The 140,857-nt window shown below is 42.4% G+C and overlaps 11 protein-coding genes across 11 annotated transcripts; 4 read left to right on the top strand and 7 right to left on the bottom strand.

Moving 5' to 3' along the window:
* The first annotated feature begins 6,333 nt into the window (after positions 1-6,333).
* zfyve1 (zinc finger, FYVE domain containing 1) lies at positions 6,334-13,041 on the top strand. Its single transcript, XM_068751636.1, has 11 exons — positions 6,334-6,843; positions 6,935-7,439; positions 8,204-8,418; positions 8,499-8,605; positions 8,699-8,807; positions 8,900-8,997; positions 9,105-9,222; positions 9,363-9,533; positions 9,725-9,905; positions 9,988-10,101; positions 10,998-13,041. Exons 1-11 carry the CDS (start codon positions 6,334-6,336, stop codon positions 11,228-11,230), a joined length of 2,361 nt encoding a protein of 786 aa, XP_068607737.1. The 3' UTR covers positions 11,231-13,041.
* Positions 13,042-13,361: 320 nt separating this feature from the next.
* On the top strand, positions 13,362-23,860 carry LOC137907849 (zinc finger protein DPF3-like). Its single transcript, XM_068752202.1, has 11 exons — positions 13,362-13,393; positions 17,267-17,427; positions 18,364-18,471; positions 20,417-20,544; positions 20,933-21,028; positions 21,213-21,273; positions 21,507-21,548; positions 22,017-22,157; positions 22,433-22,543; positions 22,650-23,383; positions 23,491-23,860. Exons 1-10 carry the CDS (start codon positions 13,362-13,364, stop codon positions 22,808-22,810), a joined length of 1,041 nt encoding a protein of 346 aa, XP_068608303.1. The 3' UTR covers positions 22,811-23,383; positions 23,491-23,860.
* Positions 23,861-28,995: 5,135 nt separating this feature from the next.
* On the bottom strand, positions 28,996-51,496 carry LOC137907853 (regulator of G-protein signaling 6-like). Its single transcript, XM_068752208.1, has 16 exons — positions 51,413-51,496; positions 37,790-37,889; positions 37,109-37,159; positions 36,895-37,001; positions 35,564-35,615; positions 34,496-34,560; positions 33,544-33,620; positions 32,850-32,931; positions 32,484-32,558; positions 31,924-32,025; positions 31,614-31,786; positions 31,396-31,521; positions 31,004-31,190; positions 30,226-30,315; positions 29,278-29,334; positions 28,996-29,046 (listed from the first exon to the last, which is right to left on the bottom strand). The coding sequence occupies exons 1-16, from the start codon at positions 51,494-51,496 to the stop codon at positions 28,996-28,998; spliced, it is 1,479 nt and encodes a 492-aa protein (XP_068608309.1).
* A 4,455-nt stretch (positions 51,497-55,951) lies between these two features.
* On the bottom strand, positions 55,952-81,405 carry LOC137907712 (signal-induced proliferation-associated 1-like protein 1). Its single transcript, XM_068752070.1, has 23 exons — positions 81,304-81,405; positions 72,494-72,611; positions 69,596-71,095; positions 69,332-69,462; positions 68,483-68,671; positions 68,134-68,308; positions 67,946-68,049; positions 67,645-67,802; positions 63,743-64,322; positions 62,635-62,909; positions 62,293-62,538; positions 62,037-62,180; positions 61,787-61,938; positions 61,632-61,714; positions 61,103-61,518; positions 60,195-60,419; positions 59,435-59,597; positions 58,815-59,016; positions 58,402-58,530; positions 58,106-58,223; positions 57,850-57,928; positions 57,574-57,755; positions 55,952-56,491 (listed from the first exon to the last, which is right to left on the bottom strand). Exons 1-22 carry the CDS (start codon positions 81,403-81,405, stop codon positions 57,612-57,614), a joined length of 5,433 nt encoding a protein of 1,810 aa, XP_068608171.1. The 3' UTR covers positions 55,952-56,491; positions 57,574-57,611.
* A 2,973-nt stretch (positions 81,406-84,378) lies between these two features.
* Positions 84,379-85,492, bottom strand: gpx2 (glutathione peroxidase 2). Its single transcript, XM_068752417.1, has 2 exons — positions 85,271-85,492; positions 84,379-84,880 (listed from the first exon to the last, which is right to left on the bottom strand). The coding sequence occupies exons 1-2, from the start codon at positions 85,490-85,492 to the stop codon at positions 84,527-84,529; spliced, it is 576 nt and encodes a 191-aa protein (XP_068608518.1). The 3' UTR covers positions 84,379-84,526.
* A 1,291-nt stretch (positions 85,493-86,783) lies between these two features.
* LOC137907947 (ras-related protein Rab-15-like) lies at positions 86,784-89,674 on the bottom strand. The gene is made up of 7 exons (XM_068752310.1): positions 89,551-89,674; positions 88,027-88,087; positions 87,873-87,933; positions 87,702-87,779; positions 87,458-87,547; positions 87,266-87,331; positions 86,784-86,946 (listed from the first exon to the last, which is right to left on the bottom strand). Exons 1-7 carry the CDS (start codon positions 89,672-89,674, stop codon positions 86,791-86,793), a joined length of 636 nt encoding a protein of 211 aa, XP_068608411.1. The 3' UTR covers positions 86,784-86,790.
* Positions 89,675-90,639: 965 nt separating this feature from the next.
* On the bottom strand, positions 90,640-94,632 carry LOC137907531 (protein max-like). Its single transcript, XM_068751879.1, has 4 exons — positions 94,597-94,632; positions 93,059-93,166; positions 91,829-91,967; positions 90,640-91,745 (listed from the first exon to the last, which is right to left on the bottom strand). The coding sequence occupies exons 1-4, from the start codon at positions 94,630-94,632 to the stop codon at positions 91,561-91,563; spliced, it is 468 nt and encodes a 155-aa protein (XP_068607980.1). The 3' UTR covers positions 90,640-91,560.
* Positions 94,633-98,190: 3,558 nt separating this feature from the next.
* Positions 98,191-100,063, top strand: LOC137907994 (hepatic sodium/bile acid cotransporter-like). Its single transcript, XM_068752356.1, has 5 exons — positions 98,191-98,579; positions 98,718-98,922; positions 99,043-99,221; positions 99,667-99,866; positions 100,008-100,063. Exons 1-5 carry the CDS (start codon positions 98,191-98,193, stop codon positions 100,061-100,063), a joined length of 1,029 nt encoding a protein of 342 aa, XP_068608457.1.
* Positions 100,064-101,616: 1,553 nt separating this feature from the next.
* Positions 101,617-106,332, bottom strand: LOC137907982 (sushi domain-containing protein 6-like). Its single transcript, XM_068752346.1, has 10 exons — positions 106,304-106,332; positions 105,598-105,774; positions 104,412-104,603; positions 103,962-104,153; positions 103,498-103,689; positions 102,995-103,186; positions 102,441-102,635; positions 102,217-102,349; positions 101,727-102,109; positions 101,617-101,642 (listed from the first exon to the last, which is right to left on the bottom strand). The coding sequence occupies exons 2-10, from the start codon at positions 105,713-105,715 to the stop codon at positions 101,617-101,619; spliced, it is 1,623 nt and encodes a 540-aa protein (XP_068608447.1). The 5' UTR covers positions 105,716-105,774; positions 106,304-106,332.
* Positions 106,333-106,701: 369 nt separating this feature from the next.
* On the top strand, positions 106,702-128,290 carry fsip1 (fibrous sheath interacting protein 1). Its single transcript, XM_068752069.1, is given in 10 exon segments — positions 106,702-106,863; positions 107,087-107,144; positions 107,225-107,397; positions 107,506-107,593; positions 107,690-107,737; positions 108,428-108,567; positions 108,788-108,907; positions 110,168-110,329; positions 119,079-119,231; positions 128,183-128,290. Coding segments are annotated over 10 exon segments (1,212 nt in total).
* Positions 128,291-130,229: 1,939 nt separating this feature from the next.
* Positions 130,230-139,230, bottom strand: LOC137907630 (thrombospondin-1-like). The gene is made up of 22 exons (XM_068751983.1): positions 139,171-139,230; positions 138,991-139,074; positions 138,145-138,704; positions 137,983-138,061; positions 137,745-137,834; positions 137,536-137,645; positions 137,072-137,197; positions 136,613-136,709; positions 136,359-136,514; positions 136,102-136,278; positions 135,477-135,650; positions 135,105-135,385; positions 134,798-135,016; positions 134,607-134,714; positions 134,032-134,191; positions 133,825-133,943; positions 133,221-133,455; positions 132,883-133,110; positions 132,519-132,790; positions 132,326-132,423; positions 132,098-132,237; positions 130,230-132,011 (listed from the first exon to the last, which is right to left on the bottom strand). The coding sequence occupies exons 2-22, from the start codon at positions 139,052-139,054 to the stop codon at positions 132,004-132,006; spliced, it is 3,501 nt and encodes a 1,166-aa protein (XP_068608084.1). The 5' UTR covers positions 139,055-139,074; positions 139,171-139,230; the 3' UTR covers positions 130,230-132,003.
* Positions 139,231-140,857: the final 1,627 nt, after the last annotated feature.

The raw sequence follows: 140,857 nt of genomic DNA, 5'->3' as shown, positions 1-140,857 counted from the left end.
TACCTTTGACTCTAAAGCCGAATTAGAAGCGATGATGCCAGGATACGTCACTCACCAAATAGACACGTGAAGATGCTTCCATGGAGCTGAACACCGTCACAGGTTTTTATTATTGTTATGATTATTGCTTGTGTCAGTTTTATTGATTATGAGCCATGAAACCTAAAAGATGCAGATGAGCAAACTGTGTGTTATGGTAACAGCGATCATGAGCAAATGCTTCATCGTCTGCCTTGCAGGAATGCCAGGAATCCCAAATTACTGTTACTTCCTTTTGAGCCTGAACAAGTACATTTAACAATGTCAATAAATCATGGTGAGAGACAAAGCTAATGTGCAATGACATAGGATGTTCAGACAGGCGTTCATCTTAACTGCCCTGTGCAACAGGTTTACATTACGTAATCGTAGAGACACTTTCACACTGGACATTTAACAGCCTCTTGGTGCCTCTGTGATTTGCCCTCTCCATTTTTTGCTCTATTCCTTTTTGTTTGCATTACAGTTTATCTTAGTCGCTTTGGTGCTTTTCTCAGATCAGAATGAAATTTCTCCTTCCTCTGAGCAAATTGCAAATGCTTTTATACATCTATCAGGTGCTTTCATACAATTCTCTGCTGTTTTATAACATCATCATTTGCTTATGTCATGTAAGTCAAAATGAACTCTACTTATGGATGCTGAATAGTTCTTCTCAATAAAACTAATAGTCTTCATTTCATTTCTTGAGTCATTACATACAAAATTGTTGCACTACTTATCAAATCCCATCAAATGGCCCTGCAAGCAGCCCTGGAGGCAGCATGTGGTGACATCACAGCAGAGTAATGCAGAGGGTGGATTCGCCACTCCCGGAGATTCTTTCCTCGCTGCTTTGCAAGGGATGATATCTGTTGTCATGCAAACGAAAATATGTGTCCAGACAAACAGGAACGTCTGGATGTGATTTCAGAGTCCGCAGGGTGATTTGCTGATGTTCAGTTTGTGCACAGCTCTAGCAAAAGGGTGTTTCTTATGTTTGTTCTAAATCAGTGACTGTAGTATATTATTCTTTTGCACAATGCTGTAGAATTGCAAAGAGCATATACAGTAAAGATGTGGAATGTACTTATTCAGTGTCTTGTACTCACTTACTCCCCTAAATACATCAATGTGTAACTTTACTGTAGTTTCCAAATGGCTGTACAAGTAGTGTATAGTGCTTTACTGAGCATTTTCAGGTATTGCCACTGAGTTCTTATGTTTTTTTCTGCATGGGAAACCACTGAGAGAATAAACTGTCATAATGAAAACATGACAAAGCCATTTGACTCTCTTGTTCATAAATGATGGTGTCTCAACTTCCCATTTTGATGACTCTGGCAGTTTCCTTGACAAATGTCCAAACAGTCATATCTTGGTGGATGAGGCCTTTAGTGAGAAAACTACAAATTACAAGAAGGATCCAGCCCCCTCTACTGGAAAACAGGATGTGTGTGGATACATATTATGTGAAGCCGAAATTCATTACTGTAAAATCTAACCGCACAAGCATGAAGAGAAAAGCTTTTTCGAACTTATTTAGTAACAAATCTCATGAACATCACCACAAACTGTTCTTTCTCCAAAGTGCTGATCGGCCCAACAACCCCCCCCCCCCCCCCCGCATTATAATCAGTCAATTTCTGCAGTTTCCTGTTTAAATAGATGCTAATCGGGTTCTGAAAGAATATATGCTGCTGCATGGATTGATGTGGAGCCAGTCAGCATTCCGACAGTCATCATCTCCTGATTTCATTTCACTTGCTTTTGACAGAATCAAGTTTCAGATAGCTCCACAGATGATGCGTGCGATTCTCTTCGGAGGGTCAAGTGGGATTAGTCCACTGTTCCTGGACCCCTGCCAGGGTTTAATGGAGCAGGAGTAACTAAACTGACAGGGATGCTCGCCGGCCAACAAAAGCCCCAAAACACCAGGCTTTGCTTAAAAATTGGGACATTCTGACTTACCCTAAGCCGGTTGAGATCAAGATGATTCTACGCTGGTTATTGCATTAATTCAGATTAACTGCAAATGCACTGATCCAACAAAAAAAAAGGCAAGGCATGCGTATCCTGATTCACAGAATGTATTCACAAGCGTACAGTTTATGTTTTCCTGCAATAACTGGCTTCAAGTCAGGAATATATATGAATAGCAAGAGGTAGGTCCGGGTGGAGTTGGATGGGGTGGGTGGGGGTCAACAGAGGTCCGCATTCCCATGAATCAGTTGAAAAAGCCTCGACAGCTATGAGTTGTAAGCTGTAGGTGCTTTTTTATTATTAAATTCATCTTCCATATTCAGAATGAATTGTGTTCCATCGTCACGTCAGACTTGGCCTGGCATTTCCCTCCGCTTCAGCTGTTACTTGGTGCTACTCTTAGCATGCTAAAAAGACAAACTAAAATAGTGAGCATGTTAAATGTTATACCTACTAAACTTTAGCACGTTAGGTTTGTCATTGTGACCATTTGAGAATACTGATGTCATTTTACCACCAGCAGGACGAGTGTCTTAGCGGGTTTTTTGCTCCTAGACCATGTTGTGTAGTTGTGGTTGTTATGAACCAATCAATGTGTCGTAATATTAGTGGCATAAGAAAATCTGATGCGTTAGTAAACACCCTTAATGCTGTGCCTGGAAAACAATAACTGCAAACCATCAATCGGCACAAAACAACTTAATCCATCTCTCTGTATATTTTGTGTCAAATTTGAGCAACATCAGGCTGCAAGCAGTATCACAGTGATTATGGTGGGTAGATGTATTGCATTTGAGAGAGTGTCCCAGTCGCAACCCTAAATTCACACCTAGAAACCAACAGAGGAGAATGAAGTGGTATTTATTATCTGAAGTATAATCCGCACCATTAAAGAGCTGTGGCTAAATCTACTTAAAGACACATTATGCGGGAAATGTTGTGCAAATGGCTTGTTTATCACTTCATCCCCTGTCAGCCGCTTGTTTCATGGCCTGGCTGTAACAGCCTGCCAGGCTTAACACTGGCTTAGGGAGGAGTATTATGCACCTATCTGTCAGAAATCTATCTCTATTGTTGCTATTAGAGTTTGATTTAGTTGTTTTTTTGCAATAAGAATGACGTTTCTGGGAGAAATGAAAGGCATTCAATGTCATTTTATTGTATGCGGTTGCATGAAGTTGCAGGAGATAATCAAAAAGAGTACTGTAGTATTCATTTTGAAGCGTTCTGCATTGATATGAGGGGGGGGGGGGGGGCTTGATCCTAATCGACACACATTGAGACCCTTTCTAAGAAGATTACTTATGTAAATCTGTGTCAGGATATACATTTCAGCATGTCTAGTCATTCAAAGAGAGAGAGCATGAGAATGCAGACACAAAGCATGCTTATGGCATCAGATGCACGGACTTGAGCCCTAGACTTTCGAGGGCAGGTCAAATCTTCAGTGTGCCTTTAACTGCTGCACAAATTAAACTTACATGCAAACTTTGCAGAAACCGGTTCACTCTGTTGCATAATGCCTGCATATATTTGCATTTGGTACATTGTAGGACAGCATACTGGTTGTTCGCCTGTCATTATTAAAGTGGCTGCTGCAGGAAAGAAAAAAAAAGAATCTTTGGAAGTTGAGATATTTAAAGACGTTTTCCTGTGTTTGACATTTACCTTGGATTAAGGAACAGCATTGTGCCTCACAGCTGCCAGAGGTATAACATGTGAATCGAGCTGGCAGCATGATGAGTGTCTGGGGGGGAGGGGGGGGCAACAGATGTTGTCATTCTACCACTGGGAATAAACTGTATGTCAGTGACACTGCAGGTGGTGGGAAAAAGGGGGGAGAAAAAGAGGGAATGAGAAACAACGGCAAACAGGAAACGGGGTCTGCGAAACACAATGCTCGCAGGGTTTCCTGCAGGCACGTCAGATAAGGAGCAACACTTTGTTTAAAGTTGTATTTTCATCCCCCTAACATTTCCGAATCTCTAAAACCATATCCAATACCGCTGTAGCTCTTTAGACCAACAGCTGCGACAAAGAGAGAGAGAAAAATACACATTTGTGTTCTTGAAACTAATGTGTGCAACAATGTAATGTGTGTGTGTGTGTGTGTGTGTGGTCCCATTTATGAACCCAACAACCCTGAAAACGACAGGATGAAACACGTTACATGTCGTTTCTGCTATAAACTTGCAGCTGCAGTCTAACAATGCTTCACTCAGCTGGGCCTTTTGGCACCAAATGTAACTTAGATATACTAAAACAATACAGCAGGATTTCAATGATGGCAAGCACAACATGATGTTGAAAGACATTTAAAAAGAACCCCTGCCTCCACTTCGGAACATAAATACAGAAGTATCTGTATATTAAAGGCTGTTAGATATCCGTCTGATTAAAGATCAATACTTGACATGCTGTTGCACATGGTTGCACAGCGGCTTGGAAAACGAAGGAGAAACAATAAAGCAACATCTGGATGAAGCACAAATGCGGACGTCACCCTTTAAAGGTCGATTCTGGAGCAACATCTCCCCCTATGAGCAGATAGCGGTATTACATCCAATAACTGGTACACAGCAGGCTGTACGGCGCAATAAACTATTATAATATACTTGTTGCGTATCTCGGGAATTACCTTTAAAAGCCTATGATGGCAAGTACATTATGAAAACGAAATGTAACACTCTTTAAATTTGGTATGTCTGCTGTTGGCGTTATGTGGGTTCTTCATCGTCTCCATCGATAAACTGATGACAGATCCTCGGTGGGAAGTGTTGAAGCGTCTCTCTGCCTGAGCGCACATTGAATTTGTATTAAATATGCACGAATTGTGGCATTGCACTGGCAAATTTAGAAAACAGAGTTCAGAGCAAATAGGCTCTCTCGCTCTTTCAGCTGCTATGAATTTAACATTCTTGCTTGGCTTCATGATTATATATATAAATACAGTATATATATATATCAGAGCAGCAGAAAAACAATCTATTATCTGCAAAATATACTTGAATAAGGCCTGATTGATTTTGATTTTTCTTGTAATCGTGTAACCCTAATCCTAACTCTAATTAAAAAATGTGACTATATTTGTGATGAAATATATATAAATTAAAATGTATTAAATGTTGCCACCTTTTTATATATATATATAAAATTAAAATCAAAAAAGTACGAAAATTGTGGACTCAGCCCCGTGACGCACGCTCCCGTCTTGTGGAACTATATTTCCCATCATGCAACGTTTCTTTACCCTCCTCTGACCTTGTGACCGAAAATAATCTGATCAGCTGATCTGACCTGGCAACAAAACAACGTAGCTAGCTCGAGAAATCTGCCTGGGAGGAGGCTGAAGAAGGAAACGTAAACACCGCTCAGCAGAATTCAGATGCGGAAACACTTTTAAAACACTTTTTCGAACGGAACGACGCGGAATCCCCTCCCGAGTCCCGACCCGAAGCAGAGCCGGTCTGCGGATATCCTAACGAGCCTTCACGTCGACTAGCTGCTGTTTTTGTTGATGTGTTGTCGGCTCTGTTGACATTCTGGATGCTTGTTCGGACTGCTATGTACTGTTAAGGCTCGCTGGTTTGCTAATTAAGTTTTTTTTGTAAAGAAAAGTCTAAATTAATTAGCAATAACGCGGCTATTGTTTATTTTGATCCACCGCATTTCCCTGTGAGTATTTTGAGGGGTTGCTTTGCCAGCTAGCCTCTTGTTAGTTAGCATCAACATTTGCACATTCGTCTTGCCCATTGTCTCGGTTGGTACAACAGAAGTGCATGTTTGTTTTATTATTTTTTATTTTATTCGCTGACCTCTGACACACACACTCTGTAACGCTGCAGCTAAATGCTAATCAATGCATGCACAAGCTAACTGTTCGTGATAAAGGCACATCAGGTGTTACTCAAGGAAACGGGTGTTTATTTCTGCGTTGCTGTTTGTGATTAATTATTCTATTTAAACCGTTTGAAGTGTTAAGATAAGGAGCGCTTTAAATTTGTGTCGTTGTAGTCTGCTATCACTTGAATTTTATGTTGTTAGTAAACACCAGACGGAGCAGCGCTCCTAATCTCATTGTGTAGCCACTATGCAGGGACAATAAAGGCTTTCTATTCTAAGAATTCAAGCTGCGGAAATACATTTGAACGATTACAACATTGGTCAGTTGTTACGTCAGCCAAACCTGTTACCGTGTTTGATTGAATATTGTAATAAGTCATTCATAATCAGTCATTAATAATTGCTGCATGTTGCACATCTTTGATTCACCGCTATTGGAAATTGCTTTTGCCAATAAGCGCTGTTCTGTATATAGTATTGTGAGAAACGATGAGTGGGCATGGCTCATCCTTAGAAAAGGGAGTCAATACTAGTCTCACGTGCCAGGAGAGTTATGCCTGTGGTGGTTCTGAGGAGGCGGCGTTTGAGTGTGACGAATGCAAGAGCTTGCAGTGTGTTCGCTGTGAGCTGGAGCTCCACAATCAGGAGCGTCTAAGGAACCATGAGAGGGTTCCCATTTGTCCCGGCCATGTCCCTTACTGTGACAACTGCAAAGGAGGAAACGGAGATAATAGCAAACGCCATAGGTCTGTGGTCCGCTGCCAGAACTGCAAAGTTAACTTGTGTCAGGACTGTCAGAAACGGACCCACAGTGGGGGCAACAAGAAGAAGCACCAACTGATGTCTTACGCTCCACCACCCAAACCTGTAGTGGTTAGCGCCGTCCAGACATCTGTACCGCCCACTGTTGAAATAGGTGATGAGATCAAATCTCAGAGACTCAAACGTTTGGAGAAAGTCTGCAGTTTCCTCTTGGTCGATGAGAACGAGGAGATACAGGTCAGTCGTGCAAACGTGATCCGTGTCGTTGAAAAGTTAAAAAAAACATTTTGTTGTTTAAATAACGCTTTTTTTGTTTTGTGTCTCCAAGATAAAAGATGAAACCTCATTCGTAAAGCGCCTGAACGCTGATCCCGACCAGCTGCTGAAGGTGGTGTCCATCTTTGGCAACACAGGAGAGGGCAAATCTCATACCCTGAACCACACATTCTTCATGGGCAGAGAAGTCTTCAAGACTTCTCCCACACAAGAGTCCTGCACAGTCGGAGTGTGGGCTGCATTTGACCCCATCCATAAAGTAGTGGTCATCGACACGGAGGGGCTGCTTGGCAACAGTTCCAAACAGGGCCAGAGAACACGTCTCTTGGTCAAGGTGCTCGCCATCTCTGACCTCATCATTTACCGTACCCATGCTGACCGTCTCCACGACGACCTCTTCAAATTCCTTGGGGATGCCTCGGATGCTTACTTGAAGCATTTCACCAAGGAGCTGAAGGCGACGGCAGCTCGCTGCGGCCTGGATGTCCCGCTGTCTTCCTTGGGCCCCGCGGTGGTCATCTTCCATGAAACTGTCCACACTAAGTTGCTCGGTTCAGGTAAAATATTTCAGCGATTGATTCATTTTTTTGTGTGTGACAGGTTTATTAGACAAGTCCAAGCTTGGAATTAAATTTGACTCAAAAACTTCCATTAGTGTGAGACCATGAATGGTCTGCACTGACTTTAAAGTAAGCAAAGGGTGAGGCTTCTGAAAATAAAAGCAGGTTTTGTAAATATTAGCCTTCAGTGTTTCTAATTTCGTCTTCATCTTCAGAGGCAGCAATCCACATTCCACTTGTGTGTGGAATGTGCTAACCCTGCTTATTTTGCAGACTGTAGTGGAGTATACAATTATGTTTTCGCACCTGACAGCTCCAGATCTGTGTCTGTATGTCACTACAACACATATTAATATTCCAGGTGATTTAAATGTATTCTCCTGTGAGGCAGATTCTGGCTTCAATTCTTTTTCTGTCAACTTAATAATTCTCATGCTAATTTTCTTTGGTTTGCCAGACTCCATTTTGAGCATCATGCCAGCTTTTACTGTTAGTAGATTTCTGTTATTGGTGTTATTGTGAATACGGGCTTCTTTATCAAGCTTGCACGCCTTCACAGCAAAGCAGAAAAGGAAACCAGTGTGTTGGAGCTTACACTCAAGGCCTCACAGCTTGCTTTTCACGTTATAATCATATGAAAAATAATCAGTACTTCTGAGAAAAACACTTTCAAAAGGTGGCAGGCCTCCAAATGGAACTGTTTTAATCCCTGATTGCTATTACTCTATGGTAACCTTCCTCATCTGTGCCTGTTTGTTTAGATGAGTCTTCAGAGTCAGTAGATCGCCTGTTGTTGGAGCGCTTCAAGAAGCTGTCTCGTTTTCCTGAGGCCTTCAGCTCCGTTCAGTACTTCGGCACGCAGACTCTCAGCCCTCCGACCGACTTCTGTGGTCTGCAGAACAAACTTGAGCAGCTCCTGGATAACAATGCCACCCGATCCCCACGCACTCCCGTGGTTATATTCAAAGCCCTACAGGTAGGCATTTGTCATCAAATCTGCGTCGGTGCAACACTTTGTTTCATCAGAGTCAAATAATTTCAACTGCGTTCCTACAGGCGTTGAGTGACCGCTTTAACGGGGAAATCGCGGGTGAGCTTCTGGCCCACAGCTGCTTCTTTCCCGATGAGTACTTCACCTGCTCCAGTCTGTGCCTCAGTTGTGGGTGAGGATCTTTCTGCCTTCTCAGCAAAATTTGAACCGTTATAGCCTGTCCTACAGTTGTTAAGAAGTTCTGATGTGCATCTTTTTGTCACAGCGCTGGCTGCAAGAACAGCATGAACCACTTAGGAGAAGGAATTCACCATGACACAAAGCATCGTTGCCGTTATTCTGTCCAGTATGATAATCGCATTTACACCTGTAAGGTAAACACAGCGCCCTGTCTCACCTGAGATAGATATATTACTTGTTTCATTGCTGATGAGCGTGACGATGATCACCCTGTCTGGTGCTTCAGTCTTGCTATGAACGGGGAATGGAAGTGATAGTTGTCCCTAAGACCTCAGCGTCCTCAGACTCTCCTTGGATGGGCCTTGCTATATACGCCTGGTCTGGGTGAGTTACAGCTAAAGGCCCTTCAGGCCTGTTTTAAAGCCGCTTATGTTACCTTTTTTAACGAATAGCTAATGAGTCATACATTTATTTGTCCACTATATCTTCAGGTATGTTATTGAATGTCCAAATTGTGGAGTGATTTATCGGAGCCGCCAGTACTGGTATGGGAACCAGGACCCTGTGGATACAGTTGTTCGCACTGAGATCCAGCATGTGTGGCCTGGGGTAAGAGAACCATCCAGCTGTAGATTGCATGTCCATAAATTGTCCATAAATCTGTAATTATGCAGGAAGTAATGAATAATAATGTCAAGAGGTTTCCATTTATCTGCTAATGTTGATAATGACATGCCTGCTTGTTGCAGTCAAATGGCTTCTTAAAAGACAATAGCAACGCAGCGCAGCGTCTTCTGGATGGAGTCAACCTGGTGGCCCAGTCGATGTCAGAGCTCAGCGTCAAGCCAGCTAAGGCCGTCACCTCTTGGCTGACGGATCAGATCGCCCCGGCCTACTGGAAACCCAACTCCCTCATCTTGGTGAGTGAGACGCACGGCCCTGCCCTCTGCTGCTTGCTAGCCACAGCCAAAACAACACCTCGGTGTCCAGAGGGATGTTTACTGTGTGGCGTTCTGCAGCTATTACACAACTCTGTATTTGCAGGTCACAAGATAAAAACGGCTGTTGGCCAGTAATGATATATGTTGCTCTGACTTTTGTCTTGTTAAAGGTTTGCCAGAAATGTCACGCAGTCTTCCAGGACAACGACACCAAACATCACTGCCGTGCCTGCGGAGAGGGTTTCTGTGATGGCTGTTCCTCCAAAGCAGTACCCGTCCCAGAGAGAGGCTGGGGTCTTGCCCCTGTCAGAGTTTGTGACATCTGCTTCGAGCAGAGGGCCTCGTACGCAGGTGCGCACTCTGACTAATGTCATATATTGCCGTTTAAGATTTGACTGAGCCCAGCTGGAACAAAGATATTTTCTTTATACAGAGCTGGTCGAGGCAGAGCTTGAGGAGGAAGAAGGCGGAACCCTTGCCAGGAAGGTTGGAGAAGCGGTGACTAACACCATAGGGGTCGTGGTCACTGCTATTGACATCCCACTTGGTGAGTGTGACCCATTGCCTAACTTAAGGAGTGTTGTTGTGGTCAGAAGAATAAATGACCTCATAAACGTGGGTGAAAAGACTCACTGCCCTCTAGTGGAAGAGGTGTAGCATACCAAAGTAGCTTTTAATTTGAAATCTCAACGAAAAATGCAGAAAATGTACGATTTGTTAATAGTCGAGCTCTAATGGAGCCTGTTGAATGATTGAAAACTCTGCTCAGAGACTATTTATAATTTCCAGAGTCATGGATCAACCCAACAGCTGAGCCATACAATAAGTAATATGTTGTAAAAATAGTCAAAATCCAAACAGGGGGGTGTTCATTCCCATTATTGATTGTTGATAGACTAATTTTTTATTAAAATGATGATGAACTTTCAGTGTTTCAATATAGTGGGGCCCTGTAAACAACAGGCATATATACATAGGGGCAGCCTAACATACAGAGAGGGCATAAGGTGAAGGAGCCGCCATATTCTGTGCGCTTGGAGAAGGTGGGGGGTTTAAAACATAAAATAGGCCATATATTTATTAGCGTGTGCTAGGCTGCTACATGCGCCTGTTAAAGTTTTATTAGCAGCCACTGAGCAACACAAAATCTGCTGCTGTCACAATGAAACCAGCCAAATGATTTTCAGCTAAGGACTAAATTCATATTACGGTACCCAGAGGAAAAATAACTGCAGCGCGTTGAAAACTGAAAACGCTTTGTTATCAAGAGCCTGGTATTTTAAATAGAGTAAATTACTGTTAATCAAATTTGCTTGTGAAACAAAGGACAATATTGAATCAGTAGAGATGGGATGTTTTATGGTTATGGTTGGAGGTTGAGGTTCTAAATTAAACAATAGATCAATATATTGCGTATATTCCACGTTTCTGTGTTCCGTGTAGGCCTCGTGAAGGATGCGGCCCGTCCCGCCTACTGGGTGCCCGACCAGGACATCCTTTCTTGTCACAGCTGCCAACGAGACTTCACTCCCAAGCTGTCTAAGCACCACTGCCGTGCCTGCGGCCAAGGAGTGTGTGACTACTGCTCCCCAGAACGTCGTCCAGTCCCATCGCGGGGCTGGGATCACCCCGTGCGTGTGTGCACCAGCTGTAACCAGAAACCTGGAGAGCTTTAACAGGGACGGCCTTCCTTCCTCGGACCTCGCGCAGCTCGCAGTCCGTCACTGCCTTACCGCCGTGACTCGAATGGTTCTGTCTTGTATCTGCAGAAAGGAAGCTTTTAGGCATATCTCTCTCTCTCTCTCTCTCTCTGTCTCCGTCTCTCTCGGACATTTAACAGATTTCATAGATCCTGTGGCCTTTGTAGAATAGCCAGAATTTACGTGAGTTACTTGACTGAGTGTGAAACTTGCATATCAACTCTGGCTGTTCACAGAGTAAGTATTTTAATTATTATTATCGACACAAATCCCTAATTTTCTTCTTTTTTTTTTTTAAATAAGGCCCTGTGCTATTTTGATATTATCTGAAAATATAATGCATAAAAAAAGAATCTTCATTTAAAGGATATTATTTAGATGAAACCCCTCTGGGGTTAGTGTGACTATAGTTTCCAGCTATTCTTATTAATAAGAATTGTTCTAACGTTCATATGATGGCTGCATTGCAACATTTTAGTTTTTGCACTAAGCCAATTTTCAGCTGTTATAGGCTGCTGCTTACATGGCCAAAATCCAGATGTCCCCACGATCGAGTAGTTTGTCCCCAAACTGAACTGAAATCTGCCCTAGATTGTGGAAATCTGGTGTGCCAAACAAATCATTCAGGTCACTGTCTGTTATAATGTCTATATTTTATTTATCATGTAATTTCTGGTTGTATGAAGACCCAGAACTATGTTAAGGGGTTCTTTGAAATATTGAAAAATAATTATTTATTGAAGATTAAAGAAAAAAATACTTACTAGGTTTCTGGTGTGCATGACAGTCTGATGAATTTACAGGCTTTTAATAGTTCAGAGGATGATCTCTGAATAAACCTCGTATCTGTAGCAAGTGGGATTTTAGCATAGAACACCTTATAAAATGTATGTATTGTGTTTTTGTCTCTTGACATCTTGATTTGAATCTGTCTGCTTAATTATCTGGATGTTGTTTAACAGAAGTGAGGTGTAGTCAGAGTTTGTAGTCAGACTTTGTTGTGCCTGTATATGACCCACCCCATTTTTATTTTGGTTTAATTTTATGTCAGAATTACACACAAGCAAAAAAAAAAAAAAAATAAAAAGCTTGGCGATAGCATTGAACCATATTTAGTGATTTAGAACTTTAACTTGTCTTTACGAGTTTGGATTTATTGAGAGACAGTCAGACCTGGATGTCATATAAAGCACAAGGTGATGCATTTAGCAAGTATGCTTGTATGTTCTTGAACAAAATGAGAAAAAAAAGGTCTTTGTCCACTGCGAGCTGTCTCGTCTGACTTGTCTTGAAATATATTTATTTCTCAATGTTGCGCCACACACGCCTCAGAGATTCCGGTGTTGCACAGTATAGAATAGGGACCTCATCTTGCTCTATTAATTATACTGGAGTTCATTTCCATGGATATTTGCATCAACTGTTTCATCAGATATCTTTTTTTTGTTTCTATTACGTAAGGTGCTCTCATCAACGCTTACAATTCGAAAACTATTGGAAGAACAATTTAAACAGCCATGCTATCAGCTCCTACTTATCATAAGCATGACCTGGAGTTGCCTCGATGTTTTAGTGGGTGTGTTTGTGTTTAAACGTCCCTGTCAAACCACTTGCGTATCCAGAATGCGAGAGGAATAGATTGTATGTACACTGGTGTGTCATGAACCTTTGGTTCCATTCCCTGCCGGCATTGCAGCTTCAGACATAGGAGGGAATTTTATTTTGGTTGGTGCTTATTGATGATGATCAATGATTTATAATTATTTTTAATAAATTATGAAATCCAAGCTTCCATGTTGATATTCTGTTCCAGCAAGCTGCACGGTCTCCGTGCGCCAAGGAGGTAATTTTGCATTTGACATGAATCCAAACTCCAGTGTGAGGGTCTCTTTAAAAAGTGCTGTTATTCCGCCGCTGTAAAAAATAAATAAATACAAGGGAAAACCCTTTGAAATAATTTTGACAGTTTCCCCATGAAGCCACGCCCCGCTCGGCGTATGCTGCAGATGTATTGGTCCACGAATTCACCCCCGACCTCGGATTGGTCCGTTCCCGTAGGTTTCCCTCGGAACTGCAAGACGCTGATATTGCGTTACATTGTAGCAAAATGGCGGCTGTCATTCAGAATCCACTGAAAGCGTAAGTAATTTGGACATTTATAAAGCGTGTGATTAATTACTTTGTTGCCAACCGGTGCGCCACAGCCGCCTGCTCGTGCGTGTCATTTCCAGCCGCGTGCACGTGACGGAATAAGCTGTCCAAATTAAATTTAAGCGCACTTCTTGCATGGCAAAGTAAGCCTCGCACAGTTCTGTTCAATGCCACAAGATTCTAGACCTTAAGTCTTAAACGCGTGCGTAATGTTCCGTGACGCACTGGCTTCTCCTCCACACGGTTACGCGTTCAGCCGGAGACGCTGTCGTCTCACACGGGCTTATACATTTAGACGAAAACTGCCGACAACGCGGCTTCGCGTCGCTCCCAATAAAATTAAAAGCCGACTTTATCCGTGCTCGCCGGGGCAGAGCCGGCTACATGACGCACCGAAAGTGGTTTTTATAGTTGCTGTGAATTGTCGACATGTCAACTTTGGCTCCTCCGAGCGCAGACGTGGTCCCGATCCGGTAACGCAGAGGAGGAGGGGGGGGGGGGGGGGCGTTTTTGTGTTCGCATGCTTTCTGGATAAATCCGACAAAAGTGACAACAAATTCTATTCCGCTGTTAGAAATAGGGCAACGCCGTGCTTAAATAGCGCATTTATTTATCGCTCAACTTCAAATAAACGCTCCTCCTTTTCTCAATTTTTTTCTTTGTTCTTCTGTATTGCGCCCACCGATTGTTCTTTACGCATTCCGGTAAGTTAGACGCAACTGCGCCCCCCCTTTGCTTGTTGTCATTTTATCCCCCTTCGTCTGCGCGCATTCGTCTGCTGCGTGACAGAATCGTTCAGCCTGGTATCGATGCGCGTTGTCACCATCATGGCTCCTCCGGAGCCGGGGAGGCGCTCCACTGCGCCTTTAAGCGGAGGAGCGCTGGAGATTAGCTCGGACCAGGAATCCTGGGTCCATCTGTCGGAGGAGGAGGAGATGCTCCTGCAGGGAGAGAGGAAGGAGAACCATCTGCATCGGCGTGGAAAGCGCAAGGAGTTCACCCCATGACAGTTTGCGTCGTTCCAAAAAAAACAAACCGTGTTTCTGCAGCAAAGGTGGTGCAGAACTGCGATCTATGCCCGTGAAATCAATATATTTCCCCGTGAGGCTTGTTTGATTGGTCTTCTGCAAGATGAGACCTCAATGTGGCTGAATCCTTTAAAATCGTGTGGATCTTGAGCTGAACACATTTGCAATTTCTGTGTCATGAAAAATACTAACTAAATGCAAAAGTACATAAATAAATAAATAAAATAAAAAAGTAAACTGTGGAATGAGCAAATAATTATGTTCCACTTTGTGACCTCAACCCCCCGGAGCTGAGATAATGCAGATTCAGCCTCGCATCTTTGTCAGTAACGCATAAATAGTTGATCAATTCCTGATTCATTATGCTAGGAACGTCTTCCCGGGGTGGGTGAGTTCGTTCGTAGGTACCGGTATTACATGAAATAAGGGAGACATGTGTAAAACCACAGTGTGTGTCATGTCCTGAGTTTAATGATGCAACAACTGATGCTCTCCCAGTCAGGTCGGATTCTACTCTCTGAGAGGCCCAACTTCTGGGGGGGGGGGAAGCATGGCTGAATTTGGTAATTGTCGATGTTTTTAGTGATAATGGGTATATGAGCATGCACTGGACACAAGTTTGCTCTAATAATAATACAGATTAATAGATGAATGTGTGTTAGATCAGCGTCTTCCTGACTGAACGGCGGCAGCAGAACAATTCAGTGAAGCGTTTTATATTCCCAAAGTAAAGGCACGTAGTGATCTACTCATCCCGGATGTGCGTTTCTAATAGCGACGGGGCTATTGCTATTGGGAAGTGCATTTGATCACCAGTCTTTCTGGCCCGCCTCCCCTCTCCTGCGCTGCTGCCGATAAGATGCTGAATCATCTTGGAGATGTTCTCGCATTCTGAAGCGCAATGTCTCCTCGCCATAAACTCCGCTCAATGAAGCGTTTCAATGCGCTATAATTAAACTCTGTCTTGGGTTTCTGACTTAATTTCACACGTTTGTCAGATTATAATTAGCCCACGCTTGACACTAATTGGATGTTGTTCCCATGGACCAGTTGACCTTTTTTTTTTTTGTGTGCGTAATAAGATGATTCACTTCAGGGAAATTAAATGCTGGGTTTGACTTTGTAGGGGTGTGGAGGATGAAGCTGCGGCCCCCCCGTGAGGTCTGTCCCTGCTAGGAGTTTCGGAGGACGGTAATCTCCACAATCTGCTGATTTAAAATGGAGGTCTGCAATATTCGATTAATAAAGAAGCTCGTTGCTCCTGCAGACTTCCTTTTGGTCACTTTCACGGCTTCCCAGATCTCAACACGTTTAGTGAATGTGAAATTAATACCAGGAATGTCAGCGATTCCATCCGAGCTGTAATAAAAAAAAAAAAGGAATATTCTTAAACAACTCCCACGTCTTTGGGTTCCAAGGATGGGATCTGACCAGACGAGGGGTTTCCCTGCATCAGTTTGCGTCTCTCCTCTTCCTGACTGAGTGTCTCAGCTCAGTCTGCTTGGAGAGTTTCTCTGTGTGATCTCTCTTGTTAAAATTCCTGCAGCTTCAGGGATGAGACTGTGCCTGAGCATGGCTGAAGTTGGTGTTTCCTTGGTTTTATACGTAATGAGAAACCCCGTGCGGCGTCTTTCCAGAGCGTCGGGGTTGTAATAGTATGATTCTCACACCAGGAAAGAAAAAACACAGTTCGATATTTATTCATCAGGATTCCCGTGTTGGTTGACATGCCCTTTTGAACGCCCGGTCTCGTTCTTTTTATCCATCTCCTTGTTTTGCTGCCGCCTCTTCACCCCTGCGCCTCCTTATGTACCTGCGACTGTTTGCTCTTCTCAGTCGCACACTGACACGAAGCCTCTTTCCCAGAAGGCTCACACACACACACACACACACACACATACACACACACACATTCCAAACCGCTGTTCATCCACTGCACATCATCTCATCACCAGCTTTTTGAGACGGTAGAGGAGGACAGAAGGAATGAGCTGAGTGGAAGAAGCTCACAGCGTGGGGCTCCTCCAACTCCTCTACCGCTAGTTTTAGGTTCCAGGCTCGGCTTACCGCCCTGCAGTCTGTTAGTTCCACTTCAAAATGGCCGTCTTCCTACTGTTGTAATTGGACGCACATGGTGAAGCGTCTTTATGAGCATGTGGAGATGTTCAAACCGCGAGAATCCCGAGCCGTTGTTTGGCCTCGGCGACCTTCTCCGTGATTCTGAGTCGCAGCGTTTCCTCCATCTTTGATATAGTTCAAATAGAACCTGCGCTTGTGCTGGGCTCTCTGCTGAGATTAATTAAGCAGCCTAATCACCATAGCAGCCATGTGGCAGCAGTTGAGGGCTTGAATGTGAAATATCCACACCCCCCGCCCCCCACCCCCATTTCACTCTGAATATTAACAGTGGAACCCTAAGGGACTGCCAAACTCTCAGTGGTGCTAAGAAAAGTGGATGTGAAGGGTGAGAGCTTAGCTGCTTCTTAATCGGACTGACTTTACATTGGACTCCAAAACTGTGGCACACAGCCGGTCCAGAATCTGACAAAACAAAGAGCCCATAGAGGTAGAAGCATGTTTAACCTCCCTTCCTCTCATTGGCGATCAGGAAGCGACGAGCCGGGGCTCGGCTGTCGGTGGGAGAATGATGTGCATTGAACGGCGCTGATAAAACGCCGGAGCAGGCGGCACCGCATTTTATGTCTTGGGGAGGGTATCGGGACTCGCATACAAATGTTGCGGCGTCTTCACCGTGTGGGTGTTATGGTCTTTACCCAGCGAATGAACGGGCCGTCGTTATTCTCCAAACTGAGCTGACCTTCCACCCCTGCAGGTTGGGCGACCAGTTCTACAAGGACGCCATCGAGCAGTGCCGCAGCTACAATGCCCGGCTGTGTGCCGAGCGCAGCGTGCGCCTACCGTTCCTGGACTCGCAAACCGGCGTGGCCCAGAACAACTGCTACATCTGGATGGAGCGACACCACCGCAGCCCCGGTGGGCAAACGCACAAACGCATGCTCGTGCATACAAAAGGGTTTTTAAAAATCAATTAGACTCGTAAATTGTTGTCTTGAGCTGTGATGAAGAGTTATAGATAATGATTGTTTTCAGTATTGATTTGTGGGGGGGGGGGGGGGGGGGGAATGCAGGAGGGGGGGGGGGGGTGTTTGTTTTTGCTTGATCAATCAGTTACAAATAGATAATAACACGGCAGAAAACATGTTTTTAACAAAGCCCAACGCCACAGCCTCAAACCGCTGATTTTGTTTACCGAAAGCTGTTGGACGTTTTTCTGTATTTTTAGTCGCGTGACTCAAAGGAAGGCGGCGTGTCGTCTGGTTCCCCCGCCTCGGTCCAGGCTCTACTCGGCCGCTCATGAATGATTTGTCATGGAATCTTGTTCCGACATTCCTGCACGAGGGAGGATGATCTTCCTGATTGTGGCACCAGTCGGCAAGATCGCCGAGTTTTCACTTCTTCTTGGAAATGCCCGACGGCTCGACTTCACCGGGCTCCGTCACGTTCTCGTTGCAACACTGTTCTGTTCAGCTTCACATGCCACGATTTCAATTTGGTAGATTCAGTCAGATTTTATTGATTTGAGTTGTTTTCCTTTATTTGTATTTTTGTTTGCTTCTTCTTTTGAATGGGTAAGTGAAGGAGCTAAATAGTTCCCCTTTTTTTCCGGATTGTTTACACCCGCCACCAACAAGACGGATAAAGCAGAAATGTAATATTTGTATACGTATAGGCCATGTATACTGTACATATGTACAAAGAAGACGTTAAGCGAGGACCATCTATTCAGTGATGGTGATTTTGCAACTGGTGCGTTTTTGAGGGCACTTAACTCTTTCTGTCTAATCTGGAAAGTGTATTTAAATACGAGTCCGTGTTTCGACTCGGGTTCTTATTGCTGTGTTTTAACAGGCGTCACAGCGGGGCAGATGTACACTTACCCCGCCCGCTGCTGGAGGAAGAAGAGACGGCTGCATAACACCACGGACCCGCGCCTGGGCATCTACGGCCTCCACCTGGGTAGGACCCTGCAGCCTCGTCTCCTTAAACTACCTGATCATGCGATAATCTGGAATAAGCTCACTTGAAGCATATCGCTATGTCTCAGCATACTGAGCCAAACAGGCTGCCAGTCATTTCGCTCGCTGCGTTCGCCCCTGCTGGTTAGCGTGTTTTCTGAGAAGTAGAACATGTAATTAGATTTGCCTTTGCTGGGAGCAGTGAGTCAGAGTTCAGCCACGGAAGACCTTATTTAATAAATGTTATTGGCGAGGGTTCGGCCTTCCCTGGCTCACCCGACACGTTTTCCCTCTGCGGCGTCTTATTTCCTCCTTAGCACCTACCTCCCTTGTTGCCTGGGTTTGTCTCTTTCATCTGTTTTCTCATTTTGACACGCAACCTGAGTGTTTGTTCCTCCAGAACGCAAATATCTGGTCCATTCTGTGCCAAAGTTTTGCATACCCATCAGGATGTTCTACTACCGTTAGTAATTAGCCTGACAAAAGAGAGACGCCCCATGTTTTATGTAGTTTCTATGAAAAGCAGAGAGAAATGTGGCGTTTAAATTTATTTTAATTTTTTTTGACGTGCACAAAATAAAAAGGCATTTTGATTGGATTTAACTTTCAACATTGTGCGGTGGAACAAATAGAAGTTCAGATTGTAAGATGGAGGTGGAAGGAGAAAGCAAGATGGAGTGATACCATATGAACCAAGCCTTTGTTTCCCCAACAATAGGCACTAACATCACGTTAGTGTCTATTGTTTTCCACTGAGCTAATGCTCGCTAAGACACGCCACCACCACACTGTCCCTTCCCTCTCCAGCAGCAGCCGGTCGTACGTGCCGTCTGTCTCCCCGGCGGAGGGGGGGGGGGGGGGAACGTACCCTGATTTAACCTCCCATTTCTCATACGGAGCACGTCGTGCAGCCGGCCAGAGGTGGCCGGCGCAGGGCAGCGAAGTCTGTCTCGCTGCCTCGGCTGCTTGTCTAACCGTTGTGCTAGAGACTGGGGCTGCATGCAGAATCAGCTCCTTGCTGCAGGCTGCTGCCGACTCTATTTTTAGCCCCCCCCCAGCTCCCATGGGTTGAACGGGAGGGAGGGGTGTATGGCGGGGGGTGGGGGGGTGGGGGGGGGGTCTGTCTCGTCGCGGAGAGTTGAAAGTCAACGTGTGCAGACACAATGGTGCGAGGCCGCTGTCGCACGGTGGAGGGGCCCCATTTTAAAAGCGCTCCTCTGCCTACCTATGCAGTCTGATGTTGCTTTATTGCTCTTCTCGTGGCTGCAGCGCTAAAATGGACTCGGACTCTGGAGTCCAGGGGGGGGGGGGTTCTGAGGAGCGTCCTCTTTTGAAACATCTGCACAGCAACTGCGTGACCACGCAGCTGCCTGTGTGGAAGAGATTCTCAGTCAGATCTGCAGACCCAAAAGGCTGCCGCAGCTTTTGTTAGCTCTACACTGCTTTAGATCCTCGGCCTGCATCTCCACGAAGAAGGCAGGTTAACATGATAAACCACTGTTCCTTCAGCTCGGCGTCTGCATCGTGCAGCAGTGTAGTGAGCTCATCAATGCTCTCTTTAGAATCACAGGGTACCTTTTTTAAAAAAAACAAAAGTGATGACACATTCTGTTGGAGACAAAAAATGAAAGGTTGACGGCAGCTCGAAGAAACAATACTAATGCAGTTTCCCACATGGTTTTATTAAGAGGACTCAAAGTGGAGAAGAAGAGACATAATGGGAATGTGCTGACAGAAAGCCGCTTTCAGAGGCCAGAGAGCGAAGCTCTGATGGTTCCTGTCAGATTAACAGCTTGAAGACGCACAGACTTTAACATGGTGCAGCTCGGTTATTGTAAGCAGCATACAAGAAACTTTAAAGTGAGAAGTAGACAAGTATAATCGCATGTTTGTCTGTCGGTATTTCGGTCATTCATCACGTGTTGCCGGTTTTTGTCTCTGTACAGATGGCAGCCTCATGTCTAAGGACACCTTGCCCACCCAGAGCACCACACTGGAGGCTCTGCTCCGAGGAGAAGGTCTAGACAAGAGGAACAATTCTAAGAACGACGAGGAGAGCCTGCTGGAGATCCAGGTGAGTTCCGTCAGACAGGTCTCAAATCTTATTGTGTGTGTGTGTGTGTGTGTGTGTGTGAAATTATTCATTGTGCATGAGGTTTATTGGCAAAATATACCAAATTAAACAGTTTACGGTTCAATGCAATAGATTTCCAACCTCGTTCGACACAAAATTCTACTTTTACAGACTTACTGCAGTCTCTCTTTCTTACTCTGACGGCACGAAACATTCATATCAATGAACGATGATGTTTTCATGCCTTTATTCAGCCTTTCAGCCCACAATAAATATCTAAACTGAAACAAAAGATGCAGCACTTCTGTCAAAGGTGCAAATATTTTGTTAGCAAGCTGCTGCTTAAAGCAGAGGCGAGCCTTGAATGGTCCTTGTCTCTTTGACTCAGAGGGTTCTGGAAGCGGATGCAGCAGAAGACGCTTTCGATGACGATGACGACTATGAGGTGGACGCTCCCAAGAGGAGACATCGGGGCAAAGGAAGAGTAAGTTAACACAGAGATCCCAGCAGTAGTAGCCTAGTTAGGTTGTGTGGAGTTATGTTATCAGCCAATGTCTTATAAAACCTGTTAAACAGCTTCTGGAATCAAAGTCAGTGTATTTACTCTTAAATGCTGGAAGGATCTGTGCAAAGACTTCTCTGGAGAGGGTGACTGTGTTTTTCCTTAGGGTCGAGGTTCAGGCCGCAGGAGAGCAGATATGGATGATGATAAGCCATATATCTGTGACAGTAAGTAGAGACCAAACACAAGGCTTGTTTCCTCCTCTGAGAAATGTCTGCTCCTGTAATTTGGTTGCACAGGAACGTTTCTTATTCTTACATTAAAACTCTGTTTGTGTGAAGATGAAACTAAACGGCAGCCTCTAGGATTCCCAAACGTGCGACAGGCTGGGTTGGGTGTGTTGGATCACTCCATTTTTGATGGAGGCCCTGACCTGCTCTTCTCTTCTGTTGTGTTACAGACCGGTACAAGCAGAAGCAGAACTCAAAATCTTCAACCTCAGGTACCCTCGTCTTTTTGTTTTAATGGATGGAAAATGAGCGGTTATATTTCGAGTGCTGTGATGATTTGTTATTGATTATCTTGTCTATATTATCTTGCTTTTCGTCGAGCTGAAAAGTGCCATGAAGGGAAATCATTGATGTTGTTTGTGTGTTATCGGACTGACTTCTGCAGTCAGACTCTAAATTGTTTTTTTTCTATTCTGGATTCAGAATAATTCCCTCCGTTAAACTCTAAGATTTCTGTTTAGTTTTCTATAACTGATGCTCTTTTCTGCTGATACAAAAACTGCATGTATGTCTTTTTAGTTGTTGCATCACCAGACACTGATTCCCTTAGTGAAGGGCTAGTTTTAGTCAACGCCTATGTTCGTAACAGGTGGTCAGAGGAAACCCTGCTACTACTAGTACTACTACTTGTTTGGCAACGAGTGATGCTAATAAAGCTGACCGTCTGCCCTCTGTCGCAGTATGTGCGAAGCGCTACAGGAATCGTACGGGGCTAAGCTACCACTACACCAACGCTCACCGGGCAGAGGAAGAGCGAGTCGGAGAGAGGAGCGCGCTGGCATCCAGGTCACCTTCTGTACAACAGACTGACAGGCACAAACGTAAGTTCTCCACAAAGCGCTGACGTACCGGAGGCGTGTGTGTGTCCTGTTGGATAACTTGACTGAAATGCTGTATTGAAACAAGCACGCAAAAAAAAAAAAAAACACTTAATTAAAGAAGAGTCGATGAACGTTTGTATTTTAGGAACTGAGATTTGTTTTATAAGTTCTAAAAATTCCAAAGCAATCAGTATATAGAATGCATCTAATTGATTTACCCAGCCAGTGTTAAAATCAATTGTTTCTATGGGGTTTTTGGGGCTGGGGGTGGGTAGGTCTAAAGGCTCCAGGTGGGACGAGTATTCCCAACAACTACTGTAATAAATGCCAGGGCTCTAAGAAAATGGGCAAATCCAGGACTGCCTACTCAGCCTGCCAATGCACAAGTGAGTCCATACACTCTAAAGGTAACGTATGCATACGTGATGCTACACGCACCTCGTGGCGCATCAGCTGCACGTTGTGAACTCTGTCCCCCCCCCTTGTGCCCAGCTGACTGTGGGGAGGAGAAAGATGACGGGACTTTCACTGGAGCGGAGGAGCTGTTCAGCACCACATCTGAGAGCGACACTTCCACCTTTCATGGCTTTGAGGATGACGAGCTGGAGGAGCCAGCCACAAACCGCAATGGAATATCCAAACGGCACAGATAGGAAAACAAAAACCTTTAGATTTAAAGAGACTACTTTTTTAATGTGGATTAACCTCTGGCAAAAATCTGCTGCTTCTTTTTCAACGTTTTTTGTTTGTTTGCAGGAAGCACAAAAATGATTATTTCAGGACAAAAGTGGTGTTTTATTTACTGAACTTGATTAATTTATGAATATCTTATATTATATATAATCACATTTAAGACTATGAATAATGGTCAGTGTTTCTTGAAAAGAGACTTTGTCTCCATGCAGAGCAGATGTTTTTGGAGGTTTTTAATTTTCTTCTCTGAAGGAGGAGCAGTGTAATCTGAATCTTTTTTATGCAAAAGAAAAAAAAAATCAAAACACTGGAGAAGATGGTTTTGGAGCTGATTGAATGTCATTGCAGACCCATACTTGACACTTTGGATATTTTGAAGCAGTGGCCACACTGACTATGAAGGTGTCTCTGCTCTGGATTAAATTTTTATGAAGATGAAGTAACCAATGAATGGACAGTCACTGGAAATATTTGGAGATGAAGAAACATCTAAAATGTTGTCTTAGCAAATATAGGAGACTAAATAATGAAAGGTAAGCAATGAATTCAAAGATGAAAGAAGCTGATAGCACATTGAATTAATAGATCTTGGCCAGACCGTTGTGAGTCTAATCCGTCCTGTCTCTGTTCCTTTGCATAGGAACACTCGGCACATGTGAAGGTGACCAATAAGAAGAGGATTCAACTCAAGCGTTAATGAGCCATCATGTCCCTCCTGATTTTGGGCCTAAAATAACAGACTGAAATGGATGGACAGACATCTGCCCCTTCTGCAGGCCGTGTGACCTAACTGAAGTAGCGGCTTCCTCCATATATATTTATCCCATTTGAACATTTAAAATGTGATTAGATGCAGCTTCATTTTGACTTTCTGCAATCTATTGGAACACCACTGAAGTATGGGAACACTAAAGGCTAAGCATTTTGTACTGTTTATGCCCCGACTGGTGCGTCTGCCCCCCCACCCTCCCCCGAGGCCAAGCCTGCCCACTCCTACCCTCTGACTGTGTGTCTGCTGTGTGATCTGATGTGGCACTAAGGTGTCATTATCCTCATCACTGTGCCAGCCTGCTGCCCTGTGCTGGAAACCAGCTCTGATAGCCATGACCCTCCAATCTGATTGGACCAGTGACCCGCTGACCCCCAGCCATAGAGAGGGTGCTTAAATCCATCACTATTTACATGCCGACCAAGTGGTCATGAAGGTTTTATCTTTCTGCTTCTGTCCCGGATGTTTGATCCGGGGCCCCTCTGAAATGTATGCAGCTGTAATCTTTGCCTATTTTCTCTATTGTATAATATTTCCATGTTTTGAACTCGGTAAAGTTCAATTACTATGACTTCCTTGTTTTTCAGACTGTATTGAAACCTCTGTCCTGATCAGGTGCACAATAGCCACAGATACTCAGGCATCTTTAATTTCCTCTGCTGTTGATTGTTCAGCCACTCATGCTCCGAGTCATGTGATTGTATTCAGTTGGCACAGAGAGGCAATAACGCCACACGAGGATCCCATCCTGATAGACGCCCGGGATGGATTTTGGAATGCTGCAGTGTCACGCCCTACTAAAATATTGCAATAACAAGCTTGAACTTGCATCTGGTTTCTGCTGATTTTGCCTCCATTTGGGGAAGAGTGTGAATCTTCCCTGATGCATTGGAAAACGAAATCGTCGACCGCCTCAGTCCAGATACTTAGCGACAAACAAAAAACCGCGTGTGACATTTCCGTTGAAAGCTTTGGAGTCTTAATTGCTTTATGACATTTAGAAGGTGCTTGAGGGGCTGTGTCAAGGAGCCCTCGAGGTCACTGGTTGCCCATGCTGTGTAAAATGTCGGTATCCGTGTGATTACTGAGTCGCTGCAAATTAATGATAGCTGTTCCTTTTATTGAAGCTAACCATTAATCCTGTATCTGGTAATACATGCATATGTGCATTCACATCATAGTTCTTCACTTCCCTCAGGGACCTTCATCACAGGTGTTGATCTCACCTGGACAGAGAACGGATCTTCTCAATTGTCTTGTCTCTCTTTCTCTTGTCAGTTGTGTGTGTTTCCACAGTAAAATGAGTCTGTGTCTTTTATCTTCCAAAGTCATGCCAGAAAATGAAAGCGTGCGTCACCAACTGTATAAAACGGGCCTAGCGTGGTGCCGTTCTAGACGAGGAGCGATCCTAAATGCAAAATTCAGTGGCACCCGATGTGAGGTGTGTGTCACCAACCATTAAATAGACTATACCTCATCAAAGATGCAGCAATAGGCCGCGATACCTTCATGTCAAGGCTGCCGTGGGGGTCGGAAAGGTAGGATCACATAAGGATTAGAGCCAGGAGGAGATGAAATGGACATTTCCGGGTGTGCGTGTGTGTGTTTCAAACTTAGCTGTAAATTCAAGTGGAAATGGAAAGAATGAAGTTTTTGTTCAACTATTTTTATTCTGAAAAAAATAAAGAATGAATGGTGGTCTTGTTTCTCTTTGGAAAAAAAAATATATATTTAAAGGCAGCCGATAAGCAGAAGAACCCTGACTGGACTGGTTTTGAAAAAAAAAAAAAATCTTATTTTGTGTTCCTGTAAATGTTTGGAGAATTTAGAGGAGCAGGATTTTAAAAAGTGTTTCTGTTTGTACTTTCGTGGTGTTAGGAAACCCTGCAATAGATAGATTTGTAAAAAGATGGCCTAAATTGAAACACATGTCTCCCATAATAAAAATCCATTTCATTAGACCCTCCCTGCTTGTTAAATGTAGGCCACAACCCCAAATCCACAGGTAATTTATCTGGCTCAGTAAGCTCCTTAGGATTCGTTGAATAACATCTACAACTTTTTTCACAGACTAACACACCCCATCGCTAATGAATTGACTTTTGCAGACTCATTCAATGGAGTGCTGGCCCTTTAGCTATTTTGCCACACATGAATGAAGCTTGTCAGACTGCTGACATGGAGTCTGTCCAAAGCCTGAAATAATGTGCAATAAAAAGAAAACTGATTTTGACCCAAGAAAGTGGAAATACAATCCAATTCAAGTACTTGTGAACAACTTGTAGTTGCCTGCCTCTGACTTTATCTGCATGGTAAAAGTCCGCCCACCCCCAGGAATGAACACCACCCCGTGTTTAAGTTAAGACATGGCAGCTGAGATAAACTAGTACTGAATTATTCTTATTAACTTTGGTGGTCCCCTCACATTTGATTAATTAACCTCCTGCCACCACAAGGCCAAAAGCTTTCATTTGTTCATTTGGTCTGCTGCAAAAAATAATGAAATTCCCCCCCAGCCTCAGCTGGACTTCAGATTTAGTGCTTATGAGAAAATAATGACATATCACACTAAAACAAGAGAGAATATAATAATGGCTTAAATGCTTTTATAGCTACTATAACAAGATGCTCCAGGACATAATGCAGTCGGAAACAAATATCAACGTTGTGAGAATGCAAACTCCATGTGTAACAAGCCATGCGCTGGAGATAAACCACGCTCTTGAGCTCCAACACATTGAACTGACATCATTTGTAATCAGAAAAAGATAAATTTCAAATCATTTCAAGTGTATATGTACAATCTGTAAAAGATGGAATACACAGTTGACGCGATGCACCTAAATACAAGCCTTGGCTCTTTAGTCAAAATATGCAAAATAAATATCTAAATTGCAAAAGGCGTCATATGTTGTATTGTATGCATGTGGGAATTATGTGAATATATTGAAATAGTTTTGCCAGTGGTCCCACTAAAAGCACACAATTCCCTGAATATGTTACATGCATAGTAATGTTCCCATATCATAATATGTGCTTCTGGGTAATGAAATGTCACCAATATACATCAAACCTGTATAGGAGGGCCATTTTGTTTGTGCTGGGAATAACAACGGTTACATTGAATCAGGTTAAGCATCTGTCTACTTATTAATCAAGAGGTTATTGGTAATAGTGGTCATTATTGATAAGAGCTGTACAGTGTATTGCAATAACTAACAGAAAACGAGACCGCACTCAGAGACAGTTTTGATTCAGATTGTGGTCAACATCTTTTAGGTTGTTGAACCCAACAATCCTGCAAACAGACCAACAACAACGGCAGCAAAGCCCTCCTTGGCGGGGGTGATAATAGCTGAACGAGCAGAATGGTCTGTGACTGTACCAGCTACTGACCTCTAGGGTGGAGCTCTGAGATTACGTCATCAGTCCAAGCACCATCCAGCACACAGGATGGCCCAGATGCTGTTCACGGGCGGGTTTCGGGCGCTTTACACTCCATCATGGTCGAATTACATGCACCGTTTCTCCCACAGTCATCAAAACACACGGAGAGTCTCAGCATCTATTTTGTCAAACAAAGTGGGTTTCATTGTTTTTAGAAATCAAAGAAATTAATCATGCATAGAACCAGAATGAAACAATGAAACATAGATGATTCCATATGTAGGCTGGAGGACATAACTCTGACATTACAATGCCTCCCAATGTGACGTGTGGTACAATCTTGTTGCTTGGTGCTGTGGCATCCTCCGCTAGATGGAACCGTGGCACTGAAAACTAAGAATGGCACTCATAGGAGCCCAGAAAGCATAAGGATGATGCATCGTGTGTGTGTGTGTGTGTGTGTGGCTGAAATAAATCATCACCAATCCCCACGACCACCGTTTGTGTTGAAGCTTCTCAGTTACACACAGACTGGCTGAACATTTTTGGATCCCAAAAGCCTTGAGAAGTTGTGAAAGCAGTGAAGCAAAGTCATCAGTCATCTGCATTAAATTAAACAGAATTATTTCCTTCTCTGCTGCTCTGCTTTGATAATTAGAAGGACGGACAGTTTTAAAGCTCTCCTCTCTGGATGCTTAGAGAATAAAACAAGCCACAATTAAATGAAGAAAAAAGAAGTAAGGAGGAGACCACACACACTACATCTGTTTTACATTCTGGGTACTTCTTTTACATTTCTCTTCTTAGCTTAAGGCACTGAAATGCCTTGCACCAGGATTCCTGTCAGAAATGACGGAAGGCTCCATCTCAGATTCTCCATTCTCGTCTTCTTCGATTTCATTCCAAGTAGAACAAAAATGTTTGATGTTGCTTTTGGTCATAAAACTCTAAACATCTGGAAAAACAAACAAACCAAAAACAGCCTTCCAGTATTACTAATATTACACATTTTTAAACATAAATCTAAAGGTCTAACTGCTCTGGATTTATAAGGCGTATTTTTCACTCTTATTCTAGTGTCCTTTATTATCTATTTTACTACAATATATTTATTTTGTTTTATAAAATAAATATTTTAAAATATCATCTTTATTTTCATTTTAATGTCTCGTATCATCATTTATGGGTATTGCACTCTACATACTTCAACAGCTTGTGAAGCGCTTTTAATTTAATCCGAATGGCCGTAAAAATAAAGTTTGATTTACTGATTCATTACAAAGAGCTGCTGCGGAACCAAAACATTAATCCTCCACGAAGGCATTCGAATGACGAACAGCGACATGTGGAGTGGATGCTACATTAAGCCCTTGTGCCAAATCTTGGAATGTAATGAAGCACGGAAAACTAGAATTGGGAAAAAAAAAGAAAAAAGAAAATCTGTTTTACATCTTTAAATAGAACTTGTGCATTGTTGATCACTGACAAAATGATGTGCACGGTTGAATTGACATGCAGTGAGCTTTACAGGGAGCATATGTCATTTTCATGGGTATAAAAAGAGGTTATAAATACTTCTAGCGCAAGAAAAGAAAAGGAAAAATAAATATAAATATTAGGCTTTGCTTTTTCCTGTCTGTCTCATGCAAAACATTATTACTCCGGTCTGTGTTGATTTCACATGGTGTTTGGCCCAACAACTGAATTTGTAGACCGATGCAAGCTGGCAGCCGTAGCCTGAATGTGCTTCTACTGTACTCTGTCTGAGGCTCATTATTGTTTTCTCCGTGGTTCTGTCCGGGCCGTTCACCCCAGCATACCCGGTGCATTGTCAGAACGGCAGTAGTCCACGGAGCGACGTCTGCGAGCCTCCACAGCAGCCTCGTCCGGCCCAGCTGCACCGTCTGCGCCCCGGCCCTGGAAAGTGTGTGGCGGTCACCCCCCCGCCCCCCAACAGGGTCTGCCCGTTCCCCTCCAGCACAGGTTGTGTCAGGATGACTGCATCAGGCCTGTCAGACGTTTCCCCGTCAACGACTTGCCCTGGGAATTCAATTACAACAAAAACACATCACTAGACAGACAAAAAGAACTTATTGATCACACAAGCAAGGTGAGTTTAGACATTCGTGTGACAATGATGTGATCCTTTCACAAATACAAAGACACAAAGATCCATCATGGAGTGTAATATGGTCATACTTGCAAAAGCCACTGATAGTGAGTCAGCCAGTGTGGTTTGTGAAATGAACAGCCCCAGCTCCAATCACTTACCACACTGCGGGTGAACTTCTCCAAGGAGGTGCGGCGGCCCTGTTCAGTGTCTGCTGGCTGCTGTTTGGGGGGGGGGGGGGGGAGCAGGGTGAGCGTTTGGGTCAGGTAAGGGTGTTGACGGGTTTGGGGGGGGGGGGGGGGGGTTCAGTCAGTGACGCCGGTAAAAAGGGGGGGCCAGGCATTGCAAAAATGAGGGCAGAGGATAAAGTGGGAGTTGCATTTCAAGGAGACGGAGCGGGTTCAGTGACAGGCCAGCAGAAGGAGCAATGTCCAAACGGGAAAGGGCAGAAAGGCCAGCATGGACAGAGGCAGCTATGAGATGCTGGAAAGCTCCATGTTGCACAGTTTTAACAGCTAAACGACTTGCTGGTTTGGTTGTAGAACGTTTTAGAGCTAAACCTGTAAATTACAGGTGGTAGAAAAGCACCATAAAGGCAGCTAACATCAAGAGATACAACTACTCATGATTCAGAATGGCCCATTTCAGAATAATATGTATTATTTAATCCTAATTATTGGTGCATTCATGTGTAAATAGCAGTAATGTTACAGCCAGTAAAGTTAGGATGAGTGAAAAGCACAATACAGTATTTGCCTTTAAAGTGGAATAAAAACAAGTGGAGATATTCAAGTGAAGTACAAGAACCACAAAATTGTGCCTAAGAAAAGTACATGAGTACTGATAGTAATGTGTTTAAATGTATGTATGTATATATATCTATATATATACAGTGTATAAATAAAAGTTACACATTAACGTTACACATAAGCCTTTGTGGTTGTGTTGGTGTCAATAAAATATTTTCTTATATCAGAATGCAGCAGAACCAAACCTGGAACGGCTTTTAAATAAAAATAAATAAATAAAAAATCCAACCAATATGAAAAATGCAAGCCAAACGTTCGTGAAAAGAAGAGGCGACATAAGGGTCAGAGAATGCTACTCACCTTCTTTCTGGCTAACAGGAGATCTTGGTAAATATTGGAGCGTAAAAAGCGTGCATAGCTGTCACTTTTCATTAGCTTGAATATGTGCTCCTGCAACAGAGGAGAGGGGAATGAAAAGCAAAATAAAGCGAGGAACATGGAAATACAGGATGTTGCGCATTCTTAACGAAAGCGTTACTGGTGTATTGAAGGTTTTGTAAAATGTAAAATTTAATGAAAACCCAAACCTTTTCCATTGAATAGTAAGCAGTTTATTTACTAGTTGTGAGCACTCATAGTAGTACTTTTTAAAGTATTGCCCGGATGTTATTTTACCTGCATCAGGTAGTGAATGAATGAATGTCATCTACATTGTGATATATCCAGTGTGACTCTTGTCCTTTTGGTGCTACGTAATGCATGTTTTATTTATTCTTTTCTTTTCTGTTTTTTATTATTGATTGTGCCTATTAACAACTGGCAAAGGGACTAACGATGAAAATTAGCCTTTCAGCTAACTCGGGTGTATTTACCTTCTGTTGAGAATTGTTGCTTAATACACATTGTCCCTTTTTAAAATTAAAGAATTTGATTGTTGGTGTATAAAGATACCAAGAACAATTTAGAACCTTTTGGTCATAATCCAGATCACCATGTGGACGGTGTAAATCTAATTAGAGGGGAATGAGCTGCTTAGTGAACGTCTACGCTCTCGGAGTGCTTTTCTAGTTAATTTTTTTATAATGCGTGTGTGTCAGCTGAGTAAATATGTAGATGAGGAGAAGACAGCATAGCCCACCTGGGCATCCTCGTAGCTGTACTGTCCGGGGTCTTTGAGGTTCTGGCTCGTTCGTTCGTAGCTGTGGGAGTCCAGGTTGATGGAGCTCGGAGCTCCCTCTGCCAGAAACTCCTGCCAGATCTCCTGCGCCCTGGAGGCCACGTCCTGCAGCGGCCGCCGCTTCAGATCCTGTACTGCCAACCAGAACCTGCAGCAGCATTGAAATTTATCAACAACAAGTTCCGGAAAATATGAGAGAGAGAATGCATGACCCACCCGACTACTATGTTTTAAGTTTGGGAAACATCTGATTCACTTGGGAGCAGCAACACAGCAAAAATAATTCATTCATTCAGCCTCTGAACCGCTTTGTCCGTTACCGGGTCGTGGGTCATGCACAATGGCAAGCTTACCGCAGGTTCTCCGAGCTGAACTCCGACTCGAGGAACTTCAGGAACTGGTCTCGTCCTGCTGGATCTTTTAGCGCTTCCTCCAGAGAGAAGCCCCATTTCTTCACCCGCTGCTGGCTGGGCTCTCGACTGGTCCGAGGGAAACAAATGAGAATAGAATAATACAAAATAGATTACAAAAAGAGAGGTCAGAAGATCGGAACCTCTGACGAGCATCTCACTTTGCCTCCAAGTCCCAGAAGGAGGTGTCATCACAGGTCCAGGGGTTGGAGGGCTCTGTGGCTGACACAAAGGGGTCATATTCCATGAACTGCTCCGTGTAACTCATCAAACAGTCCGCCACTTTGGAAACCTTCAAACAGTGTCTGTCCAGCTGGATGCTCAAGAAGCTAATCTGATGGGGAGGGAAAGAGAGTGATGAAGAAGCAAAATAAGGCAACAGCTCATCAATCTGCGTCCCCAACTGTCGCTATGATGGATGGGTGAGGCAGACTGGCGGTAATGACCAGTCATTGTCACACCCCGAGTTACCTCCTTCTGCACGTCCTCTTTGGTGGGCTTCCTGGTCGGCTGGGAGCTGACGTGGACCGGGCTCGGCTGGCTCTGGCCGTCGTCTGGAACCCCGTAGACCGACTGGAGGAGGAGAAGGACAGACGTGCTCAACAGAGATTTGTTTGAATGTCACTGGATTTAGATACAGGTCAAGGAAATAATATTGAACTCTGATAAATGTCAAGTCATTTTTGTGGCAACGTATTGCTTCAGGTGGTCTCTGTGAATTCTGGGTATTATCATCACTATTTGCCCTTAGATATCTAGCTTTGATTTGTAAAATAATTTAACAGCAATCCTTATTTAGTATATATTACACTGTAGAAATTGTAAAAGGCATTAAATGCAAAAATATATTCAGACTATACAAAACCAAACCAAAATATGCAAAACATAACTTTATTAGTTATTACAAAATTATGTATTTTATCAAAATATTGTACAGTTAAACTAAATATACAGTGGCTCATCTCTATTATTTGTATTTAAAATATAAAATAAAAAATAGGTAGATGAGAAAGTGAAGTCTGTCGCCTCACCTTTTTGACCCTGTGTGGGTTCTTCTCTCTTCGACACTTGCGGATGTCCATCTCTGTGGTGTTGACACAGCCTGGCTGTGGGAGGCGGCAGCAGCAGAGGAGTTCTTGGGTCAGATCACATTATTTCTCCAGGATGTATAACTATAGAGATGCAGAGCTCATCTTCCCCTCACAATTCGATTCTGCCTCTCTGTGCAGCCATGCCATGCTTATGCGTTCAGAGACCAAATCGGATTCTGCTGCTGACAGCGAAGCAGGCCGCTCAGGTGAAGACTGGTGTTTTCAAGCTTAAAATGATTTACAGACCTCCTTTCCTCTTTTCATATATTTTTTATATAGCACAGATGGGCGCTTTGGTGCTCTCACCACGGGCCGATGGACATCCCAGAATGCCCTCTCCTGGCTGTCCAGGATCTTCCTCTCTGCCTTGTCCTTCTTCCTGTCGATCCTGGCAACAGAACAAACAGCTCACTCATGGGATGAGCACAAACACCCAGATTATCAGGTCAAACAAACACAACAAATCAGACCATAGAATAAAGTCTGACGCTCTCAAACACACGTGCGGGTCTCTAATCGATGCTCTAATCGAACATTCAGTGATTTACCCTCGCTAAGGTTGCTGACTTCCCTGGTGTAACAAGACGTATTGCCTCTCCATCGCCCCCCACTTGCAAAAACCAGTAAACAAACAATGGCATGAATCAACCACACTGTATTTGCAGATGCAAGCCACCAGATGGAAGTCTTACTATGAGATAAAAGCGAGGAAGAACGGCATCATAAAAGGGGAAGACTTTAATGCATGTAAGGCTGCAGTACAGCAGGGCATGAAAACAGGGCGTAGAATGAGACCAGCTTCAGGGAAATAGCGCTCATATCATGCAGGAGGCCAAAGGTAAACCTGATTTCATCAACATAATCTAAGCCACAGCTATCCTTACTGTACCGTGTGCATGTGGAGCAACACACATGTCAAGACGTGACGCATCTGACTCAAGTGCACACACACACACACACACACACACACACACACACACACACACACACACATACTCACTTGACTTGAGCCTCAGCTTGCATGAAGATGAATTCCCACTTTCTGGCGAAGGCTCTCTGCAGCCGGGCGAGGTTCTCCTAGAGGAACCAATCAGGTATGGCTTTAGGGAAGGGGTTTACATGTTCCATTCACAGTGGTGGTGTGTCATGGATTTGGATCACTGTTGCTGACATGAGATGATCTCACACAAACATGTACCGGTACCTTGAAAAGTTACTCTGCTGCTGCTGCTGCACAGGATTTGGTGTCCCATGCATGTACATTATTATTAGATTTATTAGATTAATGTGTACAAGGGTTAGATAAGAGGACTAGTCATGACTGCACAAACAGAGTGTGTACAGTCACGCAGTCAAGTTTGCCCTCCAATATATTTTGCTTTCGTTACAAAGTTAGAAAAGCTACAGCTATACAATAAACACATTAGAAAGCTGCTAAACAAACATCTGTCAACAATATGACCTCATTACAAACAGGGAAAACATTCTGACAACAGACTAGCAGGGATGTTAGCATTGAGAGCAATGAGGCCTGAAGGCATGAAGTGACCTGGAAAGGAGAGAAAGGAACGACTGGACAACAGCAGCATTTAGAATATTAAACTGCAGTGCATTGTGATTGTATAACAGGAGATCAGTAGCATAGTGATTCCCCTTTAGAGGCTAATCTATACATGTTGTGGCCAGTAAATGACTGGATGCTGTTCTACTAAATGCTCCTAAAAAGAAAAATGACTTGTATACGTCTGTAATTTGATAATGGCTTTTTGCTGGGAATAATGTATTTTGGCGTTTAATGGCCCCGGAGGACAACGTTTCACTTCTTTTGTTGTCAGCAAAGTGACTGAAAACAGGAAATTCAGATTTTCATCTTATTACAGCCCATGCATAATGACGCCATTGAACCGAGAGCTTCCTGGCAATCACTAAAACCAAAATGAATGCGTACTCACAGCCTCATAGTCAGCGAGCTCGAGCCTGGCTTTATTCTGCATGGTGCGTTTGCACAGGTAGATGGCTAGAGGGAGAATGAGAGACAGAGCGAGACACGAGGAGGGCAATAGAGTTTGTCAGATGGGTTGTCTGGCTGTCAGCTACAAAATAAAACAGGCACATCTCCCATTGATCACATCATTTCTTTTTGTTATTTCTTCGGCTGAGGTCTCAGCTGTGTGAATCGACACTAATGAAAGGAGCAGCCGGCTGACATGTTATCTTCTGACAAAACAAATTGAAACTAGAAAAGCACTCAGAGAGCGCAGACATCCGCCAAGTAGCTCATTCCTCTCCTACTTAGATTTCCACCATCCACATGGTGATCTGGATCATCACCAAAAGGTTCTAAATTGTTCTCTGCATCTTTATACACCAACCATGAAAAGTAAATCAGAGTTGATCTGTATTTTTAACTGATTGGGGTATTCAATGCTAGAATTTTATATTTTTCCTGACCTCATTCTGGATCGGATCAGGATGTAATCCGGTAGTGAGATAGAGGCCCCCCCACCCTACATGACTGTCAAATTCCATAAGAATCGGCCAATAATTAACCGAGATATTGAGGAACAAATTTTGAAGCTCCATTGACTACAATGTTAAAGGAAATCTCAAACTGATCCAAAATCCAGGATCTCTTCTGGATTAACACCAAAATGTAATCATCTGTTCCCGTTCACATTTTCAGGAAATGTTGGGAATGTTATCAAAAACCTGTCGTTAACTTGCTTAGAGAAAACAGACAAACCAACCAACACAGGCGATTACATAACCTCCGCCTCAGCGGAGGTAAAAGAGATATGATCATATCACCGACTCCCTTTATTTCGTCAGGATTCTCTGTAATGAGGTTCCTCAGAACCAGACCCATTACAGAGAATGGCCCAATAGATCAATACTGACTGAGTGTCAAGAACAGAACTTCAACTACAGTTTGAGTTATGATTTAGTTATCGAAGGATGACACGACCCAAGGCATTAGCTCCATCCTACTGGTTTGGAGAAATGGCAAATGTGAGACTCACCATAATCTGTGTTCTCAGGCTCCCAACAGTTGGAGGGCCAGAAGTACGGAGACTGGGGAAGATAGAGGCAAATATTAAACGGGACGGATTTTGTTTATTTGCTAACATATAACTAGAATTACATTCTTCACAAGACAATAATATGAATACAAAAAAACTCCAATAAGATGGTTGGAATCTCATCTTTCCCACCACCCACGTTGCATTTGCATTTCCACAGAAAGTCAGAAGACATCGGTCTCTGATTGATGATGATCCCTGATGTTCATGTCCTGCACACGAGAATCTGGAGAGCAGTGGGAGCTATATTCTCCCATCCATATTTAACTGCCCATCGCAAATGATATTACACATTCAAAGTTCATCCCCAAGGCCATTAATAATGGATCACTCACATCTATCATGCATTCTTAATGAGGGGGCCGAATTAGAAGTTGGCGGTACTTAACCACATATTTCATTTCCACTATTACTCATAACAGTGATTCTCCTACAAGCTAAAACCTGGCTTGCTTGAGCGTAAGGAACAAAAGGGTTAGTACGCTCTCATTCAGCACTTTAATGCGCATCTGCTCTGGATCGCATTGAAACCGTTGGACTTTGCCGCTGTAGACACAAATCTGCAGCCCTGAGGATGGGTCGCATCTTCTACTAGAATGTATTTCGTAGACCAGCAAATAAACATCCCCCTGTCCCAAGTCCTTACCTCACAGCTACGGAGAGCGGCCAACACAATTCAAATGCGTCGTGAACCCTTTATAGATATTCTGATGACGTGGGCTCGTTGGATCACGACAACATCAGAGGGAATATTTTTAGCCTCTGCCGAATGAGCAGTTGTGACACATGCTGCCCTCCCTACGCAGGCACAATAATGACTTTTAATCTTAAGCGATAGAGGTGAAGATAAATGCATCCAGAGGTAGATTGTGTGGGTGGATAAAGCCAGCTCGCAGCCGCCTCACGGCTTCCCATAGGGAAGCCCGTCCGGCTGGCCAAATCAGGATGCTAATGGTCACAGCACTAAGTCATTACGTAAGAAAAGGAGCTGTAAAAGTTCAGGCTTCAGATGTGGTGAAAACCCAACAACACTCTGACAAGCTGCACCGCTGGCCCAGGGGCCCTGTTCCACGGCCCACATCCTGCTCTGCTGCAGCATCCAGCAGGGACAGTTCGTATCGACCTCGGTGGGATGAGTAATAGGCTTAGCAAGGATTGCGCTCATTGTCATCACGCAGCAAACATATCCCCCTGATAAACTAGCGTCAGCTTACTTCTACACTCGCAGGACTTTGAACACATGCAACGACGCTCTCATGGAGATTCTGCACCTGAAATCGATAAAGGGTTCCGTCGTCTTTGAGCGTCAGGACGTGGTCAGAGATGGGGAAGATGTAGCCATGGGCAGAGACCAGACTTCCGAGGTGGATGGCTTCAGCTATTGACGTTAGAAAATACACACAGACAGGAAATGGCAGTGATTTCAGTCTTCTCCAATTGAGCTATTTTGTGCTTATGTGCAGACAGATTGCTCAGTTCGCATACCTGGATCCTCAATGGAGAGGTTTTTCATCAACCACTGAACAATGTCTGTGCCTGGGACAGATAATAAAGGACATTGTTAGAGTGGTTCCACTTCTGCAGTAGTTTTTGACAATCCACAAACACAACTGAGCTTTGGGGTCTTAATGAATCATCTTTGTTCAGAGCTGCAAGTCAAAGATGAGTCGGCATCTAAATATAGCAACGTTAACAGGTACGGGGCCCGTTCGTTCACTCTGTTCCTGGAAAGTACATTGTGCAGCTGATCTGTGCTGCTGAGAGTCCACGGGTCTGCCGGTGCCATGTGAAGGGTGATTACAAAAACCACCCCTGTGGGTCAGCCTGAACAACCCAACGCTGGTGACTCATTTCATCTACAAACACATGAAGCAGCGACAAACACAAACACAGATGGAACGAACAGGAAAGAGAGGGAGAAAAGCAGATTTCCAGTGATGTGTTGGAGGCAGCATCACGCCACAGTCTGAGGCCTCATCTCCAGCTATTTAAATGAGCCCAAAAGGTCAGTTTTGCATTGCCGATTTTGACTCAAATTCTTTTTTTCTTGCTTGCTGGAACAAAAAATGCACATATATAATGCAATGCCTTATCAAAGAATAAACACACACGCAGCCATGCAAGGCAAACAGCACCGCGCCTAAACCAGAACACACAAACACTCACCTGAAACCACACTGGGAATCTTGGAAAGGAAGCTTTTGACGGTCCGGATGGCTACACCTCCTGCTTTCTCATCTTGTATTCGACTAACAATGTCTTCAATCTGTGAGGAGGCCAGAGGTGAAGTGTGGCACGAGTTACAATAATGTGCATCATAATGTATAAAAATAACATGAAATTCATCAGAAGAGAAAAACCTCCAATATAGGGACATTTCATACACTGGTGTGTGTGTATATATATATATATTAGCAGGAGAACTAGATTAGTTAGTCAATTCTTTTGAAGTGTTAGTAAAAAAATAAAATAAAGCACGTTTCTTTTAGGAAAGTGGATTGCTGGGCAAAAGAAAAACAGGCTTTCAGTGAGCGTAGCCACCATTATAAAGTAATCAAAGCAAATCATCCTCAAAGGAAAAGCATTTCATGGATGTATCTTACGCTCACGCAATAAGAGCACAGCGACACACCAAGACCTACATAGATTTTAAAGCAGTCATAATGCAGAACAGAGGGGAGGGTGACGGAGCACCGCAGTGGAAAGAAAATTACCAATCTCTCACTATAAGCTTGACTAAGTGTCTTGGTATGAATTATTGAACATACACTGTGGAGAATTACTGCTTCAACTCCGGTAGATAAATGCCTCTCATTGAGGGAGGGTAAACAGCATCTACCCTCTGCATCGTGATCAGAGTCGTGGTATTTTAGGTGCACTGTCATCTTCATGAGCAGGAATAGTTTTCCGTGAGCCAATCAGGGACAGCAGATTAGGGCTGAAACACCGACATCTCTTCTTTGAAGACGCACAGAGCAAAAGAGAAATGCTCAGAAATCAGCTCCGTTAGATCAAATTGAAAGAATCTGCTAATCCGAAGAGGAAACGACAGCACGGCCAGATAGAAGTCTTTGTGTGCTCATAGAATAATGCAACCTGGACTGGGTACAGCGGTATCTAAAGAACTCCGTATCTCCCTGTGGGAAGACAGCAGACAAGAAGGACTTGGCACAGCTTCAGAAAGTTCACATCTCATCTCCTGAATGTACAAGATAATGGTGTTTGCAGCTTGGTCTGAGGTGCTTTTGAGAGCTGAAAACTGCTGCTGGCACGTGATAACAGCCCTTTGCCCCTCGTCGACAAGCTCTATGAATGATTATCAGGAGCAGCCCTGGTATATCTTGCCATTGTATATTTATATTTGCGGCATTTGTGTGTGCACATTTGGACCAATTCCCAGCTGTACACTTGTGTTTAGGTGCGTTTGTGCTGATGTACATCAACCTTATCTTTTCTGGCTCAGAGAGTGACACTAGAAATCTGTGTGGAAGATTTAAGAGCGTAAAGGCGTGGAGGTGTGTGTGTGTTTGGGGGCAGCATCCAAGTTATTGAAAGGGATGTCACCGTTTCCTGTACCACAGTTTTATAATTAGGATGTAATGAAGTGTAATAAAGACCATCGAAGCAGGGTGGATCGTGAAAAAAAAAAAAAAAAACTACTTTCCCACCCATTTAAATGCTGTGCTCGTTATCCAAATATGAAAAGAGTTTTTTAAAACTGGCCAGGTCTTCAGAAAAGAAGCCGCTGCTGCTGAATGCCGAGACACAACAGCTAAGCTAAATACTAGAATGCATGTACTGCAAAAATAAACAAGGTCATCTATTTCTTCTGTCAATAAGGACAGACAACGCCTCAATACAATACGGTAGTGTGTTGTATAATTGTGCAATAACACAGCAATGTGGTCACCATAATCTAATGGAAATGAAGGATTACAGGTAATTTAGCATTTAGACCTGCTACTAGCGCTCTAAACAACAAGAATAACCCGAATTGAAATGTATTTGGATGAAAGTCATATTATATTATGCATAATACAATAACAAATGACAGCAGGCTAGATTTGAATGCTCAATGGAAAAGCAACAGTAGCATAAAATGACAATCACTGCAAATACCATGCCAAGCTCCGGACTTGAACTCCTTGGATAATGCACTTTGGCAGAACTTTTCCAATGTCTCCTACACAAACGTGTCACACGACTGTTTTTGACCTTCGCGTCATACTGGGTGCTTAATTAAGAGAGCTCCTCCAGCTGGTGTGCTGTGTCCTGAGGGACAGGTGAGAATAAAGTCTGCTGGATGGAGAAGCATGTCGGCCCGGTATATCACATTCCCTACAACGCAGCTGAACAGACCAACATTAAAGCGTAATTTACAGTGAGAGCCGATGGTCCTAATGTGATCGGAGCATCAAGATATTCATTCATTCAAGTTAGTCCCGTGCTGCGCATGTGCGCCCCCAAATACTATCCGGTCTTAACAGCATCACTACTAGTCAGTGGTTAAAGTTAGTGACTTCCTGTTTGTAGCTGGTTAAACTAGAGCTTCAGATCTTTCTAACAAACCCCTGATTGTCTCCGTGTGCGAAGAACTCATGTTAATAACCCCGTGCGTAAAGTGTGGAATGTCTTAGTTAATCAGCCGTACGCGCGCTCTCCGAATCACTCTTCTCGCGTTTACTGCTTGAAACCGGAAGACAGCGAATCAAACCGTGTATTTTTGCGCGTCTCCACTTCAGTTAAAAGCGTCTCCAACCCGCTGTCGGTGAAGTTTCTCTTAGATGTATGAAGAAAATGTGCTTGAATTCATGGTACGCCATTTCCTGGATTTGCCCCAGGAGATTTCCATCATTACAAAAATAGTTGTATGATATGCTATGTTTAATATTCCGTCTCAGTGAGGCATCAAATATGTCCTAAATGTTCTTCTCCAAATTCTCCAAAATCTGTACAACTCTTTACCCATCAGGGTGTTTAACTGGGGAAAAAACAAGAAACCCTTTCATACTCAAGTAAAGCCCCCCCCCCCCCCCCAATACCTTTAAAATGTAATCCCTGTAATCATTAGAGGTGATGGGTTGTGAATGCAGTAAAGTTAATTGTTTGAACACGGATAAAAGAAATTCAATTTACTCAACTCTGGGCTTTCTGGGTTGCATCACTTTGAGAAAAGCCGCTGAAGGTTAACATCGTGCGAGAGCAACACACATCGTACCGCTCAATGGATTCAGGTTTTCTAAATGATGAGGCCTGCTTCTCCTGTCAGCAAATATGCAAATAAACAATCCATGGAGTACTTACACCGTTAAGATCGTTTTTTTCTTTTCTTTTTTTACGTTCTCTACTCAAGTCAGATAGTACTCACACAAGACACCCTGTCCAGACAAAGATGCCCAGAGGTACCGGACAATAGCAAGAGTATAATAAGCCATTGCTTGATTATACGCCATATTGCCCCCAAGGACACATAGTCGGATCCAGAAGTGTCCAATGGGCCACTGCTCGTGTGTTATAAGGGTTGATGAGAATGCTCACTACTTGTTGGGGCCAGTTTCAGATCCCTCATGGTATTTGACATGGAGATTTTGGAGGTGGGATGGGTGTGTATGTGAGCTAAGCTGAGTTAAGTAATTAAAATATTGTTGGGTCTGCATGGCTCCAGCATTGGTAGGAAGCCATTTGGAATAAATTATAATTCCAGATTTTTTTGGAGGAACAGATGATCTTGTTGTCGGTTTGTTCTAACTTCTTACAAAAGAGTAATCAGAAGAGAATATATACCCCCTCCCCAATACCCAAAAAGGATGCACAACAAATGCATCATTATACGACACATTCTCCACAGGTGAGCCAAGAGAACTGTGTTTTATATTGTTTTGATGACCTAGATTCAGTTTAAATTTAAAAAGAGATTTTCATGAGAAAACTCAAAAAGTAAGATTTGTACACAAATTCCCCACACTCAAAATAAAAGTACAAGTACAACGTTCAAAGTATCAAAAGGTATAAGTATTTAGGACGGTTCAAAGTCATGTAATGATATGCGTCATATCATGCAACTGCTATGATATGCATCATTTCCGATATGCTAATAAGGTCCAGAGTCCTTGTAGCTGCTAACCTGTAGTCAAGAAACAGCAAAATACACTGATTTGAATATGGGATCTATAAGAAACAAGAGAAGGGGAGAGGTACATCAGGATCTGGCAGCTCAGTATGGAGAGTGCTAACAAAGAGCTTCTGCTGCAATCCACACGTCACTTTTAAAGTTTGTTCTAGCGTGTTTTCTATCATTTATCAGCCTTTCTGTCAGTCTGGAAAGAAATCTGAGTCACATGCAAGACATAGGTAAGCTGCTAAAACACAACAGTGGTTTGACGGTGACGGGTGAGAGGCAGTGGATAACGGCGTGCTATTTTGAGGATGTGGGTGATGATGTCTACTAATGGAACACCAGATGTTCTCTCAACTGCTGCCAAGGTTGAGGCTCGTGGAAGCTGCTGCTATCTCTTTGAAAAAGTCACCTGACATGCAGCTCCTGCCGGTCCCATTCCTTGAGGGCTGGTGGTAATTAGGTTGCAGAAAAAAGTGAGGAGAGAGGAGAGGATGCATCAAGTCCAGGTCTGTCTCATCTCTCACTGGGCCCACAAGTCTGTTCTTGATGTCGGACACAGAAGAGACAAACTGCAAAGTTTACTAATTCTCTACGAGCATTTATGTATGAAGTTGGGCAGATCCACCACAAAATTCAAGAGTTTGCTACTTGTTAGTATTCTAATAGCAGTGGAATACCAGGAGTGTGCTGAACTCCATGTATTTCAACACATACAGATGGTTGTAATAGTATTTGTCAGCTGCTGAGCCCCCATGAAGGGCGGATATCAGATCGATGCGTCGCATCTTAATCAGCTTAGCTACGCTTAGATTGAAAGAAATTACCTTTGAAAGATTTATCAGTCGATTACACCTTGTTTCAACTCACTGCACATTTTATCTTCAGTTCAGAAATCTCTATTTCTCATGCGTTCCCATGCCTACATGCGCGAAAGAGAGGGCTTTGGACCGTTCAGACTGCATGACTTTCTACCCTTTTAAAAGGGGTCACATTATGTGTTGTCTTAGCTATGCTGATCTCCCAAGCTTCATTTCAAGTCTGCTGAGGTGATACGACAGCAACTCCTTTCTCTGACCAGGTGACAGATTTCCATTGCTGGCAATAAAGGCCTTGTTATGTCCCACTCGCTGGTAGCAGGAATTAAATCCGAGCAGTTCGGCTGACATGCGGAGGGAAAATCTGATCTCACAGTGCCACAGGGCAGCTGGCAGCGCCACACACCTATAATGTACTTTGCAACCTTAAGTGCCTGTAGGTTGCTTCCTCTCTCTGATAAGGTCCTGCAGAGGATGCTGTATGTCAGCAGCACTGGCCTTTGCCACGCTATCGTCCTCTTCCTCACGCACCACTCAACTGGTTCTCATCCTCTAAATGTCTTTTAATGAAACTGAGTGAGGCCTCCGCTGGCCGACCGCACCACAGTCTGAAAACTGTTTTATAGCAGAGCTGTATTATCACGGAATTATAGGATCAATAAACAGTAAAACCTTATGACATGAAAGCACTGCTGATTGATCATCTATAACATCAGCAGACCATCTTTAGTGCATTGCTAGGCAGCGACAAATTTGCTCATTCATTTTTTTCTTCTTTTTTTTACCTGGATCAACTAAAAATAAACCATTGGTAATTTCTGCAAAACGTATAAACGGCTAACATCATACCTCATTTAATTATTCCTATAAAGGGACGAGCCACGCTTTGTGATCTATCCCCTCAACATATTTCAAAGTGAAGTACCCTCTTCATCCCTAGCTGTGTGCTACGTGCATGTAGGATAAGGATAAGGATAATTAAATAGCACTGTCTCATTGCAAGAAAATTTTAATTACGATGACTGATAACTTTATATTATTGCGTTAATGCAACAAACTTGGACATTGGTTGTAACTACATCACTACTGTTTCTCCTTATCATAGTATGAATAGAAGATAGGCTGATTGCAGGGCAACAACAAAAATGATCTGAACTTTTTGTAAAATGGATCCCATGTGAATGAAAGCTGAATAATTTTGACATCATTTTCTTCTTGGTGAAGGAACAAAGAAGTAATTTTCTGAGTGGCCACACTTGAAGGCGGCGAGACATATGCCGCCCCGCCACAATGGAAAGTCATGTTACAATACAATACAATACAATACAATACTTTATTAATCTGTCCCTTGGAGGGCAATTTGGTTTACAGCAGTTTGAACTGAGAATTATCTGCCTCTCCTGTAGAGCTGATAGTAAATTGGTGTAATTACCATTCAGAGATAAATAGACCCGACCTGGATGATGCTAGGTGAGAAAGTCTTATTATCCCGTTGTGAGCTGGTTAGAAATCATCTGTGCAGATTTGGACAATCAGGATAATGATTTCAGATTCATGTTGTTAGTTAGAAGCACTTTACTGTTGGTTTTATATTGGCAAAAGGAAATAAATAAAACCATTTATTCAGCAACCAGAGTGTTTTGTGTTTTTTTGCAAACCTAAATCTAAAAATCTAAAATTAGCCTATCCCAGCTGGCAATGGGTGCGAGTCAAAATTATGCCAACATTTACACCTACAGGTAATTTAGAGTCACCAAATCACCTAATACCACATTTTTGGATTTTTCATGGGCAGAAGCTGGAAGCATGTAGACGGAGGGAGAACCTCCAAACTCCAAAGATGAAAGATACTGTGACATAAATGCATTACAAATACTTATAAAGCAGTGACCATGTGCAAACACAGCAGCTCTGAAATCACATCGGCTTTACATGTGCTGGAGTAATTCTCAGAACTGGTGGTGGAATTACATGTTTTAATACACTTGGTTTAATAGTACTTGGGGTGAATTTCATACAGAATTCAAAATTATAGCAAATTTAATAAATTGTAGGTATCTACTACTACTACTATACAATACTACTTATATACTACTATATATACAGAGGCAACGATAGTTCATATTTAATTAGTTGCTTGTTTAAAGCTTGTATTTTCTTCTTTTTACAGAATAATTAGCATTGCTAACTCTGTAAAATATCGGATCATTTTCAGATAATTTTCAGATAATAATATCCCAATTCTCAGATATTAGAATAAAATAGAATAAAATAGAATAGAATAGCACTTTATTGTCATTACACACAGTGATGCAATGAAATTAAGCAGGTTCTGCACAGTGCAAGTCAGTAAAGATGCAAAAAACAAGTCAGTACAAAGCAAAGGACACAGCCAATAAAAAGGATTGGATATATAAAATAAATAAATATATATATATATATAATAGTATTTATTGTATATATATAAATATATGTAATAAATAATAATCATATCCCAATTCCCAGCATTCTAATTACGTTTAGGCATTTAGGTAAAAAAAACTAGGTCAAAGTTCACGTAGTCAGCGGAATGTAGGTCAAAAATCTAGGTCAAGGTTCACACGCTCAGCGAAATGTAGGTCAAATATGACGATGGTGAGCGTCAGGTGACGTCACTGATTGACGCTTCTGCGTGATGACGTTTCGCAGCAACTAACATGGCTACAGGGACGCTTCGCGTCTCATCCGCTTATGAATTACAGAATATTTCATCGTGTTAAAATGTAGTTTCAGGATATTCAAACTATGTCGACGCTGCTGCAGAATATTTCTGGGGAAAATGAGCTATATCGATTTTAATATTATGGAATCGAGAGACGGTAAATAAATAGCGTTACTGTTAGCTTGGCTAGAGTTAGCTAATTTGTTTACTAATTATTCCGGAAAAAGAAGAAAATACAAGTTTTAAACAGGCAACCATTTAAATATAAATTCCTGCTGAAAGTGGATACACCCTATTATATACTTATTATGTCATGGAAATTTGACAGTGATAAGGCTCGCCTTAGAGACATAGTGATTAGCATTTGGGTCTGAGGTGAGTCATCCCTGCTACAGCCTCCATCCAGAGACAATTGCAGAGTCACAGCATCAGAAGACGCTCCATCATTACCTGTGCTTCAGCTGGACACCGATCCTCTGTCCATCTTCAGCTCTGTCGTGTGAGTCAGACCTTCTATATCAAACTATGAGACACGCCTGTAAACAATGCAAATGGGAGTGTTGGCAGATGGCGAGCCAATTACCACACATTTGTACGGTCGCAAGCTGTACTCTGGCGTATTGGGCCCTTTGTCTTTGTCAGAAGAATTTCTTCTGATATTTTTCTTCCTCTGAGAGCATCTTTCGGTGTCGGAGCAGAGAAGGAACAGTCTGCTGAGGCATTCAAAGAATAAATGTGGAATATCTTGAACATTGTGCAAGCGGTGCACATCTTTTTTCATCCAGTGAACCGTACGTCGTCAATTCTATTCAACATATTGAGGACATTCTCATTACTGGTCTGCCAACTCCACGATGAGACGTAGCACTGTCCAAAATGAAAAGTGTCAGCAGAGGCAAAATACTAATTTTATTTTATTATCAGTGTCGTCTGAAGGTAAATGGGACAAGGAGAGGCGAGAGGCATTTCCAGACAAGATCTCAGGAGGCTCGAGTCGGAGAAGATAAAGTCATAAAAGAGGAAGATTCAGGCAGCAGTGGGATTTCAGAGGTGCAGCAGGTTCAGAGTTTGGAAATAAAATGGCGTTGCAGTAAGCTGCAGAAATGTGTGTGTGCTAGCTACAACTCAAAGGTACATAAAGGGAAAACCGTTCTGTTTAATTCAACCATTCGGTATGTGATTAATTCACCAAGGTCACAAACTCAAACTTGAAACTCCACACTGTTCATCACTGACTCTGATCATAATAGTGTTGCTTTTCATGTTCTTTAAAATAGTCATTTTGGGAGATAAATGAACATCTGCTCCTTAATGCTAAACCGTCTATGAAATGTTTCTCTGCTGAATTGAATAAAAGCAGACCTGAAGGCTCATTCTGGACATTGTTGTTACTGCACCCTTGAAAATGACATGTTGATTCATCATTACGGCAATTACTTCTGTCAAAATGTAAAAAGAGAGCGTGGAAAAGTTCAAACTCAATGTGTCCATTTATTGTGTCGACGGTTTGTTTTCACAGCCTCTATTTATTTTATTATACTTCTATTGTCTGCAACTTCTCTTTACAGTAAATGTTCCTAATTGTTACCTGATTTAGTGTCTTTATTCTTGTTTATTTATTCCTGCCTGTGCACTAATGATAAATTCACTGTAGGAAATAATTTTCAGTCTTACTGTGGATGTCTTTGTCTAAATAATTTGTTTGCTTTTCTTGTTCTGTCAGCAAAACTGCAGGGCCACTGCTCACCCAGCGAGTTTCTCCTGTCAGATATGTCGATGTGCCGCCCAATAGCACAGCTGCAGGCGCACAGTTTATAACACACTAATGTCAGAGCCTGATAAAACGCCATCAGTATTTACTGAACATGATGACACAAGAGTTTATTCTACAGCAGCATCGTCCACAAATATTCAACAGCGCAACTGCTTCCTTTCGGATGCTATTAAACCTCAAACTCAAGACAGCTGATGGGAATGTCATCCGATGTGGGAATCCTCTCCCAGCCAACAGCTGTAATAATTAATTCTAGCTGCTCTTATCCGATCTACAGAATTTCAGCGAGTTCTTTCAGCGTCATGCAGCAATTCTGAGTTTATCCGGAGTGCAGTAGGCGGTATTTAATGTTCCCTCCATCTCTAGAGCGAGTCTAAGCAGCCCGTGATAAGTGGGAGGCTCAAGAGGGTTTGGAGGGCATTAAGAAGTGGCACACAGCAGCGTCAGGCGATTCCCAACCAAGCTCCCATTAAACACGATGCTATACACGCACATATAGCTTTATGCATCAGCCCCGATACAGAGCGAAGAAACAATGGCTGCATTATTCAATGCTGCTTTTAATTACCAGTAACTTGCAAACAAGGAGGGCTGCAAGTAGAGACACTGGCACAGGAAGGACTCGCTCAGTGGGGAAAAAGCCTTTGATTCCAGGCACAGAGATTCTCCATGGATGAAGTACATAATCCTGTCGACACACAGCACTTGCTGTCAAAACGGCGTGCATTTTATTTTCCAGTAATGATGCATTTTTTACTGGACTCGAAGCATTTTCACGTGTTGATCCTTCTACTTTGCAGGAGAGCGGAGACAGGAGTCCGTTATATAAGAGCTCCACAGTGTTACTGTTGTTGTAGCTGATTGACCCAACTCGGAGAGCAGCCCACACTGGCACTCAGCATGCAGGCGCACAAGTTTAAACCTGGCCCTGATAGCTGAGCCCATACCAGAGTGTCAGATGCTGTAAGTAGAGATGGTGCTAAAATGGCCATACGTGATAAAGCTCTAGGCCGTACTGCAGCAGCAGAGGTGACATCCAGGGAGTCCGGCCAGCCTGTGGTATCTTAAGTGCGCGCACAAAACATGGGGTGGCGGCCGATAGACGCCCCAGATGGAGGTTAGTATTAAAAGAGGAGAGATATAGCTTCCATGGGCCCCCCGGGCTACTTCAGAGAGAGGAGAGCGTGACTCATGGGCAGCAGCAGAAGGGCAGCCGAGCGTCCTTCTGACCGGCAGAACTAGAGCAATTCAGAGGCCCTTAAACATAAGCAGCTGAGGTGCTCCTCTTTTAACGAATAGCATTGAAAGTTATCTCCTCTTCTCTCATCTCTCAGGCTGCAGGAGTTCCATTCTCTACCTCTTGCTATCATGGATCACAACAATTCGTTCATGCAAAGGCTAATTCAAAGAGCTACTCAGCTGACTCAGACGCGCAGTGTTTTTGTTATATTTGCTTCCTTTTCTCCTCTTTTCAGATGTAAAAGCACTTTAGCAACCCCCCCCACCAACCCCCCCACCACCACCACCATTTTCAGATTTAAAACTATGTGTGGTAAAAATACCAAGAGATGATCAAATGTACTGGGTATGAATAAATGAATGGAGGGATATGATGTCTCAGAAGAACAGATATTTCTAAAAGATGGTGTACTTGAAAAGAACTTCAATTATTAATTAACAAGAAGCAAAAGAAAGGCTGAAAAAGGGACTGTCGAAAGACAAAAGGAAAGTAGTAGCAAAATGGAACACAACACTTCAGCTACAGTGTGTGTGCTCATATTTAGCTCAGTAGTCAACTTATCGAACACGGTGTGTAGCTTTATCGTACCATGCTAATGTTTAGAAGGTAATCATTTCTAATGAAGTTGTCAACATGAAATGAATTGAATACTGAGTTTCAACACGTGTTTCAAATTGAATACTTTTCGGTGAATCACCAGCCAGAGACCGCTTCCCGAAGTGTGCTTGAGCATGCTGTGGAAATTATTTTTGCTCATCCAATCACAGAATCCACATCGCTGTCTTGACCAAGCCGAAGAAATGTATTGAGGAAAAGAAGCATTTTGAAAACATTGAACCGGTTTCATCAAATGATCACATCTGAGAAAACTGCGCCGCTACAAACGTGTAGTTCTAGTATTGTGTTAAAGCTCGTGCACTGTGGTACTGGAGGAGTGTCTGTGAACATTCTAGAAAGCACCTTCAGGAATGAGATGACTGGCAAGAATTATGAAAGATTTATTGACCTGCATTACAGAAAGGTGCACAAATCCTAAACTCCTGGAGAAGAAAGGACACCTTTAGTCCTTAGGCAACAATTAATTGTGTTTGTTGAAAACCAAGCGGCCATTGCAGCATTAGCACCGACCCCTAAGCCACTGAGGGGAAAAGGCAAAGACAAAAACGCACCGAGGGACTCGAGATGTTAACTATTTATAGTCAGGGAGCTTTACCCCATCAGAGCAGAAAATGGCCTCTCTAAACGTTTTTCTCGGCACACCAGTGCGCCTCATCTTGGATTGTAGTTTTTTTTTTTGTGCGCCACCTGATACCAGTTCCATATTTTGCCTGCCAAGCATAGCAAACACACAAACCGGATCACAAACACAGAATCGGGCGATGTGCATTGAAGCTCGTGTGTGAGTTCCCGCGTGTGGATTTACAGCATGTGTGGAAATGTTCTCCACTAGTTCTTGAGGCAATAAGATATCCTGTAGTTATTGGATTGTTTTGCTTTGCTTCCTCTTTTTTTCCGTGGGAGGAGAGAGACAGAGCAAGACATCACTGCAGCACCTCCACTGCACGGACAGAGACAGCCTCGCTAATGGCTAAGTACTCATTTGTCTAACTGCCCACGCAGTTGTGCATTAGATATGGCAGTATGAGTAAAGGTGTCTTAAGCTTCACAAAGACCATGCAAACTCCTCGTTGTTTATCGTCGACTGGGAGTAGCCTTTGCTTCTGATGACGGGGGTTCAGGCCTTTGGGATGAAGCGCCAGTGTTTTCCCAAGCAACAGAACATATTGGTGGCCATCTGCCTCTCTGCAAGCAGCTCCTTCACACTGTGCCAAGATACCCACCCACTGGTCCAGAGACCACGGGCGCACCGCCCTCAAAGAACAAGCAGCACTCTATCATTTGGCCTTTTTGACATCTTCAGCTAGTGAGTGGCGCTGAGGTGAAATACGAGGAACATAAGTGGGGAAACGGCAAAGACAAATATGGCGTCTCAAATTAATATTATTCCTCAGATTTCTTCCACAAAAGCTCCATATTCCACATCACCTGTTCAAAGGAAGGCAGGTGGGAAATAATCGTGTTGTCCTCAGGATCGTCTGCATATGACTAACAAACGAGAGGATGGATGTTCCACCTGGCAGCAACCTCAAAGCCAAAGATCTACCCTCTTAAATGTGTTGCCTCCGGGCATTACATAATGAAGGTCTGCTGTGAAAGCCATGAAGCTGCCCACCGTCACATGATTACAGAATGCTCTCCCTGTAGCGCACATGGCTTCTTGGACTATATGTAACACAGTGGAAATGATGAACAAACTGCGAATGCATTATCATGTGCAGCCATGTAACAGCTGTCTCTGGATAAAAAGCAATTACAGCCTGCGATGTAGTTCTGATTTCATTATTGATCCAGATTCCTGGATAGCGGGAGAGACATTAGAGACAGGTTGGCAGGTTGCATATTTACATTACACAAGTGAATTGTTCCTGGCGAAGCACTTCCACTTCCGCTCACGTTGCCAACTGCTGACGCGAGATGCTGCTCATAGTTCAAAATCCTGGCAGGGCATTGAATGACATTTATCAAGCGTCTGAGTACAAATGAGACTGTCGACAGTTTCTCCAGGTGAGCTGCAAGCTGAAAGTGCTTCTGACAAAGATGGTGGTTTTAGAGGAAACAGAGTTGATGCCGAGCCCAAAACTTCAGCGGTGACATGTTGTAGTTAGCAACGAGAAGGAGCACGGCAATGACGCAGATGCTATCAATAATTATCGCACATCCCGTCTTACACTTCCCTCCACTAATGTGTTTACCTGGCTTTGTAAACAGACGTTCATTGGAAGCAGGATGACGCAACAGACGTGGGACGGTGGAATAGGACATCCATTCCAGCATAAATGGGAGATAAGTGCTGGTACAGTCATAGGATGAAGACCCTGAAGGGGCTGAGAGAGTTTAGCTCATGTCAAGATGCTTGAAAGAGATGCTTCGTGCCACCTGATTTTGACAGTAAAACCAGTGTGTTGTAGATTCACACTGATTCGCTTGCACCAGCGGGCTGTCAGGAGCTTGTTCTCGGGTCATTGCCCCACAGTGACTATTTCCTCCTTCATATGGGCTTCACGCTGAGGCGCATCTTACCTTTCTGTAGACAATCATATTGGGGGAGTCGTCCTCTGGATCAGTGGTGCACACGCCTCCCTGGTCCACGGACCCCTCCGCCATTTTCTGTTCTGTCCTGTTGAAGAAACACACGGACACACACAAATCCAACATTACCTGAAGGTGGAACAAAACAAAAGTGACAATTCCATCAAATTCAAGGGGCATTTTTGAACCGGTATTCTTATGGAGATCTTATCATCATGACATTTAACTGCCGAGAGGAGATGCCTGTCACTGCAGGATGGATAACGAAGCTCAGGTTGGCTGATGTAAGGTAAATATTAACTATGCAATAAAGTCCAATTGCAATTGTGAGTAAATGTAAGTTGTGACAACTGAATATTTGTAATTGATCATGAAATGAAAAGATTCGTCAAAACTGCAAATAAAATAAGAGCAAGCATTAACATTATAGAAATGCATCTATTGAAAAAGTTATCTCGATAGCAAAGCTGCTCCAACAGCTAAATGCAATGGCCAACGGTTGAAATAGAAAATGCATGTCATACAGCGATAGCTAATGTGTAAGCTAAGATAATAAATAGGAACATCTGAAATAATTACAGCCTTAAAGCATTGCGTGAATAATTTACACTTAGTCTGTGGTATTAAATGATTAGAGCGAATTAAGACTTCATCACATTGTGTAAAGATGGTATGTGTGGGAAAACACTCATATTTTTCACATTATCAAATAATCAATAGTGTTAATTTATGATGTGTGATGTGCGTCTGCAACACATTCTGTAGATGTGGCTGTCAGGTTCACGAGGATTCCTTCTTTTCATGAAACCAATGTTTACATGTGTCCTGATCCCAAAAGCTCACCCTGTTAAGCTGTTGCTGTTAATGTTTTTACACTGAGTGCTAGTATGTCTCCATTAACAGCAACCGTATGATCCGCCCTTCAACATTAACGCCCCTCTTCATTCTTTGAGTGCTGCTGCTAAGGGATTCATTTCCTAAACAGTCTCTCCTGCCTCCGTGCGCTCTCTCTCTCTCCCAGGAGGATAATTTCTGCTTAACTAAGGATTTCCATAAACTACACTCACTACTAGGCTTCAACAAGCCTCCTAAGGCCCATCTAACCATTTGTCATTGAATGCTCCTATGTGGGTTGATCCATATTGTTCTGTAATCGTGCAAAGGAAAGACATGTGGAGGGGGGTGGATTACGTAGTTGGCCACATTTATACATGTTGGTGAAGAGGATAAAAAGTACCAGGAGAGGAGAGAATAAGCTGGAACATGTTCTCACTGGGTCTCACTCTTCAGAACAGCCTTCATTTCTTGTCCGGCACTAAATGTAATTGATGACAACACACCTTACCATGGGTTTGCTGCTGGCAAAAGATTTGGGCAAGTTGAATGACATAATTTTAGTACATTTGCAAGTTTAAATGAAAGAATGAGGCATAAATTGGAGTCCTTAAAATTCACCTTTCCATCAGTTTGCACACCGGCAGCTGAACACTTTAGTATATTAGACCACGGAGCATGGTGGTGCGCATGAGTGAATAAGTAATCGTCCTGCTCTCGCCTCACTGTTTGTTATCACCAGGAGTGAGGAGTCCACCACTTTCCATTGGCTAAGAGGTCTGTGCTCCTTTTTTTTTTTTTTTTTGAGTCAGAGCACATTAGACAGATAATCTTTACGTCTTCCCCAAGGGTCTTATAGAAAGGCAAGGCAGAATTGCATAGCACCTGCTTCCGGCAAACAGATACTGCACCAGTAGGTTCCCAGTGGGTCCCCAGTGGGCAGGAGGCAGTAATCCCAGAGACAACTTCCTCCCAATTGAGCTGCTAGAGCATGCAAATTGAACTCCACAGAAGGCCCATCCACGATGTTAATCAACCACCAGCGAGCACCGTCATCCCCTCGTGTACAGACCAGACGTGCGTCTTCACATGCACACCCTCACATCCAAACAAGCGCAGAAATGTGTGAGGAGGCGAACACAAAAGGAAATTGCACTCATGTAGTCACCGGGCAGAGCTTCCTGCAGGGGCTCAAATAAACGAGCCAAAACACACTCGACTGATTAAAGTGGAGTTCACACAATGTGAGCAAGTCAAATACACTCGGATGCACAGTGTGACTGCGTCCAAAAAGCCCTGCTCAATCTCAGCAGACAAGCAATGTAACATCTGTGACACCTAGAGTCATGACTGAAGCGTTCATTACCTTGGAAACAAAACAAAGCCCGGTCCACTCTGCTCCCCCAGCTGGTTCCTCTTTAACTAGCAGCAGGCAGGCTCATGATGGAACTGTAGAGAGAGAGAGGAGGGAATGGAGAAGACTGAGTGATGAAGGCAGTGAAGGGAGAGAAATAGAGAAAAAAGAGAACGAGAGAGACAGAGAGCGAGAGGACTGGTCACTGCAGTAGTCCCCTCCTCCTCCTCCTCCTCTTCTTCTCTCTTCACCAGTCCTGCATTACTCCAGCAGTTCAGAGGATCCTCACATGTGTGCACCTCCATCCTCCAACCCCATTCCCTCTCCCCTCCTGGCTGCATGGGGGAGAGTCGGAGCGAAAGTGAGAATGAGAGAGAGAGAGAGAGAGAAAGAGAGAGAGAAGGATGGAAGGGGGCAGGGAGACGCTGTGCAATAGAGAGAGGCAGCTCAAGTTGGGAAAGGGGGAGGGATGAAGGAATTAGAGAGAATATAAAGATATAAATAGAGGGATGGGAAAGAGAGAGAAAGAGAGAGAGAGAGAGAGCTATGAAGCAGTGGATGCAAAGTGAAAAGGAAAGGCAGACAGTAGCCGCAGCAGCGCCCACCGATGCTGAAAATGAGAAACATTTCATTAGGAAGGAATTGAAATGCTAATATAAAAACACGCTGCTGTTATTGAGCACACACAGACGCTAAGCTATAAATATATATTTCAGAGCAAGCGTTGCTTTTCATTCACCATGCAGAGCTTCTTAATTCCTTAAGAAGGCAATGAACAGAAGGCGGAGTCATTTCCATAATTCATATTTATGTGTCTGAAGCTTTTAGACCCTCACATGACTATAAATTCAATTTTTGGGCTTGAGGATGGTGGGAACGCTTTCACTGTCTTCACTCTTCTATTTTTATGTTTCACTCATTCCCTCTATCTTCAAGGGAACTCTGAAACCATTCAAGCTTAAATGGCAACTGCATAAATGAGATCCCAAAAGCCCCCCCCCCAGGGAAGACAATCCAGGAAAACAAGGCATGGCAAATTTGTGAATGCATGCATGGAGAGAAAAGGCCTGGCCACAGATGTTTGTGTGGACAGAACCAGTTTACCAGTTACCATAGAACTATCCCGCTTGCTTTTTCTTTAAGATGTGCTTAACTCTTTCCCATAACAAGCGGAGGTTCTGACTCCGTTGACACCCCCTCTCGCTGCTTTTGAAAGCAATGTTGCAAACTATTCCGGCAAATTTAACTGAAGCAAAGCCCAGTCGTTATTATTTAGGCTGTTTCTTCAGAACGGAGGAGAAGCCAGAAAATTGCACAATAACTTAAACCTGTTTTTTTTTTTTTTGCAAAATTGGTAACCAAGGGAAACCAAGGTCACACATCAGCACGAGTGGTGCACCTCTTACAGTGTGAAATAACTCAATTCTCTAACAGGTTTCAGCAGGAAAATAGCAGGATTCTTCCCCACCCCATCATTACAGTCTACTCCTGTGTACATCTTGCAACACTGCATTGGCCTGCGATCAGCACATCTCCCTATCACATGAGCCGCCCTGGCATTAAGGAGTGCATCATTAACAAGGTGATACAGACAGGCAGACCCTAATCTGCAGATTAAAGCAAGGGCCCCGCCCTGCCAGAGAGCAACAGTGCTAACCACATGCATGACAGCAGAGACCTTGCTTGCATGCAAACAGTAGTATTGCGCAAAAATTAGCTGGACAAGTGCAGCATGTGGGTGCTGTTTAAACATGGAGATGTTTGATGCTCTCCCTCCAATCATTTTGAAAGAAACTGTTGGAAGAATAGCTTCAGAATTTTCCTTCTCTTTTTGCCATCCTTGCATTTTCTCCTTGCTGCAGTCTCAAACTGTCAAATTCCTTCACTCCTACTATGCCAGCAGCGGCTATACGACGGCAGCACTGATATCTGTCCTTTAATCTAATCTTATTAGGATTATTTATAGCAGCATGTCCGTAACTCTCCAGACACAACGCTCAATTCATTTTTGAATCCATAATTATCCCTATCTTCATCCTGGCATCTCTTTGGTCGTCCCTATCCGTCAAAGTGTAAATGCTTCGTGCGTTGGTGGAAACAAAAGCTCTGATAATCACAGAAGAGCAGCACGTCGCCACATCTCGCCAGATCAATGAGTTATTTATTTACTGACACCTGCAGATGTTAGTTTCCTTTTTTCTTTCGTCTTTCTTAAAATAAACAGGATGGGTTCCAGGAAAGGATTTCTTTCCGTGTTTTACTACATTAGTTATCCAATTTACTCCCAGTATATCTGCCAGAAAATACACGACAAGTCAGTGAGAATTCAACAAAATATTTTTAATAGATAAAAACATTTTTTTTTTACTCATCACAGCTCAATGGAAAAGGAATCACACGCCGTTACACATGTTCAGAGCGAAGGTGCAGGGTGGTATGCAGTCCTTGGGGGCAGTGCCTCAGGCGCTTTGTCCTGCCTTATCCCCCCCCCCCCCGTTTAATTTCTCACTGATAAACAAGACAATTACGACAAAAAATGCTCTTGGAATAAGAATGAAGGTGCAAATTCTGATGAATATCAAATTCTCCTTATATACAATTCCACAGTGAGTACAAAAGGAAACAGTTTAAATAGTGACTTTCAATTCAGGTCGTGCTTACAAGTATATTTACACACTTCAGAAATATCTGTAACTGAATTTCAATTTACACAATATCATCATATGTAATTATATTTTGAATAGTACCAATTTCATCTATTGAGAGGATCAAGGGCCAGGATGAGGCCTTTTAACATGCTGTAGATGAAGAGTGGGGTGGGGGGGCAGTTCCATGTAGCACATGATATGGTGTCCCCAGCACGTAGCACATCAACTCATCCGCTACAGGAGGAAATGTTGGAAATAAACATTAAAAAAATAGAATTTTGAATCAAAAGATAGCTTTCTCAGGTTGAAAACTTAGTCTCAATTGAATAGATGTATACACTATCATATAGCCGACTGATAATAAGCACATGCATGTCTAACTGCATATGGCTGTCCGTTTATTCACCATTATCTTTATCATAAATATTACACATCATATCCAGGGCAGAGGTGAGAAAATAAATGTCAACATCATGTATTTACATTTATCTAAATAAGTGACAAAGGATGAGCACCATATTTCTGGCACTATATTTCGTCCTATATTTTTTTTACAATAAATTATTTTCACTCGCGGTTAAAACCCTCCAGTTATTTAAAATTTGATTCTCTTGTAAAACTTTATTACATAGGAAGTACAGACAGGCACTTGACCTACAGTGTTACAGTTATATGCTACTCAAAGGGTCTCTCTGTCCCCGCCTATTCATACACACTGCGAGGGAACCTGCATAATATCTTACGGGGAGTTCACGTCTTCATCATCTCATATGGCTTTCTTTTCTGTTGTTTAGTAATAATAAATAATCAGTGTCGTTACCTCGGGATTTGGAAAATAAGAGAATGCAAACACAGCAACTATTTAACAAAACACCGTCACTTAATTCTGAGAAATTCAAACCAAAGGTTTTCATCGGCTCGTGCTACGATGGAGGCTTTTTAATTGGATATTTTGTAAGTAGGTTAGCTGCATGTCTCAATTGGGGACATTAGCTTTACATCCCTTTAGGTTTAGTTTCATCTTACGGTTTCTGACATGCAGGAATACCAGTGACCCATTCAACTTGGCACAAAGCATATTCATCTACTTTAAAAGAAGGATGCTGCATGCTGCTCAAAACTGACACTCTGCTTATTTTTACACTCTGCACTCTTATTTTTCACCCGTTCTCAAAAATAACATCGTCTTTCATGGTATTTATACCACTGATCCATAAGGCTGAGGGAGGACGACATGCAAGCCCATGTTGGCACTGTTTGTATCTCAGAAAGGCCCGATGGGCACTTCTGTCGAAAGTGCAGTAATGAACACCCACGTGTGAAATCCGTTTGGGCAGAGATCGGTGTCTGTGCATCAGTTCATGTCGATGGTGTTAAAGACCCACTCTGTGAACTTCTTGAGTTTGGCGGAGGCGCTGTAGGACTCCTCCAGGAGACGCTGGTTGTCCTCCCTCAGGCTTTCGACCTGAGCCTGCAGGGATGCCTTTGCATCCTGCTCCTGGTGGCGACAAAATATTGGGAGCGATTTGATGCTTGATCCGCGTACAGCCTGCTACGTGTATTTTCAGTTTACCACCAAATCGCAAACTCACCTTCTGCAAGTTCTCCTGCAGCGCCTTTACCATAGACTCCAGCTGGCTGACCTTTCCCATCCCACTTCCTGGACTCTCTCTGTAAAATGGACAAGGAAAGCAGGGGTTAATCTGAGCAACAGCCACATCTGGCGTTTGCAATAAAGGGTTAAGTCGCTGATTTTATTCAGTCAACCAGAGTGAAGGATTAATTAGTGGCATCAGCTGCTGTGATCTTTCCTCGCAGTAAAATCTGCACACTGCTGGACACTCTTACCCGGGCGATGGCTGTCTCAGCGGGGCTGCCTGGGGCTCAGCCTGCTGGGGGCCAGAGGCTGCACTGCTCTCAGCCAAGGAGCTCTCCTCTTGGGCTGCTAGGAAGACCAGCCTCTGCTCTGAATGACACAACGGATGACACGTATCATTAGACCGAGAGAAAAAAAAACAAAGCAAAAAACACAGACAGACGGACACTGCCCTCTTCTGGTGGGAATAAAGATGGCATTTTGAGTCTTCTGCAACGCGTTACACAGAGGAGTAACATCATTTTCGCTGATAAACATACGGGCCTACCCTCAAACGCTTTGGCAGCATCCACGAGGTGGGCCCAGTCCAGCGGGCCAGCGACACCAGTGTCCGGCAGGGGCATGAGGACGGGGTCCTGCAGCTCGTCCACTGAGCTGTCTTGGGCCGACAGGTCTCCTGGGAAGGCAAGATGACAGAGTTATTACTCACTATTCAGCATGCGTATCCTTTCTCACACAGATAAAGCAAGTATGGGTTCAGCTAACGGGGATGGTTTCATCTCAACTGGTAGTTCAAGCCTTTGAGAGTCTGGTTGTGTTTTGTATAGATCAAGATTCAGTTACTCACTATTGTCAGACTTGCTATGCACACAGGTCATATTATCCTGCGTTGTTACTTTTGTTTTAACCATATGGTTTATCACATTCATCGATCCCCTAGGATTGTCCTACTAGAGTCACCCAGAGATTTATGCGATGCCCGCCGGCTTGGTCCATGGTGGGCGGTGGGCGAGCGCGGCATGGTGGAGCAGCTGAACAGAAGGTCAGTGGGCGTGTCCCGTGGGCCGCCGGACGATGGCTCCCGCTGCCCGCTGTAAATACTCTCATCCGACAAGGTCCTCTGGAGGGAGCGGCGGGATGCGAGTGGACCCGCAAACAACGGCTTCAGATTGGGAAGAAACACAGACAGGACTCAGATAAGAAAACGGCAGGAATATTACAAAAAGTAATCAACCATTGCTTTTAAGATTATTTGCTGGTTATTGATTAACTCTTTCAAAGTTGATCAATAACATTGGTATTGTGTTTATTTATATAACACCTGCAATAAGCAGATGGTGACGCATGATAGACATAAAATGTCATAACCGGGCATCTTCCGACAAACTTCTCTATGTTTTATTAACTAAAAACGCACTTATCCGTTTTCAGTTCAGTTTTGTCGTGTTAATTCAGGTCGTTTTTGACGTGATGATAGCAGATTCCTACTGAAGTACGAGGACGCCTCATCAATAGTCACTGTGTTATGTTACTAAAATACAAACATGGAAATAGACATTCAGGCAGGGCCATTTTATTACCTTCTCTTCGCTTGCAGTTGGTGGAGGACTGTCAAGAGTAATAAGCTTCTTCAAGTCTTCCTCCAGACTGGATTTGGCAGTGTGCCGCTGGGGCGACTGTGCGCCCCGGAGATTGGCCCTGAGCTGCGGCTGACCCCCCAGCAGACCATCACTCTGGTGCCGCCTGGAGATAAAAAACAATGTTAAACTTGGAGGGATAGATTTTAAATCCAAATAAGACATATTACATTAAAAAACTAGTGACGCAAAGTTAATGAAAGTAAAGAATGAAACAAATCTGTTCGACCTTCCTCTCAAAATGTGCGTTTAACTTGCCCTTGATGCTACACTTCACCAACTAATAGCTTAAGCAGGGAAACTGGCTTGTTGAGCAGCTGTTTAGTGGGAAAACAGCAAATGTCATCAACTATTAAACATGATGCAGTCACTCTTTGGGCTAAACAACGAGGCATCGCTCCCTTGAATGAATGAGAAGTTGAAATCTTGAAAATTACTGTTTATTCTCTCTCTTCCGGGATCCAAAAGACTCAAAAAGTAAAAAAAACAAGGCGAGAGTAAGAGTTCAAGCTTGACTTCACCACACGGAGGCAGTGTTGGCCTGCTTAACAGAAGCATTAATAGGAGGCAAGCATTCAGGGGACAACATTTTAATTCCTTCACCCACTCCCTCCAACATCCACACTACAGGAAGCATCATTTTCAGCAGGAGGGCCAGTTTGAAACATCTGAAGCTATTTAGTCAAATTTATTTCCATCTTACTTGCGAGTGCTTCCGAAGTCCACCGAGTTGACGGTTCCCCCGGGTTTCCTCCAGCCAATCAGGTACTTGGATGTTGCTCCATGTCGAGGATAAAAACTCTTACTCACAGGGGACTGGCAGTCCTGGGATGTGGGTGAGGTGGCTGCAGCAGCTAGTTCGTCCTGCGGTGACGTGGCTCTGCAGCCCTGGCCCATCGAAATCCCTGAGTGGCCAGAACTCTGTGTGCTGAAGAACGGGGAGATGTATGCATGCTTAAAAAAAGACATCACAGACTTTGATGTATATGTATTATTATTATACGAGCAAGATAAGCAGGTTACAGCTATAGAAAAAAAAAAGCAGTGCAGCAATGGTTGTCTCAATTATCTCCAATGAGCGTCACTAAAACGCCATTAGAAATTAATTTCTCCCAGGTGGAGACATTACTTATTGTTCAAACTGTCAGAATATTTTAACAGTTGCATTCAAAAACATATTGAAACGTTTGAATATATGAAAACAAACACAATCGTTTCAATGGCTACCCTGTTCCATCACCACACATCTCTTTGTTTCATCTGACAATTGATACAATTTTAAGAGAGAGAAAATAGGACACAGTGTCTTTGCACAGCTTTTACTGCAATTCATATTCCTCTGTAGGTTTGTACAAAAGCTTCAGTATTCAAACGTTTGGATGATACAGGATATATACAGACTACATCTAATCAATAGCTGCGTCTGTCTCATTTTGGCGGCCGCATCCTTTGAGGGCTGTATTTGAAGCCTGATGGATTCCACCAGCAAAAAAACCCGGCTGTCCCATTCACCCTTTGAAAGACGCAGCCCATCTTTACATTTCAATATTAGTGCAGGCAGGGGCCCATATACCTCAGCTGCCAACTGTTGACTGTAGCAGAACAACAAACCTGGAGTGGGAGGCATCACTCAAGTTGTAGGAGCCGCCATCGGGAGCAAGGGGAAAGGCTGATGGACTCTTCATTGGAATCTCACTGCCTCCAACGGCGACAAGAGCATCTGACGTGGAAGCTGGTGTGTCTGCGGCCCTCTGGCCTCCAATGTGGTCATCCTGCCACGGAATTTTGTCTTTCCCCCCAAAGGCATCAGAAGAAGATGCTGTGCTGCTTTGCGTTGCCGTGAAGGAGGTGGTATCAATGCCGCTGTCGGCCGAGGTACCCTGTAGGTAGCCATTGAGCTCAAGCTCGCTCCGCACTCCTGAACGTAAACCCACTTCATACCACTTTTCATCGCTGTGGGTGGAGCTGGAGGCGTTGCTCGAGAGAGTATTGCTGCTTGACTGCCCAGATGAATAAGGAGCGTCCAGCTATTGAGATGGGAGGTTACATTTGTTTTTACAGCACTAATTTCATAAAAGCACACGTTTGTACCATGCCACCATAACTAGAAATAGCATGCTGCTTGTTGATTCGGACTCACTTTGGAGCCTTTGTTGGGAGACATGCGGCTGCTCTGCTCTGATGGCATGAAGCGAGGGATCGCTGCCTTGGAAACCACAGTTTCTGTAAGCAGCAAAGACTTTAGACAAGAGACACCTTTCACAAACACTCAGACCACAGTATGGGAATCCTCACCACCACTGGCTTTATCCACCAGATTGTCTGACCCTTCCCCCTGCCCGGATCGGGACCACACAGCACCAGAGCACATTTTGGTGCCATTGACCCCCTCACCTGCAACCGGCTGCACAGATGACACAGCAGAGGGGCAGTTGTTGTTATTAAACCTGGAGAGAGGAGATGAGGATGGTCAAATATCTCACCAGGCAATGCATCTGACCAATGTATTTCTAATATGCAACCCACAGTGAGGGTCAGGACTTACCCATCAGGCATAGACTTCTGCCTCCAGTGGTTGGCGCTCATGGTCTCTGTGCAGGAGAGGTTGGAAGGGGAGTTTGTGTTGTGCAGTGTGCGTCCCATCATGACGGAGCAGGCCAGAGCGTAGTTGTCGTTCCCTGGAGAATATCTGAGATGGCACAAAAGGTGTGTCGTTCAAGGCAAAGGGGACACTGAAAGCAGACAGCTGTGTGATCAGTGCGCCTGCGACTTTCTAAACGACACTGTGCTTATTTTGTGACCTTTTGGGGTTGAGGGGTCGGCCGTCGCTGGACACGCTTCGGGGAATAGCAGCACTGAAGTCGGGAGGCGGAGCCTTGATGAGCGTCCCTCCTGTGCCGGCCACTCGCGTTTGAGGGCTGGACGAGGTGCGGGGCCACTTTGTGTTGTTGTTGGCGGGGCGGAAGGGAAACTTTAAGTCGTAGGGCATACCCTCCTTGTGGTTCTTGTAATCCACTAGTGGCATGTGGTAGATTTCTGAGCAGCCTCTGTTTGCACATAAACAATTCTTTGTAAAGCTCAAAAATAAAACGACGACGTGAATAAACGTTTCTCTTGCATCTGATCATCTTTGTCCACCGTACCTGCGTGGCGTGGAGTCCTCATGAGGAGGAATAATAACCACTTTGACAGTAACAGAGGTTCTGAGAAGGTCGATCATCTGTTCGTGAGCCAGTGAGGCCACCGCCACTTTGCAAATCTCCACCAATCGGCTGCCCTGCCTGAGCCCAGCCTGCCAAGCATAACCATAGGGCTCCACCTCAGCGACGATGCCCTCGAAGTTGACGTGGAAGCCCAGCTGGCCCAGGGCATTCCGGCGCAGCGTCATCTCAGTGGTCTGACTACCTCTCGTCAGCAACTGCATGAAAGAAGAGTGAGGAAGAGCAGAGAGGCAAATCAAGGAGAGCACAAGAAATACGCACTGAATTAAACTTAAACAACTTCGTAAAAAGTATTCATGTGATAGTGTTTAATAGATGGTATGTTCTGATATATTTTAAAATCCAGCCAAAATTAACTTTAATCACACTCAAGCTGAGGTACATATTTCAAATTCTATGAATACAAAATAATGTAAATTATTGGGTAAGGGTCAGACAATGGTAATCAGGCACCCCGTCTAGCGCTTCCTCTGGGATGTTAATGGAAAAGTAAATAGTAATTACTGCAGAGCAGGAATAAATCACAGAAGGAGCATTGTCTCAGTTAGTTCCAGCGCCGATAGATATGATGATGTCAAAAAGAGAATCATCGGACAAGACATACACCCACAAAAATATACAACAAATAGTACATAACGTATCCTCCATTCCTTTTGTCGGTTTAGAGTAGTAAATACTGTTTGGGAAATACACAGTGGAAAATATTAGTCAATTTAAGGTCATATTAAATTCAACAATACGTATTTCTTTTTTTTCTATTTTGGTACAACTGCTGCTAGGCGGACAGATGTAATATTCCCACACACATTGTGGGACTGGAAGTCAATGAAGAAGTACTTAGTACCTACATACAACACGCCAGCGACAGGGAAATTGGTTGCTCAATTTAGAAACGCATGTATTCTACTATACAGTCCTTTTATCTGTTGGATAACTTTTCAGCACAAGTAAATGTAAATACACAGTATGTGTGTATCTGTTGTGCTACAGTGGATGGTGCGTACTAAGACAGTAGTGGCGCCTCACTCACCTCCAGCCTTTTGACCACCTCTCCAAAGTCTTCCGTGTTGTTATTGATGGAGCGCAGAGATACACTCTCCCCACGCTCATAGAAGATCTTCATAGAGGCGGGGCTCCCAGTTGACCAACCAATAATGTCCCGTGTGGCGCAGTTAAACACAACTGCTTTGGCCTCCTGATCCAACAGTATGATGAAGTCATTCGAAATGGCCAACATGCATTCGCGTTCAGCACCGGCTACCTGATCTTCGGCATGAACTTGCCACGTCACGGCCCCGAGGCTCCGGAGTTCCGCCCCGCTGTATGGACGCACCTTCTCCCGTCGTTTGTGTGCCAGAGAGATGAAGGGGAACTTCCCGGTGGGCTCTACTGGAGTATTAGTCACATGACGTTCTGCCAAGTCCCGCAGATACTCCTGCCTTGTCCGTGTTGCCATGGCACCAAACTTATTTGACTTGTGGGCTGCGTTCTCAGCGTTTATGATTTTGCTTAACAGGAAGTCCCTGAACACGGTGGACTTGGGGAAGGTCACGCCCTTTGGGATTGGTGGGCCAAAGGAAGGAACGTCCTGGGAACGGGTGACAGCCACACTGCAGAAAAAGAACAAGAAGGAAATGGGCTGAGGTCATGCTACAGGAGCGTCAACAACATTACGATGCATATCTGATGGCTGTAATGTGAAGCCGGATTAATGGGTAATAGTACCTCAAACTAGTCTCCTTCAGAGAGGAATTTATCATGTTAACTTTCTGAGTACCGTGTTAATGTCAAAAAATGAAGCCATGTATTTGCAAAAAAGCAGTGCAAAGTGTATAGTATTGTACAACTATACCAAATACAGTTGCACAAATACAATTTATAGTATTGATTTGCATATCGTTAGCCTCATAGCATAGTTACCCAAGTCTTAGGCAATTACTCTATGACATGTGAAGGAATAATATTTATTTTTTATTGTATTTGATGTTGAGGGGAAGGGCGTTTTTTATATGTAATTGAGCTGTTTCTTATGTTACCGTCATGTTATTGTGTCTCGTGCTTCAGCTTGTAAAACAACTATCTGGTCTGAGATAATAAAAGACAAAACTAAAGATGTTACTCAAACTCAAAAAGGTTTGAAGGACAAAAAGCACTAAAAGCAGCACGTGAGCTTGTAAAAACAGTGGAACCCTCATTACACAATTTTCCTTCAGGTATTGTTAACCTGTCCTTTTGACCCGTTTTACTTGTGAATATAGAGGAGGGCGTTAGTCTCTCCTCTTGTTACACTCTACTGCTCCTATTCCATTTGAACACAATGCCTGTCCTTGAATTACTATAAATTAGGGAACAGGTGCAGGTAATGCTAATACTGTCTAATATTCAGCAGAAAAGTGTAGAACAAATTCATTAAGGCGTGCTACCCAACACTTTGGGATAATAATTACTTGCTTTGTAAAATCTGCACCATTTTTACACCAAATAATATCTAAACAGTGCCCACTATAAAGCATGAAGGTTATTCTAGAGGGTACAATGATACAGCAGATATAAATAAAGTCAGCTGCATATAAACTAAAACCTCGTGATAACGAGGAAACCAAAACGTGGTCTTGGATAAGTTGATGTGACAGTTCTGACAAGTCTCCATCCAGTCCATTAAACAGATACCACAACCATAGCCTGTAGCGGAAATGTCGTAAAGCACGCCTGACTAAACCCAGCATTCAAATACTATACATCCTATCCCAGCTGACAAGCCAGCTCCCAGAGCCGACACCCTGCCAGCCTCCGATACGTCACGCTGTGGAGAAGCAATGCTGAGGCTAGAGCTAGCAAGCAGAAATGGCCTATGCTTCCCAAACAAAGCTTTAGTTATGCAATCTGCTTTGCTGGGCCTGTGTGAAATGGAGGCAGCAGATTATCACCCTGCTGGCCGTGGGACACTCACTCCTCTAATGCTCTGGTCTGGCTAAATATGACTTGAGCATTATCTGAAATCTCAACAGCAGAGAGGTTATTAAAAGCCAGATGGCTCAACGAATCGGAGCATGGTCTTTATTAATAGACATTAGAGAAGTGAATTATATATACATAATCTTTGCTAAAATGTAAAGAATATTAAATGATGAAAAGGCAACCACTGTGTGTGTTTACGAGTCTGTGTAAGCATGATGTGAGTTAATGTTCACAAACGTGTGACCAGCAGCAGCTGTCCGAAATCCAGTTAATGGCAAAGTTAAATCACTGCATGAACTGTTCTGCATGGCTTGAATAATTAGCACACCACAACCACAGACTCTAATAACTTACCTCCGGGTTTCACCGTAAGGCAGTGATGCATCCTGAGTATTGCTGCACAATACCCTGAAAAACTAATGCAAGCATTTCAACAATAACACAAAACTATTCTGTAGTTACAAGATATGTCCCTCAGGATTGTGGAGAAAAATCCCTGCATTCCCATGACCCAGATGTTTTCCAAGTCATTGGAGAAACGTATCAATGGTAAGACTCATGAAGAATAGCCAGGAGTTAAGTCTTCTTGTATGTTGCATCGATCACGCTGGGAGAAATTCTCTCTGGGATGGGTACCTACATTTTTGTCAAGGATTCTGTATCCTGGAAAAACAGGAGAACAAGCTTTTCTCCTTTCTTTTTTCCCCAAAGAGTATGCTCCACAAAAATGCTCCCTTTAGCAAAGAGCCAGCTGAATGAAGGTGTCCATTAGTCCATGGGGATGTAATGGCTCCGAAGACAAAATTAACTTGTAAGAGATAGAAAAAAAAAAGTCATTGAAAAAGAAAAAGAAAAATTAGGCCTAATTTCATGTGGCTGTGAGCTGTGAGACAAAAGGCTGGCCGGACTCGTCCACCCCTGAGAGGGACTGTGAGCTATAAGGGACTGAGTGAGTTCTCAGCAATCCTGCCTGCTCACATGGATGTCTGGTGAAGAGAGCACTTCATGTGCATGGCGCTAACTCCTTCAGACCACTGCGGCTCACGATGCCCACAGGCAAAGTGGCAGGCAGGGAGAGGAGGAGGAGGGAAAAGAGGGGGGGGGGGGGGGCTAGTATTATACGAGTGTGTGTAGAGTGTGCTTTTGAATGAATTGCACTGACAAAAAGGTGCATGTGTGTGTTTGTGAAACTGTGTGCAAGAGAGCATGAGGAAGAGGTAAAAAAAAAAAAAAGAAACACAGGAGGAGCAACTGTGTGTGTATACTATCTGCATATTCAGAGCATAGAGATTGCAGTGTGATCATCACAATGATGGCTCAACCAGCACAAGTGAGGAAGAGGAGGAGGAGGAGGAAGAGGCCTCCCATCAGTTGGACAGCTACTGCAGCGATAATCTCATTTAATGATCATAATCGTACAAATGTTTACGTATACAGACATGAACTTAAACAAATGAAGGCGGGATGGTCACGCGAAGGGCCTTTTATGTTGGACCCATGCCTTCAAGTCAATGCTTTTTGTCTTAATGCTACCTCGATTAAAACATCCACATCGCTAGTAGCGCTGAAAAAGATGGCATGCTTTTATGGCTCCCATCAAAATGATTCAGCAGTGCAATGAGATGGGGGAGCTAAAAGCAGATCTTTATTCAACATTGCTACTTGGGTATGATCAGTCTGGACTTAAAATCGCAACGGGTCTCCTCGTGCTAGTTACATATATGTTGACAGCTGGCTGGGCTAGCCCCGACCTCAGTGCCATACACGTCGTTCTTCCCAAACCTTTGGATTTTTATGTATTCAGGACACATTTCTCATTACTGCTCAATCTAATATGAAGATATTTAAAATAAAAGCACATTGCATTGTGGTCTTCACATATATTCTGTACAAAGCGAAGCTGGATTGATTACTTGTGCTAAGTTAAGCCATTCCTCTGGTGCATCGTCTCTGCTGGTCCTATTCAAGTCTCACCTGTAACATGTATTGTCAGAGCGTGGATCGTGCACCCGTACGATGATGAAGACATGTTGAAAGTGAGAGCGAATGGCTTTCGGGGTGAAAGAGTGAGCGCCAGGCTCCTGGAACACGATGGTCACGATGTCATTTCCTATGTGGCGCTTCCTCAGCAACTAGTCATTGGGGGAGAAAACTGTGTCTTAATAGGAGAAGGGGAAAAACAGATATACTACACATACTGCCCATTCTACTTATTGCCATAGGATTGCAATTTCATCTAGTGGTATACCATAAAGGCTTAGCTCTTCCTCTTTACCTGTTGCTTGTTGTTTGGTGTGTAAGGCAGCAGAGTCGACACATGGAACATGATCTCATAATCTTTGTAAGCTGTGTACAGTGAGTGCGTGCCCGTAGAATCCGCTGCAGGGAAAAAAAGGCAAGATGCATGATTGACATACGCATGTATGCATGCTAGAAATTAAGTAAGTGTAGTTGGGATGTTACTTTTGGTGTCCAGCTGGGCTCTGTACTTGGTGAAGCCCTTGAGGCGAACCTTGTCCCCCAACAGCTGGAGGAACTCTTCCAGGGCGGGACCAGCGGTCTCATTGTTGTACATCTCCTCCTCAGTGCTCTGCCCTGCTCTGCAGTACATCACCCCCACCTTAACCTGAAAACTCAGCTGCGTGCCGGTCAAGATAGAGACACAATCGTCCTTAACAGTTCAAGCCAAGAAAGTGCTACATGAGAAATCGTACATTCTAATTCCAGCAAGCAATTTCAAAATAAAGGTTCAAATTCTGCAACATAAAACTCTGTTTTAAATCTTGTCAAAATGTAGGTATTCTCCTCCTACCCCTTGTTCATCCAGTTTCATTAATTGCTCAGTGACTTTGGGTGTGTTTAGGGCCAGTCTGAGGCAGGGCAATTCTAGTTCTGGGAGCAGGTACTCCAGCACATCTTTCACCGGCAGCCCTCGAGTCGTGTTGTGTTTAGAGGTGGAAGGTACTGCATCCTCCAGGATGGAGCCACGAAGAGTTGTCAGCTGAATGGAAATAAATTACAGCGGGGTGATGGAGCAGAAAGGAAACATCTCAGGAATCCTTGACATGCTGTGAACCTTGAAGATGGAGCATACTGATAGCAAAACATTCCAGACCTGACACCCATAAAAAATAAAAAAAAAGACATGGCTGCAGATTATAAAAAGTAGTATCATCCTCTTTAGCTTTAAAAAGGCTGACAAAGAATAAAAAGACAACTTTGACTCAAGGCCCTCAGGTAAATATTAGGCTGAGCTGAGAAAGATTCTGTGTACACAAAGTCTGCATTGTCCTGGGTCCGGGGAGTGAACTCCACCACTAAGATAACATAAGCAGCTGGAATGGGCCGAGGATTTCCTTCTTATAAGTTTGAGGCTGTGTTCACAATGGACCTGTTTACCCCATTGTAAGGTAGAATAGAGGGCGGGGGTTGAATGAAATGCACCTGTCATACTACAGTACTTGTAGTACTGAGGCAGGACAATTCTAGTTCAGAGAGTACTACAGTAACTTGTCTTCCTTGCTTCTTGCATTGACGTAAGTAATGTAATTGAACAACACAGATATTCCATACAGATAAACGGGACAAAAACCTGGAATTGATTGCAATGTTAACGACGGTGCTGGTTGAAGTGTGGGAAAGATAAGACGCTGTGGCTGACCTCACTGGTTCTAAAGATGAGACGGTAGTTATACTGTTGGCCGTGCTCCTTGTCCTCCTCCAGCTTGTCCCTGCGCAAGCTCACTGCCACTGGACCCAGTGAATCGTCGATCCCAAAGTAGTTCCAATGGTCTGAGTAGCAGACAGCATCACAGAAATAGGTGAGACTGACAATGATATGTCTTTCAGGGAATATCAATGATGACTGCCTCAAACAACACACATTCACGTGCATGTGAGCATGTAGTGTAAAAATGAACCTTACCATTGAGATAGAAGAACTTTCTATAGTAGTAGGCTCCCAGGTCCACATGCTCCACTGTGTATTGTTTGCCTTTTTCGCCGAGTGCGCCGAGGCCTTCCTTCGGCCCCTCGAGCACTGCTACTCCAGCGTTTGAGCAGTGTGTGCTCACAGATGTTTCATACATGTTTACTTCCCCATTCAGAGTCCCTGAACCACTATTACCTGCTCCACCACCCACAAGCCCATGATATCCTGCTCCCAATCTGAGCCTCACGTTGCAATCGGAGCCGATCTCATTGCGGAAGCAGGGACAATTTAGCAGCATTTCGTTACTCTGTTCATCCAATGCATCCTGACTCGGACTGCCCCTGGAACTCAGCTCCTCCTGGCTTCCACTGGGAGAGCTGTAAGGCAGGCTGTGTGTAGATGAGATGGTGGAGGAGGCCGAGGCCACAGCAGCAGCAGACGCCCCCGTGGTGGTGTTTTTCCTTTTGCATGCAATCTGCCGCATCTGAGCAACTTCATTGAGGTCAAACAGAATGCTCTGAACATCATAATGGGCAAAGCCTTTTTGACACACCCAGGGTTTGAAAGGAGGTGCATTATCCTCTGTCCGGGTGTCCTCTAGGTCAGACCCTGCTCTTGGGGAGTCCGACTCACCCCGGACATTCCGAAGTTTGCGGAAAATGGACTCACCGCCGGTTTCTGATTTAGTCCTTCGCTTTGGGGGCTTATCTCTGTCCTTGGCTCTAGGAGTCTGCCCATCTACTGCATCCTCCTGAAGATCAATACAGGCATGTTTAGACCCCACAGTCAGCATGTCCTCCAGTTTCTCTGGAGCAGGGCTCCGCTGGTCAACTTTTCCACCTTGATAGCCCTTAAGCATTTCAAAGAAGCTCTCTCCAGATGCTCCGTGCTGATCTATTGAGGAGGTGCTACCATATTCACGATGAAGAGGAGACCATTTGGCTCCTGATGGCGAGCCACAGTCCTCTCCACTGTCCCCACTGCCGTCCATCTCAGTGATCATCATGTCACTGTTGCTGCGCTGACGGATGCGTCTTTGTCGTGGGGTTCTCTGCGCAGGGCCTCGATAGTCCCCTGTGGCTAGGTAACGGGTGTCTGGGCTGTAGTTGTTCGCTTGTGCCTGGGTTCTATTCTTCAAAGTATTATGGATATTACGCAGCATTGAGGAGTCCTGAGGGCTCATTATAGATCCCAACTTAATGTGAGTTTTTCCAGCAGGGGGAACATTAGCTGTTTCAGGCTCTGTGGTCGAGTGCCATACAACCCCGGATATATCTTTTCTAGGTGGCCAGTCAGCCACCCGAGCTCGGACGCCCATTTTAGGCACGCCTGTGCTCAAAGTGGAATGGATGTTGTCTGTGCGGTTTGGCACAGCCCCCCCATTGACCATAAGGTGGGGGCGGGTGTAAAACTCATCAGTGGCGGGGACAGAACCCCCAGCGGTGTGCTCCATGGGTGGGCACTTCAGACTGGTCGTGTCACCAGTGCCAAAACCTAAAGGCACTTAACAAGGAGACAAGGATGCCTCTGAGAAAGGATGATGTTCCCTTGACATGAGAAGGTTGATTGTTTGGATCAACACTTGAAGAAATAAAAAGGTGGAAAGAGGCCAGCCCACCTTTGCAACACTCAATTCTGCATTGTGCTTCAGCAACTGAGTTGCCTCTTCTACTTTATCTAAATCCACATAAAAGACCTGAAAATAAAAAAAATAGATCTATTAGCACATATGTTAAGAACAAATAATAATAATAAACAAACTTATTTCTGCAACTCACAAGAAATTACCCTTGCTTTTATGAGATTGTAAAAATGAGGCACAAGGGTGAAAAGCAACCGCACAGGGTGTGGTGCAGTGGTTGTGCAAAAATTAGGCAATCAATACTTCCTGAGGTCGGAAAGGAGACAGCGAGTTTAAAAAGTAAAGAGCACAGAATGCTAAGGCCTGTTTGCAATTATTTTAAAATGTCTTTGGTGAATAAATAAAAAAGCGCTTCAATGGATACACAAGATTTCAAGAATGTCATTGAAGTCCTGCAAATAAGCTTCATGAAATGTCATAAGACCATGTGATACACAAAAAAGATGTAACGGACGGATGAACAACAACAGAACTATGTGGAATCAAAGTGGTTGAACATTTTCTAATAGTATATTTTGAGGTATCAAGTGTCTTTTTTAACACAACCATTATATTGAAGTCCTTAACATGACAGAAAACTCGAGGTAAGCATTTTAATACGTACTGTTTTTAATCACTTGAAAAATTCTTTATCAATACTTATATATAACATGTGAGCAATGTAACCTTCATGCAACCTTTCCTGTGAAAATGTTTGAGGGTATCAGCTGCTTCCTGTCTCTAGATAACGAGCGATAAACGGATGAAAAACACAAACATATCTACAGAGCAGAGTAGGGGTGTTTTTCCTTCAGAACATTTTATGAGATAAACAGAACATTTTATGAGATAAAAAGTCCCTGACATGTTTGATTTCAGATAAAGGGGATCATTTTAAACAAATTACAGAATAAGCATCCAAGGAGAGACATGAAAGCCGAACCAAATCCAAAATGAGTCGTCTTATATTTCCTTGAAAGTTTGAACAAAATAATGCCTTTGCCATAATAACTTAATTTGTCCGAAGAGAGTAAAAAGATAACTAAGCTGACATTCTAATAAACCTGTTCAGGATTTATGTCAAACCGAGATTATCATAATGCTCTGAGCGTCACTGCCTTTCTGATTCTTGGCATGTCTGAATTCTCTTTGCGTGTCCATTTAATAGCTAGCATTCTTCAATTCTAATGCAGAGTTGCACTTTTCTATCCAAGCTGTGCCTAAAAAGCAAAGACGCCCTTTGAAAGTCATCTGAGAAGTGAGTGATGAACCTCTGGCTGGCAAATTGCACCAATTTGGCAGCGTGACACTCGGGAGATTAAGGATCTGCGCCTGGCTGTGGCTGTGATCACATTTACCACTAGCTGTCAGTGTGCTGTGACTGGCCGCCTACAGCACAAGCACATTTACACATCAATCCAATATCAGGACCAACTTCAGGTCAAACAGAAACAGAGGACATGCACCTGTACTTTGAACAAAAAAGTAAACAAAGACGAGGATGTTCCTATGGGCAAAAGAAAAAGAAACAAAAATGGAGATGGGTGTTCTCTAAACAATGACGTTTGGTTGATCACCTCAGCATTGAAATAAAAGTCAAAAAAAGAGTGGAGTTCCTTAAGAAAAGCATCACCAGCCAGCAATCAACACCAGAGTGCATTCTGACAACAATCCTCTCAATCCGTGCTTCTAGTTCAGCAGAAACCTGTCGCTGTTTCAACTTTTTAAACCAGTAGTGAGCATTTTTCAAACAGTTAACGATAATGGCTTCTCTGTCTTTCACACCATCAATCTTTCACGGGTTTTTTTCACATGCCCATGGGACATTTTTAGATCTGTTGACAAAACAGTTAATGCCCTGTCTTTGTGACCTCTGACCTCCAAGCTGATCAGTCAAGCAAGCGTTGAACAAAGCAGTGATATCATTTAAAATCCACTGCCATAAACTTTTTTGCAATGATTGTAGAGATAAAAAAATAAAAAACACTTATATTACAACTCTGCTTACATGTCTTACAAATGTCCCAGGTAGCGGAGCCCTCTGGGGGTCATTGAGACAAAACCCATGTGAATTATATTTATATTACCTATGGAATTACAGGTAATCAGTAAAACAGTTTAACACAGTAATGTGAAACCTCAGTGACATTGACTTAATCAGTACTTCAAAACTATGTCACAAAAAGATTAGAGCAAGAACAAGTTCCGAGTCATCATCAAGATACAGCAGGTGGTGCTCCGCGTTCTCAGCGCCTCCTGGGGGGAGGCACAGTTGCTGAGTTGGCTTGGCTTGCTAACGTCCCGGGGAGAAAGGACAACATGTTGGATTTAAAGGACTCTTTATCCTTGGTTTCCAAACAGAGGGGAATGAAGTTTCCCAGTAGACTGGCCAAGGGTCTTCAAAGTAGAGACAAAAGAAACAGAGGATTGTCCTACGAGCTTGTAATTACTGCGTGGTTCAATGGGGCTGAGGGGCTGGTTGGCTGACATCATTGGCTTTAGAACAGTCCAGTGGCTTTTGCTGTTTCCTAATCTTTCCCTGTTTGAAAGGCTGACTGGACTTTCTGAGAATAGACACAAAGGTCCCTCTGTCCTGGCTTTAGTAGGACCAAGGCCCCAGTCCAATATACGTAGTGAAGTCTTTGAAAATTGCCTGGCATGGGAAACTCTCGAAAGCTGTGTACATGAGTTCCACCAGGAAATCCAAATTAATAAAATGCAACCTGGAACTGAGGACGCAGAGATTAATCAAATAAAAAAAATGAAAACAGTCATGAAAGAAATGGAACAATACAGTTGTTGGACAGGACCAGCTTTATAACAAAAAAGCAACGCATTAACCACTTTTACATGACGTCGTCAGCGGCACCTAATGGTTGCAGTTAAACTTCAACCTCTTCCATTCCACTCAACTATTATTTTGAAGGATGAGTGGAACACTTGGGTCTCCACACATCTATAGAGTTGTAGCCTTATCACGACTACCCTCACGCACAGGAAGTAGCAATGCATATTCATAACTCCCCTGTGTCTGCTTTGCTCTTTGTTTAACGTAGACTTCCCCTTCCTGTATGTGCATCTGGCTAAGACCCAGGCACAAAGCAGTCCATCTCAACTAAGAACACGATGCCTTCAAAAGGAAAAACGAGCAGGCCTGCTGGCAAACAAGCGAAAGCAGCATCACCCAACTGTGAGCAGGAACTCTGGAATTCCACCAATCTCAATGTAGGAAGTGATGAATGTCTGTGAAAGGGAGGGGAGATAAGCAGGGCATGTTCAGACAAACTCTTTGAGAGAAGTGCGACACTGACTTTCCGAGTGAACTTCACTACAAATACGGGCTCGTCGTCTTTCTCTGCAGTTGACCTCTACGGATGGTTGTGATCTATAAAACACGAGCCCCGGATGAAGTGGGATACCACAGTGACATGAATTGTTCAATGACTATATACATGCAAAGCAAACACCACGTGTTATAGCAGCTGAGGTGGTAGCAGCATCAGCGCTAATCTATTAGCTGCCCCGTCAAAAACTAAAAGGCATCCGACTGATCTAAAGCTAGCAAAAAAGCACCAGGAACTGCCCGCATGCATGTCTTTCATGCTGCATAAGATTCTGCATCAGATTTGACGATATTTCATGCAAGCTCAGATTCAAGCCTGTCAGGTTTTGAAAGTTGTGCACGGTATATAGAAATGAAGTGTAGGCAATGTGCTGCTACCTGAAAAAGAATGATGCATTCTAATGAGGTGACTGCCTGGTTGGGAGCTTAAAAGTAAAAGTCTGCTCTGGGCTGTACTTTCCCTCTCCCTCCCCTCTATGCCTGCCTCTGTTCCAAGGACTCCATTAGTCAGACGAGTCATAATGTACCTATATGAACAGGTACACACAGGCACAAGGGCTCTCACAGATACAGAAAAATCAGAAGTCTGAATGTGAAACAGATGAGACAATTTGGCTCTTAAGAATGAACTCAAAAGCTATTTTAGGCAAGACACCAAAATCCTTTTTGTTTTTCCAAACATCAAAGACAGAATTTTTCCGCCTCCATTCAACCAGAGATGCTGTTTCTGCAATGCCTGTCTCAATATGACTTTTTCGCTGAAATTACATGTTTGAATTATATGTTTTATTCCTATAAAGCCGTTTATCTCCAATATATGGAATAAATTAATCTGAATTTTTCAAGCTCCTTTACAAGAAAGGTTAACTTAATTTAATATCAAATGACATAACTAGAAAATAAAAGTTTCCAAATGCATCTTGAGAAATTAATCATGACAACTCCTCCTCACTCCTTCCCTACAGAGAAAACATTCTACAAATATACCCACACATGCCGTACATCAAAGCTTTTCCCTGGATCCACCTGCACAGATTTCTCCAGTTGAAACAGATTTGTGATTATATATTGGGAATATATTCTCCATGACTGCAGATTTAAAAAAGAGACACTGCCTCCTGGGAAATGTTTGTCACTGACTCTTTCTGATGGCAGCTACTATAAAAGGCTGCACGGTTAAGGTAGTTATACATTAGTTTATTATGCAATTGTTGTATGGCGACATTGTAGCACACAATGCTGTCGCGAGCTGCGCTTTACCTGGCTGAAACCAGCACCGGGCTAAGACCAACTCCAGAGCAAAGGAAGCACTTCCAGGGAGTCTGTCTTGTTTAAACAGGGCAATCCATGGTGCTTAAGAGGAAAATTCCTCTTTTCATTCTTCAAAGGGTAAAAATGCCTTTCGTAATACCTGAAAAGCAGACAACATACGTGCAACAAAATGCCCCCGGCTCCGGTGGGGCTTGGTGATCGTGTGTCTGTGTGTGTGTGTTTTCGGATGCAGGGGTTTCCATCAGTTAAGGACTGAAATTAAAGGGACGAGAGTAGCAGCAGTGTAATTAAGAGTGTTGATGCAAGGAGGAGGGCTGAGTGAATAGTTAGTGTTTGCCGTCTGTAATTCAGCCTCTCCACGTGCCAGAAGACACCGGGCCCAAGCCCTGATGACAGGTTCTCAAACCACGCAAATCACAGGAGAACACAAAAAGAATGAGACCAGCCTTAAAAAAAACATACAATTAAAATAAATTGAAACTAGGAAGCAGGCAGGATAATGCATAAGAATTAAAACCCATCAGTAATTTAGTAATAACATGATGCTGGATCCAGATCTATTAAGACACTTAAATGTGTGTGAGGGGATCTATCTGAGCTACATATTGGTGGAGGTGCCTTGGTGCTTCCATTCACTACAGTGCTCCAGATACACATTTATTCTCTCAAATCTGGATTGTGGTCCAGATCTGGATCCAAATTACCATAATAACGGGCCATCGTGAGTTGTCCATATCTTGGTATTTAAATTATGATTGGTCGTTCACTGATTCTTATAGTATTGATTGATTGGTGGATATCTTCCTTGCCACAAGATCTAATTTCAAATAGTTTGGGAATGACATGTTTGTTCATTTCGGTGGGGTTGTCTGGACAGGTTGTGACAAGGTGATATTATGGAAGAGAAGCAGCTCTTTAATCAGACATTTTGGGACGGGTCAGGCCAGTGCTAAACAAACATGAGAAGAATGCTGAGCTTTTACCACAGGCTGTGCGAAAGTCCCCCCCCCCCCCCCCCCACCACCACCCCGCATCAAATCCAACCTGCTCTGAGAATCTTTCAGAGTTCTTTTTTAGATCTATCAATATATCAGCAGCTGCTTGGAGAACAAATTAGCACCTCTGCAGCAATAGCGACAAAACACATCAACTAATTTGAGTGCTCAGATGAAAAGGTGCAGCCGCATGAAAAAGTCTAACGCTCGCCCACAGGCTGATGTCGGTGACAAAGGAGCACATGAGGGAAGAAAAACAGTCTGAAGGAAAGCACAGCCACACACCCCGGAAGGCCGGCGTCAAGGTGAAAGCGTCATTAATGTCCCCCTAAATGACCAATAACTGATGTGCTCCCCGCAAGGCATTTAATCCGTGTCTAGCGGACAAGATGTTCTGCATGAGTCTGATGTTAACCCTTAAATATGTGTGAGGATGGAAGCAGAAAAATAAAGAATGGGATCTTGCCAGCTAAGCAATTTAATAAGGAAACACAATAGAATGCATGTGCTGCAGGGGGGGGGGGGACTCCTCAGTGTGACATAGGGACCGGTGCAATGAAGAAATGCTTATTATCTTCGCAGGAAACCTCGGGGGGGGGGGGGGGTTCATCGCCATGTCTCCGGAGAAGCCTGGCTACGTGCGTCCCCTACAAGCCTGGAGGGCAGCCCAATTCCCCAACGGTGCGAAGCTTCGATGCGCCACATCGAAGTATTTTTCTAAATGTACCTAATGAGGTCACAACAGCAGCATAGCAAAGAATTCCACATAAACCACTTCTAGTAATTGATTTCGGCCAGTGCATAGCTCTGAACACCGCCAGTCCCCTTATGAGCAGTATGAACATAAAGACTGCAATAAGTCAGCTAGTGTTGCATAACATGGTCGTCCTGCTAAATCACCGTCTGTGCCAGAAAATGACAGGGCAAACCTGCACACGGTGCTGCACTGCATGCCCTCAGAACACCCCAGCTAGCTCTGCAACCGAGGTTCATCACGCCTTGCTCCCGAGCCAGTTCCAAGAAAGCCACATTTCATTTGAAGTAGCAGCCTAGGGCGCAGCACTGTCGATACCCTCAATGCCGTTAAAGGCGAAGCAAACCAGTGGAATTGACACGGCAGTGAAATGCAAACAAATTAAGATCGGTTTTGTTAATCGCACTGCAGACAGGCTGGCAGAAATGCATCCTCACTCGTCACAGGGGAGGAATGCATGCCATTATTTGACTGAAGCCTTTAATTTGTGTTGTCCAAATTGCTTCCCTGACTCAAGTAATCATCCAATCACCTGATCCAGGTCTGCTCAACATGAGGCGGACATCCGAAGTATGGAGGGGACCAGGTTGTGTACGAGAACAGGTTTTCTCTTTCTTTCAAGTAACAAAACTCACATACGAGTAAAATCCCCCCCCCCCAACATGGCAAAAAGACCATCATACCTCCTCTAATAGTAATAGCAGTTAGCATGTGTCAAATTTTGCACTTGCATTATACAAAAGAACCCCATTTTTGCATTTATACATATCTGCTTTCAGGTTCGAATGTGCTTCTTGCGACACAAAGCTGGAGGCCGGGTATCCAGGAATACATAAATGAAACGTACAGGAAACAGGCAGCAGCAGAGGAAAGGCTTGGGAAGCAGCCGTGTTTGTTATTAACCGGCTCTATCTGCCCTTTGCACCTGAAGCAACACGGAAGAAGCCAAAGCCTAATTCATCACACACACCTAACCTAATCACTTTAACATCATTACTGGGTTGTTTGCGCTGAGGTAACAAAACTGCAGCGGGAGCTTTTCCTCTGCACTTCAGTCTGTCCGTCTGAAACTCATATTAGTCCAAAAGGAAAACTCATCTGCATGGAGCAAAGGAAGCCTTTTGCTTCACAGAGGTCTCGCTCTTCCCTCAGCTTCAGTAACAGCAAAGCAGGAACTCACCGGGTGGAAATGGATTCCTTCATTCCAAAGGATGTGGAATTTCAGAGCAATATGGGGAGGGAGTTTTTTTATTTTTTTTGAGTACAGGAAACAAAGCTTAACACAAACTTTACCAGGAAAGCTTTTAACGGTTTCAGACGACTCCTACCGAGATTGTTCAGGAGAAAACCTCACATGTCGTACTTTTACTGCAGCATTCCTGTTTAAGTACACGTCGCACTGTAAAAGCAGCTCCCGAAAACCAACAGACGCAGTTATAAGCATGAGCATAAGGAATGAGGACAAGCTGAACGGACCTGTCTATGCACTGAGATCGGTTTTGAGCTCAGCCATGACCAAGCCCCAACGCATTCCTGCCTGCTTCTCGGGTTTCCGTCCACAGGAGGCATCCCAGCAAATTCTCTGTGGCTTTTTTGTGTGTGGGATTATTTTCCACTGCTGCCCACATGGGCTTTGTACAGGGCACGGGCCTGGAATTCTGCATGAATGTTTTGGATTCATCGCTGAGAGGAGTTCTCCAATCCACTCCAAAGAGCAAGCACGCCAAACACATAGACAGTTAAAGTACTGGCCAACATGTCTAGACAATAGCAAGTATGTCATCACAGCACGGCAGCGAGGAATAGCCGGGAGCAACATGTCATCATCATGGCAGATCAATGGAAAAAAACAATTTCACCCCCTTCCCTCACTTTATACTCTTTTAAAGAAGCGGGTATTTTTCTTTCTGTGTCGCGGTGTGCTATTTTCGGCACGTATTGGGGTTTGATGGGAAGGATAAAACGGGGGGAATTAGACACAGAATCCGGTGCCAGCATGAGTGAGGCAGACCTGGCAAAGTTGGGAAAAGATTTTGATTTAGCACAAACAGCGTGACTGCAATGCTGAGCTAAAGTGCTTTTGCACGCTTGGTCATTCACCAATTCCACATGCCATATCAAGCCATTCAACATTTGATTGGTTCAGGATGAAAGCAAAACATCATGCATGCTTGAGATGTGTTCTAAATCCAGGAATGAACAGCCGTTACTGGGAGGGTTAGGGTTAGGCCGAACCCCTGACCTGAACAGACCCGTCTATGAATCATCGTTCACTGCATTAGACTCATTTCATTAAACCACCTGAAAGGAGAGCTGCTTGATGGAATATGTGCATCTTCACAATCTGATAACTTTCAATCCTCAGGTAAAAACAGACATCATCTATTTTCCTATAGCAGCAAAAATGTCAAGTATGAATACAATTATGGTTTTCCACATTATTTAATAATAAGGTTTTATAATCAGTTCCACGGGGAGGCACACGTCAAAGAAACCTTATGAAAGCCAATTCAACTGAAAGAAAGTATCATGGGATGGGGGCCTTCTCAACTGGAGATTAAGTCTCACAATAACTACACAATGAACAAAACTTTGCGCACGCACGCACCTCGTAAATGTCCAGGTAATGATATTTCTTTGGCGCATGCACGCTGCATCCTCCTGCCACAATCAGCTCATCTCTTGTCATTACGACAAAAACCGTTAGTAAATTCAGTGATTAAAAAAAAAAAGTCACACTTAACCGTCTGCAACACACACAAAAAATAACACCATGTTGTTTTGCAAAGCGAGCGAGGAAGCTACCTTAACATAAAATGATGCTAGCGTATTCATTTTAATTTACCTTCCTGTGGCTGAAAGGTCTAAGTTCTGACACGCTCGTGCACCACGGCAGGTCTGCTATTCCTGCTGAACTACCGGAGTTCCTGCGAGTCCTACAGAAGGTCTGCAGCGATCACTGCAGCGCCCGGATTGGCACGCGTTTCTGCAATGTCAGAATACCCTACACTTTGAAGCAGATGGGGTGAAAAGGAAGGGGATTTTCCTTTGTCTGCACGAATCTGGTGTGGCAAAAAGGGGATTACGTCATCACTATTGTAGCATCCAAGCCCTCTGCTTTCCCCTGTTGGCTGGTTTACAGTGGACCGTCCATTCCGGACAAAGACAGACCATTCACACAGTTAAACCGACAGGAAACACAAGCCTGTAGTGTAGTCACATGCCATTACAGTCCATCTCATTAACATCCCAGTCACCAGGAAGAATGATACGAGTAAAAAAAAAAACACACACACACAAAAACGTATGACTAGGGGCTGACTAATACTGCTCAGACACATCACTCATATCATGACAGAGTTCCCTCTTTTCCTAAAGAAGAAATGAGAATATATTTCATGTTGTGTCACCCCTCATGACTACGTGACTCAGTTGTGTGTCTGACACAGACAAACAGGAACGAGCCTTGTAGCTGAGATCATGTTGGATCATCCAGAGCCGTATTGCAAGGTCTGTCTTGTCCGGTCTGTCATTAGTAACAGAGGTGACAGAGCAGCCAATCAGGATTCACTGCGGATAAAGGTTGAGAAATGCTGTACATTTATAACCAGGAAGCTATGAAAAATAATGCCACCTATTTGAAATCAATAAAGAATGAGAAAAAAAATAACACCAGCCAGAGAGCCCCTCGTATCCACCACTGCTACTGCCACTCACCAATAGTACCAATGACTCCTGGCCATAGTACACGCCATGATGTCTGCCCGGTGCCAGACTAATAGTAGCATCACCGAAGGTCTTGGATTCACGTGTGATCATTTCGAGAGTGATCAGCAATAACGATATTTTCCCGTTACAGCGGAACTGGATCTATATTCAAGATAAAACTTCTTGGATGAATAAGCAAGCCGACAGGCAGCCCACATAACCTCCACCAACAACAATCATAAGTAATCCATGATAACAAGCTCATCATTTGCTCCAAATATAAACTGTTAATTCAGCATTTCATGATGGCTTCTTACGCATAATTACAGCACACACATACCACTGTGGCAAATGATGAAGCAAGCACAATGCTTCCCTTGTTGTTTTCCTTTTATCTTTGCTCAAGCTGCTCCCTTCGGGCCAGCGCACAGGAGACAATGGGAAAATAAGTTCAATTTAGCAACAGGAAGCTTCCCTCTGTGAATGCCAGCGCGTTCGAAAGACTCTAACCGTTATTAGAACTTGACGAGTGAGACGCATTAAAGTGAAAATCACAACTGTCCTCCGGTGCTGTAATAAATCAGGGGGGTGGATTATTTATATGGATGAAAAACTTGAGAATCAATTGCTTTATTATTTTTTTTGGGGGGGGGGGGGGGGGGGAACAATCACATTTGCATATAGATTCAAAAGCAGCACGAACTAGTCTTCCTAACAGGCTGGTCTTAAAACCCATGGAAGTCTTATCTTAACCTTGAATGGCAGTTTGGTCAACAGCATGAAGCAGACAAGCTGACCTACTGATTCAAACCGAGCACGTGTGTGTGTGTTACGTTTGAATTAGAATCACATAGAAAAACAGCAAGGAGCAAATCACTGCAAAAATAATAATAGTAATAGATATGATTTTAAAAGGGATCAGGACTGTTCTAGGATCAGTCATGCCCACTGCAGGATAACTAAGCCTATACCAAGAATGCTAAAAAAAACATGATCCTTGCCCAAAGCTGAAGCACCCTGGAGCTGATACTGGTTTCATCTCAACCTCCATAGTTCTAACTGGGTTTGTTCCAGCTGATGTCTTGTAAATGTGCTCCTTTCCGGACGCAGTTTACCTGGCTGACATTGGTCCACCACTGTGACGACCTGTATTCTCTGTGGACCCCATAAAATAACCATCACTGGAGATGACGGCGTTATCTGATCAGAAATGTCACAGTGAATAATAATAATAATAATAATAATAGTGAATTTAAGCCTCGGATGAAAGCCACTGGTTTGGCCCGGTCTGAGCAGCAATACGTCGGAATCACCTGCCTGAAATCCGACAACGTCCTGCAGCACGGCTGGGAAAACGTCCGTGCGCGATCCATACCACCTGTGTGTGAACGCACCCGGAGCGGCGCAGGGAAGGGAACAATGTCCTTGACGCGCACACAACGACGCGTTATGTGCGTTGACAGCTCCGGTAGCAGTCGAGCAGAAACGGTTTGCTACCGAGTGCCCCCCCTCCGCCTACCGACAGGAGCGATTGGTCGGGGAAAAAAACACGGTGGCACTGATTCGGTGCGCCTTTACGCAGCGCAAACAGCAGCCGCGACAGATGTTTGCGTGAACAAAACAAGCCCACGCACGCTCCGCACTCACCTTTCCTCCTTTCTGCCGGGAGTCCTCTCTGGATGCCAAAAGGCTTTTCCTCCCTTTTCTTTCAACTGGTTAATAATAATAATAATAATAATAATAAGATCCAGTAATTCCAACTCAGGAGCTGCGCTGCGTTCTCCCTCACCCACGCAGGACGCGTGGTCGTGCCCGGATCGAACCGATAAATGCCCCGGGGTCGACCTCCGAAGGCAACTCGGAAGTTTGATAGAAAGTTACGGCTTTGCGTCGCTGCGCTATGCAGCTGCTGGAGCGATGATCTCATTTACGCAGCTTCTCTACGTCTCTCTCTCTCTCTCTCTCTCTCTCTCTCTCTCTCTCTCTCTGAGTCTCGCGAGAACGTTTCGTGGGAAAATCAAACGTTTCCCTGGAAACGACGCTCACCTGTCGTGGGTGGACAAGGAGGAGGAAAAAGAGATCTGACTATATAATAAAGAGATATCTGCTTTCCTCATTAACATTATTGGATGTCAGCAATGGACCATTAAACTAATACTAATAATAATAATAATTAAATCACGTGACATACTGTGACAAGCTCAAACATTTAAATGTGATATGCAAAATCAGCGCGTCTTCCTACACGGATATAAAGCAGTGGCAGGTAAATGAGTGCTGCTGTTGTCCCCGAAGCAACCGCCAAAGACGATCCAGTGCAGCCTGGCCTGTGCAGCCAGCGGCTCTGACATCATCGGCTGATGTAAATGCGAGTGGATGTGCAGAAAATCCACTGCTAATCTGCAGACCTTGCAAACATCGCACAGTGTGCATAGCAAATTAAATCTGGATGAGAGTTCATTATAGGCAATGGCAATGCTTTCACAAGGCTTAATGCAATGCTTGTTTCAAGGTGTCACTGTGGTTGTAAAATATTCCTTTTTGTTGTACCGGCAACTGATAATCTTTTATGAAAATGTGTGGTTCTCATAAGGAAGGAATCAGCAGGATGCAGGCGGGAGAACGATGCATAGAACTGTGTCATTTTAGTGAATTTTCCGTGCAATGGCAAGAAGAATGATCATTCCAGATTCTTCCTCCTGCATTTCATGCCTCATTTCCATGCCCACGCAGAGTCGTATCAGGCATGTCTATTTTCGTCAACTTTGCGTCAGAGGCATTGCCTTGTCGTTTGAAGGGGCCAATTAAAACAGATTGTTCGTAGAGAGAAAGAGAGAGGGAATGTTGGATTTCAGGATTTTATTCCTGTGCAAATGTTTTGCAAGTGTGTGTGAGGTGAATGCTAATTGGTAAATGCATGACAGGAGTTATCAGTGGAGATAATCAGGTCAGCAGCACCATCTGCTGGTCACGGTAGCACAGAACACGAAACAAAATGATGCAATGGAATGTTTCTAAAGGGAAAATGTTTTTATTTAATTACACAGGAAAACTCTTTTTACATACATTTGCTTAAATCCTCCACTATTCTTCAGCTCTTATAAGGCATCAGATAATATTCCCTCAGTATTTAAGAATATCATCCTCATTCAATAAGGCTTAAAAGCGTGGAGGACAGTCTGCTAGGCTTGACTATGACTGATGATAAGTCATTTAGAGGTGGAGGCTATTATTAGGTCTTAGCTAATCTTAACAGTCTCTGAATGTCAGGCTCGATATCAATGGTGGGAAACTTTTTGCTGTATCTTTTAAAGGGTTCTCCCTCTGGCCCAATGAGAAATTTCTCAAAGTTCCAAGAGACGTCCGTCCTGTTGATGGGACTCCAAGTGAGAAATTTGGGATCCTGCATGAGAGAGTTTGGGTCATCATTAGGATAGGGGAGCTTATCTTTAAGATAGGCAAAGACCGGATGTGTGTTTGTTCCGTTGACGTCGCATTTCTCAAAGATGGTGAAGTTCGGCTGAAAGCCTCCGCCTGGACGCACGTGCTGCAGGGAATTCAGGATCTCGCCATTGGAGCAGTTCTCCTGCAAAACGCAAGCACTCATATTGTCCTGCCGTTTAATACTCTGCAAAAATACTCGTGATATAAAAAGGATTAAGTCAGATTTAAAAAAATTCTCAGTAGGTAGAGGTATTGCGATTGTAAAACACACGTAGAAAATTTACATCTTGCAATCTAACAATGATCTTACCATCTAGTGGGATTCAGTTTCCTGGCTGTATTAAAATAAATGTTAGATAACCATGAACACCTCAGAGAGACAGAGCGAGAGAGAAAACTTGAGTAAACGGATTAAAAAAAGGTTCACCATGAATGAATCTGTAATTTCATCTGGTGTCTGACCTTAATCGAGACCAGGTGTTGCAGCGTCCTGATTAATTCCAAAAAGGAGAACTTGCACTTCTCAACTCACCTGATATCCGAACTGGTTACATGGAAAACCCAGGACCACCAGCCGATGGGGGTATTTGCTCTGGAGCTGGCTGAGTTGGCTGAAGTCCCGGGTGGTGGTGCCTCAGAGAGAGGCCACATTCTCTATCAGGACCACCCGCCCCCTGAACACATTGAAATCCGTTATGCCCCCCTCCAGCGTGGTGGCCTTCAGATCGTAGAACGTTTTGGCGATGAACGTCATCTCAGCTCCCGTGTTTCCGCGCTGATCTCAGCGTACGACCGCTTCGAACTGCTGTGGTCACCTGACCAGACAGAACGCCGTTTTTCCATTGGTGTCAAATAGCTCTGCAGGTAACTGATGCATGATCTGACATACGACACCCTTTACAAGCATCAGAATGATGCAGCTAGTTCCAAAACCAATCAAGAACTCTAGGTAGTTGTTGAATTTCAGTGATGCGTCTTGACCCGTTTGTTTTCTTAATAAAGAAATTCATAACAGTACCTTTGAAAGCAAATTTAATTTGCTAATAATGACTAAAAGTGTTTTATTACATATTATCCTCGTTTCAGAGACTGTTAATTGGGAGCATCAGCACGGATTATGGCATGTTTTTCCTGCCTCGACACACGCCCTTACTTTTCCAGTCATCAAAGATCTAACACGGGATCACCTGTCTTTAACAGCAGGTAATGAAAAATAAAAGGAACCTACTGTAGTCCTAACTTCAGTCCAAATATGACTCAGCAATTCATTCAGACGCCCAAATAATACACTTTAAATATGAAAATTTCAATTTATTAACTTAAGTGGAAGTTCTGTTTTGCAACATTTCAAGCATTAAATTAGACACATGTGGTTCATTGGCAGACCCTGAAAAAAATTATTTAGCAGCAACAACACTTCTTAAATGTAAAATATACAGTAGACAAGGCCAGTCATAGTCATGAAGCCAACTGTACATACATTAAGAATTGTAAATAAACATGTACTGCAGTCAAAAAGGTCACTGAATATGGCACAACACTGTCCTCCCTTGAGGAAGGAGGAAGTCAAATGTGAAAATGAAGCCATCAATACTTGGTTTCACTTTCAAGGTAATAAATAATTGAGCTGCGTCCTCCGGCTGCATGCGGTTTACTAGTTGCAAATTTATATACACATTTCCCCCTAAATAAATTATAAATGTGTTGCCTGCATATCAAAATTGTGACAAGTGACAAAAGAAAAAAAAGTGACAGAATGCAATAAAATAAATAGATGCGAATAACCTCTCACCAATGAAACGTTTTGAAGGAACAAATGTGTAAAAAGCTACTTTTAGTATAAAATGTGCTTCCCATTGCTTACAGATTTCAGCGATCGTGAGACAGTACCGCCCCTCTCTCGGTTGTTTCTGCCAACTGCACTCATCACCGTGTACCTTTACCAACTGAAACTACTTCTGGTCCAGACGTCACAGCATAAACGAAGGCGGGGGGGGGGGGGGGGGGTCTTAAGCTATGGCAGGAGACATGGCACTGTGGGCGAACGGGTGTCTAACATGCACAGGTCCTTTGGGTTTTGTTGGACTCTTGTTCACCCTTCTCTACGTCCAAAACAGCCTTTTCCAGATAATCATCCAGAGAGCCCAACAAGCTGTCCACGTCTCTCTTATTAGCCTGCAGCAATAGTTCTGCCACACGAGTGAAGGCCTGAAGAAAGTGAAACGCAATCACATTAGACAACTTTGCCACAATGGTGTCAATATTCTAGTCAATGTTGCCAACGCGTTTTGCTCAAGTCCCTCTTTTGTCATGGGCGTAAAAAAAAAAGCCTTTAATATTTGTGTGTTTGACCTATGCTTCATCCACCATATTCATGCTAAATCCAGCCATGTGGCACTTTGCTGCAGAATTGTATGGAGGTGTGGCTCTGTTCATTTGAACAGCAAATATAAAGTAAAAAAAAAGACAACCAGGCTGATAAGGATAAAAATTAAAGTAGCCGGTTTAGAGGCATCTCTTGTCCTACCTCGGTGATGTTACTGCCAGAGGAGGCACTGGTCTCAAAAAACTCCATCCCATATGTCTTTGCTAGCTGCAAGATTCAATGAGACATGGTTAGAAATAAACACAACAATGTCAACAACACATTTCCTGAGAATGTCATCGAGATCCACCCATAACCTTTAGAGTTATGGGCGGTAATACGTTTATACCTGACCTTGCTTCCTTGGTCTTTTGTCACCTGCCTCCCGAGCTCATCATCACACTTGTTTCCCACCAAGACCCTCTGCACCATGCATGGGGAAAACTGGAAGTAAATAAATATCCACTCATGTAGAGATAAGAGACTTCATCACCTCGCCACTCACATTAAATCTTTGGGATTACAGTGAACAGAAAAAGTGAGTGGACAGGTAATACAGATGGGGGGGGGGGGGGGGGGATGAGTTTCACTTCCTTACTTCATCCACATCACTGACCCACTTCGCTAGGTGCTGAAAGGACTGCTTCCTTGTGATGTCGTACACAAAGACGATACCCTGGACAAGAATCCACAGGAGAATATTTACAGAATGAATGATAGAATACCTCGTAAAAGGTAACGTCAGACTCCAGTGTCCATAAATGTATACCTGTGCCCGCCTGTAGTACTGTTTGGTAAGAGTCCGATAACGATCCTGACCAGCCGTGTCCCTGCAAGATAAAAACACGCAGCACACATCAGCAGGAGAGGATCACACACACGCCGACTTACTGTAAACACAATAACACTGGAAGTTAACTTACCATATCTGCATCCGCACTTTGATTCCATCTACTTCTATTGTTTTCATTTTAAAATCAACTCCTGCCAAATATAAATGTGAGCAAGTTTGAGAAGAACACAATCAATACGCGTTTTAACAACAACATTAAATAAACTCTGCACCTTTGTTCAAACTCCATCAAGTGCCCAGACCTGGATTTTTTAATGCCACGTTTAGTCATAATTCATCCACTCCTCATTCGTATTACAAACAAGACACTTGGATTCAAATGTGCTTAGGCTGCAAGTTAATTATAAGCCCGAGGTTCCTTTTCCTAAACAAACTGTAGTTAAAATGGATGACGCCTGAGTAAACACCATTTGTCAGTATGCAGCAGTTTCTTTGAGGATATTGTTACGACAGTCCAGAGGCAGACAGGAGAGTAGTCAGCATTCAGGTTCAAGGAAGTGGCATTCAGAGTAAATTAAATCCCATAAAGGATAAATCATTACAGCTATTTGTTTTAAAGTTAAACCATCATTGTTTCTGATCTTCTTTCTGCCATTTTATAGCACCATTCTACATCATGCTTCACTAAAACACCAAACTATACATTCTACAAGTTCAATAATGGCTCATCTACCATTCAGTTTTAATAACTATACTGCGCACATTTCATCATCTGGCCTGTAGGGGGGGCTCATCTTAAGATATTAACGCTCAATGCAAGAAAAGATCAGGCCTTTTAATATATGAATAGTGTTTGTTACTGCCTGAAGCCCACACATTCAGTTCACCGACACAAATATGTCAGAGAACTGAAGAAGACGAAGAAGAAAACAACTCTTCTTCGTCTTCCAATAACTTGGCATCAATGCCCAAGAATGAAACGATTACGCTTTGGTCAGTAGAAAGTTTACAATTTCAGCCATGGTGCCAGGATTTTTTTTTTTTTTTTTTGCAATACGTTTTGTTAACAATGCGCGTTCTCAAACAACTGGGTTTAATCCAGAATAAAGCCTCTCCGACCTGCAAGCCCCTTGCAAACATTTAACCCAGCTATCGACCTGCCGAAACCATTTCCCTCAGTCTCAGCTGATCATGCGATCAGGAACACGAGGCACCGATTCCAATAACTATCCCCAAGTTTCACTTCCAAAGTAAAATACTTTCAGGTTTAAGAATGCAACTGTCCCTTTCTGTTGTAAATTGCACCACATTTCACACACGGGCTTTCTCACAATTCTTTTAGGGTATATCTGAGAGGTACTCATATTTTAGAGAATTATAAATGAATCCTAAATATTACCGGGACCGCGTCTTTTTCCTTCTTCTTAATGCGGACATGTTTTTAAGCCTGTTTCACATGTTAACCCCATTTGCTCGCTTGGGCTGAATACACACTCCGAATAAAAGCAGAACATGACAGTAAATGTTCTGAGACATCAACACAAACGACGCAGCCCGGACGGATACTTTGTCCCGTTTTCAGAAAGTGTTCTCTGACGTGAACAGGTGAGTTTAAAAACGGACGCCGTCACCGAAAACCTGTTGGATATCTTACCGATAGTGGAGATATGACAGCCATCAAACTCGCTTTCTGAGAACCTGCGGAGGATGCAGGTCTTCCCGACGCCCGAATCTCCGAGGATCAGCAGCCTGAACAGAACGTCGTACTCTTTAGCCATGACCATTAACTAAAATATTGACGAAAACATGACTTTTTTTTTCTTTTTTTTTTATAAAGCTTCAGGCTGATGTCTTTTCTCAGCAATTGCGGTGCTGCATTCATTAAACCTCGGAAATGTGCGAGTTCATTTAGTTAAAAACGAAATATTTTAGCGAACGCTGTCTTTAAGATGGATACATGACTTTCACAATAAGAAAGGCAAAACGAGCATCATAGTAAGTGTTCTACACAATTACTCAAAGCACCATGTAATGTTTTGTGAATGCGCCCTTCGGTTATTTAAGATATCCCACGGTCACAAACGCACCACTTAACCTACATCCTCAAAGAGGCAGCAGTGGGAGTGTCACTTGTGTTACGTCACGCAAAGCTAATCAATATTTAAATGCAGAACAAACACAGGTAGACAGAGCAGCCGCTTCAGGCTTGTTGTAAATACCGACGCCCTGAAACCAAATCCTTATAAGACTAAAAGCGGCCTTATTTCGGCAACCAGTGCAAAAAAGAAAAGAAAAATTGATGAACATTATCACTACTTTTACATGTTCTATGATTATAACCTATCAAATCATAAACCGTCTCAGAGCAAACACTGCTTTTTGACTTTCATCACCCTGAATTATTCTGATGGTCAGGTTATTGAGCCCAATCAGGCCAACACCAATACCTAAAACATCTTGAAAAGTGAGGATGCCACTTGGGGTGACATTTTCTTCCAAACCTGAACGCAGAAACATGTCTCCTGTTGTTGATATTGCCCATTTAGCTAACATGAATATTCACAGGTGAATTCTTATTAAATATGAATCCACTAATCTCTAACACTAACATGTAAACATTTAAACAGGAAATATCCCCTGGTTGTTTATACAATTAATATGTTTGATCACATCTTAGTCTTTTATTGACAGGTACCGTTTTGAAACAACACATAAAACATGAGTCACAAATAAATCCTAAAAGGATAAAATAGTTTTATTTATAGTCTTATAATAAAGGTATGCCTTAACTTGCAAGACAACGGTTGGCAGTATGTACAACATACCTGTAATTTCCATGGAATGGAACGAACAAATATTGATCACATACACACTAGTTAACCTCTGCAAAAAGGAAAAACAAAGAAAGATCAACATTCCCAGCGCAGGCAAATATTTCAAGGGAAGGCTTTTTTTTTTTTTGCAGAGCATTTAAGAGTATACAGTGTTATATACTACACACTGAAATGGACTTCCATAAACAAAAATAAAAGTCACCACCATTTAACAGCATTGTGTAACAATACGTATCAATTCGGGGATTTGGTCAACCTTTAATTTATTTGATGAATTAAAAAAAAAAAAAAGGAAAAAAAAAAACAATAAATAGTTGATTCGTTTGAAAATCCACAACGAGAGCAGGTCAACTTATTTTGCCCTCCTGTGTCCTGAAAAAACATCCAGCCAAATATGAGGCCGATCAAATGCAGGGGTGAGAAATAAATTTTGTTTCAAGAGCATAAATAGAGGGATTCCGTTTGATCACACAAACAGTTTCAAAGACAAAAGCTTCAGCCACGTTACACTGAATGAGTAGCGTCACATTTGCTCTACTAAAGTCTCATACCAGGTCATTTTCACATTTAATCATGAATGCTATCACGAGGTTTTGAAAAGCGTCAAATAATTCAAGACTGCAGAGCTGCCTCACTTGGGGAGGGGGCCTTAAAAGTTTTTGCAGGGCCACAACAGAAGGGATGGGATATTTACCAGGAGTGGGGGGAAAAAAAAAAAAAGTATAAGAATTTTATATATCAGCGCCTCGTCTCCTGGACTGGGGTAAAAAGGCGGGGCTGAGTGCAGACAGGTGGGAAGAGTTGGTGCTGGTGGGCAAAAAAAAGTCTGTCTAGCTTGCCTCCACGCGCAGCTTCTTCCTGTTGGGCGGCTCATCTGGCTCTGATTCAGAGCTGGAGTCGGACCCGCCGTCAAACGCAGAGACCGCGCTCCCTTTGCGGTTCGTGTACAAGCTGCTATCGGAGGAGCAGTTTGTCTGGAGCTGAGTGTTCCCCTTGGCCTTCTCCAATGCACGAACTGAAACGAGAACTAAAACCTTTATATTCATACCTGCTCCTGAATGACGGTGAAAAGATGCGAACCACAATCGTTCCACTTACCTTGCTGCTCCAGCAGCGCGTTCTGCTTCTTCAAGTCGTCGATGTCTTGCTGGTGGGTGTTGTTTTTCCGCCTCATGTACTGGATGTACTCGGTGGCTTTGTCTAGAATCTGTGCTCTGGAAGCCTGTTTGACAGAGTTCTGTCAGCAACAAATTCAGAGAGCCATAGGACAATGTGGCAGGGCCTTATCACACAAGAGAAGCATCACATTTTCTCTCTAAACATTACTAATAACTCAAATCGCAGAATTTTTAAAAAAGCCATCTAGAAATGCTCAAATCAATGCTAATAACAATGTAAATGTAATTGTTGTATAGATATACACGCACATAAAATGATATAATTGATATACAGTATTAATGCAATATAAAATATGGTTTTATTATGAGATTTACCTTCGAGACCTTTACACGTACTGGTACTCTTACATAAACTCAGACATAATAGTTCTGCCTTTGGAAGGCTTTGTGTTCTTGATAGCATCCTTCTGTTTTAAGATTGTATATATTGTTGATGTACTCCGTTGCTCGTATCTTAATATTTACGCTCGAGTCTCAACGGAAAATATTGCTCATAGGCCGGCCCGTATCCTGGAACGCTCGTATGTCGAGGTTTTGCTGTATTAGATCTCTGTAAATAAACCTCTCCTTTAAAGTTGTAAGGGTACAGACAGAGACAGGTGGAGCAAGTCGGAGCGTTTAGTCAGACACCAGAGGCGTAAGTGCGAGGAGAAAAAAAAAAAAAGAACTTCAGGCTTAAGCAAAGCAAGCAGATTAAAATAGTTTGTGATTGAACACTACAAGGTGGAGAATCTGGATGATGGAAAAATTAATAATCTACACACTAGAGATGGGGTGGTAGAGAAATGGAGAAATAAAACTGCCCCAAACTCCCACCCCTGACCCTGCTGCAACGCATCTGTGGGAAACACTGGATTCCAATATGAAGGTTATGTTGTTTTGGACTGTCACATGAACAGCTTTGCTCAGCATTGAAATGAATTGGCCTTGGGAGGATTTACTACTTTAGGAGCTGCAGCTGACGAGCCAAAGTCTCCAACGCTGTGAAAACCAGTGAAAAAGCACAGCAGTAAAAAAAAATAAAAAAATAGAGAGAGAGAGAGAGCCGAGTGGAAGATTTACGCAACCGTCTCCTCAACTTCATATTGCTTGTGTTGGCAGGGATTGGATGAACACAGATCACACAGGACGTGAACACGTTTCCACTCACCTTCTCTCCTTGTAATTCCGGCACAGAATCTCGTAAACCATGAAAGCTGTCTTTAATGTGGTCCCTGCGTTTGCGCTCAAGCGCATTGTGATGAGCTCGCTTGTCTGCCTGCAAGGGATGATAAACATTTCTACTTGGGTTATACGCACAACGATAATTAAGACAAAATTAAGGGCATCAAAAGAAAGTGCATGACTCGATTTCCATGCAAGACAGCAGGGTGAAATTTAAAGCTGCAATATGCAAATCCATCAGCTTTACATTGCAAATAAATAGTAGTCTTGCATTTCTTGGGTTTTGCACATGCACTCCTAAAGTTTCCTGTTCCCACACAGCGAAAACAAACATTCTAAGCATGGTTCTAAGGAAGCGAGTGTTCCACAGAATCTCAACCCCAGATAAGTTGAGTCATTTCAGCCTCGCCTTAATACTGTTTCAAACCGGCTGCATGTCAGTAATTAAAAAAAACAATATTGACTCAATTACTTCAGTGGCGAATGCTTCCGAGAAATTCAGTTTTTAGTCCAAGTATTTGCTAACCCATCAAAGAAGGTTTCAGCAACGGCATGATTCAGAGGCCTGCCAGTGTATGCAAACCGAGGCTCTGAGGAATCTGTGGCCAGACCCTGTCACGAGTTTCAGGAACACAACTTTTGTTAAAAAAAAAATACTGCCACACACTGAAAGGGACCTAAAGGATCTGCATTTAGCATGCAGTCAGCGTAAAGCTGCATGTAGCAGGTAGTATCTGTCCGAGATGTCATGTAATGTCCTGCAACAGCACAATTCTCCGTGTGCATTTAGTAAACAGTCTTTAATCTCCCGATTTGCAAGGCGATCAAGCTGCATTCTGGATGCCCATCCATTTGTGTAACTACGTGTAAACTACAATCATGCAATGTGTGACTTCACTGACTTATTTTTGTATTTTCTTTTTCTTTTTTTTAAAACTTCACAGCGGTTATTGTCAGGACTGTTTCGAACGCAATCGGGAGTGCAATGCCTGTTTCTGAATACATAATCATGGGGACAGTATGGCGAAAAAAAGCAGTCACAGTACATTTAAAACAAAATGTTCAATACTTTGAATAGATTGACTCGGAATTACTGATGATATCAATTTCAGGAATATCGACGGTGCAATTTTATCAGATCACACTAGTGTTCAACTTTTCATTTAAGCGTCATTGACTTTGTGAAATAACAGCAATAATTACTATTTTTCAATCCCTTTTGACAGCTAACAGCGCCATAATTGTAAATAAAAATTAATGCGCAAGAAAATCCACACGACTGCTGACTAATGTGTTTCCCCCTTCATTTACAATAATCCAGCCATTAAAAAAATAATAATAATATACCTTTAGTCCAACAGCTTTCTACTCGTCTTAAAAGCTAAATGTTTTGCTAAAGAAACCCAAGTAGCTAGTTAGCTAACTCAATCAGATAGCAATGGGTTGGCAGGAATGTTGAAGTTGCTGTTCGGCTGACACTTTGGTTAGCCAAGTGCTACTTGTAGAGGAAACTAAACTACATACATCGCTGTCGACGTCGATGTCATCGTTTTCGCTCATTCTTCGGTAAAAAGGTATGAGGGAAAATATAACAATCAGCTGACAAAAACTCCAAATGTAGGCAAAATATCCAAATGTATCGCGGAGATTTCCTACAGCAGATACATGACGACCAGCAAGCCTACACGTGATTCGCCTACACATGGATGGTGAAAACATAAACAGCGCAGGCGCAGTAATGTCAGTCCTTGTGGGTAATGAAGTCAATCGCCTCCGCAGAGCCTGGTTTGCGCTGCTGCTGATTTTTAGAATTTATACTTCATTTCCCAGAATCCTATTAATTTGGACACGCCCACCATAATATGCCATTATTGCTAGAGTTTCAAACACGACAGCTCTGTCAAGTATCACAACTTAAGTGCACAGCTAAAGATAGTTTTCAAATGCATTTTTAACACCATTGTTATTCATAAATGAGCAACGCCTTGAACACATATACTCATTAAAATATTTACTCAATCATATAATTATATATAGATTGTTAGTGACATAATAAATCATATAATCAACCTAATTGAAGAAATTAAAAATAATGAATGATTAACACTGATGTCCTGTTTTTCATGCACTCAAGGTCTGGGTGATAAACATATAAATCTGGAACATCTGGAACACCCCTCTGACAGAGTTTATGTTCAATTTAATTCTGTTCTTTCAATAAACCTTGTGATTTGCTGAAATCTGACATCTTTGTCTTGTGCCATTTATGGAATTAACAAACACACTGTCCAGGTATCTGAGGGCCGGACAGTTCTGGTCTTCTCGAACCTGTGATGCTCATATGATGTGATATAGTTCCCATAAATATTTATCTCTTGCATTCTGTGGTATCAAGGACCAACGTGCTCATTGTTGAAGTACTCTCTTTCACTGCCAGGAGGCCACCGCGCTACAATAACTCGGCATATGATTATGACGCCAGATGGCGGCCTGGCTCTTTCCTGGCTGCCCTCCCCCACTCACCATCCTGGACACTCCACAGGACAGAAATAGACTCTGCAGAAGTCAATCACTGTTTATGCATGAAATGCAGCAATATGAAATGTGCTCTAGGATCCAGAAGTTGTTTTGTCTAATATGAATTAAACAATTGTTTAACTTCCTGAAACCTACTGTACAGTGTGAGGTGTGTGTGTGTGTGTGTGTGTGTGTGTGTGTGTGTGTGTGTGCTCTATTTATTGTGACATGTTTCTTTTACGTTTAAAACACAGAGAGCCGGTGAGAAAAAATGTATTTTGCCAAGTACTCTCTTTTCTTGTGCTTGTCATTGTGATTATTTATTTTTAACTTCATAGATCTGTGTTCAGGCGGTGCGGTTGTTAGTACTTTCACCTCACAGCAAGAAGGGACTGGGCTCGAATGGCATCTGTGCAGAGTTTATGTGGTCTCCCCATGTCCACTTGGATTTTCTCCAGTTTCATCCCACGTCCAAAAATACACAATTGAGGTGAATTGATTCCTCCAAATTGTCCGTAGGTGTAAAGAGACAGAGAACCACTCACAGACACAGTTACACCCAGGTGCACCCCGCCTCTCGCCCATAGCAAGCTGGGATAGCGTCCAGCAACTCCCATGACCAGCAAAGTGGGGGGAAACGGCTATAGATGAGATGATCGTCTCGTCTACAAGAAAATGATGAGATGGTTCTTACACATTGATAATCTGATCTCGGTATTAATAATTTATTGATTTATTGATTAGAAGGACACACCTTAGCCAAGGCCAATGGTCCACTGTTTTATGACATGCTGATCCGTAAGAACAAGCAATAATTTGTCTAGTATAATTTTGACAGCCAGAGGGGCTAAAGCAGTGATATTATTTACTTTATTTAAATAGGATTTGTTGTGTTGGTTCTCCATTAAGTGGTGTTAGAAAATGATCAAAATCATTCTTATTATAAGGATTGTCTCTAAATTTGATTCTAAATGTTACCCTTTTGTAATGGAACCAATTTGCAAATTCATTATGGTTTTTTCCATTTTCTTTTATCCTTTTTCAGATGGAAATATGGGAGTTAGGCTCAGTTGGATACCAATTTGTTCTGAAATACATTATTTGTAACAGGGAGCAAATTAATTCCTTATTGCTCTCCCCATTCTCTCAGAGGCACCTGGTCCGACTTTAGTTATTTTATCGCTTCTTTTATTATCTGTTTTTTTTCAACACTTTCATTCCTCTTATGTAAAAAAGTTTGCATCATCTCCTGGAGGCCTTTTTTCATGCTTTAAAAAAACTAAAACATTATTGCACAACTCAGGAATCTGTTCCTATAAAAAGTCAGATCCATTGATATTTTAAAATCTAATCTCAACCAGGTTTAAGACATTAGTCCAACAACCTTGTTGGACATACAGTATCCAATCGGTTGTGTTAGCTGTAAATCAAAGGTCTGAGAGTACAAAGCACCCCAGTTTCAGGGGTTCAGAGGAAGGTCCCTTTTAAAAAAAGACTTGTAAACCTACTGGGCAAACTAAATCGTATTGTCAGTTGCATAATATTAATTACATTAATTTGTTTGCACATTCAAATGAGGCCAAAATAATTAAGGGCTGCTTTGGACAAAATGGGGCATTGCCATTCTCTTGTTATGACCCCATGTGACAGAGAGGGAGGGCAGGACGCAGAAAAAAGGGATTAGACACAAGACTGTGACCGGAGCTGGAAACAAGTGTGGGAGTGAGCCCTGTGAAGTTACACAAGTTAGCCTGAATGTAAGGTAACTAAATATTTTCATTACTTTTGATATATTTATATTATATTTGTTTGTAATAGGCTAAAACTGGCACTATTTATTTATTTATTTTACTCTTACAGCAGTGTTGTAGTTCTCGAGACTGGACACCAATGTACCGTGCTGGAGTGGGAATTTTTGTTAGTTTATTATGTGAGAGTAAAAGTGAGGAAAGCTGCCATTTCACTTTAGGCTAAGGATCACATTTTACATGTTCTCATTGTCAAGTTCAATTTAAATGCCCCCCCCCCCCCCCCCCCCCAAAAAAAAAACCCATGAAGGATTTAGAATCTGTACACCAAGATCCTGATATCGCTTTTTTGTATGTGACATGGATTTCAAATTTCATTCCAATGCTCTTAAAAACATGTTCCGTGCATAAGATAAACAAAGGTAATAAAGTTATTTTGTGTCAAATATACATAAATGCTCACTAGTCTCTAGAAAATTCACCATAAATCTGTTTGAGTAACATTTTCAAATATGTATGTATATTAAATGTATTTTGTCTTTATGTTTTGTTTTTCTCTGTAAATCTGTAGAATAAATTATCTTAATTTGGTTTAAAATCTGACAAAGATTGTAGGACCTTTTTTCTACAGACTCCTATCAGGGATTTCATTTTAGCCTCTGAGAAAACAATCACATTCTCCACAGAAGTCCTAACAATGAAATATAACAACATGCATAAATTCAAGCCTACCTAACCCTAAATGGAAATGAACTGAAAATGACTGCATTTCATCTTTTGTTGCTGGTTTGTTTTTTGTAACAGGGGAAAGAAGCAGCACCCGTGAAAACACTCACTGCGCTGTTGGACCACAATGAATGTCACTGAAATCTACAAGGGAATATCTAGCAGCTATATTGAAGGAAATGGCTCCAGCAATGGAAGTTTGGGTACCCTGATCATCCCCCACAGCCTCAACAAAACCATAAATATCTTCAGTATCATCATCCTCTTCATCACCATGATATCCCTTGGCTGTACGATGGAGATTTTAAAAATAAAGAACCATTTCTTGAAGCCTAAAGGTGTAGCGATTGCACTGGTAGCCCAGTTTGGCATCATGCCCCTGGCTGCCTTCTGTCTGGCCAAAATCATGCAGATGGACCCTGCTAAGGCTGTGACTGTACTCATCTGTGGCTGCTGCCCAGGCGGAACATTATCTAATATATTTTCTCTGGCCTTAAAGGGTGACATGAACCTTAGGTAAGGCCCTTGTGGATGTCTTGATGGAAACTTACAAATGGCCATAATAATATACGGCACTGCTTAAGCATTCTTTATCATATTACCCATTGGGCATGTCAGTCTAACAATGCTTCTCCTTTCTCCAACACCCTCCAGCATTGTAATGACTACTTGTTCCAGTATTGCGGCCCTGGGAATGATGCCTTTGTTGCTTTATATCTACTGCCAAGGATTCGCCGGTCTGCAAAATGCTGTGCCATACGGCGGCATCATCACTGCTCTTGCACTCACCCTGGTGCCTTGCGCTATTGGCATTGCTATTAATCACTATAAGCCAAACTACTCACCGGTTGTGAAAAAAGTAAGACCCCAGAAATCAGAACATAAAACATTATTTTTGATGATAGTTGCACATTTGTAAGCGGAGGAGTCAAGGGAGTTTTCACAGCTTTATAGATGGATAACATCACTTTCTCATCAGGCAGGTTTCGCCATCCTGATCGTCTCCAGCATCATAATGTCCGTCCTCTCCGGAATCGCCATCAAAGATGCACTATGGATGATCCTCACAGCGGATGCTTTGTCTGTGGCTGCGCTGATGCCGCTGACTGGCTTTACGCTGGGATATGTCATGTCTGTCCTATGTAGACTCAGTCCACAGTAAGTGAAAACACACAAGCTACACAGTTGGATGCAAAATTATTCAAGCGTCATTAAACATTTGGCTTATTTGCAAAATGCTCCATCAGCTGTTTGCGGTTACAAATCACACACAATAGTTTAAATCACTCAACACAACAGATAGTACAAGTTTTTGTCCAACTTGATGCTTTTACGGTCGATTACAGTTTTTATTTTTTTAGGACAAATTTGAACATTTAGCTTGAAAATTAAGCAATGTAACAAAATCCTCAAACATTTACATTTGGTTTCATGAAAAACCTAAAAATTCAGAATAAACGAGCAGCAAAGAGATAACAAAATTTCTGTCAAGGCAGCAAATTAAGACAAACATATTGGGTTCTTTTCTTCTCTCCCAATAAAACCGGTGCATTTCAAATTGTATGCCAATCAAACTAGTGAATTCTGGTTTGTCTCTTTTTAGATGCAGCAGGACCATCTCCATGGAAACCGGTTGCCAAAACATCCAGCTCTGCACTGTCATCCTGAAGGTGGCTTTTCCCCCAGAGGTCATTGGGCCCATGTTTCTCTTCCCTCTCATATACATCTCACTCCAGTGTACTGAGGCCCTTCTCCTGGTCCTGTGCTTCAGATGTTACCAAACATTTAAACAACAAGCCGAGGGTAAGTTTCACAGCTGTCTTTTTGTTTTTGCAGCATGAGATTTGGTGGAGGGGTCAGACGAGCGCAAGCCTGCATTCCACACCAAAGAATCCACTGATCTTTCAAAATCCGATCTAAAGCCCGTCGCCCCTCTCTACACAGACGCAAGAGAACACGACAGCGTGGATGTTAAGCAAGAGGTGGCGAAACAGCCTTGACAGGGTCACAGATGAAGACACGGTGCCGAAGAAGAAGCGAAGGACAGTTGAGTCCTCTCTGCTGAGGATGCAGCAATTCAGAGCCCAAAGGCTCAATACCAGCTGCATATCCTTCACTCAGGCCTGTGAAGCTGACAAAGACTGTCAGTCAGAGCAGGGACACATACTTACACTTGAAACTGAGGTGTGTTATTTTGATACGTGAACCCACGAAAAATTTGTCTTAAACCTAAAATAACAAAATCAAGACACAAACCATTAACACTTTAAATTATATTTAATCAAAATGATCATATGGTATATACAGAGTAAATTTAACTTATAGCTTTTTTTTTTTACATATATATTAAATACTATCTGACAAAAAAAAATAATCCATTCCTTAGTCCAAAAGATCATTCAAAGGACAATGAAATAAAGTGAACACGGACATTACACTAATCTTTACACTTACTCATTATTGGGTTGAATCATCCAAACCACATTTACAGTGTCAAAAAAAGATGTACGCGTAGAACGACTTGTGGTTTCCAAGAACTGTGGAAGCATCAAGAAAAGCTAATCGCTGATCAACAGCATTCTGGACAAATAAATTATATTCACATTTTAGTTTCCCGTTGAGACTTAAAACAGGAATGTTTCAAGCAGCCTACATAAATTAAGAACAATACTTCCTGGTTTACAAGAGGTGTGTCTGACAAAGCCACATATAATAACACTAAGCAGTGGAGGCATTTAACTGACATTCATTTTTAAAGTTCCTTATTTTAGATATACAGTAGACACCTGTGCATAGAATTGTAAAGCTAAGGCCAATAGGGGCAACGGTATCGAGAGAATCCCGCTGAAGTCGTCGCAAGGGTGAAATGTGTTGAATGCAGGCCTGAAACAAGTCTCTTAAATGTCTGCGCTCAGAACAATGAAGACAGAGCAGAGTGAACTCAGGTGGACAAGCAGCATTAAACTCTACAGTGAGGCAATGAATGATGCTAGTAATGACTCATCATCTTTTAAGTAATTATCTAGGACTGCAAAAATGTTGTTGACCCTAATGCTGGGGGTGATGCAATCTAGATTCATGCATCTTTGCTGATATGTGTTTTAGCAGGGATGCTATGTGGCTAAAGAAAAGTAACAGTGAACAAGATGCTGATGAGAGTGGCTCCCGAAGCACGTTTGCTGCTTCGCCCATTCAGATGAAATACTCCAGTCATTTCTATCTCATCAATCTTTCCAACACACTCTTTCAGAGGTGCTTGTTTCTTTCTGTTCTTTTTTCTACCTCTTTAATGTGTACAAACTGAGCCTCGGACATTACGCATACAATTAATGTGTGTGTGTGTGGGGGGGGATTCCTGTAAAAATGTAAGCATGTATGTACATGTACATCCCTTCACTGTTCTCCTTCGGGATGGCTTCTGAGTGTAGCACAGCTTCACTTGGAGCCTCTTTAGTTGGGCTCGTCTCTGTTGGCTCAAGAGGCGTCTCCCTCGCCAGCACAGGTCAGTAGCAACACGATTCGTCTCAGCCAAGTCTTAAGGCTGCTGCATTTTTCAGGCCTCCTTCAGCAATGGCATATCTAAGACAAAACAGAACAAAACGTTTGCATTTCTGCCAAGTAGGGATTTTAACAAGTAAAACATGTGTCTGATTCAAGCTCTACCATCAGAGTAGTCCATCTCTGAGTCCAGAGACAGGCTGTGTTGGTCGCTGCCTGCAGACGGCTGTCTGAGTGACGATGAAGGAGAAGAAGCACTTGCATGCTCCAAAACCCAGGTAGAAGATGAGGGCAAGGGTGATGAGGAAGAGGAGGATGGAGGTACAGGGTGGACCTCAGCCATCTCTGACTGTTGCTCTTTGAGTGATGATGACCTAGAGGGGTCAGCCTCCGGCAATGTAGCATGCTGACCCTCAGACAACACGATCTGGACTCGAGACTCGGAAGAGGCACCACTACCACTCACAGCCTCCTCATACGAGGGCAGAGTCACCTGGACTCCTTCCACCATGATCGACACTGGCTGGCCGGTGACACACTGATCACGTCTGGGTGTGGAGGACCAGAAGAACGGTAACATCCGTTAGCTTTTTGGACTAATTGCCAGGGTGAATGTATTGGTAGAACAGAAACATGATCAGGGGCACAGACTCACCGATGGAGGGACTTGAGTTTCGGCTGAAGAAGCACAAACAGCACCACCAGAAGAAGGATCAGGGCCACTGAGCTGGCTGTGGATGCAACTATGGACAAGGTGGGCATCCCCAGTGGTAAAGTCTGATCGCTGTCTGTGAGACAGAAAAAAGAGCGGCGATAGTTACACATATAGAACTAAGTGTCATCCATCTGTAGTCCTAATGTAGCAACGATTATTTTCACCTTGCTCCATGATGCAGCTGAGCTTCACTTGACTGTCCCATTCCCCATACTGACAGGTTAGGTATTTATAATCTCCTTTCAGAATATAGCCTTCATCACAAAAATACTCAATCACAGTGCCATGAATGAGTCTTCCACATGTGGAGGGATGGCAGGTATATCCCCCGTTCTCTGGCTGATATGGAGCCTGGCATACTGTCAATGAAAAAAAGGGAAAACATACTAAATGGAATATCAATGTTAAACAATATTAACTTAAACATTGACATAATAATAACAGCAAGCAACTTCATCAGCTGCTGATGATCCACTTGTGAACAACAGACAAGATGTTTTCTACCTTCAAAAGCCAGTGGCATTTTGGTTTGAGCGCCATTTGTTGTGTCAGAAATATGCCTTTGATGTGGGTGGTGAAAATGACTTATGGAAAAAAACCTCTTGATGTGATGTGTGATGTTGTTTCGGAAATGTTAGAGTCAGATACGTGTCAGGTTAGGCAACTCCCATCGGAGCAAGAACGTGTAACTGATCACTGAGGCTTGTAATGTCTTTACCATCACTGCGTATACAGAGAGGAGGCTCAGAGGACCAGTGTCCCAATGCAGAGCACGTCAGGATGTTTGGTCCGTCCGGCAGGAAACCGGGGTCACAGCGATACTCCAGTATTGTGCCAACTGGGAACGAGCTCCTGTTGGTTTCTGTCAAATTAGTCGAGCCATGCTGCACCGTGGAGGGTCGAACACAACCTTAAAAAGGACAACGATCACGATCAACAACTGAAATGTATTATTAAAAACAAACAAGGCCTTTGTTTTTAAAGAATAAAATAAAATGCAGCGGGTAACACTTTCTGGAGCGCTGGCTCTGCACCATCCCTGAATAGTCTACATGAATCTAAGGGTTACTGAGGCAGCACAGAGGGGGGGGTGTATTTGTTTGGCTGTTGAGTTCAAATCTCAGAAACATTCCAGAATGGTCCAACCCATGTTGAATACACATTCACACTTGTTTTTGTTGCCTTGAAATGCAGACATTAGCATGCGGAGTCAGCTTTTACCATCACTGCGTATACAGTGAGGAGGTTCAGAGGACCAGTATCCCAGCGTGGTGCAGGTGAGCGTGCTTCGCCCCACGGGCAGGTAACCATAGTCACAGTTGTACTGGATGACTGTTCCCAGAGAGAACAAGCTCTTGTTGTTGTCTGTGATGTTACTAGACCCGTGCAGCACAGTAGAGGGCCTTATGCAACCTTCAGAAAAGGACAGACAAAATGCAGTTCACACCGTTTTTGACAATAAATATAAACAGTGTTTAAACAACAGTTTCGAACTGTTGTACAAAACGCTTTACGGGGACGCAAAACATATTTGAACAGGAATACGATTACATAACAACTTAAATATAGAAACAGAATACAAAAAAAGCTATGCATAAACATTTGCAGTCGAGGTTTCTGTAACAGCAGAGACATTTTTCTGTACATTCTTCCGCTGATAGGACTCGGTCTGAGGACTGACCAACCTTGGCTCACACAGCTGATCTGCATTGGGCCGTCCCACTGTCCATCCTGACAGGTCAGGTAGTTGTAGTCTCCACTAAGAGCGAAGCCCTCATTACAGAAGAACTCAATCACAGTGCCGTGGGCAAACATTCGGCAGGGGGATGGGTGGCAGGTGTAGCCCCCGTTCTCAGGTTTGGACAACGGTAGACATGCTGAGGGGAAAGCAACGCAGTATAAAAAAAACACGAGCCAAACTGTACAACGTTTAGGCCTGAAATGTATACTGTCAAGCTGCTGGAAAATTATCCCAGAAACACTAGAGCCACAAAGAAAACATGGGTAAAGATGTGAAAGGAAAGATAATTGATTCTCGAAAGAAGGATGTTAAATTAAATTAGGCAAGTTGCTCACACCACGGTGACTCATTACTTTACAGAGCCTAAAAGACATCGGTGGAGATCATTTCTTACCGCCACTGCATATGCAATGAGGAGGTTCAGAGGACCAGCGTCCCATTGCGGTGCAGGTGAGGATGCTGGGACCGTCTGGCAGGTATCCAGGGTCACAGCTGTACTGCAGCACCGTACCCACGGGAAATGAGCCCCTGTTGGTTTCCGTGAGGTTTACCCAGCTGTTCTGGACCATATACGGCCTCACACATCCTGGGAGGTAAAGTCCAAACATGAAGATATTCTGTGAAACTGGTCAAGATTTTCAGAGAACTGAATACTCCCATGTGGTACAGCCTGATATATTTTATTCTGTGAATGACCTTTTTAACCAGCTGTAACATAAAGCTTTGGCAATACGTGCATAATAACATGAAAACCTTCACACCCCTAATCATCGGCTCACATACAAGCACCACAACTCAGGCTTTTTTAAACATGCAGCAGCAAAGCCGCTGATTAAAAACAAAATCCTTGACCCATTGGTTCTGTCAAACTTTAGACCAATCACTCAACTGCCATTTATGTGTAAAGTCTTAGAGAAAGTGATTTTAATGAAGCTGCAATCTTTTTAGCTGGAACATGACATTTAAAAGAAAGTTCCAGCTTGGTATTGAACCCTATTAGAGAGCCAAAATCAGCCTTGTTAAGAGTTTTTAATGACTTAATTTTCACTGTCGGCTCAGGTATCCCTGCCTTACTATTTCTTCTTGACCTCACTGCAGCCTTTGACTCTGTGGATTATGGATTACTGTTATCCCGCCTGGCGACGCATGCCGGAATCACGAGGTCTGCACTATTATGGTTTCAACCCTACCTCACTGATAGAATCTTCTCAGTTCACCTTGGGAAATATTCCTCAAAAACCACCCCCTCACATCTAACTATATATTGCCTTTCATCGTTTTGCACATGATGTATAGATCTACCTACCTACAGTAAGGATTCTTGTTTCTTGTGTAAGGCCATTAATCATAAACACTAATAGCTTACAATGTGTCAGTTAGGTATAAGGTTGTATAATTGGTATTGTACTATTACTGCCATCAGTGTTCACTGACATGCAATAATGAGCCATACAACCCCTCACTATTAAGACTGATATTCAATTATTTGGTCTGTAACATGACAAGGCTGACACGATGCTTCTTCAATGGACAGCATGAAAATTCAAAGACAGTACGGGACTATACATTCTGTCTCTTACCTGACCCTTGCCCAGTGGACGATACAGCCAGTATCAGCAGCACCAGCAAGGTCCGTTTAGTGGCCGAGGCATTGGCCCAAAAGGGTCTTGGTATTGACCCTATCATTCCATTGCACATCTTCCCCGCAGTCAGTTCACTCCGCTGTCATCAGAAAATCACGGAGCGGCGATCACAAGCTGTATAAATCCGTAATAACAACAGAAGTCATATTATTCAACATATTGTGACGCCCTCATGGCGCAGGTACTCTGCAGAGCTGCCAGCAAAATGGGTGTGATTTCGGGAAAATGGTACAATAGCATACGCAGACTGATTGAAACCAGTGTAATTTTAAAAATATATATAAATTGTAATTTACAAACGTCAGCAATGCAAAGAGGTCAGTTGAATACATTTGCCACATTAGATATTGCTGTTCTCTCTATCTGTTCAGCGGCCACACACCTATTTTTCAGCGCTTCCTCCTTAGCTACGATAACTCGATGACGTTAGGCCAAAACAAGAGACCCCACGTTAACATACCGGGTATCTGTTTATGATACCAGCTTACATCTGTGCTACATCATACTAAAAAAAATACAATAAATACAGCACGTCATAGCTACTTTTAAGTCCAATTGTAAATCATTTGGCCGGGATGAACAATGGTAGCCATGTAGCTTGTTTATGCTAGCAAGACACGAAATGGGTTGTTTTGTAACTTACCACAAAGACGCGGCCCCCGAAATGCCCACCTTTCCTTTCTCAGGACGGAGACATCTATCACAAACAGCTCAACCACAGAGAAGACGACGTCACTGCGCAAAAGAAACAAATATGACTTAACGAGTAGAAAGGGACCGCCACGGCTAACCGCTAGCTAGCGTTCCAGTAGCTAGCCGGATGTCCGCTAAGCTAGCTAGCTAGCAGCTTCGTTGATTTACGCGTCATCTAAGCTGCCTCGATTTCGTTTGGTAGTCATAGCAACATATGCACATTTCCATAGTTACAACATCCGGGATTGTTTGCGTCCGTGGTTACCCGAACAGGATAAAAGACCGCAGCGAATGGTTTTTTTACTGCAAAGGTTTTCCTGTCGAAATAAAACGCAAGAAAATAAAACTATGGAAATTATCAGGGGTAGTTTAGAAGACATTTCCCGACCTGCGTCGACAGAGCAGAAAGCCAGTCGTGTTTCCAGTATGTCGTTGCCTTTCAGTGACAGAAGTTGTCCGACGCCACCGTTTTCTCTTGTCGTTTTGCCGGACGATGTTGCAGATCTTAGGGTAAGTAAAAATGATAAAATGACAATGTTTAGTATTCATTAATTATCCATTTTAATGTGCATGTTTTTGATCGTGACATCGGAATATAAAAATTGGGATGACAGAGAATTATGTGAATTTCCACCCAGACTGTGGAACATGTTTGTTGTAAAGGGCCAAATAAATCTATATCAATTAATTTTCAATCTATCTAAATCTATATGAATTAATTTTGATTGATTAGATGCAGAGAAGCTCCGAAGAAGGTAGCATGAACTCCTCCGCCAGAAATACGGACAAAGGTAAGTGTTATGCACAATCCAGGCATATTTAAAAAATGATCCAGTTTTCATTAAGTATATAACACATGTGTATTTTTTAGATCAGTGTCAAGATGATGAAGAGACTTATGATGAGAAAGAAGATTTAAAATTGCAGAGAGCCATTGAGGAAATGAGGCGACTTGATGAATTACTGTCTGAGAAGATCTTCAAAGAGAAAGAAATTAGACGTCAAAGGAAGGAACTTCAAGCAAAACTGTGGCAAGAGCTCCAGGTACGCAGTCTTTATTTTTAATCTACCGGTACTTACGTTTCCACTCCAGGTTTACATTCATTTACACAACATGTGCTATGATGCGATAATGTGTATGATCTTCTGCAGCTGAATAAGCCAGAAGGCCGCTCTGAATGTCCACATGAAGCTTTGAACACAAGGTTGTTTCTGGCCTTGGAAGCACCCACTGGTAGGTGTGGTTAAAGTATGTAGATCAGCAGCAGCGTTTTAAGTTTAGTACACACAATCTCTGGGCGACATCTTAAATATAGGTTTCATCTTAAAGCAGGAGAAGAGGAGGATGACTTCATGCCTGTGTTTGAAACTGAAATTCCTGACTGTAAGTACCAAGGAGACCAAACACGGAGCAAAGTTTGGTAAAATTGCATGAACATGACAATAGATTCTGTAAGTGCACCTTTTCAGTCATTGCTCGATGCTCTCAGGTAGATCAGGTAAGTGCATAGATTGCACACTTGGTGGCGCCATGAGCCTGCTTAAAGGTGTCTGTTCACTTCATGGTAGGCTGGTGCAGACGTGTCTGTGAAGTACTGCACTAATTTAGATACCACAGCAGATTGCCACAGGTGAATGCCTTACAGTTCATCCAATTTAAGAGACTCCGGAGGAATATCCTGATCGAGCTTGATTGGCTTTTTATGATTCTGATCCCGTTAGATTCTCTTTTTTCCCTGAGCAGTAGCCCAGGAGCTGTGAGGAATTCATTCTGGCTGATTTTCTTTATCAAGACTCGAACTTCTTACAATCTGATCAGAGCGTCGTCTCTCCACCTACTATGCTGCCTTGCAGTAGTAGCAAATTTCTTCTTTTTTTTCAAGAACGTTTTTACATTTCAGCTTGTTTTAGGAGGATGACTTGAGGAAAATCTTAAATCATATGGATCCGATAATACAATAAATATTCCAATAGAAATTCTTTGAGTTTAATATTTTTATTTTTTTTGTCTCTCGTAATTAGAGCTTTGTTATTTCAGTATTAATCTTTTAGTAAAATGTGTCTTGATCGACAGATCAAAAGAGTCCAGTCAGCTTGACAGAATCATTTGAAGTCGGCAATAAAGAGACAGGGGAAGAGCAGCTGGAAGGCAGCCAGCGTGGAGCTTCCAAAGGCAAGAAAAAACAGAAGGACTTTGTCAAGAGAAATATTGAGGTATGTCAAAGTTCACATTGGGGCGAATGCAGCGCTGGGGCATATCACGTGACTTGGAGCAAGTCACTTGCTGTTTCTTTTTCCAATCACTTAAATCATTTTCTCTAGTCCCAGAGAAAGGCCAATGCTAAGTGTACTCGCGCATCAAAGAAAAGAGTAGAAATGTTCTGCTATTAATGATGTTCATTCTCCTTTGTCCAATTGTGTTGTAATGCAATAGTTATTAAGCAGCGAGGGGGGCCAAGTGCTTTTTACGCAAGCAGAGCAAGGACGCCTGGAGGAGCTCCTTCAAGACGTCGATAAAGAGGAAGAAGCCGCTGCCAGAGGCGCAGACAGTGAGGTAGGCTGACATGGAGCCCTAACACACAACACATGCTCTAGGATCTCATCCTGAAGTCCCTGAATGCTTCCACCCTCATGTCCAGATGTCTTCCTGCAGATGAACACACTCACCGCTTCTGCTACCAATATTCTAATCGTACATTTAGTACATTTAGAACACAATGTGGCAATTACGCCTACCGGTAATCATTATGGTGTTTCAAGTGCTGAGCAACAGCCACTAAACACAATCTCGTATTTTTTGTGATCATATAAATTTGAATTTGTATCGAAGCTATTATTTGGCTATTTAAACAATATAATGACATTAAATTAAACCGTATTTAACACTATATACACAGATTCAAATATGTAGTTGTATTTTATTTTATTTTTTCCCAAACTACTTTATTATTGCACGCTTTCATGACAAGGCTCTTCCATGTACAGTAATGGAAGTAGTACACCAGACGGAGGAGCACTCCTAATCTCATTGTGTAGCTCCTATGCCATGACAATAAAGGCTTTCTATTCTATTCTAGTTCTACTTCAAGCCTCAGTTGCTCAGTGAGAGTGTACTGATTGGTATTAGGGTTAAGAGGTTTGTCTGAGTTTTGCCTGGATCAGTAAACTATTTCACTATCTACCCAAAGTCCTAACTTCAGACATTTTTACGTCCAGCTTTCATTTGTTTTAATCACCCTTTTGGCAGCTGTGAGGCCAGTCGGAAGAGCGATGGGACCAGGCTTGCTGGGAAGCGAGAGGCAACATGTTTACCTTTCACATACGGTTCCATTTAGCTTGACCCCAACAGCTCTGCATCCCTTGAACAATCCTCCAAGAGATATTTTAAAAGTATTTCTGCTCTACTTATGATGTTTACCGTGATTTCTAGAATGATGCTACAATAATTGTGGTGGGAGACACCAAACCAAGGGGAGTACAATTCCATTGTTTTCTTTTTAGTTGGCGAGAGGAAGACTTCCTGTTATTGCGAGACATGCTGTCATGGATGACCATAATAGAGAAAAGCACATTATTTATGTTCCCAGTAGTTTGGCAGTGATGTGTTTTTTATTTGGTGACGACTAGGTTCTCGGCAGAATCCCCAAAGGCACATAAATTAGTAGCTGCAGCTACTTTTGTGCCCATTTATTATTTTTCATGAGATTATTGATACAGTTCCCCCAAATGCTAATTTAGCAACCATAAGATTATAAGTCCCATATTTCGGTTGCTACATATGAACCAGGCTCAAACCCTGTGGTCTGTATTTCAGGAGGACGTGTGGGCTGTGTCGGTCCTGCCGGGCCACGGTTACACCCCGGAGCCCTCTGACCTGGAGCAGCTGATCAACATTGACTCCAAAATTCGGCCTCTCCTTCCTCTGGAGGAATTTCTCTTGGTGCAAAGCTCATACAGGAACCTCAGTTTGTATCAGGTATTCATGCAACGATGTTGATGTATATATTATCACAGGATTGGGTTTATGTAAAGCACCATTACCTTTTCCAGACACTTCCCAGGTCAGAGACACGGCCATTAAATCTGATTTGAAAATCTTCTCAGCGAGGCATGAACGGCAACATCTTGTAAAATCTTTTTTTAGCAGCCTTGAAGGAGGAGTTTCACCTCTTACGTTCTTTTATTCTTACGTTGGGGAAAGTTGCAGTGTTTAAAAATGGTCTTATTTGGAACTAAGGTTTGCACCATTTTTCCATTCACTTTTCCACCGTGCTTCCATAAAACACCCACAAGTTAAAGCCCTTTGAGCATGATTTTCTGCTTGTAAACTTTATGTAAAACTATTATGCTTTTATAGTTAAAAGGACTATGCTATTTCCACATGAGCAATGGTATACTTGATACATTTTGGCATTTACAATATTTATCTCATGGTTGACTTTCATCATTTTCATGAATCCAAATTATTTGTTTGTTATTTTAGATGTTTTATTTCCTCTAATGATTAGACTAATTGATCTGTTTCTATTTTTGCTTGGTTGTTTGTTTGTCTAGAATGCTTGCATGGTTACACAAACCCTAATTGACGGATTTTTGTGACGCACTGGATCCAGATAAAGAGACAGATCCGAGATTTCTTCTCTTGTCTTTATCCCTTTTTTCACGATTTCCATCTATTACAAATAAAGTACCAAGCAGATTTTGAATACTGTGCAATAAATTTGATTTATTTCATCACCACCACATCTGACAGACGAGAACGTCACAGGTGCAAAAAGCATTCCCATCATTTGTACAACTAGTCAGTTGAAAACTGTGATTTTTAAAAATAAAAACAAATTGCATTTGCAAGCCCATGGTCCTTATTTCTACCATCACCGAATGCAAGGACAAGTGAAATGGCAATGCTTGGATTCCAGCGCTGAAACAGCACATGTCACGATGTCCAGAATATTAACACCAATTTTCTAATCATTAAAAGGAGACAGCAGTAAAAGATGCTTATCATTTCTGAGGTCATTTATGATGCGCATCCTCTGCATCCCATTATATGTTGAGAATTATGTAAGTGTCATCAATCTGGCGTGGGGTGTAGCATTCAATCAGCACTAATTGGTTCCAGCCCCTCAAATGGGAATATTTGCTGGTTTTCACTGTGCTCTGGGACAGTATACCAAATATCTTTTGGTTACTGGCTGTAAGTTGTCCAATGCATTTTTGTTGACAGCTGTCACCTTTGGCTGTGAGAAATTGTGATGGATGTCTTTCACTGTTTTCTGATATTTCAATAGTCTTTTTGTTCATTTGATTACTACAAGAGCTATAGGTGAACTTTGATGATTTGTTTTGTAGGAAGATTTGATTTATTGCTTCTTAAAATTAACACAATTCAAGAACTAATCCTTAAATTGCTTGTCATGACAGAAGTGGTATTTTATTGCGAATATAACATTGTCATCAGTGCCCATGCTTTCCTTATAGGCATAGGATGAAGGCTGGAGTCTGCACTAGTACAAAACGGTGACATTACGAGGCAGCTGAATGTGCGACTTTGTGCAACCTATTTCCCCCTCCCTTCCCAGCCTTTTAATTATCTTGCCTGGTTAAAAGACGTCTTGGGAAAGACAAATTCCACATCGTCTGTCCATCGTCTGCTCTCCATTACTGCAGAAACAGCTAATGCATACCTTCCTTTTCCAAAAGATAAAATATGAATTACCGGTAAACAATTACACAAAATATGTTTTCCCTTAACTAACCAGTAGCAGATGACTCAGATAGCTAACAAGACAAATACAATTAAAATGCACTGCATTTACATTTCTCACACAGTGTATAATAATATAATATATAATACAAATATAATGCGGTTGAAAGGAACACCTGCGTGGCTTAAAAGTAGCTGCTTTTTTTACCAGAACTGCAGGTTGTGTTTTAAAGAGAAGGCACAAACTATCAATCTCTTTCAAAGCCAATCATTCATCATCATCAGTGCTCATAAATACGTAAGCTGATCATAAAAGTAAATATGAAGTTACTCAACTGCATAAACAAGAGCATCTCATCCCTCGTCCAGCAAAACGACAACACGGTTTCTGCATCATATTAAATTCAAATTCCAAATTCCTCTTGTTCTCTGATGAACACAGATGGATCACCTGTCATATTGTCACGACAGCGGGAGTTATTCACTCCTCTGCAGTGAGCTCTAATTAAAGAAAGATCAATCGGGGCTTGAGCTGTGTCATCAGAACTTGGACCTCTCCTTTCCCAATGCAGCTCTTGCACTCCTGTGCAGTCCCCAGAGTAGCATCCTTCCCCCCAAATCATTGAGGGTGGGTAGAGTCAGCAAAGCCTCACATCAGCAGGCGTATCATAGGAGAGTTACCCCCACCCCCCATGAGAACATAACTACTGAGCTACTGATAGAGGATTGCTATGTCCAGAAAATGAACAAGGCCATTTCATTTGAGATTTAAACGCAAGCCACATATAGTGAATGGTTGCAGTATACTGAACAGAAAGAGTATGTTTTTTTTTTTATATATAAAAAGTTTTTACATGGAGTTCATCTTATGTCCAACATACAATTAAAATTCATCCTAGTCCATTTTATGAATGAGGCCCCAATGCTTCAGCTCCTTTTGTATTTACATGGTAACTGCAGCTGTGTTTTTGTCATGAATTGGTTTGCTATATTATGATGTAAGACCATGAGGTCACTTAGTCACTTTGTGTGGTTGCTGATGAGTGGCCATGATTTAACTACTGCAGATGTTAAGTGAGAGAGCAGAGCTTTTGGTAAAGAAGGTCCTTCTGACCAAAACACTGTGGTCGGCCGATAGCGTGTAAATGTATCTTATTTGGTGAAGTCTTATAATTAAACAGCTGTGGAAAAGCATTGGTTTTATGTATTGAAGTTCATTATAGAGAGTGAGGATACTGGCTAAGTTTAAACATATCCCTATTCTAAAATATATGTTGAAATAAAAGAGCAATTTCTATACTGTATATATATATATATACATGAATAAACAAATCAAAATTTTCTCCTGGAGAGTAAAGACAGCAGAAAATGAAAGATTTTCCTCTGTGCTAAGGAAGGAGCTGTCCTCTCCAGAATACAATATTCTTGTCCCTGCTGAGATACATAATAATCATAATAATAACAACATATGCCTATTTAATTATTCTTTCTTTATTACTGATGGATCTTTAGCTGAATTGAATAGATGTGCTTTCTTAAAATTAAAATAGGATGCTGGTAGAAAATGTCTGACATAATTTTTGCACGCACTTTTCTCAGATGCTCTGCAGGATCATCTGTTGTTAGTTGCACGGTGAGAATTGAGATGTCAGATTTGATTATTCCCAAAGTCAATTTAGCTAAAAGAATAGAGGCCACACCCTTCCCCGGCCTATAATTCATGGGAGACATATTTTATTGTCTTCTTATAAATGCCTCTCCCACTGGTGTTACCCACAGCAGCAGAACTTTATGTTAAGTGGTTGAGAGAGAGTTTTCCCTGCCATGGTTGAGATCTAACTTTTGACTGCTCTGCTCATTACGATACTCTTTAGAGGTCACAAAGCCATCGAACAATAAACTTAAAATATTTGTTGATCTCCTTAAATTTTTTCAGTGTTAAACTCATTATTAAATATATTGTCATGTCGAAAAAAGCATCAAGATTTTAGGCAGCTGAAATTGTGGTCAGATATTGTTTCTGAGAAAACACAGCATGTGACTGCGGGTGACAAAAAGTGCAAAAAGATATTTGGAAGCTTCTTAAGGGTTTGTTCACATTTTGTTTTATCCATGTCATTATTTGGCAAACATTACAATTACCTTATATCAATAAAGTGAGACAGGATGGAGTTAATCCTCTGAGTCTTTCTTTTACAACAGTAAAAGTCACAGACTATTAAGTATTTACAATGCTTTGGAGGGATCACAAATTCCTTTCACATCTCAAACTGTGAAAACTGTAAACAGACAGACCTTTGATTCATCTTGAGATGATGATTGGATCCCTCGAACAGAGCAGTGCTGAAGATATTTAAACCCAATGTCACAATAAACAGACTTATTCAGTTAAATTCAATTCAATTCAATTTTATTTATATAGCGTCACAACATAAAGTTATCTCAAGGCACTTTACAGGATTTGCAGGGAAAGACAGAACCCATCTTGACCCACAAGAGCAAGCACTTTGGCAACGGAGGCAAGGAAAAACTTCCCTTTAACGGGCAGAAACCTTGGACAGAAGCTAAGGCTCATCGTGGTTGGCCATCTGTCTAACCGGCTGGGTTGAGAGAGAGAGCGAGAGAGCGAGAAAGGCAGAGAGCGAGAGAGAATGACAGGTGGGAGGAGAGTCAAAAACAAGGAGATGGATAGGGAAGTGATAGAGAGACAGAGCAGGAGCAGACAAAAACAAAATGTACAAAACTATAAATGCTAATGCTATCTGATTGCACGAGGCACTGAGAGTTTTTGATCTGCTCAACAAGGACTACTCCAGACCACCTTTAGTACACACTCCAGATGACCAATAAATTATTCCTGTAATACTTAAGGAATGTTAGCAATCACCAATCTTTATTACTGCCTGCAATCATTGCAGCAAATTTAAAATCAGAGAGATTCTGTGAGTGAGAAAAAGAGATAAAACGACAGATAGATTAATGCAAGGGAGACTCAGCCATAGCTTCTGAATTGCTTCCTTCAGAGCGCTCACAGGGAATGCTCGTGGCAAGGCATTTGGACAGGCCTTGGCAGGTAGCCTTGCTCCACGTGGCACAGCCGGAGCTCCTACTATGTGTCGGAATTGGGGAGAGAGAGTGAGAGAAACGGAGACACACATAGAGGGAAAAAGGGGAGCATGCTGTTTTGCACAACACCAGCCATCTCTGGGTGAGTCAGGACAGCTGGCTCCCTTTCATCATAACAGCACTCTTTCTTTGAAATGTGTTTAAAAAGATGTAGCCTGAATTTCGGGGTGTATATTTTCCACTCAGTAGTAGACTTTCAGCACATTATACAGTACACACATTATTCAACAGTCATCAGGCATCAGGTTACCTGGTGTACAAGAACGTGATGATTTAGGTTTAGCCTGTTTATCTTTTTAATGACGCATGACTTGCTGTGATAGACACACAACCCTACTATGATGAAGGTCTCAATACCATTGAGCTGTTATGTGGCTACTGCTTGCTCGGACAAACTATTGCTAATTCTTATTACCCAGCATTTATATAACGAGTGTTTTGCAAAAAAAAGCCCAGTTGCCTCCTTTTTTCTGGTAACATGTGGCTTATTGTTTGAATTTTGCGAAATCCAAAAAGGTATGAGGAACTTAGTTGTTTGTTGAAAGTTTGCAGTAGCGTTTATGTTTCAACTGTTGAAGTTTTCTTGGATTTGCTGCCTCACAGATTGCTGCTCCTGTTCAGCCTTTTTTGACTGTGCAAACAAAGTCTGCTTTGGTCTGGCTTCAGGCCATCCTCCAAAACAGCTAATGCGAGAAGAAACCAAAAGGAACCGATGACCTGGTATACCCTGCATACTGTATGCAAGAGAAGATGTATGCATGTGGACAGCCTGGCGATTTTTCCTGTTGCTGATTAGCATATATATCTGCAAATACCATCGGCATGACAGGATCCAGCTGCTTTATTTGGCAAATCACACCACAGATGCACACCATATTGGAGCAGTGACGAAGCTCTAGGCTACCAATGTCAATGGTTCCCTCTACTGTCTAACACAACTGATGCGACTGAGAGGTCGCATCAGTTCCTCTTAACATGCACATTGTAATACAGAACACTCCGTACTGCTAAGTGCGACCATCCAAGAGCTATATTGAATGACAAACAGGAAATAAACCCTGTTTTGTCACAAAACAGCAGATCAACCATGGACTGCTGCAGCTGTTTCGCACTAAATTACCATGACAACCTCAGGATGGAATGTATTACTTCTAATTGAAATCTTAAAATTGATCAATAACTTCTCAATGGGCCCGAAATTCATGCTTTTGCGAAAGTCACGTCAGTAATCCACAAATGATGGTTTTGCTTATGGCCATAGGCGAATCAGTCTGTCATATGTGGGAAAGCAATATCTCAATCTCTGGGTTAACTCAGGACAGCTTCTCAGCCATTGTCATTACAGGCATGGTTCAACTTTTGATGTTTTGAATAACTTTTTTACATTTAATGTACACTTGGCAGCCGACATAATCATCAATAGGCTGCCATGCTTTTCCTCTTTAAAGCTGATGATGTTGGACTTGTTTTTCATGCTCATAAGAAACAGCTTTACCGCATCGCAGTAGTCTTGTGACCCAGAAAGGTGATGTGGTTATTTGAGATCCTTGATGGCTACTCTGAGGTTAGCCAATTACCAGCATGTTGCTGATGTACAGATAAGCTGAACCCTTGTTTTTCTTTCTTCAAATCACTCCTTCTAACCTTATATTGAATTAAAGCTGCCGCACAATCCAGTAGATGAAGCAAAATGCCATGATGTATTAGCAATAGTAATAGTACTTCTGGAGTCCATTAAGTTGAAGAAATACAATTGTCTTCGTCTTCTCCAAGGAATGAAGCATTGCTACACTTGCGTTGACAAAAAGGCTACTCTACTGTTTATCCTTGCCAATGCATAAAAATGAATTTGTTATTCTTATTGATTATTGATCGTCTGGGGTGTAGCCCACCTCTCGCCCATAGTCAGCAGGGATAGGCTCCAGCAACACCTGTGACTCGCAAGGCGGAAAAAGCTGCTGTAGGCGAGACGATTGAGGTCATGAATATCTTAAAATATGTTGGATAGATTGATGATAAACTTAGTGTGATCACAAAATCTTTTTACCCAACATGGTTTTGAATAAAATATATAAGATGGATCAACACGAAATTTGATCAAGTTTTGTCAACTAAACTAATATAGGGCAGAGAAACAGTGAAAATCTGGGACAGATTATGTGTGATTTTCAGCGTATTTATTTTTGCTGTAATTTTGGTCAAATCAGAACGTTTTTTACAGAAAGACTGAGTGTTGCTGAACATTCACCAGAATTCATTTAGTGTATATTTAACCAGGAATAATTCCGTTAATTATGTGAAATACAAGCCAATTTCTGTCTTTGTTCAGTGATAGCTTTATCATTGCTAAATCCAGCAGACGATTTTAAAGTTTACAGTTCTTAAAAAGAATGTGGACTCAGTTTTCCATATTAAACAAACAGTTTCTCTCAAAGATTTGGGCATTTTTAGAAACGTGCATTTAGTGGTGTGATGATGTTCGTAAAGCTGCACTTTATTTCCCTGGGCATAATGCTATATTTCTCACTCTGGTGCATGAGTGAGAGTCCACTGTGGTTCAGGCTTGTGTAGCCTCGATGGAAACTTAACTGCGAAGCTCTGGTGATGAGTCATCAGTAGAGACTTCAAAAAGCTGTCATTATTTTCTACGAAGGAGGGCACAGATTGGGGAGGCTATACTTAAAAGCTGAATATTCTTGTTTTTTGCCAAATTCAAACATTAAAATAAAAGGTCAGTGTTATGAGTCAACTGTCCAAAAACTATATAATGCAGTACGTGCTATTATCTGGTCGAGTCGGGCATTCTTTGTTCTTCTTGGCTCCGCTTGAGAGAACTCTTTTTCCTCCCCGCCTTATTCATGGTGGGTTTAACTAAGATTACATCCTATCATAAATATGTCATAATAATTTTAGTAACTTTGTGTTTTAGCTCAGGGTTTCTGCTGCATCTCACTGTCTGCTATAACCCCTTATTTTTCTGTATGAAAGTCCCCATTAGGATGCTGACATTTTACAAAATACACATCAATTTTAACATTATTTGATGATTTTAAACATCATTAGTCTTCATGGTGTACAGACCGACCACAGGGTGCTGGACTGGTAGTGAAAACGAACCATGTGGTTGGCAAATTCCTTGCAGGCCCATCAGTTTTTCTCGAACTAACTGTAGATTATACTTGTGCATTTTTTATAGGTGACAATATGACTGCCACTGGCTGGGCTGGTTAGTCTGTACAGCAGTGTGCATTTAGCTTACTCCCACCCTTGCTCATGAAGGCATACATTGTGGGCGGGGCGATGAAGGATATCAAGATTCTGGTCCATCCTTTGGTCGCTTGTCGGCACGCATTGTCCATCATGCAATGCACTCAGCCATTGCGTCATCGTAGCAAAGCTATTCTGCGTCATCGGAGTTGGTTCCAGATTTATTACTAGTCGGAACTACTGCCCATCCTGCCTTTAACTTCTTTATTAAGAAAGATACATCTCATTTATCAGCTGGCTGTGGATCAGTCCTCTGGGCATGACTCCTCCTCGTTCTCCTGACCCACTTACAAATTTGCCTTGACTGTAGGATGTAGTTCAGTGACATAACCAAGTGCACATGTATTCCATGAATATGTGATATATGGACATAGCGGTAGCTGACGTATGGGGGGTTTGCATGGTCTCATCGTGAATACATGACTTCACTTGCTGCGTGCGAAAGGCAGAAAAGAATGTCCAGCGCCACAGTTTACATCACAGATAGAGGAATGGAAAACATAAACCAGTAGTACGAAAGGTTGAATGAAAGGTTTCATTTGCAACTAAAGCTGTGAATGCACATCCACATGGGAGAATAGTTGTTTGCTTCTTTTGAGAACCGGTTGTGTCTGTTGTGTGTCAGGACCAAGCCTCGGCGGTTGGCTGGATGTGTGACGGGAGCCAGCAGCCAGGAGAGAAGGTCCTTCAATATATAAAGACAAGGAGGGGAATGGAGCAGCGACTCAAGGAGATCCAACAGCAGCTGGAGATTCTGAGCCAAAGCCAAGAGATGAATGTGAGTTCAAAGTACATAATGCTGTTCACACACACATTGAAGAACGTACTCAGATTCACACGCACTTAAGTACTTGTTCGTGTTGTGCTTAATAACACACATCAGGTCATCCATAGCATGTGTATGATGAATCATTCTCATATACATTCATGCCTCAGCAGGCCCATATATTTTACTTCTCCTTGCATTACTGACACGTTCACATTAAAGGTTTCAGTTTTGTGTTTAATGTACATTCACTACTGCTATCAATAAGGACTCAAGTACCTTTCTCTGCTTTGCTTTCCCAATGTGTTTGATCTGAGTAAAGTATCTTGTTTATTCCAGCATGGCCTCTTCTCTTCCAGTCTTTCATTACTCTCGAACATTCTTTGCAGAGATTCGCTGTTGACTCTCCACAGCGTTCCTTAGAAACCATTGAGCTCTGTCTAATTTTAGGAGCTTCTGCAGAGTTACAACCCCCAGAAGTGTCACTCTTTTCCCAAATCCCGTAACTAAAGGCACAACACAAGAATGTTGCCATACAAAGGAGAACTGTGCTGATTTCTGCTTCCTTTGACATTCATGACTACATGTTGTGTGGAAGGAGAGAAAATTAAGTAAAGTTAATGTTTTGGCTTTGCTGTGGTTTGAATGGGCAACTTTACCCAGTACCCGTTTGCCTCTCCACGTCACGGCTATATAATGCGATGCAAATTCAAATGTTCAAAACTTTACCAGCAGAACAGTTCCCATGCCGATGAACCACATGATGCCCAATTCAAATGAAAAATGCTCAAAATCAGTGAAGTAACACAAATGTTATTAGCAGACACACACTTAAACCAAACAAGACATCCTGCTCTGTAAACTAAACCATTTCTTCCCATTAAAAAAAAAACCCTAAATAAACCAAGCTCCATTTGAGGAATAAGTTCTCTATTTGTGATCATGAAACATCAAAATCCATGAGTCTCTTCTATTGGTCTCTGCATTTAGCTGAGTTTCACTGCATTTTATACACCGTGACAAGACAACTGAACCCACTGCGTGACTGCAATGTAAACACCACACTGACTGCATAGAGTCTTTGTGCCTCCAAACTTTTTTTGTGGTTAGAAAAGATTTATTTGTATGGAATTTGTCTGGGAGGACATTCTCAAACTCTTTGACGCAGCTTCAGTACAGTCATAAAGTTAGTTTGTATTGCATCCGTAACTCAAATGGTAGCAAAGTGAATCAGCTGCCTGGCTGTCCCAACTGTAAAAATACTTATACATTTACCAACATCTCCGTTATGTTATAGTGTTTTGTTTGTGTAAATATCAATTTATCTTTACGCAAAAATGTTTTGCAAACTTTCTTTAAAACAAAAAGCATCCATGCATGTCATTTTGGTGGGGCAAGGACTGCAGTTCTCAAATATTTAAATACTTTTTTTTTTAGATTTTAACACATTATATATTGAATCAGCTGCTACATTAAAGCTACTAGTATGCTTGTTATATCGTGCACCTTTATACAGTATTTATCCCCATTAGAAGTTTTTACGTTTGATGACTGTCTTGCCTTTGCTATATACTTAACACAAGAGAGTGGTTTCAATTTTATTTTTAAGTGTTACATAATTGTAGATCTTTTTATTTGTTTCACATGTAAAATACTTCATTGTAGCAGGTTTATTATCTTGACCCAAATTTCCCCTTTAGCATGCACTGCTCAGTTTCATAAAGAGTTCAGCACTAATGTTGCCTTATCAGATGATATCATTCACTTGGAATGATTTTGAAATCCAGCCCTAAAATGTGTTTACAATCTGTGATACTGTGGTCCAGATCTTTTTATCTTCCATCTGTCAAACATTTTTAAGAATTAACGGGCACTTAGTCAATGAAGAATTAGAAAATGAATCACATATTTTAGAGAAGGAAGCTCACGGAAGATGTTGATTGACAATTTATCTCAGAATACATTTAAAATAAGAGTGGCTTGCTGAAATGTTTTCCACTGACATGGTTAGAAGTGCGGTCTGCGTTTGGTCTGGCCTGCTGCTGGAGTTTAGCACATAAATGTGGAACATTTTTAAATTGGTGTCATGCGTTGTGGATTCTCTACACTCTGCTATAAGTCCGTTTAAAAACAAAAAGGTTTGCACTGAGATTGAACTGATTTACCCTTTTGCATTGATTTACTAAAACAAAACTATTGTTGTGTTGGATTCAGATCTGAGAGCTGTAATTTATGGGGTCATCTCCCGCTTCTCCTTCCTCTCAGTACAAACAATCCTTCATTCCAATGAAATTTGTTTTGGTGCCAAAGAATTTTTCCTCTCACCTTTGCCATTTTTCACCTTTAATAATATTTGCCTTTGCAGAAAGATCTCGACTCTTCCTCTTCAAAACAAATTGCTGTTGTCTCTGCCATTGTTCTCTATCAACGGTGCATGAAACTCTGTTAAAGAATTTCAGAGAGAAGCAACAACAAGGCATTCATTTTGAACTGGTTGAGCTAAATCTGGGATTTTCAAAGGCTGTTTCTAGTTGTTTCTGCAATATTATTTGACACATTCCCAGATTAACTGGAAAAGGAAATTCCAACACGTGTCAGAAGGGAAGTAGGGAATGTCTTGAGAAGGCTGCTAATCATAGGGATATGCTTTTATTTTTTTAAGTAATATGCCAGGCAAATGGTACCTTCATATGGTTGAGCCAACTGTGCAGTTTCTCTTTTTCCACCATCAGAATTGCCGGTAAAGAGGAGCCATGGAGAATACGGATTCTCTTGCTCTCAGCCTGATTTCACTTCCTGATTTCAATACTATCAATGCTACTGGCTCTTTGCCTTTGGCTTATCATGCTGTCTGTTCTCGTTTGATACTTTAGAATCTCCTGAAAGAGAGATGGTTTGGCAAAATCTGCAGTCTCTCTTTTCCTGTGCCACTGCTTCCAATGACTGGCATAGAGTAAAAAGGTGCTCCTACTCTTGACCAGAGATGTTTCTCTTTTATAAATTAATGTGTACGTAATGTGTGCAGTCAGTTGTAAATCTCTTTCCATGTCAATAAAACAATTTGTGTTTGAATTTATCTCCACGTGTTCACCATGGCTGATATTTGAGAGCATGCACAAGTTGTCCACTTAGAGCTGTACCACATCACAGCTTGATGGAGCTTGAAGGGGCAACGTGAGGTATGACCAGAAATCAGGGTAAAACGTGATGAGATGAGCTGCACTGGTTCTGACAAGGAGTATGCCTCTGGGGAGTCAGGCTGCAGAGGGTAAACGGCAAGCAGAGACAGGATGGAGGTGAAGCAGTTGAAGATTGTGGCTGAAAATTATGCCTAGGTCTGGAGTATTTTTTCATCTTACTCAGTGAATTGATGACTTATTTTGACCAAACCAGAGGTGATCTGGAAAAGACAATCCAATGTGGCATGGAATAAACAATCAAGCTTGCTTTGGATGGTTGGCTAGCTGAGATCTCACTATATCTCCAAATCTTTGACATGAGCAAAAAGCAAGATACAAAAATGATTTGATCACTTTTTGTATCTTTCAGCCATTAGCAAATGAAGACATCTGACGCTTTGCAAAATTTGGGAGTAGCATGATCTCATATTACTAAATATATTAGTAATATGAGTAATACATATTATATTACTAAAACTGTAAAATCATCTGAAAATGAAAGTTATTTCTGAGCATCTCTTTGTCGCAACAACCTGAACACACCATGAATGGTTGCGCAAAGAGGCTCATGATGTGTTATGTGCTCAGGAAATGATGGATTGTACCACAAAGCCAGGGGTCATTACATCAAACTCACCTTAATGATGATCTCAGGAGATAATGTTTCTAGGCTATCCATATTTGACATTTTTTTTTTTTTTTAAATAAATTAATCAGTGCTGTCATCTGTGTGCAGCAGCACAAAATGAGCACAGAACATCAATCCAGCAGCTCAGTGGGAGTGTATAGATCTGAATTCTTGCCAAATTAGTGGCCACTGGGTCTGTGGCCAAAAAAAACTGCAGTATGTAAGTAAAGTAAGTGAACTTGAAAGCTGAGCAGCCCATGATTGTGGTAAACTTGTTCTGTGCCGTCTTGTCACAAAGATTATGCTGAACCCAATGGAGCTGTACTTATTGAACTCACCGTCACCATTGTCCATTACATTGTACAGTACATCACACTGAGCACGTTGCAAAGCCTTTCTTAACAGGGGGGTGGCAGATATTTCCCCTCACACTTACTTGTTCTGCGTATGGCTTTGAGTGGCAATAGGTCAGACTAAGACAAATGCAATTAGACTACTGCATGCGACTGGATACCAGATGATGGGAGCAAAAATACAGGGAGCAGAATGAAGCCGACATTGTCGGTGAGTCAGTCGTGAACCGTGCGAATCTTGATAGGGAACTGATGTGCCAAAGACGAAAGCTGTTCTTACGATGTGTGAGATCTTGTGCTGATGAAATAATAATTATATAATAATGGGCTTAGTTCATTATAACTCATAACACTCAAGTTAATTAAAACGTTCTAAACAACTCTGAACAGCAGGGCAGCAGACAGTCAGTGAGTAAGACATATTTGAGGATTATATGCAGCCATGTGTTGATGAACTTCAGAAACAAAAGGCAAGAGAGGTCACGAAGAACTGAACACAGTGTCCTCAAAGCACGATATTCTAATCTAATGCTATAATGATAATTTCACTCAATTTCAATTTGTCATTAGAACACACTGCAAAAAAGGGATTGCTGAATCTACTTTCTAATCTACTACCACATGGGAGAATAGTTGTTTGTTTTGAAGAATCTACTACCACCACTCAAGTGGCTATATGAAATATATTGATATTTATTTTAGGTATATTTTATATGTTGTTGCTGTCACCAGTTCCACCATATTGCATGTTTGTGGATTGTGGGAGGAAGCTGCAGCATCCGAAGGGAACCATCATAGACATGAGGAGATCACTCAAACGGATGAAGGCCCAATTTGATTCAAAACCAGAGGCGTCTAGCTGAGGAGACGGTTCCAACCACCACGCCTCCTTTCTGCCCTCAGTGGCTAACCAGAAAAAAATCCCATGTTCCAGAACAAAGTAGTGGACAGGACAGTCTGTGGAAATTAATTCCATGTTGTTGTTTTGTTAAAACTTTTAATTATGTGAAATTAATTTGTTTGAATATGCGGCAATACATTTTCAGTAGTTCTCAGCCTCGTACATTCTTTCTGTCCCGTTTGCATTTCTCATGTTTGCCAGAGGATGGATGTCGAGGAAAAACAGCAAAAGTAGCTTCACATTTACACAAAATCCTTTGGCTGAGAAATGTTTTAATTTATGCACTCACATTTTCTCTTGCTGCGTGCTCAGTGGGTTCATGCACAAAAGCAACTAACGGCAGCTTAAAGAACGAAGGTTGCCCAGTTCTGTCAAAAGTGTTCGTCTCTTCCTCTCAGTCATCCGTTTTGTTAATGGACGTTTAAACGCTTCCAACTCCTACCCACCGTTGTTGTTGCTATCAGTCATGGTATGCATTTGAGCTTTTACTCTATTTCCTGAAATGAATTCAATGTCTGCTGGGAAGACCTGGACTTTTAAGTGCTGAAATGGTTTTAACATTTCTCTATGTGGTTGTGTGGAGGAGAAAGTTCAGCACATATCAATCGCTCACAGATACCTTTGACCTTCCTAGAATAAATGATGGTTCAGGTCATTCACTTTTAAAGGGTTGCAGCTTTTTTTTTTTCAGCAGTAAATAATGTTTCTCCCTCCTCTCTGCTCTGTAGGCGAGTCTAACTTATATTTCTCATATCAGGATGGATGGCTCTGGCCATTAATATTCTAGCCAGAGGGGTTCTTTTTTATTGCCCCATTCGACTATTCGACATGGACAAGCCTGTATGTTTTTTGTCGTGCATATCAAGTTGCAGTAATGGATCACTTCTGCTTTTGCAAATTCAGTGTGTGGTTACTGTTCCAAACAAATGCTTGAAAATGGGGGTGTAAGCAGGTCGTCAGTTACACCCATTAAAACTATATATCTTTAGAATAAACTTGGAAGCCTTGGATGAGCACGTACAAAGACTTCTTTAATTTATGCATAAGAGATGCATGCTCAAAATAAACCCAGACCATACACATGGGCTCTGTTCCCTCTCCATTTAAAGGTTAAGATCAAGTGACTCAGGTAAATGAGTAATGTGGACTAACCTAGTATGACCTCAAGGGTGTCGTTAAAACCTCAAGGACTTTGAAAATAGACTGGAGCGGGTACTATATATTATCATCTGGTCCTGGTGAGACTCAGCGGGTGGTCTGGTCCAAATAGGAATAGAGATGATCGATGGACAGTATTCCTTTCTGTTAGTCAGGCGAGATGAGATGCAGGAATGCGATTTTGTTTTGGCTGACTCAGCATAATGTGTGGAATAGGGGAAACCAATTGCATGTGCTCTCTGGATTAGGACAGAGCGATCGGAATAGGTAATGCTGTAGTGCTCATTGGATTGTTTCTGATGCTCAAATCTAATAAAGGCTTGGATTTTGTAGTTCTAATATGAAGAAAAATCTAAAAAAAAAAAAAAATCTATGTTATTTGTTTGTCCTCATACGACACTGGCTTACACAAAGAAATCATTTTTCACATTAAGATCGCAACATCTGGGAAAAAAAGTCCATAAACTTTTACTAGGTTTGAGAAGCCAGGCATTAATGATCCAAATGCAATCCTCCTTCCCTCGTTCTGCCGGTATCCTGCGCTCTTTCGGCTTGGAACACAGTTTCCGCCTGTAAAGTGCAACAGCTTGATAGATAGATAGATAGATAGATAGAGAGATAGATTTTATTGGTCCCCGTAGGGAAATCTTTCTTCACTGACTGAACATCAACAACATCATTACACATAACAGACAACAACCAATAATAAACCACATGTGACACAACATTGAGAAAACAAAGACAAAGCAGTAACAGACATCAACAGACAGGCCAGGATGTTGGGCTTTTCTAAAGATGGGAACAATTCCCAAATATTTGATTACTTTGTCCGTCTGATACCTACTGAGGTTGTCGAACAGAAACTGATTCCAGTTTCTACAAGTCCGGAGTGTCTGTGGCGAACACTTCATCACAGTTGAGTGAACAATGTCGTGGAATTAATGAAAAGTTTTAGATTAAGCCTCTAAATCTGAGAAAAGAAAAAAAAGAGTCTTAGTGAGGGTGTAAATAAAGTTGCTGTGAAAAAATATGACCCCGCCATAAAACAACTAGGTAGTTTAGTTTAACAGCCTGTCCACCCAAAAGACCACAGAGAGCAGAGGGAATTTCAGTCAAAATTCACATAAATCTAGCTGACCTTTCTAATAAAGTCTCTTGAAAGCAGCGTGCCATGGGCGGTGATTGTCCTGAAAGTCCGCTGCTCTCAATCAAAGCCCTGTGCCTGCTTTGCCAGTACCGATGAGCGTTTTCCTCTGTAGGTAATTCAACTAGTTTCGGCAATAAAAGGGAAGCGTACAAGTTCTCTGATTCCCTTCCCCCCCCGCCTTTGAAGTTAAATTATTAATGGTTCTTATTGATTGGTTTGTACAAAACCCAAACTTCTTCTAGTATTGTACCAATCTGGGCGAACCGGATCTGCCACTGACAGTTATTTTCCTTTATGACTAATCTGCTTATTATTTTCAATTTTAAGTAATTTTGTTTATAAAATTGCACAAATGGTTCTTCAGTTCTGAAAACAGCCAACAACTGATTGTTTTTCAATCCAATAATTGATTACTTGACTTATTGTGGCAGCTCCAAAGCTAACTGGTGTACCCCAGTGCACAAAGTTAGCAATTAGTAAGTGAAATCTGCATATAAGGAGCCATATATTTCCATCTGGAGTTGGTGAAGAAACAGAGCTAAAATGACCTACATTCCTCAGCTAGACTCAAACTTGACTGAATGAATCACACTGTTTCTTCACATCTGCCAGATAAATAAAATCCCATCGCTGACGATGATCTGCCAGTGTTGGTTTACCACTCAATCTGTGGCCCCAAGTGGCCAACGGAACCACTTGTGACTCCCACCAGGAGCAGGGACAGAACAATAGAAGATATGTCTGTTAGTGTGAGGGACACTGAGTCCTGTATGGGACGGTAGCTTCTAACACGAGCACAATATGCTGAGGGAATTATGACAGCTATTACAATTCAGCCAAGAAATGTATGTCATTCTGTCAGAAAGCCAGTGAGATTATACTCTTGGAACAAAGAGAATTTAGAAATGCAGCTGTCTAAACAAAATTCAGCTTTCTCACACCAAGAGGTGGCAGCCGTTTATGAGAACTTATGAATGGGTGAATAAATCACGTCTCACCTTATTATGTCAACGGAATTAAGGGTTTATTTAACAGAATAATTTGTAACTAGGAATTGGTGTTCCAATTGCCAGATAGCACAAGGTGCCCAGGAATCAATATTGGCATTTATTTAGATTCTGATTCCTTCTAATCTACTTAGAGAGGGTTGGCATCCATTCATGGCCTCACAGAAGGCCGTCTGAGAGGAGTCTGACTTATCGGCACAAGAACAATCGTTGTATCCACCTGGAATTGTTTTTCTTTATTTCCTAGACAGCTTCCAAATAGGCACAGGGGATGACTGCAGCAATGGCGTGTGCTATTACGAATTGCCACTGTTATCACAGGTCATTCAAAAAACATATTTTCTGGATTAGTGAGGAACTGAGTTTTGAGCCCAGTATATTTTGGTAGTAAGGAGAACACATTTTGGGGAGGATGTCAGCGAGATATCTAAAAGTTGAATATTCTGTCATCACCTCTGTAATAATAGATGCATGTCCTTTAGACTGCCAGAGGTTCTAGGAAAAGTGTCAGTTGTGTTCTTGATTTAACCAGGCTTTAATCCGAGATGCATCTTAAACCAGAGATTGATTACTTTTGTGTCTTTCCACAGAGTGAGTCACCCAACCTCACCGAGGAGCAGTTACTTGGTCTGCTGGATGAATGTGAGCTGATGGAAAGCTGGACTCAAGAACTTCATACAAATGGCACATTACCCTGAAAAGACTCTGATCAAACTGAACACCTGCTACCAAACGATTCGAGGAGGTTTTAAGACATTAAAGTTACTGATAGTAAACATATTTTATCACCAAATATGGTTATACCCCTGTTTAAAATAATATATTTTGAGTGATAGAACACAGAAGGCGAAGTACATACTTTCCAAAGCATTTTGATTTAGATGTAACATCTGCATTCAATGATTTTGATGGTGTTTCACAATATGCCAGTTTTGGAACAATGGCAGTTCTCACTGTTGCTTGATGGGCCTTGTGAGTGAATTCATTGTTGTCCTAAAAGGCCTGCATGTGCAGCTGGACTTCTCCCCGTTTTTGATTCATATGTTTATAACACTCCTTGAGGAGACAAAGTGGCAGGACCACAGGTTTTGTTGACCTACGTATTGTAGATGTGAACAGAAAATTGCTGCCATTAAATCAAATAACTGGGCCAGACGCGACTGGACATGCATCTGTGGAGTGAAGTCCGAGCATCATTTATATCAGCTTTAAGCACTCTAATTAAATATGGTTTGTCTCTGTTACTAATGTGTGGGCTGTTAATATGGCCGGAAGCGTGATATGGGTTCCGCAGGCGTCATCTTGTCAGATCCTCTTTAGCTCCCTGCATTCCTGTCATTCCTGTCTCGATAGGCGATCCGCTTCAGAGTAGGTCAAACTGGTAGGATCTTCTGAAATTGGAGCTGCTATAATTATTCCACTGCCAAAAGACTCTAAAGCATCTTTTAATTTTTTTCTTGATTGTGTTGGAGATTTGTGGAGCTATCAGCACAATTCACATTAGCTCCTACTTGCAGGGTGTATGTTATCTTGTCTTCACCTGGCTGACTTCATCTCAGAGGTCCCGGCCTGGACACCTTCGGGCCTGTTTGTCTCACTTTGCACATCAGCCGCACTTAGTGACGCCATTCAAATGGCACAAATCACTTCACATTCCTTTAGACTCGCAAGGTATTGACCGGGCGAGCCTCTAAGGTCAATCTTCACGAAGAGGCCTGTTATTGGTGAAACCTGCTGCGATGGACAGGAATCTATACTAATGTCTAAGAACATGTGACCACTGATTGTGCTGACAGTGTAGATTTATATATATGTAGTTTATTTTTTAACTAATTCATAACATCTGTAAAAAAATGTCATGGATAAATATAGAGGATGCGTAGCGTTTTACGTCCATTTTAGAAATACCATCTGCAATTGAGATTGTATTTTCACTCGGGAGAACACAATACACTACATATATGGGCTAATGGAAACTCTGAGCTCAGTGTGGTAAAAATGAGGTCACTTCTAATGTAAAGAAACCTATGACAGAGGCTGTCTGGGTTGTCTGGTGTCTTAGATTACAGCTCTTTCCGGCCCTGTAAAAGATCTCCATTAGCAGCCCGAGTTCTGTTTGCCTTTGATATCCTGACACAGGGTCTTAATGCAGTAAGTAGGTAAGTGAGCTGCAAACTAAAATATAGGAATTTTGTTTGTTGTTCTGTTTTACTGTGGAATTTAAATTCATTTTCTTCATGGGTAAGATTCCAGAATGACTTAGATGAACTTCTTCAAAATTGCAAAATTCCTAAGGTCTTCCTTTCACATGGACTGTGTCATTAAAGGTGTGAGTAAATGTCTGTGTAATGTGTATTCACGTTTGTGTGGATGTGCTGTTTAAGGGGGTTATATGTCATGTTGAGTTTCCCTCTAGTTGACTCCCCAGGATACTCCCTTTCTCTAAGGCTTCACTACACTCAACTAATTGATTCCAGTTGCTTGGCACGCCGTAGTTCACCTCCCTTTGCTTTACGCGGAAGAAGAGCTCAGTCAGGCGTGATATTAAGTCCAAATATCACCGAGAAAGAAAGTGAAAGTTCCACTGTCTATTTAACTGAACATAAGGACCAAAAAGCTGCAAGCAATACAAGATAAAAGTTTTTCCTGAAGTGTTTATTGATCACTTGACATTACAAACTACCTGGTAGGAGTACAAACAGCATTTTTTTGGCAGAAACTATAGGACAACGTTTATATAAAAGCTTCAATAATAATACAATAAAAAAGATGTATAAAAACCAAAATAACAAAGACATCCTCGTGTCAGTGTGCAAATAATTTTATACAAACAGAAACGCTTCCATACGAGGCTACGCTTCTAGATAAATTATTTAAATAGCAAATATATATAATATATATAAATATATATAATATATATAATATATATATATATATATATATTTATCTACACAATGAAATGACATCAACATAAAAGAAATACAATAATTTATCAAACAAATGCACAGGAAATACATATAGCACAAAATAGTCATGACATTTTAAAATCCTTTTCGTTCCTGTTTGGGCTTTTTTCACGAGCAAAAAATATCTTATATACAGTATATAAAAGATACGAACGTCTTGTTAAAAAAAAGCCAACCAATTTATACTCTGTTGCTGAGACAAGTGACTCTTGTGTATTGCTGGGCTCAATACAAAAACAATTCATGAGGTAATATTTGTACTTAAAGGGTTTCCTTTGATTGTTCCCTTCAGAATCGTACACAAAAGCGCACTCAGTCACACCAGTCATGCAAACTGTGAAGAAGTAGATTTGGAGATACTATTCGTATCTGTTAGTACTTTGGTCAAATGCAATGCATCAACTTGCCATATTAATTTCATTGAATGGAATATTTTGCAGAAAACACTTTAAAATGGCAAGGTTCAGAGATGAGCAAGTATTAAAGCCCCTATAACAGCTATACGTACAATGGTTTACAGGAAATAGGCTGGTCCTTTCTGTTTCTGTCCTGTGACACTGTCAGTAAAAAATTGAGAAATTAGCAAGATATTTGCTATTAATAAATACGTACTCCAGTTTTCAGTGCGGCTGCTTTAGGGCCCTGTGCTGTCCTGACTTGTGCTTTCTTCTAGTACTCTTTCCTGAGATAACAAATGTTTTTGGGCCAGCTCTAAGCCGTGGCTAAATACAGGACCTGGTACATGTAGGTCTGTATGGAAGTGGGGGCAATCAAACTTAAAAAAAAAAGAAAATTGACAGGGGTATCTTCATAGCTTTGATTGTTTGGGTCTCTTGCATGCACAAACACTCTAACACAACATTCACTCTGTTTGATAGTAACAGTCACTCCATACTGCCCATGGTCCCGCAACAGTTCCTTCAAGGGGTGCAATTAGCCCAACCTGCTTTCTACATACTAACACTATGATCTTTGAATCCACAGCAGATGTATGTAAATTCCACAAAAAAATGAAACAAAAACAAACAAACATTAAAACAAAGAATACTCTTCCTATTTATTCCTCATCCACAGAGGACTACCTCCAACCAACAACAGTCCAGGTGTGCAAAGCAAAAAATAAAAATAAAAATGAGCGCCGCTTCAATGCAGATCAGAGCAAAAAAAAAAAAAAAAAATGAGAGGGTCAATTTCTTCTGAGCTGCGCTCATAATTTGAGTTTGGTGCAGTGGTGCAGAATCATCATTGATCTTTCATTTTGCTTTAAGTCCTGAGGTCAATTTACCTCGCTTTAGCCCACTTGCTCATCATTCCTCCATTGTGCATTTCTCCAAAGAAAAAGTTAAAGAGCTTTCGATCCAGATCTCGAATTATGTATATATATATATTTATATATATATGCATATTTGAGTGACTGATTCTTTCTGGATGGCCTGGTGGTGGAATTATGTATCTAAAAGAAATGACAAAGAGAAGATGTTAACTATGAAGTCTAAGTTACCATGCATTAAAAGCTAAAACCATCACTGTTGTGCTTACCTCTGCATTCGTATTTGAGGTCTGAGAAGTACACCATCTCCTGAGAGAAGACGTATAATCCTAGTCGACCGCCAGCGTACGTCTTGTCATAGATGTTTCCAGAATCCGCCATGATTCTCTTTCCTTCATACATTATCACTCTGTATAAAAAAAGTGATCATTTGAGCAAGTGTCATTTATAGCAAATGTTTGGAATGTTTGGGCAGGATTCCTAAGTTTTTAACTCACCTAATAAGTCCACTCTTGGGTCTGTGGATCAGGTGCCATCTGTAGGCAGTGAAGTCTTTCCAGCCAATCTTCTTTGGGTCATGCCACAGGGTGCGCACCTGAAAAGGATAAATTGTAATGGCAGCATTGAGAAAAGATTCCACCATCGCGTTAAATAATGCATTGAGGTCTGATAGCGTCAATCTGCTCTCACCTGTCCTGCGGTGTCTCCAGTGTGCCAGAGGGCATTCCTCAGGTGCTCACCAGGCCCGGTGGTGGAGTTGACCACTTTGATTGAAAGGCCAGAGTAGCCTTGAGCTCTTGTGGGTGTGTGAGACCAGTAGGTCTGTGTGATCTGTTTCCACATCACTGTGTAAAAACGTGAGCTGGACTGGTAACCAAACACAAACCCAGCGTAGTCATCATCTCTGTCTGTGTTAATGAAGAAAGTTCCACTGAAGTCCACGGCGCTGAATTCATCGAAACCTGGATTAAGATGAAGAGATGATTTAGAAACCATTTGTTATTTAATTGTGTCTATGCATTTGTAATTACATGCCTATTCATTTATTACATACCAACAGCAATGCCTGGATCACAGTTGACAGTCTGCACCAACTCCTTGCCCTGATGCCGGACCACCCAGTTGGGGTCAATCTGGGATGTGCCTTTGGGATCCAGAGGAACCATTTGGAATCTGCGGAAGTCTGTTTCACTGATGGCAAAGTTCTCCGGGCACACGTCATCAACATCCAGAACACTGTCTTGGTCAAAATCGTCTTTGCACACATCACCCCGGCCATCACCTGAAGAAATCATACAGATAAGATGGTGAACAAATGTCACAGAATAAACCAAAACAATATCTATAGACAGTTTATGTTGCAAATGACACAGTATTAAGAGACGGACTCACCATCAGAGTCCACCTGGTCAGGGTTAAAGGCCAGTCTACAGTTATCCTTGTCATCAGGAATGCCGTCGTTGTCGTCATCGTGGTCACATGCGTCACCCTTGCCATCTTTGTCGTGGTCAGCCTGGTTGGCGTTGGGAATATAGGGGCAGTTGTCCAAGTTGTTCTGATGACCATCCTCATCAATGTCCTGGTTGTTGTCGCACTTGTCTCCTACGCGATCTGAGTCAGAGTCAATCTGTAGGAGAACAGGATTCCTTTATGATGAGATTTCCAAAAGACTCACATTCTCAAACTATAAGACCTTTGTCCTCAGTTCAAATGCCTTCACTGTTTTCTAGCTGGATATAAAAAGGAGAGGTGCTGCTGACGCCACAAATTAAATGTGGCCCCTTGTTTTCAGTCATGTGAGCAAGATCCCTTCTGAAACGCGTCCAGTGTCTTTGCACCTCAACATAATTCACAATTGTACCAAAGGTGGATGAACAGAGAGCAGAGGGATTATTGCAGTCTTCTCTCAAAGCTGCCACGTTCCTGTATTTCATTAGAGAAGCTGCAATTTGTAGTTTTGATCGGGCCTCTACAGGGTACCTAGATGTGATTTTACCTGATCAGGGTTGTGCTCCAGAGGACAGTTGTCACAATGGTCCCCCACTCCATCCCTGTCAGTATCTCTCTGGTCCACATTATAAACATACGGGCAATTGTCGTTCTCGTTCAGAATGCCTGTTGAATCGAAACACACAAATCACCATAACCCTCAGCACTATGCCAATGTTTTGTAGGCTTGAGGAAATATAAAATAAGTACTCACCATCGCCATCAATATCAACCGCGCAGGCATCACCCTCTCCATTGTTGTCAGTGTCAGCTTGGTCGGGGTTGGCCTCGTACACACAGTTGTCGCATCGATCACCAACATCATCTCTGTCGGCATCATACTGGGCAGGGTTGTAGAGTCTTGGGCAATTGTCCTACATTAATGGAATAGAATATCAAAATCAGCGTTATTAATGATGAAAATAGAACATTACTGAAAGGACGTGGATTCATGAGAATAAGACTGCTTTCTGAGGTTGGTTTTTTCTCTCTTTCTTTTTGCTGGAATGTGATATTCCGCTGCAAGCAGCGACCACAGCATTTTTCTTGCCCAACTTTCCAAATCCACACTAAGAACGACACCTGGTCCTCAGTTCTGACTTTATGCTGAGCTTATATTTCACTCGTCCTAGCGTGACTTTCTTTCCAGATTAACTGTTTCATGGAAGCTCCCAGACATAGACTTTACATTCCTACTGCCCGAAGTAAGGATGGCTGCTAGTGATTGCTATATGTGGTCTCCAGGGAAAACACAGTTTGCAGATAAAATGAGATGTTGTGATGACTCACTCTATCATCTGGGATCCCATCATTGTCATCGTCATGGTCACATTCATCACCAAAGCCGTCTTTGTCATGATCTTCCTGGCCAGAGTTGGGAAGTTGGGGGCAATTATCCTATAAAGGAGCAAAGTAGAGGTTAAAGAGGCAATTGCCACTGCAATAGAGTTCAAATGTCTGATCGCGTGGCTTCTGGGTACCTTTTTGCAGTGATAAGTGGCATTCTCCACACACACCAGGTCAGTGTTAGGCCAACCATCCAGGTCAGTATCTTCTCCGCAAATACGGCCATTCCCAGCATACCCTGGCTTGCACTCACAGCGGAACATAGAATCGGAGTAGACGCCCAAGTAGATGCAATTTGCATTTTTATGGCAGTCATGGTTACCATCCTTGCAAGGGTTACGTGGTTTGCAAACCTAAAAGAAATTTGAGATCATTAAAAAAAAAAAATGGAAGCACTGAACCTTTTAAACACAAGCACTGGATGTAAATAATGTCTCGAACCTGTTTTTTAGCCGTTGCCTGCTCCACCCCTCTTCCAAAGGGCTGAGAGCCAGAGAAACGTGCAGGGCAGGGCAAACAGTTGTAACCGGGATCAGTGTTCTGACAGCGATGGACTCCGTTAAATGTATGGCAGGCATCAGGGACCTCTTTACACTCGTCAATGTCTTTACAGGCGATGCCATTTCCAGTGTAGCCAAGTGGACACTTGCCACATTTGAAAGTGCCATCAGGAAAGCTGGTGCATTTTGCGCCGGTGAAGCAAGGGTTAGAGAGGCAACCATCTGTAGAGAAAATTATTTGATTCTGTTAAAGGGCTGTCTAGTGTTCTAAAAAATATATTTCTATATATTTTTTTTATTCTAAAATGCTTACCAATCGGGCAGTCCTGTTTGTTGCACACTTGTGACATAGCACCACCACCAACACAATCCTTTCCTCCATATTTAGGCATAGGGTCAGAACAGCGACGTTTACGGATCTGGATTCCACCTCCACAGCTGACAGTGCAGGTGTTCCACGGTGACCAAGGTCCCCAACCCCCATCGACTGCAGTTTAAAAATACAATTTAGTATGTTCCCCTGAATTCATCTCATTTCCAACCGCTTATTCCGTTATCGGGTCGCGGGCCAAGCTGGAGCCAATCCCAGCAGTCAATGGGCGAGAGGCAGGGGACACCCTGGACAAGCCGCCAGGTCATCGCAGGGCAACACAGAGACATACAACCAGCCACACACACACTCACACCTACGGACAATTTAGCGTAACCAATCAGCCTAGGCCGCATGTTTTTGGTGGAGGGAGGAAGCCGGAGAACCCGGTGAGAACCCACGCAGACACGGGGAGAACATGCAAACTCCTCACAGGATGGCCACAAGCCGGAGACGAACCTGCGACCATCTCGCTGTGAGGCAACAGTGCTTACCACTGCGCCACCGAGCCGCCCTCCCCTGAATTCATACTTTCTAAAATACTACATGCTACTGAAATTCAACTCACTTGGGCAAGGAGACTTTCTGCAGATTTCATTTTGACGTCCTTCTCCCTCGCAGTCCTTGCCACCCATCTGGGGTGTCGGGGAGTTACAGAGCCGTATGCGGGTGATTACGCCCTCTCCACAGGTGGCAGAGCACGAAGACCAGGGAGACCAGTGGCTCCATTTACCATCCTGTTTGACTGTGATGAACACAAAGAAAATTATAAAATCCTGCTTTCAAAATGAGCATTTTCATTGTCACAAAGACTGAAGGACTTACAGCGTTTGTCACATTCCTGAGGGTAGCAGTCGCGGGTCTGGACAGAGGTGCCCTCACAGTTGCTGTTGATGCGGTCACAGGAGCGTCCGCGCTGCTGGATGCCACGACCGCAAGTCACCGAACAAGGAGTCCAATCAGACCAGGGCGACCAATCAGCTGGAGGGCGATAAACATAAAGTTGGAGATTATTACTTGGTGTAAAAGATAAAAGGAATCTAATAAAGATTTAGAATCAGATCTTAAAATGATCTTACGTGTCCCACAGCGAGGGCAGCACTCTCCGTCAGGCACGGTGGCGTTAGCACATGGGATTAGCGGGCAGGAGATTTTGCGACAAACAGTAGCAGAGTTCTGGATAAAGGAGCAGTGTAATTATTATAAGAGACTGACTACTGGCATGGTTCCAAGGCAAAATGCTGTATTTTTCAATATAATGGTCTTTATCAGGAACTAGACACTCCTAAAGTGTTGATAAGAGTATACTCCTTACTAATACTCTTCCACCATCACCTAATTAACAACACAAAACATGGACAACCTTCACTAGGTGCTTCTCCTCGATAGTCATAATTACTGTGACTAAGAAGGGGGCAGACGGCCATGAATATTATCATTTCAATACAATAGGAAACATGACTTCTCTCCTCATCTTCTTGAACAGTCTGCTCATTCATAGATCTCTCAAGCATTCCAGGAGGTGTGACGACACTTGCCTTGCAGGTACACTCGGTGCAGTTATCCACAGTCCATTCCTGGTTATCCTTGTACATGATGCCATTGTGGATGCACACTCCACTGTATTTGATCACTTGGATTTTGAGTTCAGCGTTGTCCTGTTTCTGGATGCATAGAGAGAGAGAGAGAGAGAGAGAGACGGATCAGGGCGCTGTTCAGAATGAAGGATGGAAAACCTTCCTTTTGCCAGCGTTCCAATACAAATGAATCACTGGCTTCATAATTGCAGAATACATTGCTTGACTCTATTGACGCAGAGCGAATTCCGTCAAGGGGCAAACATATTTGTGCATTGACATGGTCTCATTAAAAAGTAATTTGCCATTTATTGCCATTACAGTGACAGAACGGCATTACTCTGGGAGCAGAGGGAATGATGGGCAAAAGGAGAAAAGAGCGGATGAAGCTAAAAGGCAGAGCCTTGACGGCCCTCGGAGCTTACCACTTTGCCGAGCTGAATCGACAGGTTTTTAACAAAAATATCGAGTCCCTTGAGTTCCTCATACATTTTGGCGAATTCCTTGCAAGAGAATCTGCAGACAGACTCTAGATCTGAATATAAGGGCGGAAAGTGCAATACATTAGTTCACCTTTTTAAAGTGTCCACCAGGCCAGGAGAACAAAAATATATTTGGTGAGGAGAGGCCTCACCTTTGTCAGTGTGTCCAGTGAAATCAGTCCTAATGGTGGGGCTGGAGCTATTTACTGGGTTGTTCAGAGTCATGAAGTCCGTCAAAGTAGCTGCAGATTGTAAGGAGGATAGACGAGTGATTCGTTTTTATTCATTAGAGCACAATGTACAGTTGGAATTCATTTAATAAAAAAAAAACTAATCAAAGTTGGCTCAATTTAGGGCAAATTATATATAATTTCTGTTTTTCTAACTTACCTCCACTCTCGCATCCCTTATTTCTCAGTATGACATCCAGAGTGGTCCCAAACATAAATCGCACATTCTGAAGCACTCCCTGATAGACAATAAAATCCAGTTATTATTATTATATATTCTGTATAATTGTCATCGTAGACCATAAAACATTATAGAACTTACCAAGAATCTGTCCTTCACAGCTCCCTTTCCAATCCTGAGTGTAGCAATGTCTGCCACATCCTGGGACAGCACTTTATGGATTGGCAAATCCATATCAGATACATCGATCTCCTCACAGCCAACAAAAAGCTGCACTCTGTCATCCTGAACAAACAGTGTGATGTTTTTCCAGTGGCCAGTGGCCAAATTTGCCTCGTCAATGGACACGACCTGCTGCTCATTCATGCTGGAGTAGACCACATCCAGAGTATTATCCCTCCCGTTGGAAATTATCTCAAAAATCGGTCCAGATCCATCATTTTTCTCAATGGTCAAAATGCTTCCTCTGGTTTTCCGGGACTGCTTCAAGCTGGCCAGGAGGAGGAAGCCCCGCTCGGCTTGGATGGAGTCGAGGAGGTCCTTGAAATGGCTGTCAGGGATTGGGGGGATCAGGTCAGCATTCAGGACCCTGTATGCAGGGATACGAGGATCTGCACCTTTGACCAACGTCACTCCATGGTGTCTCTTGTTTACTCGGATCAGATCAAATAGGTCATATACAGTGTGATCATCATGGCCGACTGTGGTCAAAGAAAAGAAAAGCATTGTTCAGTTTTATGCACTTATGATGAATGATAGAAAACCCATAAGTACATTTGACATGATTCACTATATTCACTCGTACTTAAACAGACTATGCAACATATTACAAGAGTGTCACTGTATTTAAAATAGAGTACTACAGAAATGCATGTGGACAACATCATTTCAATTAAAAAGTTATGGTTAAAATCATACTGTAAATTATGGCTATTAATTTGAATAGGACCGTTTTTTTGCAGGTTACCACACATTGCCCTTTCTTACCTGATATTCTAGTGCTGTCACAACTCCAAAGCATCAAAAGCAAAAAGATGCCACACAGCATCATCGCGTAATCTCAACAGATCCCTGTTTTAACCAAGAATAACAAACAAGCTGTCAAGGAACATATCAAGGTTGCATTTTACAACAAGTAAAAAAAAAAAGGGACTGAAGACTACAAACCTTTTAAAATAAAAATTCCTTATTCAAAATATTTCATTTGGTTTAAAAAAAAAAAGTAGGAGAGAGATAAAAGCAGTCCTTGATTCTCTGATTATTTGTCACGTTCCTCTTCCTTTAGAAGTTCCTCAGTTGTGAGGAGCTGGCTGCTGAAGTTTCTCTCCGGTGATGATAGGATTTATTCTACTGACTTATCCTACCGATACAAGTGCTATTTAAACAGTTTAGGAACATTCCTGAGGCCCAGCCTGGGCCAATGGGGTGTCTTCACGAGGGAGCGAGGGACGGACTTGTTGTCTTACCTCATAGCCAGTCAGAGTAATGTCCTCGACGCACACAGAGAGGAAAAACGCATTCCTGAGATGAGTTTCCATCACCGGACAAAAATTTCATATACGCACCCCAGCCAACGCTTTTCCGCTCAAATAAAAGTTTCGTTAATTATTTGTCAAATTGTTATAACATTATTGAACACTAATTTTTCAAAAAAAAAGGCGCAGTTTTATTATTGATTAAAGTAATAGGCCAGTTAATTTTGAATCTGACAATAAAAGCAGTTGTTGCCAGATTTAAAATTCACATAAAATATTCCACATCATATTTTAACTCATTTATTAACTTCGGCTCGTATTTGTGACACATCAGACGACTCGCCGGTTTCATATTGTTTCTCCTAGTTTGGCCACCAGGGGGACAAACGAGGCGCTTTTAAGAGACGTCTGGAATGAGAATCTTCACCGGTGGATGTTTGTTTCTTTATATATTCCAATAAAGTAAAGAAAAAGTAGCATAGTTATGATCTTCTAAAAAAAATCTAGAGTAAATATCAGCATTAAAATGCTAGAATGTAGACTTTACAAAGCATCATTGAATCTAAATAAATCATGGATTGGAATGTTTTGTTCTAAACTAAAAGTGCAGCTATCCTGAAAATAGAAATATATAACTTGAGTACATAATATATCCATCAAATACATAAACACTTTAAAGTAGGGTGAAGTAAAACTCACAAATCTATGTGACTATCTGAAAAATAATTAAACACTATACTATCTACGTGTTCTATCTCTATCTGGCTGGTGAATTAATTTCATTATCTGTCTAAATGTTCTACAGATTGTACTGCATGTCCAGAGGCTAAAGAATTCAGATGCTTTATTTCCAATGCTTTATTGTTAGTGGGCCAGGGTCCTCATCTTGGAGGGTCACATGGGGTCAGGACATAATCTATGGGATGGAAACAGGCAGAGTGCCGGCTAATTATGTCATGAGTAAATGGAAACACTGTTTAATTAAAAGTATTTTTGAAATTCTTAACTTGGCACACTGTATTGTTTCCAGTGACATCACTGCACTGATAAAGGTTAAGGTTAAGGTTAAGGTGCATGGCTGAGCTTTTACCCTGTGGCATCTTTATCTCTCTATTTAGCTTCTTCCCTCTGTATCACATACCATGGCCGACATGTTTCACTTATCCTCTGACTAATGAAACATTGGAATTTTCTCACTGAAAAATCAACGTTTGCTAATTCGGTGAATGATGTCAGCAGGAAGACTTGTGTAAACAGAGGAAGTCGTGGAAAAAAAGTGATTGTGTGACAGAGATGAAAGCCTTCTGGAACACAGAAACGCCCACAGTGATGACATGCATGCTGCAACAAATTCTAGATAAATGGATCTCTGACTGTGA

This window comes from Brachionichthys hirsutus, chromosome 18 (assembly GCF_040956055.1).
Source record: "Brachionichthys hirsutus isolate HB-005 chromosome 18, CSIRO-AGI_Bhir_v1, whole genome shotgun sequence".
NCBI classification, from domain to species: domain Eukaryota; kingdom Metazoa; phylum Chordata; class Actinopteri; order Lophiiformes; family Brachionichthyidae; genus Brachionichthys; species Brachionichthys hirsutus.
Note: the sequence above shows the minus strand (reverse complement) of the source record. Positions and strands in the feature narration are given on the sequence as shown.

Excerpts from the sequence above, each read along its gene's own strand:
- LOC137907947 (XM_068752310.1), bottom strand. The coding sequence starts at position 89,674 with ATGGCTAAAGAGTACGACGTTCTGTTCAGGCTGCTGATCCTCGGAGAT. Across the intron at positions 88,088-89,550 it reads CTGTCATATCTCCACTATCG|GAGTTGATTTTAAAATGAAA; the intron begins GTAAGATATCCA and ends TATATTTGGCAG. Across the intron at positions 87,332-87,457 it reads CAAAAGACCAAGGAAGCAAG|CTAGCAAAGACATATGGGAT; the intron begins GTCAGGTATAAA and ends TGAATCTTGCAG.
- LOC137907982 (XM_068752346.1), bottom strand. The coding sequence starts at position 105,715 with ATGTGCAATGGAATGATAGGGTCAATACCAAGACCCTTTTGGGCCAAT. Across the intron at positions 104,604-105,597 it reads GTCCACTGGGCAAGGGTCAG|GATGTGTGAGGCCGTATATG; the intron begins GTAAGAGACAGA and ends TTTACCTCCCAG. Across the intron at positions 101,643-101,726 it reads AGAGATGGACTACTCTGATG|ATATGCCATTGCTGAAGGAG; the intron begins GTAGAGCTTGAA and ends GTTTTGTCTTAG.
- LOC137907853 (XM_068752208.1), bottom strand. The coding sequence starts at position 51,496 with ATGGCGGAGGGGTCCGTGGACCAGGGAGGCGTGTGCACCACTGATCCA. Across the intron at positions 37,890-51,412 it reads ATATGATTGTCTACAGAAAG|ATTGAAGACATTGTTAGTCG; the intron begins GTAAGATGCGCC and ends GCCTCCTCACAG. Across the intron at positions 35,616-36,894 it reads GAACCCTTTATCGATTTCAG|TCTCCGTACTTCTGGCCCTC; the intron begins GTGCAGAATCTC and ends TATCTTCCCCAG.
- LOC137907531 (XM_068751879.1), bottom strand. The coding sequence starts at position 94,632 with ATGAGCGAAAACGATGACATCGACGTCGACAGCGAT. Across the intron at positions 93,167-94,596 it reads ACATCGACGTCGACAGCGAT|GCAGACAAGCGAGCTCATCA; the intron begins GTATGTAGTTTA and ends CATCCCTTGCAG. Across the intron at positions 91,968-93,058 it reads CGGAATTACAAGGAGAGAAG|AACTCTGTCAAACAGGCTTC; the intron begins GTGAGTGGAAAC and ends TGTTGCTGACAG.
- LOC137907994 (XM_068752356.1), top strand. The coding sequence starts at position 98,191 with ATGAATGTCACTGAAATCTACAAGGGAATATCTAGCAGCTATATTGAA. Across the intron at positions 98,923-99,042 it reads ACTCACCGGTTGTGAAAAAA|GCAGGTTTCGCCATCCTGAT; the intron begins GTAAGACCCCAG and ends CTTTCTCATCAG. Across the intron at positions 99,222-99,666 it reads CTATGTAGACTCAGTCCACA|ATGCAGCAGGACCATCTCCA; the intron begins GTAAGTGAAAAC and ends GTCTCTTTTTAG.
- LOC137907630 (XM_068751983.1), bottom strand. The coding sequence starts at position 139,054 with ATGATGCTGTGTGGCATCTTTTTGCTTTTGATGCTTTGGAGTTGTGAC. Across the intron at positions 135,017-135,104 it reads AGGCAACGGCTAAAAAACAG|GTTTGCAAACCACGTAACCC; the intron begins GTTCGAGACATT and ends AATTTCTTTTAG. Across the intron at positions 132,238-132,325 it reads CCCAAGAGTGGACTTATTAG|AGTGATAATGTATGAAGGAA; the intron begins GTGAGTTAAAAA and ends TTTTTTATACAG.
- LOC137907712 (XM_068752070.1), bottom strand. The coding sequence starts at position 81,405 with ATGATCACACGTGAATCCAAGACCTTCGGTGATGCTACTATTAGTCTG. Across the intron at positions 67,803-67,945 it reads CACCAAACAACAAGCAACAG|TTGCTGAGGAAGCGCCACAT; the intron begins GTAAAGAGGAAG and ends CCCAATGACTAG. Across the intron at positions 59,598-60,194 it reads GACTTCGGAAGCACTCGCAA|GCGGCACCAGAGTGATGGTC; the intron begins GTAAGATGGAAA and ends TTTTATCTCCAG.
- zfyve1 (XM_068751636.1), top strand. The coding sequence starts at position 6,334 with ATGAGTGGGCATGGCTCATCCTTAGAAAAGGGAGTCAATACTAGTCTC. Across the intron at positions 8,419-8,498 it reads TTATATTCAAAGCCCTACAG|GCGTTGAGTGACCGCTTTAA; the intron begins GTAGGCATTTGT and ends GCGTTCCTACAG. Across the intron at positions 8,606-8,698 it reads AGTCTGTGCCTCAGTTGTGG|CGCTGGCTGCAAGAACAGCA; the intron begins GTGAGGATCTTT and ends TTTTTGTCACAG.
- LOC137907849 (XM_068752202.1), top strand. The coding sequence starts at position 13,362 with ATGGCGGCTGTCATTCAGAATCCACTGAAAGC. Across the intron at positions 21,274-21,506 it reads TAAGCCATATATCTGTGACA|ACCGGTACAAGCAGAAGCAG; the intron begins GTAAGTAGAGAC and ends GTTGTGTTACAG. Across the intron at positions 22,544-22,649 it reads CTCAGCCTGCCAATGCACAA|CTGACTGTGGGGAGGAGAAA; the intron begins GTGAGTCCATAC and ends CCTTGTGCCCAG.